The 144,179-nt window shown below is 45.7% G+C and overlaps 3 protein-coding genes across 4 annotated transcripts; 1 reads left to right on the forward strand and 2 right to left on the reverse strand.

Moving 5' to 3' along the window:
• Positions 1 to 37,053: 37,053 nt before the first annotated feature.
• Positions 37,054 to 66,282, reverse strand: neil1 (nei-like DNA glycosylase 1). Of its 2 annotated transcripts, none has more exons than XM_052042626.1 (10): positions 66,242 to 66,282; positions 64,159 to 64,644; positions 59,475 to 59,594; positions 58,002 to 58,065; positions 50,224 to 50,323; positions 47,595 to 47,719; positions 42,162 to 42,189; positions 41,884 to 41,960; positions 39,041 to 39,254; positions 37,054 to 37,432 (listed from the first exon to the last, which is right to left on the reverse strand). In XM_052042626.1, the coding sequence occupies exons 2-10, from the start codon at positions 64,629 to 64,631 to the stop codon at positions 37,386 to 37,388; spliced, it is 1,248 nt and encodes a 415-aa protein (XP_051898586.1). In that variant the 5' UTR covers positions 64,632 to 64,644; positions 66,242 to 66,282; the 3' UTR covers positions 37,054 to 37,385. The 2 variants fall into 2 exon arrangements, with proteins under 2 accessions (XP_051898586.1, XP_051898587.1); XM_052042627.1 differs by having other exon boundaries at positions 37,069 to 37,432; positions 64,597 to 64,644; positions 66,242 to 66,257.
• Positions 66,283 to 74,418: 8,136 nt separating this feature from the next.
• commd4 (COMM domain containing 4) lies at positions 74,419 to 96,004 on the reverse strand. Its single transcript, XM_052042510.1, is given in 9 exon segments — positions 74,419 to 76,821; positions 78,240 to 78,416; positions 78,573 to 78,653; positions 80,323 to 80,406; positions 80,409 to 80,441; positions 81,305 to 81,344; positions 83,869 to 83,934; positions 86,823 to 86,894; positions 95,592 to 96,004. Coding segments are annotated over 9 exon segments (597 nt in total). The 5' UTR covers positions 95,595 to 96,004; the 3' UTR covers positions 74,419 to 76,780.
• Positions 95,593 to 102,604, forward strand: LOC127585163 (uncharacterized). The gene is given in 5 exon segments (XM_052042378.1): positions 95,593 to 95,879; positions 98,509 to 98,801; positions 101,016 to 101,737; positions 101,739 to 101,823; positions 101,826 to 102,604. Coding segments are annotated over 5 exon segments (1,503 nt in total). The 3' UTR covers positions 101,942 to 102,604.
• Positions 102,605 to 144,179: the final 41,575 nt, after the last annotated feature.

Here is a 144,179-nt window from a genome sequence, read left to right on the forward strand (position 1 = left end):
CCTATAAGATACATTGGTACTGGTTTATTATTGTCACTTGTACTGAGGTACAGTGAAAAACTTGTCTTGCATACCATTCATATGGATTAATTCATTACACAGTGCATTGAGGTAGTACAGAGTGCATTGAGGTAGTACAGGGTACAAACAATAACAGAATACAGAGTAAAGTGTCATAGCTACAGAGGAAGTGCATTTCAGGTGGACAATGAGCAAGGTCATAACCAGGTAGATTGTGAGGTCAAGAATCCATCTCATTGTATAAGAGAACCGTTCAATAGTCTTATCACAGCGGGGTAGAATCTGTCCTTGAGCCTGGTGGTACGTGCCCTCAGGCTCCTGTATCTTCTGCCTGATGGGAGAGGAGAGAAGAGAGAATGACCCGGGTGGGTGGGGTCTTTGGTTATGCCGGCTGCTTCACCAAGGCAGCAAGACCATGGAGGGGAGGCTGGTTTCCGTGACGTGCTGGGCTGTGTCCACAACTCTCTGCAGTTTCTTGCGGTCCCAGGCAGAGCAGTTGCCGTACCAAGCCGTGATGCATCCACATAGGATGCTTTCTATGTGCATCAATAAAAGTTGGTGAGTGTCAAAGGGGACATGCCAAATTTCTTTAGCCTCCTGAAGAAGTAGAGGCGTTGGTGAGCTTTCTTGTCTGTGGCGTCTACGTGGTTGAGCTTACTGACATGCTGACATGACTATGAGACATTTTTGTACGCATTGACCAAACATACCAACAACAGGGCTATGTGGGACCATGCATCCAACATCTTGATCTAAGATGCTTTGCACCATTATCACAGAGATCGAGGACGTTTCCAGACTGATGGTTTTGCAACTTGGCACCTTAAACATGGTTGCGGACATATTTGTTCTGTCAATCAATACCTGGGGGGGGGGGGGGGGGGGGGGGGGGGGGGGGGTGCCGGAGGGGGAGTTTGCATATCCAGAGCGTCAGCCTCACAATACTGTGTTCAAAGAAGGATGCTTCCGGTATCTGGATTCCCAACAATGGAGCGTCAGCCTCACAATACTGTGTTCAAAGAAGGATGCTTCCGGTGTCTGGATTCCCAACAACGGTGTTTGAATATTCGGAGCTGGGCTTGTCAGTTTATGTGCTCCCATTGTAAATATGTAATTCTATAGAACTATTTGTCTAAACCCAAAGTATTGAAGTAAACTATGTAATTGTAGCTATAGAAATTGTATCCAATCACCTGCTGTTATCTTTGTTCTTAAAGAGTATAAAAACTCAACGTACTCTCAGTTCAGAGAGATTCTACCAAGAGATTCTCCCACCAGATCTCCCCTGTGTGTCTGCTTGTGTTGAATAAAGATCTGCCACATCTACAACGCTGGTCTCTGTGTGGCTTGTTCAAAGTCACAACAAAAGAAAACTCAATGTATCACTCAGCCAGGCAGGGAGCTTGAAGTCTCAGCACCTTGTGAACCTACAGATCTGAAGTCTGGTTAACCAGTAATACTCCGGAAAACAAGAACAATGTAACACCATTGTTACATTGTGCTTGTTTTCCGGGAAGAAATGGCCCTGGTTCTCAGTCTTCAACAGTTTAAGCTTTCAACACTTGCTTCCTTGCATTGGGAATGATTTCTTGGCATTCAGCCCATCAAGTCTCTTTAAAGACTTTAGATGGATCACTCTCAATTTGACTTTTTTCTGCAAATTGATGTCATCATTTGCCCCTTTTACCCCTGGTTCACTTGGCTGAATCTGTGGCGTGCATTGTAAAAAGGTCTGTACTCTGAAACTCCGACGGAGACTTTGGTGGCGTCGGTCAGGCAGATTTTCCAAAGGGATGTTACGGCGGGATTTTCCAGAGGGATGACCTTTTTAGATCATACACAGTGGTGTTTTCCAGTGAACTGGGTGAGTTTAAATGGAGCATGGGAACGGGGCCTCAAGAGAGTTTAAAGGGTTAGTGGGGCCTATTCTAGGAATGAACCAGAGAGGCCTGTCATCAGAGAACAGAGTGGGAGGAAATTATTTTCCTGAATTAATCCTGATTCAATTTTATTTAAATATAATCCAGTCCAATCAGGAGTACTATTATGCGACTCCCCATAAGGATTTGCATTTATACAACTCTTTCAGGACCTCAATTCCTTCCAAAGTGCTTGGCACGGTAGTGTGGCGGTTAGCGTAACGCTATTACAGCCCCAGCAACCCGGGTTCATTTCCTGCCACTGTCTGTAAGGAGTTTGTGCGTTCTCCCCGTGTCTGAGTGGGTTTCTTCCGGGTGCTCCAGTTTCCTCCCACATTACAAAGATGTACAGGTTAGGAAGTTGTGGGCATGCTATGTTGGCGCCGGAAGCGTGGCGACACTTGTGAGCTACCCCCAGAACACTCTACGCAAAAGGTGCATTTCACTGTGTGTTTTGATGTACCTGTGACTAATAAAGATATCTTATCTTATCAAAGTCAACAAAACATTTATGAAATAAAAGCAGAAAATGCTCCGGACAGATACTCAGTTGGTGTGGCAGCACCTGTGGAGAGAGAAACAGAGTTAACACTTCAGGGTGAAGACTCTTCATCAGAACTGGGAAAGAGAGAACACGTTTGTTCTAAGTCAGAGAGAAGGTGGCGGAGGGATGGATCGGACAAAGGGAATATCTCTGAAAGGGTTACCATGGTGAGAAAGATTCCATGATCCATCTCTCCCCCATTCTCTCTGCAACTTTAAACTAACAAACTTTAAACTAACAAGCTCTGACAAAGGGTCTTTGATCTGAAACAATAACCCTGTTTCTTTCTCCACAGATGCTGCCTGACCTGCTGAGTTTTTCCAGCATTTTCAGTTCTTCACCCTCTGTGCACTTTTCCAACAAAGCTCAATGTAAACTTGAAGAACAGCACCTCATCTTCTGTCTGGACATATTGCAGCCTTCCAGACTCAATATCAAATTCAACAATATCAGATAACTTGCTTTCCCTATTCACACAAGATTATTTTGTACAAACTGCATTTCACAGATTTACATAACCTGTTGTTTGTTTTATCTCTCTCTAACAGTCCTCATTAACCTGTCAACAAAGTCAAAGTCGAGTTTACTGTCATCTGCACAAGTACGTGTGTACACAGGTGCAATAAAAAACTTACTTGCAGCAGCATCACAGGCACATAGCATCATAGAAACAGCATCCACAAGAAAAACATAAATTAAACATAAATTATACACATTTTTTATAAGAAAGAATACAATTAGAACAAAAAACAATGAAGTCTATTTCAGTGCAAAGTGATCAAAGTGGTCATACTGTTGCTAAACTGCAGTGATTAGTGTTGTGCAGGTTGGTTCAAGAACCGAATGGTTGAAGGGAAGTAACTGTTCTTGAACCTGGTGGTGAGGGACTTCAGGCTTCTGTACCTCCTGCCCGATGGTAGCTGTGAGAAGATAGCATGGCCTGGATGGTGGGGATCTTTGATGATGGATGTTGCTTTACTAACAACGTATCCTTACAGAATCCTGGCACCACCATTTCCAAAAGATTCTCTTTCTCCTATACACCCCTCTCCACCCTCTCTGCAACTTAGAACTAACTAGTTATCTTGCTGTCACAGCTCTAGTGAAGGGTTATTGATCTGAAATGTTAACTTTGTTTCTTCCTCCACAGATGCTGCCTGACCTGCTGAGTGTTTCCAGCATCTTTGATTTTTAAATGCTTCTGGTCACCGTTGAAAAGGAGGACACATGTGACCCAATTTGCACACAGCACACTCCCACAATCATCATCATCATCAACCAGTAGTCTGTTTTCTGGCAATGGGTATTGGACTTATGTCCAGAGCAGAACTTGAACCCATAACCTCCATCTTGGAGCAAGTCTGCTGGTACTGAGCTGTGACTAACACCAGAGACAAGCAGGCTCTTGGAATGTTTTCTGTAACCTCAGAAGACATTCCAGTGTGAGATCACAATCAGAGATTTTATAAACAGGGGAATAACTGCAATGTGATACATGAGACTAAACAGACACCAGGCTGGAATGAGGGGGAAGAAGGAAAGGCACAGCACAGTCTGAGTCCCTCTCACCGGAGGTTTGAGCTGTCGATCAAGTATGTTTGCCGCTCTGCAGATCTCCCAAGAAGGGACGGGGACAGTGAATGCACCTTTCATGTTACTCATCTGTCACCTGCTTGTTTACAGACCATCTCTCAACAACCCCAGAGTCAGGCTAAGGTACACAAGTGGTGGAGCACACATGTTTAGCTTCTGCAGGCATGGTGCCAACCTTCGGAAACCGGAACCGTCTTACACACATTGGATTGTGTTTCAGCCTGTGTTTGCTTTCAGTTCGTTCCTTCCTGTGGTTCCACCAAGGGGGGAGAAAGTTACGGAACCCTAAAGGTCCACTTAATCCCAAATTTAATCCTAACATGCAACTCGCTAACTTCATAACCAGAGAGTATAATGCTTCTCATTCTGAATTTCAGCTTCAGCGCACCCATGTGATCTAAAAGTGATCTAGAAGACCATTTGCGCCTATTAAATTGTTCCACATTAATCACTCCAGTAACAAACTTCAATCGCATGACGATGGTCTCAAACTGCTCTGGGAACCAATTCTCTAAAAGCCCCGTGCACCTGATTAACTCATCAGTTAAGTTCGGCTTTTAATGTTCAACTAGTAAGTACAAACTGCCGTATTTTAGAGGTTACTTGAAAGGAAAATTGGAAGAGTTACTGAAGGAAACCAATTTCCTTTAGTCAAGGGAGAAGGCCTGATTAAAACAAAATTGCGTAAATGTGCTTTATGCCCAAATATTCTGGGTTCTTCAAGAGATGTGTTATAACTGAATGGAAGAATGTGCTGACATCAGTTTCTGCCTCTCTGTCAAAGTTGAGTTTATTGTTATATGCACAAGTACATGTGTGCACAGGTGCAATGAAAAACTTACTTGCAACAGCCTCACAGGCACAAAGCATCATATAAGCAGCATTCACAAGAAGAACATAAACTAAACATAAATTATACCCAATTTTTACAAGAAAGAATACAATTAGAACAAAAAAAAACACCAAGTCCATTTTAGTGCAAAGTGGTCATAGTGTTGCAGTGATTAGGGTGTGCTGGTTGGTTCAAGAACCAAATGGTTGAAGGGAAGTAGCTGTTCTTGAACCTGGTGGTGTGGGACTTCAGGCTTCTGTAACCCCTGCCTGATGGTAGCTACGAGAAGATGGCATGGCCTGGATGGTGGGGATCTTTGATGATAGATGTTGCCTTCTTGAGGCAATGCTTCCTGTAGATACTACTGATGGTGGGGAGGGATGTGCCCATGATGTATTGGGCAGGGTCCACTACTCTCTGCAGCTTCTTATGTTCCTGCACATTTGAATTGCCATACCAGACCATGACACAACCAGTCAGGATACTTTCAACAGTATACTGTAGAAGTTTGGAGACTTTAAACAAAAGATAAGGAATTCTTACAAAATAACAGAAGAAATGTCAAATGCAGTAAGCTGTCAATCTGAGTTACTTGGCCTTTAAATCCCGGACTATGTTATGTTTGTTCGGCCAACCCCTTGGGTAGGAAACATTGCAAACAAGCTTTGAAGCTTTTCCAGCAATATCTGGCTTTGGTGATCTTTAATAAATAAATAAGAGTTGCTTGCTCATACACAACAGCTGGCTTACAATCTCTCTAGTGGTGCCTCTGATCGTTGTAGACTCATCAAGGTTTCAGTGTGCATGGGATAAACAAAGGGTTAGGACGCATCATTCAGGATGGTAGCTGAGGAAGCGGATTTTCGGCAGGGACTTCCAACAGTTGCTAGACTCTCCACCTGTACATCCAGAGGATGATACTTGCTGCAGGTGCAAGAGAAGGTGCATCTCCTTCTCCTGTCTTTTCCAAAATGGCAGCTGTAGCACAAGAGGAACAACACCTCATGTTTCGCCTGGGTAGTCTCCAACCTAGTGGCATGAACATCAAATTCTCCAACTTCTGGTAACCACTCCTCCTCCGTCCCTTTCCCCTTTTTGTCTCTCTCTCTCCTCTTGATCCAACTGGCCCCCATCACCCTATCTCTTTCTCCACCGTCACTCTCTCCACCTGCCCGTCACCCACACACTCCTCCCACCGGTTCCCCTCCCCACCTCCCTCCCTTTATTCCACGCTCCGCCGTCCTCTCCTATCAGATTCCATCATCTTCAGCCCCTTCCACCTATCACCTCCCAGCTTCTGACATCGTCCCCACTCTCGCCCCTCCCCCATCTGCCTACCACCCCCCTCACCCGGACCCACTTATCACCCACCAGCTCCTGCTCCACCCCTTTTTATGCTGGTTATCTCCCCTCTTTCTTTCAGTCCTGATAAAGGGTCTCGACCTGAAACGGTGACTGTCCATTTCCCTCCATAGATGCTGCCTGACCCGATGAAGCTCCTCCAAGCTCTTCATGTGTTGCTCCAGAGGCCTTATCTTCTCTGTCTGGAGTCATAGCGAGCTATGGCACATTCTCACTTAGTTTTGTGTCATCAGTAAACTATGGTAGTTAATCCTCTCAGATATAGGTTGTGAATAGAGTCATAGAGACATACAGCACAGAAACAGACCCTTCGGCCCACCTAGTCTGTACCGATCATCAAAAACCCATTTATAATAATCTTACATTAATTTTACTAGTATGTATGACTATGATAACTTAATATGCTGCAATCAGGCCTCCTCCGATAAGGTACACATGATCACAACTATAAAATACCATGGTGAGGCAATATTACTGAAGTCAAGGCCAACATGGTGAGGCAGCAGTTAATTCTGCTGCTTTATAGCTCCAGGTTCGATCCTGACCTCCAGTGCTATCTGCGTGGAGCTTACCGGTTTGCCCTGTGAGCACATGTATTTCCCCCAGGTGGTCTTGTTTCCTCCCACATCCCACAAAGGTACTGAATAAGAATAAAAAATAAGATTTCTTTATTAGTCACATGTACATTGAAACACACAGTGAAATGCATCTTTTGCGTAGAGTGTTCTGGGGGCAGCTCACAAGTGTCGCCACGCTTCCAGCGCCAACATAGCATGCCCACAACTTCCTAACTCGTACTTCTTTGGAATGTGGAAGGAAACCGGGGCACCCGGAGGAAACCCACACAGTCACAGGGAGAACGTACAAACTCCTTACAGACAGCGGCTGGAATTGAACCCGGGTCATTGCCGCTCTAATAACGTTACGCTAACCACTACACTACCATGCCTGCCGCTGTAAATTGCCCTCAATGTATGTGGGTGATAGGAGAATCAGGAATAGAAGGGAATATGAGATGGAATAGGTTACAGGGAAATAAATGGGGGAATGGGACAGATGGGATTGTTCTGAGAACTGGCATTAGACTTGGTAGAATTCAACGTTATTTTTCAAATCTCTACTCATTGTATTTTATGTATGTTCATATTTTATTGAACGCTACTTGTACTGGTGACCGCCTTCATCAGGAAATATGAAAATGAATGCTGTATTATCTCAGCTTTTGTCCTGTTAATGTTGATACTTCACTCCACAAAGCTCTGGCAACTGTCTGGGAACAGCGTGCATTTATATGGAGTCATAGAGAGGTACAGCATGGAAACAGGTCCTTAGGCCCACTGGATCTGTGCCGACCATCAACCAGCCATTTACACTAACCCTACTTGAAATATACCAGTATGTATGCCTATGATGACAATGAACTTGAACTTGAATTATTCTCCCCACATTGCCATTAACATCCCCCAGCTTCTACCACTCACACACACACCAGGAGCAATTGCACGTCTGTGGGACCTGGGAAGAAACTGGAACTCCACACAGACAGCACCGGAGGTCGGGATTGAACCCTGGTGTCTGGCACTGGGAGGAAATGGCTCTACTACCTGCACCACTGTACTGCCCTATATGAGGTTTTCATAACCCATATATTGGCTGGAAAAAAAAGTACCAGATCGTCCAATGCCCAGGCCAAATTCTGCTGGAAGTTTATGTTGCTGGTCTATTTCTCATGTCATCATACAAAGTGAGTCAAAATTTAATATAATCATCAGACAATAAGGGGTAGAGAAACAAAGGACTGCAGATGCCGGAATCTAGATGAAAAACACAATGATGCTGGATGTACTTGGAGATAATAAGGGGTTTTAACCAAGTGCCACAGATGAAATTTAATTAATGTTGTAAAGTCACGAATCCTGTCCTTTTTTTTGTGCAATCGCAAGGAAGGTGTGCCAGCGTCTGTACTTTGTAAGAAGGTTAGGGAGGTTTAGCTTGTCACCGAACTTCTAAAGATGTACTGTTGAAAGTATCCTGTCTGGTTGCATCGTGGTCTGGTACGGCAATTCAAATGCACAGGAACGTAAGAAGCTGCAGAGAGTAGTGGACTCTGCCCAATACATCACTGCACATCCCTTCCCACCATTGAAAGTATCTACATGAGGCGCTGCCTCAAGAAGATAACATCCATCATCAAAGATCCCCACCATCCAGGCCATGCCATCTTCTCGCAGCTACCATCAGGCAGGAGGCACAGAAGCCTGAAGTCCCACACCACCAGGTTCAAGAACAGCTACTTCCCTTCAACCATTTGGTTCTTGAACCAACCGGCACAACCCTAATCGCTACAACACTATGACCACTTTGCACTAAAATGGACTTTATGTTTTCTTTTGTTCTAATTGTATTCTTTCTTGTAAAAAATGGGTGTAATTTATGTTTAGTTTATGTTCTTCTTGTGAATGCTGCTTATCTGATGCTATGTGCCTGTGATGCTGCTGCAAGTAAGATTTTCATTGCACTTGTGCACACATGTACTTGTGTATCTGACAATCAACTCGAGTTTGACTTTGACTTTGATGTTGCTGTTGTAATGAGAAACTGCCTGTGTAAACTACACTTCCTCCATTAGGGGAAACGATGCTATTACAGCACAAGAAGTTTACATAAGTAGCTTCCACTACAAACACAGCTTTAAGTACAGGGGCTCCCAGAATAATGGAAGACCTGACTTAGGGAAATCCACCACAAATTCTCCCATATGTTTTTAATGCCTTTTTCAAGATAGTAATAATAATAATAAAATTTGTCATGGTATTCATTAAAGACTGGATACAGTATATATTCCATTTGTTTAATTATGGGTAGTGTTAGGGTCAATGTTTGATGAAGTAAAGTAATTATGTGGAGCGATACGATATAGGCTACTATTTGAAAATGGGTGTTTCTGACTTACGGAGAAATCAACGTATGGGAAGTTCTCAGGAACAGAAACTTAAGTAACCCGAGAGCTGGCTGTATTTATAATGGTAAAAACTGCACAGTTAATGTTATAAATCACACATTGTAGTGAATACAGGTGACCCCCACATCACTGAGAGGTCTACATACCTGCACTGCTCTTTGTAACTGTAACATTTTATTCAGCATTCTGTTATTGTTTTCCCTTGTACTACCTCAAAGCACTGTAGTAACGAAACGATCTGTATTGACAACAGGCAAAACAAAGTTTTTCACTGTACCTCCGTACATGTGAGAATAATACACCAATTTACCAATATTGCGACTTTCCATAACGCAAAAACACATCATCTGCGCGTGCATCAAGAAACGCAAGCAGAAAATAAAATAAAAATTGACACATAAATTCTGTGACAGAGAATTTTTATTCAGAATCTCAGATGTTTTAGTAGTGAATTGTGAACTCTATACGGGCAGATTTCTTTTACCTGAGCCGCTGTAACATAAGGGTGACCTGTGATGGTGTTGAATGGTGGAGCAGACAAGAAGCTGTGGCCCACACCTGCCCCTAATTCATGTGATTATATGAATAATTTCAACAGTTAGACTGTCAACTAGATTTTCCTCTTCCAAGACCTAACCTTGAAATTACACCCCAGCAGTTTACACAAACCCTTCAGCCATTTCAACAGAGAGTACCCATTGAGGAGTCATGAGTTTAAAACAAAATCTTTCCAAACCCCAACTTGCAAAAGGAGCTGATTTTAATCCATATTGGCTACCTACGCAAAACCACTGGGGAAATAGCTTGCAACGCACACAAGATGCACTTTAAGCAAAAATTAATCATTAAGTGATTTTGGGGTTGATTATTATTTAAACATTCCGATAATTATTGCTTGATCGCCCAGCTTTAATGGAGATCTGACTGGTATGAATTGCCCTTTGCAACTCAAAAACATTCTTGCTCACTGGAGCTGAAACTCTGCTCGCTGACTCCTAGCCTCCCTCTAGAATAAGGCTGCCTAATTAAGGTGCCTGATGAAACATGTGCGGTTACTTTGCACACACTGTCAGGTTCCATCACAGTCAAGAGGTGCAAGTAAGAGCCAGCTGTCTCCTGGAATTAGGAACGTATCTAAATTTGTTACTATCATTTATGCATGTGTTTTACTCTGCATCCCACGTGTGTATTAAGTGCATTGTGCACTATTGTGCACAAAGCAATCCCATGTCCATGAAGTGCTGATGCATGGGAGGAGAAGGGCTTGTTTCATCAGCCTGGGGGAGTGGAGCCACCTTCAGGTGGAAGCTGTCAAGCTCAAGCCTGCAGAAGATGCACAAATGGGCTGTGGAGCTGATAGTAACTGAGGGAGCTGTTGACAGCAGGAAGGTGTAATCTGAGCGGAAAAATGGCAAATGGAATTTAATCTGGAGAAGTTAATCTTGCACTATAGAAAGATCTTGACTGGTTGCATCTCAGCCTGGTATGGCAACTGCTCTGCTCTGGACTGTCAGAACCTGCAGAGAGTCGTAAACACAGCCCAGTCTGTCTCCGGTTTGTCACTCCCTTCCAGTCCATCTTCACAGTAGGCTAACAGTATCTTCAAGGATGCCTGACACCATGGCCTGACACCCTGACCCTGGCTACCCTGGCGGGCATGGTAGCGTAGTGGTTAACGTAACTCCATTACAGCGCCAGCGACCGGGGTTCAATTCTGGCTGCTGTCTGTAAGGAGTTTGTACATTCTCCTCGCGTGTCTGCGTGGGCTTCCTCCGGGTGCTCCGGTTTCCCCTCACACTCCAAAGACATATGGGTTAGGAAGTTGTGGGCGTGCTATGTTGGCGCCGGAAACATGGTGACACTTGCGGGCTGCCCCCAGAACACTCTACGCAAAGGATGCATTTCACTGTGTGTTTCAATGTACATGTGACTAATAAAGATATCTATCTATCTGTCTATTCCCTTTTCTCCCTTCTACCTTCAGGGAGAAGATACAGGAGCTTGAAAGCCCGGACGACCAGACTCAAGAACAGCTTCTTCCCCACTCCTGAACCAAACACCTTTCACAACCCCTTCCCAGTGGCGCTGCCACGTTCTCAGACCCTTAAGCCTACTTCTTCCATTATTATCACTTTAGTATTTCTCTTTGCACTACCTTAGATCGCCCTGCTACACTTTGCACCATTCTGCTGTTTTGCACTCATTGTTGTATTTATTGTTGTATATACCATTACCATGTACACTGTTTACTCTGTGAGCTTCACGTGAGCAAGGAATTTCATAACACCCTGGTGTATATGACAATAAACTAATCAGAATCTGTGAGGTAATGCATTCGCGATGAACAAATAAGGCAAGGTGATAAATGGCAAGGAGAAACAGAGGGATCTTGGAGTGCAAATCCACAGATCCCTGCAGGGAATTGGACAGGTGGCCAGGATGGTTAAGAAGATAAAATGAATACTTGCTTTTTCTGGGTAAGCCATAAAGTCATAGAGTCATACAGCACAAAAATGTATGGCCCTTTGGCCCGCCATGTCCATACCAACAATCGTAATTATCTATGGTATTGGTATAGGAACTGGTTTATTATTGTCACTTGTACTGAGGTACAGTGAAAAACTTGTCTTGCATACCGATTGTACAGATCAATTCATTACACAGTGCATTGAGGTAGTACAAGGTAAAAACAATATGCTCATCCCATTTACCCTTATCTGTAGCCTTCTTTGCCTTGGCAATTCAAATGTGAGTCCAGATGTTCATGACAGTATCTGCCTCCGTCAGATTCTGAGTATTTCCAGCACTTTCAGCCCAGCTAGAGGAAGGATGTGATTAAGCTAGAAAGGGAGCAAAAGAGATTCACGAATATATTACCAAGAGCCATAAGAAGAGCTGGATAGGCTGAGACTTTATTCCTTGGAGTATATTAGGCTGAGGGATGACAATATAGAGGTTTATAAAATCACGAGGGGCACAGCTAAGGTGTTTCCTACCCCAGGGTAGGGGAGTCGAAAACTAGAGGGCATAGGTTGAAGGTGAGAGGGGAAATATTTAAAGGGTATCTGAGGGATAACTTTTTCACACAGAGGGTGATGGGTATATGGAACAAGCTGCCAAAGGAACTGAGGTTGTTTAGAAGTTGTCTCAGCAGGTACATGGATAGGAAAGGTTTCAAGGGATATGGGCCAAACACAGACAGATGGGACTAACCCAGGTAGGCACCTTGGACGAGTTGTGGTGAAGGGCGTGTTTCCACGCTGTATAACTGTACTTCGGGTTTTCAACATCTGCAGTTTTTGATTTTGAAATGCTTTTGAATTTGGTCACTGCTGAAATGGAGGAAACATGAGAGGCAATCTGTATGCAGCACACTCCCACAATCAGCGGCATCATTGTAAACCAGTAGTCTGGTTTTTGTTTTGGCATTGGGTATCAGACGTTTGTCTAGAGCGGAACTTGAACCCATAACTTCCATCTCAGAGCAAGTGTGCTGGTACTGAGCTGTGACTAACACCAGAGATAAGCGGGCCCTCGGAGACACAAGGGACTGCAGATGCTGGAATCTGGAGCAACACACTAGATGCTGGAAGAACTCAGTGGGTCAGGCAATATCTGTGGATGGAAATGGACAGTCAACATTTTGGGTCAAGAGCCTTCATCTGAACTGAAAGATAGAGGGGAGATGGCCACTTAAAAGGATGTGGGGGGATGGGATGGAGCAAGTGGTGGCAGGGGATAGGTGGATCCAGGGATCCAGGAATCAGAATTACAATCAGATTTTTTCTCACTGACATAGGACGTGAAATTTGTTGTTTTGCGGCAGCAGTACAGTGCAATGACATAAAATCTATAAATTACAAAAATAAATAAATAGTGCAAAAAAAAAGGAATAACGAGGTTCATGGGTTCATGGACCATTCAGGAATCTGATGGTGGAGGGGAAGAAGCTGTTCCTGAATCGTTGAGTTTGGGTCTTCAGGCTCCTGTACCTCTTCCCCAATGGTAGTAACGGGAAGAAGGAGTGTCCTGGAAGGTGGAGCCTTCTTGAGGCACTGTCTCTTTAAGATGTCCTCGATGGTGGGAAGGGGTTTTGGCCGTGATGGAGCTGGCTGAGACTACAACCCTCTGCAGCTTCTTGCAATCCTATGCATTGGAGGCTGCATACCAGGCTGTGATGCAACCAATCAGGATGCTCTCCACCGAATAACTATAGAAATTTGTAAGAGCCTTTGGTGACATATCGAATCTCCTCAGATTCCTAACAAAGTAGAACCACTGGCGTGCCTTCTTCATGATTGCAGCAATGTGTTGGGCCCAGGATAGATCCTCCGAGATGTTGACGCCCAGGAACTTGAAGCTGCTCACCCTTTCCACTGCTGACCCCTCATTGAGGACTGGTGTGTGTTCTCCCGACTTCCCCTTCCTGAAGTCCACAGTCAGTTCCTTGGTCTTACAGGCGTTGAATGCGAGGTTGTTGTTGCGACACCACTCAACCAGCCGATCTCTCGCACTCCTGTACGCTTCCTCATCGCCATCTGAGATTCTACCAACAACAGTGGTGTCATCGGCGAATTTATTGCTGGTGTTTAAGCTGTGCTTAGCCACACAGTCATGAGTGTAGAGAGAATAGAGCAGTGGGCTAAGCACGTATCCTTTGAGGTGAGATGGTGGCGGGGTGGTGTGGGGGTTGATAGGTAGAAAAGGGAGGGGAGAGTGGGAATGGCGCCAGAAGCTGGGAGGTGATAGGTGGAAGTGACAAAGGGCTGAAGATGATAGAATCTGATTGGTGGAGCCTGGAATAAATGGAGGGACGTGGGGAGGGCCGTGGGGAGGGCAGAGGGGAGTAATGGGGGGAGGGGAACCAGTGGGAGGTGTGTGTGGGTGATGGGGATATGGAAAGAGGGGTGGAGGGACTTGGATCTTGTCCTCAACACCTCTGTGAGGAAGCTGGAACTCTCTTCCCAAAGGGCAATTGATGGTGGGTCAACGGCTGAATCTAAATTTGAGATGGATGGTATGTTGATTACCCAAATTATTCAGGAATCCGCGAAAAGTAGGAACAAGGCCACAGATTAGCTGTGATCCCATTGATTGGTCGGACAGCCTCGGGGATTGGAGTAGTCCCCTCCTGCTCCGATGCCTCTCCAGATTGGGAAGGGGGCATCAGCTATTCACACTGAGCGTCGTCAACACAGGGAGGTGAACTGGGGTAAATCGCAGAGATGGGAAAAGGAATTTGCAAAACCAGGCACACTTGGTGAGGGAGCAAATCTCCAGCAGAGAGCATACAGTTTGAGAAAGTGTGAGGTCATTCCCTAATGGAGGCGACACTCAAAACGATGGAGGAGCACAGGGATTTAGGTGTTTGTGTACAGAAAGCAGTTAATGGAACATTGGCCATTGTCTCAAGAGGCTCGGAATGCAGAGAGATAAGGTGAAGCTTCAGTCATGCAGACTACAATACCAGTGCTGTGCACAGCAAAGGCATTTTGACCTTCAAGTGGGTATAGCTCACTTCCTCTGAATTAACAGGGTTGGCCTAATTTCCGCAGCTTCTAAACCTGAGGACTCTCTGATCTACGGGCTGTTCCCAGGGACACACGCAGAGACGGACATCAAGTACTACTAGTGAATGACCAACTCGGTGAAAAGATGCACCTTATGGTCTGCCTGAAACTTGTCGGTCTTCCAGCACAGCGAGATGTCCGTAAGGGAAAGCTGCCGACTGGCACCTTCCAGGCTGCAGGAGTCCGCGCTGAGGGACGCACTGAAGCTCGGTGCAGCCAACGCAAAAGTTCTATGGGGAAGGATCACAGTCTAGGGTCCTTCTGCTATTGGACAAAGAGGGGCTGAGTCCGGTGGGGATTTGCCTCAAACAATGTAAGGGTGTATCACCCAAGGGGGCCACAAGTGAGTGGCAATGGTGCTGAGTAAAAAATATGTTAACACCACTGTATATATTGACCAAATAACATTAAGGATGTGAAGAGTTTCTCATTGTTTATTCCTTTTGTATACATATTTTATTCATAACTTTATTCATTTTTGAAATAAAAGAAGCCTAATCCCTCTGGGGGAATGGACTAGCAGGGAGCAGAAGTCAGCAAACTCAAGAAGCCAGTCCATGTTTTTAAGGGCAGGCACGGTAGTGTGGTGGTTAGCATAACGCTATTACAGCACCAGCGACACAGGTTCAATTCCGGCCGCTGTCTGTAAGGAGTTTGTACGTTCTCCCTGTGTCTGCGTGGGTTTCCTCTGGGTGCTCCGGTTTCCTCCCACATTCCAAAGACGTACGGGTTAGGAAGTTGTGGGCACGCTATGCTGGTGCCGGAAGTGTGGCGACACTTGTGGGCTGCCCTCAGAACAGTCTATGCAAAAAGATGCACTTCATTGTGTGTTTCGATGTACATGTGACTAATAAAGATACCTTATCTTATGTTCCAACCCTCTCGACCTTGGAGTGTAACTTTGCAAGAGGTGTGCCAGATTTATCTGACCCAAACGTGCCAGAATTGTGCTATTTTTAATCAAAAGGTCTCTAGAAAGGAGTAGCACTCTCTCCTCTCATCAGACACACTCCACATGCATTAGTGAAGCATATATTTTATGTCTAGTCCAGTCAGCTGTCGATGAATGTCTAAAACCAAGTAGAAGTTTCTGGGGAAGGTCACTATTGATTAATTTATTTATAGACACCAGAACCCTGTCCAAGTGGTTAAGCTAAAATGTTTGCTTCTGGTTTAAAGGCATGTCAAGGATAAAGCTAAACCAACATTGTTACCACTAAGTCGACTATCTGTAAATGTAAGAACATGTTTATTGGAATTAGAAGCAAGAGTTGGCCATTTTACCATGCATGCCTTGCCTACCATTGTATAAGATCATGGCCGATCTGTTACCTCAGCACTAGCCCAATATCCATTGATTCTATTAATATAAAATTCTGTCGGTCTCTGTCTCTCTCACTTCCAGTGTCCCTGTCGAACACGTATCCAGCTGCAGCTCCTGACTGACGGTATTGCACAGCTGGAGATGTGGATGGACTCACCATGGAGCATCCGTGATGCTGAGGACTTTGTGGACAGAGCGTTCCGTGAGCTGGTCACCCCACATTTATTGGCTAGACATAGGCAGAAGATCATTGGGTGACCATCAAACAGAGCTGTGGGTGCAGGAGTCCCCTATGGCCATCCCCCACAGATATCCCATGTCAGCAGTATCAACCAAGTTTGTGGCACTACCACTGGCTCTGTTACAATAGGAGCATGGGGTAAAGGCTTGGACAGCCATTGAGGTTCAATTGTAAGGCCAGCAGATGGATATTTCTATGAACTCAAATAAGATTCTTAAGTAGTGTGTTGCCTCCCTGGTGCCAGGGTCAGGGATATCACAGGACATTCTAAAAAGGGGTGTAAGAAGCCAGAGGTCCTGGTCCACAATGGTAATAACGACATGGGTAAAAGAGGTTTGAGGTCCTACAACACGTATGTAGAGAACTAGGTCCTAGATTAAGGAGCAGGATCTCTCAGGTTGTAATCTCTGGATTACTTTCAGTCCATGTGCTGGTGAGTATAGGAACTGAAGACAAAAGTCAGATGAATTTGTAGCTGAAGGGATCGTGTAGGAGGGAGTGTTTTAAACTTCTTGATCAATGGGACCATTTCTGGGGAAGGTGGGACTTGTGCAGGCAGGGTAGGATTCACCTGAACCACAACAGGCCCGACATCCTTGCAGGGAGATTTGATCATGCTGTTGGCGAGGGCATAAATTAATTTAGTCAGGGAATGGGACAAAGAGTGGATGTAGAGTTGTGGGAGAGGCCTCCTCTACTGCCACGTTGAGGCCAGACGCAGGTTGGAGGAACAACACCTCATATTCCGCCTTGGGAGTCTCCAACCTGACGGCCTCAACATCGATTTCTCTAACTTCCCCCCCACCACCCCTTTGTCTTCCCTTATTCTTGTGGCTCCCTTCCCCCGATTTGATGACCTGCCCATCTCCTCTCCTCCCTTCCCCCATCCTTTATTCCATGGTCCACTGCCCTCTCCTACCGGATTCCTCCTTCTTCAACCCTTGGCCTCTTCTACCCAGCACCTCTCAGCTTATTGCATGTTCCCCCCTTCCCCCACACACCTACCTTCCCCCCTCACCTGGACTTGCCTATCACCTGAACTCACCTCTCCCCTGCCTGCGTGTGCTCCTCCCCCTCCCCCCACCTTCTTATTCTGGCTTCTGCCCTCTTCCTTTCCAGTCCCGATAAAGGGTCTCGGCCCGAAACGTCAACTGTTTATTTCCCTCCATGGATGCTGCCTGACCTGCTGAGTCCCTCCAGCACTTTTTGTGTATTACTCCAGATTCCAACATCTGCAGAATTTCTTGTGTCACCTCTATGAAACATTGTTTAAGATTTAGACGCAGTATGGTGTTCAATTCTCGGCACCAGGGAAGAGATCTCTTAACTTGAGCAAAGGCTGAGAGGTTGATTAGAATGGTTCCGGTGTTGAATGTGGGTCAGAGCTTCAACAACACTCAAGAAGCTCGACACCATACAGGACATAGCAGCCCGCTTGATAGGCACACCATCCACACTCCACCTCCGACGCACAGAAGCAGCAAGTTGTACCATCTACAGGATGCACTGTAGCAACTCACCAAGACTCCTTAGGCACCTTCCAAACCCAGCTCAAAGGACAAGGGCAGCAAAAGCATGGGTACATCACCATAGTTGCCCCTCCAAGCCACGCACCATCCTGACTTGGAAATATATCGCCGTTCCTTCACCGTCACTCAGTCAAAATCCTGGAACTCCCTTGCTGTTGTGGGTACACCCACACCTCAACCACTGCAGCGGTTCAAGAAGGCAGCTCACCACCACCTTCTCAAGGGCAATGAGAGATGAGTAATTAAATGTTGGCTCAGCCTGCGAAGCCCACGTCCCTTGAATGGATAAAAAAAAAGGGAAGGAAAACTAAGTCAGTCCAGTAGGCATCTGCACGTAACCTTCCCCAGGAACTTTCCGCTAAGTTTGAGACATTCATCAGAAGCTGCCTAGGCCAGAGGTAAAATACAATAGCGTGTGTGCATTTTAATCTACTTCTGACCTTCAGTTCCACAACGTGAATGGAGATGAATTTGAGAATCATTGTTCAATGCATCAAAGCTGCATTTGGAGTGCATCTGACAAGAAGATACATTGCCAGTCCTTGTTGGTATATAAGGAATACAATTTGGTGTATAATAAAGTGTATAATTATGCGTCCTGGTGTCAAATTATTCTAACTATTCTTTAAAAACAGTTGGAATAATTTGACACCAGAGTTAACTCCATTGGTCCTTTATCTCTCCATGTAATCTGCAGCAATGAAGTATATTTTTCTTTTAAAAGGTAAACGCACTGATTTGAAAGAGCACAGATTCTCACCTTCTGCAGTTCCTTTCACCTGCCACTTTTAAAGTTGCAGTGGGACTGCCTGTGAACTTTGACGTTGTCCTTCAAACATCCTGATTATTATTCTGGCTTCTGCCCTCTTCCTTTCCAGTCCTGATGAAGGGTCTCGGCCCGAAATGTCGACTGTTCATTTCCCTCCATGGATGCTGCCTGACCTGCTGAGTTCCTCCAGCACTTTTTGTGTATTGCTCCTGATTATGAGTGACAGCTTTCACTTTGAAGGTGACTGAACCGGCCAAAGCCTAAATGCCACAAGAAGCAAAATGTGGCTTCATCTGACCAGCAAATACCGTCTCCATTAAGGAGACAGCTTAGTTTGGGATCAGCTTATCTGAGTTGTAATTTAAATCATTTGAGTAATGCATCTGCATAACACTGTCATTTTTATTGCATCTTTACTGGCCTTAAATTTCACAGAATCTGTAGAATTGCAGCAGCATAGAATGAAACCATTCGGACCATTTAATCCATGCTAGCTCCTAATAGATCTAGCCTGTCAATTCTATTCCCCAGCTACTTTGCCACATCCTGCAATCTATTCTCTGTAGATTTATAGCATTCTTGGAAAAGTTAACGTTCAGCACCATCTGTTAATGTTTTGCTTTGGAAAGAGTATTTAAAGTTTATGTGAAGAGAAACTTTGCTGCCAGCAAGCCGTCGCTTACCAGATCCTGAATTAAATCATCTATTTACCCAAGCCATTAAAGAGGGAGTTGCCTTCAATAAACCTTCTGCAATCTCAGGATGCTTGAATGTCCTTTACTGCCAAAGAGGTACTTTGGAAATGAAGTCACTGTTGCAATGTGGAAAATGCAGCTGCCAAAGTGTGCACTGTAAGATCCCAGACACAGTAATGCGATGATGCCAGGTAATTTGTTTTGTGGTGGATGCTAGATATATATTGCACAGGTTACCCGGGAAAAAATAATCTTCCTCCACCGGAAGGGGAAAAATGCATTTGATTCCTTGAGAGAATAACTCTGCCACACCTGCTTTGTTGGTGTAGAAGTTGGCTCAGGAGCCTTCAGCCGGACTAGAACTCAGATCTTGAGGCAAAAGTGAAGGACCACTGCCAATAGAGGGATGGGAGTTGGCCAATCAGTGCAGCCTGGGGCAGATCAGCCAGGATCCTATTGAGTGGTGGGGCAGGCTTGAGGGTACGAGTGGCCCACTCCTGTTCCTACATTCTTGAGTTCTTGTGTACCTCACACTGCCTATGTCCTGAGAGGAAACAAACATACTTCAGAGAATTTGCCATCACCTGGCGACGAGCACTCCGGTGACACTGGGTGACAGAGTGGCATGGCTGGTAGAGTCGCTGCCTCACGGCGCAGAGACCCGGGTTCAATCCCAGCCTCTGGTGTTGTCTGTGTGGAGTTTGCATGTGATGTGACTGAGTTGGTTTCTTCGGGTGCTCCAGTTTCTTCCCACAAACCAAAGATGTGCAGATTGGTGGATTAATTGGCTGTAAATTGCCCCTAGTGTGTGTAGGTGAGTGGTAGAATCTGGAGGGAGTTGATGAGAAGGTTGGGAGAATATAAAATGGAATGAATGTAGGATTGATGTAAAATGGGCGGCTGCCCAGATGGCAACGAGGAGGCGTACCGGAGTGAGATAGATCGGCCGGTTCAATGGTGTCACAACAACAACCTCGCACTCAGCGTCAGCAAGACCAAGGAATTGACTGTGGACTTCAGGAAGGGGAAGTCGGGAGTCTCATTGAGGGGTCAGCGGTGGAAAGGGTGAGCAGCTTCAAGTTCCTGAACGTCAACATCTCAGAGGATCTATCCTGGGCCCAACACTGATGCAATCACAAAGAAGGCACGCCACCAGTTCTACCTCGTTAGGAGTTTGAGGAGATTTGGTCTGTCACCAAAGACTCTTTCAAGTTTCTACAAATGTACGGTGGAGAGCATTCTGACTGGTTGCATCACCACCTGGTATGGAGGATGGAAAGAGGCTGCAAAGGGTTATAGACTCGGCCAGCTTTATCACCAGCACAACTCTTCCCACCGTCGAGGATATCTTCAAGAGGCGGTGTCTCAAGAAGGCGGCATCCATCACTGAGGACCCTCACCGTCCGGGACATGCCCTCTTCTCATTACTACCATCAGGGAGGAGGTACAGGAGCCTGAAGACCCACACTCAATGATTTAAGAACAGCTTCTTCCCCTCCGCCATCAGATTTCTGAACGGTCCATGAACCCATGAACACTACCTCATTATTCCATTTATTTTGCACTATTTATTTACTTTGTAGTTTATAGTAATTTTATGCCTTTGCACTGTACTGCTGCCACAAAACAACAAATTCCACATCATATAAGACAATGATAATAAACCTGATTCTGTTCCTAGTCAGTGTGGACTTGATGGGCCGAAGGGCCTGTTTCTGTGTTGTATCCCTCCATGACTATTATCTAGTTATAGAGTCATAGACTTATACAACACGGAAACAGGCCCTTCAGCCCAACTCACCCATGCCAACTAAGACGACTATCTAAGTTAGCTCCATTTTTCTTTCTCTTTGGGCCCTGTTCAATAGGCTTCATCTTCTCTACCTTTTAATGGCACACTGTCCAAACCCATTGACTACCTAAGTCCTGTAAAGTGGCTTAGCGTGTCACCGAGTTATCCAGGCGTTTACAGTTCAGCACCGCCTCCAATTTGAGATTGACAACCATTTGAACTTCAAGGGAGTCGGAGGTAAGGAGGGAGCAGAAAGTTGGTGGTGAGGCCAATATTGGATCAGTCATGACGTTGCAGAATGGCAGAGCAGGTCTGAGGGGCCAGCTGGCCAACTGCATCTCCCATTTCTTCTGATCTTCTGTTTTTATGAAGATCTGTCCCAGCTTTAAGAGGCACCATGAGGTTGATGATATTTATGCTTTGCCACCTTTATTGACATCCTTACTGGTGGGGCAGCACACAAAAAGGAACTCAGCGGGTCAGGCAGCATCTATGGAGGGAAATGGACAGTCAATGTTTTGGGTTGAGACCCTTCATCTGGACTGCAAGAGACTACAGTGTGGATGGTCTCGACCTGAAACGTCGGCTGTCCATTTCCCTCCATAGATGCTGCCTGACCCGCTGAGTTCCTCCAGCTTTTTGTGTGTTGCTCCAGATTTCAGCACCTGCAGTCTCTTGTGTCTCCTTATTAGTGGGATTGCTCCTGGGGTGAGGGACTTCCCCAGTGAGGAGAGTTTGAATAAGATTGAACTATATTTCTGGTGGTTGGATGGATGAGGGGTGATCTCATTGAGATACATGATCCTAAGGGGCATTCACAGGGCAGACATTCCTCAGGCTGAAGAAAACAATCTCTGTGTAATGGATTGGCCAATAAGAACTCCAATCTGGAAAATCTCCTTACCTAAAGGGTCATCTACAGAATTACCTACAAAGAGCTGAGGACATTCATAGAATTTCATACGGCAGCATTCAGTTGCATGTGCGTGTGTGTGTGTGTGAATCTCTGTAGCATGTGTGTGTACTATCCATGTGCAGTGTGTATATGTGTATTTGTGTGTGTTTATCAGTGTGTGTGTGAGTGTGTATGTGTGTGTGGGTGTGTATCGCTGTGTGGGTATGCATTGTTGTGTGTGTGAATGTGTGTGGGTGTGTATTGGTGTGTGTGTGTGAATGTGTATCAGTGTGTGGGGTGTGTATCGTGTGTGGGTGCGTATCAGTGTGTATTGGTGTGTGTGGGTGTGTATCGGTGTGTGTGGGTGTGTGTGAGTATGTGTGTGGGTGTGTATAGGTGTGTGTGGGTGTGTGTGGGGGTGTGTATCGGTGTGTGTTGGTGTGTGTGGGTGTGTGTGGGGGTGTGTATCGGTGTGTGTTGGTGTGTATCAGTGTGTGTGGGTGTTTGTGGGGGTGTGTATCGGTGTGTGTTGGTGTGTATCGGTGTGTGTGGGGGTGTGTATTGGTGTGTGTTGGTGTGTATCGGTGTGTACTGGTGTGTATCGGTGTGTGTGTGGGTGTGTATTGGTGTGTGTGGGTGTGTATGGGGGTGTGTATCGGTGTGTGTGTGGGTGTGTATTGGTGTGTGTGGGTGTGTATGGGGGTGTGTATCGGTGTGTGGGGGGGTGTGTATTGGTGTGTGTGGGTGTGCATCGGTGTGTGTGGGGTTGTGTATCGGTGTGTGTGGGTGTGTATTGTTGTGTGTGGGGTTGTGTATCGGTGTGTGTGGGTGTGTATTGGTGTGTGTGGGTGTGCATCGGTGTGTGTGGGGTTGTGTATCGGTGTGTATTGGTGTGTGTGGGTGTGTATCGGTGTGTGTGGGTGTGTATTGGTGTGTGTGGGTGTGTATCGGTGTGTGTGGGTGTGTATTGGTGTGTGTGGGTGTGTATCGGTGTGTGGGTACACTTGTGAAGCCTTTTTATTTCTGTTTTGCCATGTGACCAGTAGAGGGAGCTGAACATCAGAATCACGAAATCTCTTCAAGTCACTTTCAGGATATTAAATGGTGTGTAATGTCACAAAACTAACTCTTATTTTGTCAAAAAGATGAGAACGCATTGCCCTCCCCATTAAAATACAATGAGTTGGTTTGCTGAACCTTTTTATTCCACAAATGTTATGGACCATATACCTACAGAGGGATAGATCTTACATTTGCACTCCTGGCTACCACAGCCTTATGCACTGGGAATTCAAACAGGATTTTCCATTGTAAGTGGAATGAGGGATTTTCAGTAATTTTACTCACAGTGACACGAAAGTGACGTTGGTTTTCAGAGCGGAGTCATTGTATATATTATGGGAGTCAGAGGGCCATGGAAACAGGTTCTTTGGCCCAGCAAGTCCACACTGACCATCAAGCACCCATTGACTCTAGGTCCTGCTGCTACTCGACACAGAGGGGCTGGGTCTTGTGTAACAGCCCCACAAACACTTGAAGGGAGTGTCGTTCAAACAGACCACATGAATGGCATAGTTGCTTTACATATAGAATGTACTGACTTGATTACAGCAAATCTCCCGGTGACCAGCCATTTTAATTCCACTTCCCATTCCCACACTGACGTGTCTGCCCACGGCCTCTTCTACTGCCACGTCGAGGCCAGACGCATGTTGGAGGAGCAACACCTCATATTCCCTCTTGGTAGTCTCCAACCTGATGGCATCAACGTCGATTTCTTTAACTTCCGGTAACCACTCTCACTGTTTATCCCCCCCCCCACCCCAATCTTTTGTTTATCCTTTACCCCTCTGGCCCCTTTACCCCTTCTCTTTCCCCACCCCTCCCCCCTCACAACCTGCCCCTCACCCACACCTTCCTCCCTCTGGTTCCCTACCTCCTTCCCTATATTCCATGGTCCACTGTCCTCTCCTGTCAGATTCCATCCTCTTCAGCCCTTTTGCCTCTTCCACCCATCACCTCCCGGCTTCTCACATCATTCCCACCCCTCCTCCCCCACCCACCTACCCCTCCCCCCCTCACCTGGACTCCCCTATCACCCGCCAGCCCATGCTCCTCCCACACCCCCACCCCTTTATTCTGGCTACTCCCCTCTTTCTTTCCAGTCCTCGTGAAGGGTCTCGACCCGAAACGTCAACTGTCCACTTCCCTCCATAGATGCTGCCTGACCCGCTGAGTTCCTCCAGCATTTTGTGTGTGTTGCTACAGCATGTATATAGGACTGCCAACAGTATGAATGTATAGCCTCAGAAAAACTACCAATATTAAAAAAGCCTTGCACTCTGTTTGTATTCTTTGTAGATATTTTTAATGAATAAAGTTTATTTTTCAAATAAAAATAATTCCAACTGAATTATTGGAACTGGTTAGACCACACTTGGAGTATTGTGTTCAGTTCTGGTCGCCTCATTATAGGAAGGATGTAAAAGCTTTAGAGAGGGTGCAGAGGAGATTTACCAAGATGCTGCCTGGATTGGAGAGCATGTCTTATGAGGATAGGTTGAGTGAGCTAGGGCTTTTCTCTTTGGAGAGAAGGAGGATGAGAGGAGACTTGATAGAGGTGTACAAGATGATAAGAGGCAAAGATCGAGTAGACAGTCAGAGACCTTTTCCCAGGGCGACAATGGCTCACATGAGGAGGCATAATTTTAAGGTGATTGGAGGAAGGTATAAGGGGGATGTCAGAGGTAAGTTTTTTTTACATAGAGTGGTGGGTGTGTGGAACACACTGCCAGCAGGGGTGGTGGAGGCAGATACATTAGGGACATTTAAGAGACTCTTAGATAGACACATGAATGATAGAAAAATGAAGGGCTACGTGGGAGGGAAGGGTTAGATAGATCTTAGAGCAGGATAAAATGTCGGCAAAACATTGTGGGCCAAAGGGCCTGTACTGTGCTGTAATGTTCTAATTTTTTGAGGAGGTAACAAAGTTTATTGATGAGGGCAGTGCCGTAGATAAGGTTTACCTGGACTTCAGTAAGACCTTTGACAAGGTCCTGCGGGGAGACTGGTCTAGAAGGTTAGGACGGGGCGAGAGACTTCGAGGGGATCTGAAGGGGACTGTTATCACCCAGAGAGTGGTGAGTACCTGGAATGCACTACCAGAGAGAGTGGTGGGGCCAGAGATGTTAACAGCTGTTGTGACTGACTAAACTGAGCCACACAGAAGCTGTAACTGGGAGATATAGATGTCTTTATTCACAAAACACATCTTCTGGAGAGAGAATCAAAGAACTGGAAGAAAACTTCTTCAAAGTGGGCATCCTTGAACTTCCCTTTCCGAGCCTCTCTCTCTTTTTCTACCCTTTTTTTCCTCCTTACCTTTGACCCATCCCCCGGGGGATCTGCTCTCCCCTCCTCCCCCGCACCTGCCTATCACTATCTCTTACCTGCATCTACCTATCGCCACCCTGTGCCCACCCCGCCTCCCCTCTTTTGTCCATCTCTCACTGCTCTGCTTTTCCCTCCTATATATTGGGCTTCCCCTTTTCCTATCTTCAGTCCTGAAGAAGGGTCCTGACCCAAAACATTGACCGCCTGCTTTTCCCCACCGATGCTGCCTGGCCTGCTGAGTTCTTCCAGCATCATTGTGTTTTTCTTCTGGAGAGAGTCTAAGAGAATCTCACTCTCCTGACACAATATTTTATACTGTTTAAACACAAAGTTAACAATAAATGATTAACTACAGTTTCATTGGCTATAATCACCTACTTAACTTTAACATTTTGAATGTCAGGTACATTTGAAGAATTACATAGTTACAATGGGAGCACATCCCAACTAGCAGAGCGTCTTTGAATATTCCGTCCTGGTGTCTGTTCTGAAAGCTTCTGAGCACACACTCCAGACACACAACATATACCCCTTTTGTCACAGTGTTGAGGGAGGGCTCCATGTATATACAACTAGCCAGAATATTAAGTGACAAAACAGACCTGTCCTGAACTGTGCATTAAGTAGCAGGGATATGCCTTTAACAATGTGCGAATACAGGAGATGGCCACTTAATATCTTCCCTGATCTCACCCTGAAGTTTACAATGAGCACCAATTAACACTAACATTCACCTATTGTCTTCCCCTGTGTAGTTTCAATGGGACAGAATCAAAATGTCCCACACCCACTGGTTAGTTTCAATGGCATTAAATTATCAGTTGAAGTTAAATTGTGAACAGTTTTTATTTCCTGAAGACTGGCTCTCACTTTAATTAATCCATAATTATGCTATCCATGATTTCATAACTCCAGAATAATCCCCAACAACAGCATTTAGAGGAGAACTTGAATTGATAAGATAAAATAAGATATCTTTATTAGTCACATATACATCGAAACACACAGTGAAATGCATCTTTTGCGTAGAGTGCTCTGGGGGCAGCCCACAAGTGTCGCCACGCTTCCGGCACCAACGTAGCATGACAACAACTTCCTAACCCGTACGTCTTTGGAATGTGGGAGGAAACTGGAGCACCCGGAGGAAACCCACACAGACACGGGGAGAATGTACAAACTCCTTACAGACAGCGGCTGGAATTGAACCTGGGTCACTGGCGCTGTAACAGCGTTACGCTAACCGCTACTCTACCGTGCAGAATTGCCGAGGTTACAGGGCAAGTGCCGGAAGATGGAAATACAAATGGGTGCCCACTGGTTGACGTGAATGTGGTAGGCCAAAGGGCCTGTTTCTGTGTGGTGTGACTCTACTTCTCTAATCCCAGGGAGATGGTTGGAAGAGCACAGAATAGAGTAACATGGACACATGCAAGGCTTGTACAACATGGTCACAGCTTTCTAAGTGCTAGGCTTCCCAGTCTCACAGAATGGGATGGTCCTTGCATCTTCTCAAGGAGCATCACAAGCACTGACATTGTTCCACATCCTGAATCTATGTTGCCAAGTTAGAATTGGTGGCCATTGTGCTCCTATAACAGCCACACCTCCTCCAGGCAAACTCCTGAATAACCTGGTGCTGGTTCTTGAACCGACCTGCACAACCCTAACCCTACGTCAGCAACGGAACACTACGGACCACCTCTTGCACTGCCATGGACTTGTCTCTGATGGTGCCTTTGTTTTTTTGCACTAAGACCCTGCTTCTACACAGTCTTCTTTTCTCTTTCTCTTCACTCTTGTATAATTTATACTCTGTGTGCTGTCTGTACTTACCTGCCTGTGACGCTGCTGCAAGCAAGCCTTTCATTGTACCTCACTGTACTTACGCACATGACGGTAAACTCAACGATGACTTGACTTGCTGTGAGATGGGAGCCTTTACAGGTTAGCTTCAGAGCAGGAACCTTGGCAAGTTGGGAATCTTTTGGACAGGGACAGTTCACTCACTTAAGATGAGGGACCAGCAGGTAGATAGATAAAATGCATGACATGTCAGCAAAGGATCATTTGTGCAGTTCACACCCATTCATTAGGAAGGCCAAGTTCACCCGCAAAATACTGATCCATGCAGATTCCTATCAGGGCAATGTTCAGCTGCAGCATTCCCTGGTTGAGACAATGTCCAGTAACCACTTAACCATTGATTAGACATTAAGAGAGGTTAGTATTCACTAAAGAAAATGTTGCTAAATATATATTCCAATTTGTATGATGACATAAATTGGAACGTATATTTTAATTTGTATTATGTGTCTTATAATGCGTCCTAGTCTGTCTCACCACCGTGAGCACTGTGAGTTTTCAAGCACTCACTGTTAATTATTCTCTGTTTCTGAAATTCCAATGCAAGGCAATGCAACTAGATTTCCACAGCAGAGCACGTGTTTAGCGTTTATGAAGCAGATAAATTGCATGAAATGGAGTTTTCTTCATTGAAAAGACTGGGTGAAATGTATCACGGGTACCTTGGTACAGTGTGTGCCTACACGTGGAGAGTGAAGTGTTATTCATTACAGCAAAAAAATAGCTTTGTTAATCCAAGAGTCAATGGTGTTACAGTGCAAATCTGTAGATTGTGCATTCATAAACTAAGGGATAACTGTGTCTGGCATTCAGAATACTCCACTGCATTACAAGTTTCTTCACTATAGAGAGATACAGCATCGAAGCAGGCCCCTTGGTCACTGAGTCCACTCCAAGCTTCAACCCACATAGTAAAGAGGATGGACAGAGCCTTTGCAGTGGCTACACTGCTCGTAGATAAGGGTGATAATGCCCATCCTTATGGACTCTCAGTGGAGACTGTTGTCTCAGGGTCAGTTCATTGCTACGGTTCCCAGAAACCAATTAGCAACAATATTATCATTCCAACTTCTACCTTTGACTTATGACAGGTATCAATTTTAAGGGCATGGGGAACTGTCATAGAGTCACAGAGAGATACAGCATCAAACAGGCCCTTCTGCCCACTGAGTCCACACTGACTATCAACTATTCATATACATTAATTCTACACTAATCCCATTTTTTAAATTTTTCCCCACATTCCAATCAACTCCTGCCAAAATTCTACCACTGGGGGGCATTTACAGTTACGCACCAATCTACACATTTTTGGGATGTGGGAGGAAATAGGAACACCCAGAGGAAACCCACACAGTAACAGGAAGAACGTGCAAACTCCCCACAGACAGCGCCGGAGGTCAGGATTGAACCCACGTCTCTAGCGCTATGAGGCAGCGGCCCTACTTGCTGCATCTCTGTGCCACCAGTGGCAGGCAAAATGAACAGACCATCTCTGATTGGAGACATTTATCCTTAGCCTTCAAATGACGAACGCACTAACTACTCTAATTTGTAAGTTTGCTTAGCAATTAGGAGTGTTTAAAACCAGATCCAACATCTGCAATTTTCAGCACTTGGAAGCTATATCCCACCGGTAAAGAAATGCAGTCACCTTTCCTAATTACTTCCTGTGAACATGTGCCCCTTTGTCTCCATTTCACAACCTGCCAGAGACTCGAACACCCCAACACCCATTCCTGATTGAGACCAGCTTGAGTACACCCTTACCATTTTACAAATGAAGACCAGCTCACCTGAAGATGGCTTCTCATGTCTGCGAAGCTGCCTGTGGTCCTGCTGAAGAACAGTTGCGGGAAATATTTGGAATGACCTGTACCTGATAAGGCAGGAACGGGTAAAACTAACATCATCCACAGTAGATTGTCTGTGATCTGCTGACAATCGGAGAAGAAGCGCGCTCCAAGGAATAACCTGGAGGCCAGACCCTGGGAAATCTTGACAAAGAAATTGAGAGCAGATGATGTTGGTAGAAATTGCATCTAAGAATTAAAATAGACAGCAATAACCTGAGTCTCATCCACCAGGTTATTAATAGTGTATACTTGTGCGCACATTCCTTCACATTTTTGCTGTGTGTTGCTATGGAAATATTGAACTTGGCCGTTCAGCCCCTTGATCCTATTCACTTAGATCAGAAGTGATTTAAAACATAGAACTTCACAGCACAGGAACGGGCTGTTGTCCCACAATGTTGTGCTGAACTAATTCAGTTTATCATGCCTAATTATACTAATCCCTTCTGCCTGCACGTAGTCCATACCCTTCTCTGCGCATTCATATGCCTATCTAAGAGCCTCTTAAACGCCTCACCAACTTTTATCGATGCACCATAGAAAGCATCCTACCTGGATGCATCACAGCTTGGTATGGCAACTGCTCTGCCCAGGATCGCAAGAAACTGCAGAGGGTCGTGGACACAAACCAGCGCATCACGGAAACCAGCCTCCCGTCCATGGACTCTGTCTATACCTCTCGCTGCCTTGGTGAAGCAGCCAGCATAATCAAAGACCCCACCCACTCAGGTCATTCTCTCTTCTCTCCTCTTCCATCAGGTAGAAGATACAGGTGCCTGAGGGCACGTACCACCAGGCTCAAGGTCAGCTCCTATCCCATTGTGATAAGACTATTGAACGGTTCCCTTATACAATGAGATGGACTCTTGACCTCACAATCTACCTTGTTATGATCTTGCACCTTATTGTCTGCCTGCAGTGCACTTCTCTGTAGCTGTGACACTTTATTCTGTATTCTGTTATTGTTTTTAACCTGTACTACCTCAATGCACTCTGTACCTCAATGTACCGTGTAATGAACAGTATGCAAGACAAGTTTTTCACTGTACCTCAGTACAAGTGACAATAATAAACCAATACCAATACCAATAACAATTCTATCATACCTTCTTCCGCTAACACCCCTGGCAGCACATTCCAGGCACCCACCACTCTCTGCATAAAAACAACGGCCCCGCACATCTCCTTTGAACTTCCCCCCTCTCACCTTAAATGCATGCCCTCTAGTATTAGCTATTTTGACCCTGGGAAAAAGATACCGGCTGTCTACCCTATCTATGCCTCTCATAATTTTATAAACTTCTATCAAGTCTCCCCTCAGCCTCCTCTGCTCCAATGAAAACAACCCTAGTTTGTCCAACCTCTTCTTAAAGCATATTGCCTTCGAATCCAGGTAGCATCTCCGTAAACCCCTTCTGTGTCATCTCCAAAGTCATAGAGAGATACAACAGGCCCTTCAGCCCACCAAGTCCATGCCGACCATCAACCACCCATTTACACCAATCCCATTTTTTATTCTTCCAAAATTTTCATCAACTCCCCCTAGATTCTACCCCTCACCTACACACTCGGGACATTTTACAGCAGGCAATTAGCCTACCAATCCACACATCTTTGGGATGTGGGAGGAAACCAGAGCATCCAGAGGAAACCCGCGCGGTCAAAGGGAGAACGTGCAAACTCCACACAGACAACACCCAAGGTCAGGATTGAACCCAGGTCTCTGGTGCTGTGAGGAGGTGACTACTAGCTGTGCCACACTGCCACCCAGTGCAGACTGAGGTGCAGACCCTCAAAATGAATGCAGTCTCGTGACTGGGATCTGAGTAAAGGTCTACTCAATAAAAACTTCCTCCGTTTAGGATCCCAACCCCTTCCCACAAAAAACTGTCTGTGTAAAAAAAACTTGCCCCGCACATCCCCCTTGAGCTTACCCCCCTCCCATTAAATGCATGCCCTCTAGTATTAGACATCTTGACCCTGGGAAAGAGATACTGGCTGTCTATCTATGCCTCTTACAATCTTATAAACATAAGAACATTGAGGTAATACAAAAGGAAAACCAAAACACAATGCAGAATATTTTCCCACAACTTATTCTGATAGCATCTCTATCTGTGCACTCTCATCCATATATTGCATTATGCACCGAGGCAGAACATACGGATTAAAGTCATGCTTTTTTCCACAGTGTCCATCAGAATCAATTTGTTTCACAGATCATTTCATCTGACAGTGGTGGATGGGAGCCTTGTTATTTGTCTTTTTTAGCTAAAGTTGATTTATTTCCATGGTTATCACTTAATCGTAAACAGATATGAAGCTGAAACAAATGCAGTTCACAAGTTATCCGATCTGACAAGTGTGGAGCAGTTCGAAATGCCCTACACTTCTTGTTCTGCCAAATTGGCACAGAAAACAAATACCACAGATGTTGAAAATCTGAAATAAAAACAGGCCAGTAATGGGTATACTCAGTGGGTCAGGCAGCATCTGTGGGAAGAGAAAGGGAATTAACTGTTCAGGACCATGGCCTTTCATCCGAACTGGGAAAGGTTAGAAATATACTGGTTATAAGATGCAGAGAAAGGAGGGGAAGGGATAAGTGAAGAAGCCAAACCAAGCAACACCTTCACCAACGCTATTGATGTTTAATCCTGAATTTCTGGATACATTAGAATATCTGGCCTCATTTCTTCAGAAGTACCTCCCAAACACAAGGGCAGCGAGAATATGGGAACACCAACAACTCTAAGTGTCTGCCCATGTCACACCAACCCACCTTGGTGGTCCATTATCGCCACTGAGTCAAAATCCCAATGGGAACATCCTCTACAGCAATCCATAAAGGTGGTTCACCAAAGTCGCGTCAAGGGCAGTGGTGATGTGCAATAAATGCTGGCATTACCTGATGCCCACATCCTACAAGTACATTAAAATTTAGACGGAAACATAGATAACATCAGATATCTTTATTAGTCACATGTACATTGAAACGCACAGTGAAATGCATCTTTTGCGTGGAGTGTTCTGGGGGCAGCCCGCAAGTGTCGCCATACTTCCGGTGCCAACATAGCACGTCTTTGGAATGTGGAAGGAAACCGGAGCACCTGGAGGAAACCCACACAGACACGGGGAGAACGTACAAACTCCTTACAGACAGCGGCGGGAATTGAACCTGGGTCACTGGCGCTATATTAGCATTACGCTAACCGCTACACTACTGTGCCTGCCCCGACAATGTTATGGGCCAAGGCCCAAAGGGAGTCTTGCTAGATTAGTCAACCACTCCTTGCCAATCTTTCTTATATTTTCAATGGCTGCGGGAAGTGAAAATCAAAAACCTGCAGATGCTGGAAATCTGAAGTAAAAACAAAGGTGCTGAAAGCTCTCAGCAGGTCAGGCAGTATCTGTGGAAAGCGAACCCCCAGAATTAATTTTACAATTTGAAGATCCTACGTCAGAACTGCTACAGGCATTGCTTTTTTTACTAGTTGGAGCCAAGTTGTGAGAAATTTATTTTTTTTGTATGTAGAATTTTGGGGATTAGATCTAAACTCGCCAAATTTACTTCATTTAAAATGTACAGCTGGTTAGCAAAATTGAATGCAACCAACCTTGTTGGGTTCACATCCAGTTTACAGATGGTACGTTACCCAATATTTTATCCTGCTCCTAGTCCCTTCCACAAGTTAGGCCCTGCAGAGGAGCTAAACTTTGACATCAAGGTATCTATAAAGCTTGATTTCCAAATCCAGAATTTGCCTTTCCAAGTTTGTTCAACCACTGAACTCGTCAGAGAGAAAATTCAGTGGTAAGAGATTCCTTTCCTCATAACTTAGGTCACGTTGAGCTTCTCTTTGATGGGAAGTAGCAATAGGGGATGTGAAGCTTTCTATAAATACACCTATGGAATCTAGATTATTTTCGCAAAGCTTTGTAAGTCACTGGTTAGGCCTCAGGAGGAACATTGTTCCAATTGAGGGCATGTACACTTTGGAAAGGAAGTCAAAAGCCTTGGCAATTCACCAGCATTATACCAGGGACATGTTGCCAAAGTCATGCAGAGAGAGTAGAGGAGTTTGGACTGCAACGTGCCACAGCTAGTAGAATTGCTGCCTCACAGCTCCGCGATGGGGGTTCAATCCTGACCTCCGGTTCTGCCTGTGTGGAGTTCTCCCTGTGAATGTGTGGGTTTCCTCCGGGTGCTCCAGTTTCTTCCCACATCCCAAAAATGCACAGGTCGGTAGATTAATTAGCTGCTGTAAATTGGCCTCTAGTGTACAGGTGAGTGGAGGAATCTGAGTGGTGTTGATGGGAACGTGGGGAGAATAAAATGGGATTAGTGTAGGATTAGTGTGAATGAGCACTTGATGGTCAGTACAGACTTGGTGGGCCAAAAGGCCTGTTTCCGTGCTGTATGACTCTATGACATTTGTCTCTGGGAAAATTTGATCACCAGCTCCTACAAGGCCAAAGAGTTGGCCGGGACATTGGAAGATTAACACCATCTGAACTCTCAGACTTCAGCCTGATGTGTGGTACCTCAGGTAATGTAACACTCTTTCAATGCAGTGCAGACCTATATCAAGTCCAAGTACAAGGCTTGAGCTATCATAAGAGCAGCACTAGGTCTTCACCTCGTGTATCTCATGCTTTGGCTGAGATGGAACAAGCCCCTCTTGAAGGCATGAGACAGTCTACATTTCACAGAACGTGGAACATAGAATCGTACATCACAGGAACAGGCCCTTCAGCACACAGTGTTTGTGCCAACCATGATGCCAATCGAAACTAATCCCACCTGCCTGCACATAGTTTATATCCCTCAATTCCCTGCCTGTTCATCTGCCTGTCTAAATGCCTCTTAAAAATTGCTATTGTATCTGCTTCCACCACTTCCCCTGGCAGCGCATTCCAGGACCCACCACTTTCTGTGTAAAGTGACTTGCCTCATGAATCTCCTTTAAACTTTCCACCTCTCACAATAAACCTATACCCTCCAGCATTTGACATTTCTACCCTGGGGTAAAGGACAGTCTGCCCCATCTATCCCTCTCATCATTTTATATATGACCATCAGGTGTCCCTTCAGTGTCTGACACTCCAGAGGAAACAATCCAAATTTGTCCAACCTCTCCTTACAGCTAATACTCTCTAATCCAGGCAACATCCTGGTGAACCTCTTCTGCACCGTCTCCAAACCCTCAACATCCTTCCTGTAATGGGGTAACCAGAACTGTACACAAATGAGTTCCGACAGAAGTTTCCTACAGCTGCAACATGATTACCCGACCTTTATAGTTAACATCCCAATCGATGAAGGCAAGTATTCCGTACGCCTTCTTTACCACTTTATCCATTTGTGTTGGCACATTGAGGGAGCTATGGACTTGTACCCCATTTCAAAAGACGAAGAGCTTAATTGTCTCCACTGTCAATTGCTAGACCTTATTTTTTCCTGCATTTCCCTGTAAAGTGAATCCATTTCAAAATCTAACTGTTGGCTATAAAGCCCTTAGGGATGCCTGGAGAAAATGGAGAACTTCTCCATTCTAAGATAATAATTGCCAGGTGTTTTGGCCCAAGTTATGGAAGAAGTTTTCAATGGAAAAGCCTTGCACTTTTACAGCCTCAGGATGTGTCCAAAGTATTTCAAAGCTGATAAATTGCTTCAACATTGAAATGAGGCAACCAAATTGCACACAGCAAGCTCCCACAAACAGCATTCTTTTATATTTCAAAAATAAACTTTATTCATAAGAAAAAATATATACAAAAGAATAAACAGTGCAAAATTTTTACATTCATGGTCATTACCTTCAGTAGTGTAAATATTTTTTAAAACCATTGTCACCCATGTGTCCCCCTGGAGTGATACACCTTTCAATGTTTGAGGGGCTTCCCCATCTAACTCAGCCCCTCCGTGTGCGGTGGTGGAGAGACCCTAGACTGTGGTCCTTCCCCACAGAGCCTTTGCATTGGCTGCACCGAGCTTCAGTGCGTCCCTCAGCGCGGACTCCTGCAGCCTGGAATGTGCCAGTCAGCAGCTTTCCCTTACGGACATCTCACTGTGCTGGAAGATCAACAAATTTCGGGCAAACCGAAGGGCGTCTTTCACCGAGTCGATGACTTTCCAGCAGCACTTGGTGTCTGTCTCGGTGTGTGTCCCCGGGAACAGCCCATAGATCAGAGAGTCCTCTGTTACGCAGCTGCTGGGGATGAACCAGGACATGGACCCTTGCATCTGTCTCCACGCCTTCTTTGCAAATCCAGTCTGCAAAGAGGTGGATGACTGTCTCTTCCGTCCCAAGGGCAGCGTGCGTTGTGGGTGATATGTTGTCTGTACAAGAGGGATACACACACACAGCAATGAAACATGGCAAGATAATCTGCTCCTTGTCTGAGGGGTTGGGATTCATTGGTTAGGACACTGGCATCAAATTCCCTACTCCTCTTTGTAAGAGTAGTCAAGGGATCTTTAACACCCACTGATGAGGAACTACAGTGCCTTAACACAATGGCCCCTCCAATAGAGTGTGAAGCACCTCCCTCAGTTCCATGCTGAAGTGTCAGCCAATATTCCACTGTTCACTTTGTTTGACATAACCAGATGTCCATTATCTTTAACCTATCATAGTATGATTTCCTGTCTTCAACATAGGGATATTATTCACACATAAAGTTTGCTTATTTCAAGTCATACAGCTGTGCTACAAGGCCCAATTGACTGCATATCCTACTGCTTCAAGAAACATCCCCTGCCTGGTTATGTTTAAGTATCTGCTCTGCATTGAACTGCTGTCCAACAGAAGAGAACGTGGTCCCCAACCCACATCTGCTTATCAGACATTAAACAGGGCCAAATGAACATAATTTTCCACATGTTCTCTGCCCATTCGTAAACCATGCTGCCATTTTGGTAAAGGTAACCTTTCATACATCCCTGAAACGGAAAGTCCCTTCGCACACGTTCATAGGGTTGTAAAGAAAGCGTATGGCATGCTTGACTTTATTAGTCAAGGCACTGAGTTCAAGAGTCAGGAAATTACATTGCAGCTTTATAAAACTCATCTGAAGTAATGCATTCAATTCTGGTTGTCCCATTACAGGAAGGATGTGGAGGCTTTGAAGAGGGTGCAGAAGAGGTTTACCGGGATACTACCTGGATTAGAGGGCGTGTGCTATGAGAAGAGGTTGGACAAACTTAGGTTGTTTTCTCTGGAGCAGTGGAGGCTGAGAGAAGACCTGATAGAAGTTTATAAGATTATAAGAAGTGTAGATAGAGTAAGACAGCCAGAATCTTTTTCCCTGCGTAGAAATGTCCAATACCAGAGGACATGCATTAGGTGAGAGGGGTAAGTTCAAAGGAGATGTGTGGGGCAAGTTCTTTACAGGTGTATAGCACGCTTGCCTTCATCCTTCAGGGCATTGAGTACAAGAGTTGGGATGTCATGAATTAGCTCTACAAGATATTGATGGACATGGAATATTGGGTGAAGTTCTGGCTGCTGTACTATAGGAAGGATGTGAGTAAGCTTTTTTGGAAGGGGGAAGAAGATGGAATGACCGGGGTGTGAGGGGTCCTCGATTACGTTGGCTGCTTTCCCGAGGCAGTGGGAAGTGTAGACGGAGTCCATGAAGGGGAGGCTGGTTTTCGTGATGGCTGTGTCCACAACTCTCTGCAACTTCTTGCGGTCTTGGGCAGAGCAGTTGCCCTACCATGCTGAGATGCATCCAGATAAGATGCTTTCTATGATGCATCTGTAAAAATTGGTGAAGTTTATCGGTGACATGCTGAATTTCCTCAGCCAGCTGAGGAACTGGAGGCGCTAGTGTGCTTCCTTGGTGGTATTTGACCATTCATATCAAACACAGAACAAATTCCTTCATTAAAATGTCAGATTTTATTTCAATGGTAAAAACGTTAGACTACAGTTAAAAAGTAGAAAGCACCTAAAAATAATAATTTTGGATTTTTTTCTTATTCGATACATTTCAAATGATCATTTAAAAGGTGCAAGGGAGATGAAGTTTCAGGACAGGTGGGGATTTAATCCAGTAGACACGATAAACCACAGAGCTCCTTAACTGCTTGATGCCACCCTCCTACCACACTACCTGTCCAGAATCCACCTCTTCCTTGCCCGCAGCTTAATAAAGCTGCTTTAATCCAAAGATCCTCTTGGGCTTGTTTCCCAACATTAAAATGGCCCACTTCACTACTTCTTCCTGGATTTCTTGGATTGAGTCTTTGGTGCTTCAGATTCTGTGGATTGAGAGAGAAAGAGAGGAGTAACATCCGAAGCCATACATCATCAGTATAGTACTCCAAGCTTCCCCCCTCCCCAAGAGAGGTGGGGGATATTCCAGAGCAGTGGAGGCAGTGGACTGAAGGGCAGTCTGTCTAACATCCTTCTATAAGGTGGGTAAAGAAGCTGTGGTTCTGAAATAGGCAACAATGTGGACATCAAACTGATTTCATTCTTCCCATTTAATCAATTGTCCACCATCTTGGCTCTGTTGCCCTCTTGCTTGTTTGAGTAGGGTCCGCTCCGAGGATTTGACAGATCAGAGGCAATTTTAAATAGAGGCAGCACATGGATATTGGACCATTGCTTGCTATACATCTTCTATGATTTTCCTTTCTTTAACGGAGCAACAGATGACCAACCAGTTACTGAACAGATCTTCTTGACGCCAATGAAACAAAAGCAGGGATGGATAAATTTATGTAATCTGGTGATCGATAAACGATCCACAATTCCACCCAAAGAGCAGGAATGCTCCCAGTGTCCAACACGGCATGGAATTACATTGGATATCAAGTAATTGAATCGCCAAGGCATAGAAAGCTGATGTAAGTAAATGGGATTAGGATAGATGGGTACAATGGGGGTGATGGGCTGAAGGGCCTGTTTCTGTGCTGTACGAGTCTATGACCCTGAGAAATGGGGCATTCCGTCTTGGCTTAGTGGGAGGTGAAAACACAGGAACATGCAACGGAGGTCACCCTATCCTAGAGATAGACGAGGCCATGGAGTGATCTGGAACCAAGGCTAAGAGTTTTAAAACCGAAGGTCAGTGTTGTTTAGCAACTCCATGAGGCTCGAGCCACCTTGGGAATTTTTAAAGATGATTGTCCACTTTAGGCAAATTTGACCTTTAAGCAAGGGTTAAGATTTAGCGTTCTGGTGTTGACTTGCTGAAATTTTCAATGACAACACAGTCACCTGTCAAAGTACCTGCTGTCTCTGGCTAGGGTTCTGACACAGAATGAGTTACCTGCTGTAGATGGAATGAGTTATAGAGTCATACAGCATGGAGACAGGCCCTTCGGCCCAACTCATCCATGCCAACTGTGTTGCCCAGCAAGCTAGACCCATCTGCCCACGTTTGGCCCATAGCCCTCTAAACCTCTCCCATCCATGTACTTATCTAGATGGCTTTTATATGTTGCTAACGTGCCTGCCTCAACCACTATTTCTGGCAGCTCATTCCAAATACGCACCACCCTTTACGTGAGGAAGCTGCCCTGATGTCCCTTTTAAATCTCTCGCCTCTGATCTTAAACCTACGCCCTCTTGTTTTAGCACTCTCTCCCTGGGAAAAAGACTATGTGCTTTCACCCTGTCTATGCCCCTCATGATCTTCTATCCCTCTATCCAGTCACCCCTCAATCTCCTACATTCCAGGGAATAGAGTCATAGTCTATGCAACCTCTCCTTGTAACTCAGGCCCCCAAGTCCAGGCAACATCCTGGTAAATCTTTTCTGTACTCTTTCTAGTTTAATAACATCTTTCCTATAACCTATGGAGTTAGTTAACTGCGGGATATGTAATGAGATACCTGCTGGACGCAGAATGAACTAGTTACCTGCTGGAGCCTCTGGAAGAGATGAAGATATTCCTACTGACTTCCTCTTGCTGCGCTTGGATCTCCTCTTGGTTTTCTCACCCACCTCCGACATCTCCTCCGCCTGCTTCCCGGCTGCCCTGGTTCCCCGTGGGATCTTCCGGGGAAGATCCTTTGAGACCTCTGGGGATGTCTGCAGCTCTGATTTCCCCTTCCTCTTTCTGGCTGGGTGACCCTATCAACAAATGAAAACCGTATGATGAACAGCTGAGGGCATTGAAGGTTTAGTTCACTGGTGAAAGTATTTTCGAATACTCCAAGGCATTCGTACCCAGGACATCTTGAAGTGCTCTTGGGGAGAATGAATTACACCGCTGCTGTTTATAACAGCGGAAGCACACTAGCCAAACTGCACACAGTGATCTCACAATGTATGTCCTCATTTCCTTCCTTGGCCATGGGTCAAAACTCTACATCGGCCTGAGTACTGGCACTGTGGAAGCACCTTCAACACCTACATGTTCACTTATGTTACCGTGGAGACTGTAAGATATTTATTAGTCACATGTACATCGAAACACACAGTGAAATGCATTGTTTTGCATTACTGAGAGTGTTCTGTGGGCAGCCCGCAAGTGTCGCCACGCTTCCGGCACCAACGTAGCATGCCCTCAACTTCCTAACCCGTACGTCTTTGGAATGTGGGAGGAAACCGGAGCACCCGGAGGAAACCCACGCAGACACGGGGAGAACGTACAAACTCCTTACAGACAGCAGTGGGAATTGAACCCAGGTCGCTGGCGCTGTAAAGCATTATGCTAACGGCTATACTACCGTGCCTACTACCTCAAAGTTCTGTAATTTTTTTCTCCTTTCAATATCTTTTTCAAAATCACAATTGAATTTGCTTCTACCAGGCACTGCATTCCACATTGCACGGTAAGAAAATGTTCCCTCCTGTGGCCTCACTTGCCAATCATCTTAAATCTGCATCCTCTGGTTACTGATCCTTCTGGCGATGGAATTACTTTCTCCCGTACGATCTACACCTCCAGTAAATCTCCTCTTAACTGTCTGTGCTCTTTTATTATTATTCAAGGGATGTGGGTTTCGCGGGCTGAGACAACATTTAATTGCCCATCCCTAGTAAAGTGGGAAGGGGGAGTGGTGTGATAGGGGCCAGTGGGTGATTGGTGGACCCCGGACAGGTGAAGGATGGGCAGATCGAGCCAGGCTGGGGAGGGGGAGGGGTGGAGTTGGGAGACAGAGGCAGGTGGATGTTAGATGGAGGCAAACATGGAACCAGGTAGGGGTGAGGGGAGGGTGAAGGTAGGAGACAGCGAGGTGGGTGATAAGCAAGAACACAAAAGCTACCAGTGTCACAAGAGCTTCTGCAGATGCTGGAATCTGGAGCAACACACACAGTGCTGGAGGAACTCGGCAGGTCAGGCAGCATCCATGGAGGGAAATAAACAGTCAACGTTTCGGGTCAAGACCCTTCATCAGGATTGGGGTGACCACACAAAAGCTACCAACGTGTTGCTCCAGATTCCAGCATTTGCAGTCTCTTGTGTCTCCAACCTGAAACATTCACTCTGTTTCTCTCCCCACAGATGCTGCCTGGTCTGCTGAGATTTTCTACCACTTTCTGCTTTTATTCAGGGTATATGTACTGGAGACCGTGCAGCACAAGTTCACTGGGTTATTCCTGGGAAGTAGGGATTGTACTGTCGAAGGGTTTAGCAGGTTAGGCACCTTATTTGTCTCCCTGCACTTTCTCTGTAAAAGCAACACTATATTCTGCATTTTGTTTTCTTTTTAACTACCTCAATGTACATATGTACGGCATGATCTGTCTGGATGGTATGCAAGCAAAAGCTTTTCACTGTCTCTTGGTACTTGTGACAATAATAAACCAATTACCAATAAGATATCTTATTGAAATGTATAATATTCTAAAGGGCTTTGATAACAGGGGCACTAAGAGGATGATTCCTCTTAGAACAGTCATACAGCATGGATTCAGGCTCTTCAACTCACCCCCACCCATTTACACCAATCCTACACTCGTTCCACTTTATTCTCCCCACTTTCTCAACAACTCGCACCCCCCCCAAGATTCTACAACTCACCGACACACCAGGGGCCAATTAACCTACCAAACCACACGCCTTTGGACGTGGGATGAAACCGGAGCATCCTGTTCGCAACGCGTAACTCCCATCTGAAGCAGTCCTCACGAAAGCAGTGGTGAATTTCCATAGTTCAACACAGGGAGAAGCCATTCAACCTATCGAGTCCATGATGGCATGCAGAGCAATGCCATTCCCCACTAATTTTCCCTGTAACCTCTTCTTCCCATATTCCCAGCTCCACCACCCACTGTTGCCAGGAGCAATTTACAGCGGCCTATTAACCCAGCAATCCACACGTCTTGGGGACATGGGAAGAAACTGGAGCACCTGAGGGAAACCCACCCAGTCACAGAGAGGATATACAAACTCCACGCAGACAGCACCGGAGGTCAGGAACGAACTTGTCCCACTTGAGCAGTGAGGCAGTGGCTCTACTAGCTGCACCACTGTCCCACCAACTCTGGGGGAATCCAGAACTGGGGAGGGCATAGTTTCAGAGTAAGGGACAGATTTTTGGTCCATAGGGGAGTCGTGGACAATGGGGAACTGGAAAGAAATAGAGCTGCCACCAATCAGAGCAACCATGGAAAGTAAAAGACTGCAGATGCTGGAAATCTGATATAAAAACATGCTGGAAACACTCAGCAGGTCAGGCAGCATCTGTGGAGAGAGAAACAGAGTTCACATTACAGGCTGATGACAGCTTCCAGCATCTGATTTTTCACTCACCTCGGGTGTTCCTGTTTGGTTGTCATCCTTATCTGTTGTCTTTTTCCTCCGAGACTTGGCTTTGGGAGTTTTGGAACCTTTCAGGGGGAGAAAAAATGAGTTTGTAGAATACAGATGTAATACTACAGAGGCCAAAATACCTCCAGATCTGCAGGGGATCGTTTATAGTCTCACCAGTCGGTTTAGAACAGCTGAAGTGTGAACTTTTTATTTTAAATAATAATGGTGTAAAACACAAGGGAAACCAAAATCAAACATTAAACTAAAATCATACTTACCTTTCGGAGCCATTGGTCCTGGGTTACCCTGGAATAAAACCAAATACACAACTATGAAATGCAAGGATGAAGAGTATATTCACCTTGAGGGATTTGTAGCTGAGGTTTAAACAATGATGACTGACTCCAAGGATTTAATTATAAAGAGTCATAGAGAGATATAGAACATTACAGCACAGTACAGGCCCTTCAGCCCACGATGTTGTGCCGACATTTTATCCTGCTCTAAGATCTATCTAACCCTTTCCTCCCACATAGCCCTCTATTTCTCTATCATTAATGTGGCTATCTAAGGGTCTCTTAAATGTCCCTAATGTTCCTGCCCCCACAACCTCTGCCAGCAGTGCGTTCCACACACCCACCACTCTCTGTGTGAAAAACTTACCCCTGACATCCCCCTTATACCTTCCTCCAATCACCTTAAAATTATGTCCCTTCGTGTTAGCCATTGTTGCCCTGGGAAAAAGTCTCTGACTGTCCACTCAATCTATGCCCCTTATCACCTTGTGCACCTCTATCAAGTCTCCTCTCATCCTCCTTCTCTCCAAAGAGAAAAGCCCTAACTCGCTCAGCCTATCCTCATAAGACATGCTTTCCGATCCAGGCAGCATCCTGGTAAATCTCTGCACCGATATAGCAAAGAAAAAAGGTCTGCACTGACATCAACCATCCATTTACACTAATGCTAATATTGTGAAAATGGCTATATTTCCTTACAACATTGAAGATGGCCATTCGGCCCACTGAGACACTGCAGGCTCCCTGAGCAATCCCACTCGCCCATTAATTTTTCTCACAATCCTCATCAACTCCCCCACCTAAACACGAAAGCAATTTATGTGGCTAACTAACCTACCGAACCACATGTCTTTGGGATGTGGGAGTAAACTAGAGCACTTGGAGGACACCACAGGGAGAACGTGCAAACTCCACACAGACAGCACCAGAGGTCGGGATTGAACTTAGGTCTGTGGCACTATGAGGCAGCAGCTCTACTCACTGTGCCACTGTTATATTAATGCAATGCCTTTTATAAAAGCTGCCTACCGCTCAGGAGTGGCCCGTCACAAGTGGTTGTACCTCTTATTGCTATGGTAACAGGGTTCTAAAATCCCGACCTGACTGAACCCCTTCTGCAAGGTCTCACTGTGATGGACCACAGAGCAAAGCCCAGACAGCAGCTCAGTGTCCCTGCAGACCTCCCTGAAACAGTGACAGCTCTGAGCAGCCATTTGATAGAACCCAGCCTTAGGAAGGACTCAATCTGAAACTTAGGCTGTCTGATCAGAGGCGTAACGAGGCCATCGAGTTACTGTGAAGATGCTGTAACGGGGGATAAAGAAATGGTTGCGACATTATGCAAATATTTTGCATTCGTGTTCAAAGAAGACAAAATACAAAGCAGAATGAAGGAGAACCAAGAGTCCGATGACGGTGAAGGACCAGAGAAACCATAAGAGAGAAAATGATGACAATGAAGGATAAATTTCCATGACCAGCTGGCTTTCATAGTAGATGGCTTCACCAGAAGTGGTTGGATTGGTTGTAATATTCCAGAAATCTCTGGATTGTGGTGTGGTCCCTGTGGATTTGAAAGTAGAAGATAGGAAATGTTTAGAAGGATATGGGCTAAACACATGCAACTGGGACTAGCTTAGATGGGCACCTTGGTCGGCGTGGACCAGTTGGATCAGAGGGCCTGTTTCCATGCTGCAGGACTCTATATAACACCACAGGCAAGGCAAGACGGAAATGAGCCACCATACATCCTCATCACCATAGGAGTCTGCCTCTAATTAGACCCTGGACTTCCGTTGAGCTTTGTTAGATCAGCGTGGAAGGTCAAGAACAAACACAGTGAGACAGGAATGCTGAGGGGCTTCCTTGTAGACTGAACGGAAAGACTCCATAAAGTGATCCAATATTGTCTCAATAAGACAGCCAGTGCATTTTGCATAAGTACTTCAGATGCACACGTTTTATCATTCACTCTCCAACCCAAAGAAAGTCACTTTCGGCTGTGGTTCGGAGGGTATCACTCTTGCCTCTGAGTCAGAAGGTCATGTCCCACTCCAGAGAAAGAAGCACAAACTCCAGGGTGACTGAGTGGTGCTAGATCAGCCGTCTCCTTGAGTGAAGAGAAACACTCCAGCACTGTGTGCTGTAGAGCAGCAGAGGTTGGATTCTTCCCAGAATCCTGACCAATACTAATCCCAGAACATCAATAGCAAAAATGTTTCAGAAAAATTATATGACTATTCTTTGGAACTTGCTGCTGAAATTTGCATTTCCTACCTGACGAGACTGCAGAGACGAGACTGCAGATGCTGGAATCTGGAGCAAAAAGCAAACTGCTGGAGGAAGTCAGTGGGTTAAACAGCATCTGCAGAGGCAAAGGGATGGTCGACGTTTCGGGTCTTGACCCTGCCTCAGGACTGAGGGTGTGGAGGGAAGGTCACCAGTATAAAGAGGTGAGGAGGAGGGGTGCAACAGGGACTGGTAGGTGAAAAAAAGCACTTCACTGTTTGCAAAGTGTTTTGGGACGTGCTGAGATGGCGTAACGACGAGATAAAATGCAAGCTTTATCCATCGGATGTGACAAAAGTTTAACTAGGATGATAAAAAAAAACAGATAATGCTGGGTATACTCAGCAGGCCAGGCAGCATCTGTGAAGAAAGAAATAGAACTAACGTTTCAGGTCAATGAACTCCTATCCAAGTTCTCTCTCTGAAGGAGGGTTATTCGCCTGAAACATTATCTCTGTTTCTTTCACCACAGATGCTGCTTGATCTGCTGAGTGTTTCCAGCATTTTGTTTTATTGCGGATTTTTGCTTTTCTGTGGCTTGGCAGAGCTGCCATCTCACTTTGTGAATGTGCACAGGGAGCCACACATCAACAGTTCCAACAAGATACAGATATATGGCTTCACCCTTAGGGGGAGAGGATGGTTGGTTGGGTATATCAGCCGTTTTCTCCCAATTTTTATGCTGTTTAAAATACTTGTCCAGTCAAGCAACCAGGATTTGATCCACAGAGGCATTCTATCAACTCACACCACTGACTGAAGCAGGACTTGCATACGTAGCAATATTAGGCTATTTAATCCATCGTGCCTGTTTCACCAGTCACTGATATTGTGGCCGACTGCTGAGGTAAAAGGACCACCCATGATGTCAGTGGATAGAACAGGCACGAGAGCTGAATGAGCTGCTTCTGCTTCTCATCCAGCTCTGTGCATCGGTCAGTGACTAAACAGTGACTACAGCTCCAGTCAATGATTAACCAGCTCGGTGCAGAAACTGCTCACAGTAATTGGGCAGCGCAGTGGTGCAGCTGGTAGGGCTACTGCCTCACAGCTCCAGAGACCCAGGTTCAGTCCTGACCTCCAGTCAGTACAGCAACACTCTTTGCACTACAAAGGATTTTTTTTTGTTCTAATTGTGTTCTTTCTTGTATAATTTATGTTTTTTCTTGTGAATGTTGTGTCTTCAACGCTATGTACCTGTGATGCTGCTGCAAGTAAGTTTTTCCATTGCACCTGTGCGCACATGGACTTGCGCATATAACGGTAAACTCAACTTTGACTTCAACCTTGACTTCTTTTTGGAGCTGCACATTCTCCGTGACTGCGTGGCTTTCCTACGGGGGCTCCGATTTCCTCCCGCATCCCAGATATGTGGGTCGGTAGGTTGACTGGCCCACTGTAAATTGTCGCCAGTGTGTAGGTGATGGGTAGAGTCTGGTTAAGCTGATGAAAATGAGGGGAGAATAAAAGAAATAGAATTAATGTAGGATTAGTGTGAATGGGTGGCTGATGGTTGGCACGGACTTGGTGGGCCGAATGGCCTGCTTCCCTGCTGTATCTCACTATGACTCCAACTATAAGCAGTTTATTTTCAAGTGATATCTATTTAGGAATATATTGAGGAAGGGAGGTCCGTTGCTTCTTCTCGAAATAGTACCGGGGGGGGGGAGCGGAGGGGGGGGGCGTCATGACATAGGTCAGAGATAATAAACCTCATTCTGAAACTGATTCTTTGGTTTAATATTTCATCTGAAACACATCTCCACTGATGAGAATGTGTGGAGGATTAATGCAGATCAGTGTAAATGTGGGGTTGACAGTCAGCCCGGGATGAAGGGCGCAAGGGGCTGTTTCAATGCTTTGGGTCTCCATGCCAATGCAACAAAGTCGGTATTCATGAACAAAGACAGGAATTGCTGGAAATACTCAGCAGGTCAAGCAGCATCTGTGGGGATGCTTTCAGGAGCTTGAAAGCCTGTACGACCAGATGGCAAGAACAGCTTCTCCCCCACTGCTGTCAGACTCCTGAACCAATCACCTTTCACATCTCCATCCCGGTGGTGCTGCCACGTTCTCGGACTCTTAGGTCTACCTCTTCCATTACTGTCACTTTAGCATTTCTTTTTGCACTGCAATCTTTGCATCATTCCATTGTCGCTGTATTTATTGTGTTTATTCTTACCATGTACACTGTTTACTCTGTGAGCTTCATGCGAGCAAGGAATTTCATTGCACCCTGGTGTATATGACAACTAACCTGATCCGAGATGCATAGAATCAATGTCTCAGGTTAATAACCTTTCAGTAATTAGAAAGAAAAGGACAAAAAATAAACAGATATACACGAACAAGAGAAATCCGCAGGGCTCTTTGGGAAAGGGGTGGAGTGGGATTATTTGGAAAGCATATTCAAATAGTTGGTTCTGTGTAATTGGCTATTGGTCACCTCCCTGTGAGTCAAAGTTCATTTTAAACTATATCATGTCTAAACTTGGAAAAAATTAGGAGTGGTACTGTTGATCCTTCACTTAAATTTGAAGATATTTGGAGTCCATTTATTCAATATTTTCACATGATGTAGATCCCCTTTCAATAACTTTCCAACTTGGAGGAACGGACTTGACGACATAATATTGCTCTGTTTCTACTGAGAAATTTTAGCCCTGATTTTTTTTTTCTTTTTTTTTTGTTGTTTGTTTTTTTTTATAGTTTTTTATAGTTTATATTGTTTATAATTTTTTTTATTGATTTGGGTTTTTTTAAAATTTATGTAATAAATCTTTTTCTTTCTTTTATATTATATTCATTTACTAAGAGATCGTTGGATCTACAGTTTTTTTATATTTTATTGTTCTTTATGATTATATATGCTATGATTGTTATCCTGATCTCTCTGTATTACATGTATAAATATTGATGCCATATATCAATCTGTATTAATTTGAAAACTAATAAAAAGATTGAAAAAGAAAGACAAAGTTCATTTTAAATTGTCTTCCTAATTCCACACAGAAAGACACAACCATTAAACATCTGACCTTGTGTTCCTCCCGTAAGATAACGCAAACTACTTGCTCGGACATTCAGGGGACGATGGAAACACAGAGTAAAAGCTGCTCCGATTACCTGGAACCAAATGGTTCTCCCGTTGCTATCCCGTAGTATCTGCATTCCTGCCACATCATAGCAGCGGAGCCACGCTGTGAAAGCAGAGGATTCGTCCGACCGGTCGGAGTTGTAGCCCTCGCCGCCTGTGGTTGGGTAAGATGGATTAGACTGATCCATGAGCACTGATGGAGCGCCATTCCATCGCTCTTCTTCCTCACACAACGGATGCTGGGAATATTCAGCCCTGGGACGCCGGTGAAAGGTCACCATCAGGAAACGTCAACTGTTTCTCTCTCTACAGATGCCGAGTCTTTCGGGATCTCCAGATTTGGTTTCGGGGTTTCTAGCATCCTTAGTACTTGTCCCTCCTTCCACAAGGCTGACGGGATGTGTTGACCCAGAATGCAGATAGAGTCACAGAGTTGTACAATGCGGAAACTGGCCCTTTGGCCCACTGTGTCTATACCGACCATGACTATCCATACTAATCCCACTTGCCTGCATTAATTCCATGTCCCTGCTCATTCAAGTACCTGTGACTGAGAGCGTGAACTGTCCACTGGAGCCCACACCTTGCCAAGACCAATTTTAAATGGTGCAATGCCAAAGGAAAGATTCCAGCTAATCAACAGATACACCCACACTTGCCCTCCACAGACACAGTAAAGTGTTCTGGTGCTCTCACAGTGACCCAGAGGTCAAGAGCTCAAATCTCTTGACTGAAGTACAGCACAAGCACGTGAAATAGATCATGCAATCCCCTGAGCCTTATCTGCCATTCAACAATGGCCAATCTGATCTCTGGCCTCAATTCCATTTCATACCCAACCTGTATAACCCAGAAATCTCTGTGACTTGGCGTCTGAACGTGCTGGGACAGAGAATTCCAAAGCTTCATCACAAGACGAAATCGGATTCCACTGAGGCCGCATTTGGAATACTGTGTTCAGTTTTGGTCACCTTGCTGTAGGAAAGATGGCATGAAACTGGAAAGAGCGCAGAGGAGATTTACAAGGATGTTGCCGGGACCCGAGGGACGGAGTTATGGAGAGAGGTTGAGTGGGTTGGGGCTTTTCTCATTGGTGTGTAGGAGAATGAGGGGTGATCTGATAGAGGTGTATAAAATTATGAGGGGTGTAGATAGGGTGAATGCACTCAGTCTCTTTCCAAGGTTGTGGAATGAAGAACTCGAGGGCATAGGTTTAAGGTGAGAGGGGAGAGATTTAATAGGAACCCAAGGGGCAACTTTTTCACTCAGAGGGTGGTCAGTTATTGAAATGAGCTTCCAGAGGAAGTAGTTGAGGCAGGTCCATTAACAACATTTAAAAGGTACTTGGACAGGTACAGGGATAGGAAAGGTGTAGGGGGATACGGGCCAAATGCCAACAAATGGGACTAGCTTAGATGAGAACCTTGGTCGGGGTGGACCAGATGGGCCGAAGGGCCTGTTTCCGTGCTGTATGACTCTAAAGTGCAGCAAGTTGTGAGTTGATCCCCAATAAGATAGAACTGGACTTAAAACCCTAACTGGTCCCCCTATGCTCCACATCAAAGTTAAACTGCAACATCTAGAAGGCATGACAGGACAACCAAATGGAGTCGAAACCCGATCCGGACCGAGAATTGGTTATCACACCGAAAGACTGGGCATAGATGGAGCCTTCTCATTCAGTATTCACACAGCACTGGAGATGGAGAACAGTAAAACTCTAATAATTGGCACGCTCAGCACTTAGGTGGTGCCAGACCAGCAGATTTTACCGAGTACTGGATCTTAACCCTATTAATACCCCAACATTTTTTTAATTCACACTTTTCTAAGAGGTTACACAGTATTATAATAAATTAGCCAGTGGACATCATGGGACAGTGAACAGTGTAAAAGGAGCACGGGGAACTGCTTAACCCTAATCCTGGTCATTGTAAAGAGAGTGTGGGGAACAGGGGCCCTGCCGAGTTTAAAGGGAGCACAGCAAACATCACCAGAATCTGGAGCAACACACAAAGCGCTTGGAGGAACTCAGTGGGTCAGGCAGCATCCATGGAGGGGAATGGACCGTCAACGTTTCAGGTCGAGACCCTTCATCTGGACTGAAGAAAGAGTGGAGACAGCTGGTATAAAATGGTGGGGGGGAAGGGGTGGAGAAAGAACTGGCCGGCAACAGGTGGATCCAGGTGAGGAGGGGTGATAGGCAGATGGGGAAGGAGGGTGGGAACGATGTTAGAAGCTGGGAGGTGATAGGTGGAAGTGACAAAGGGCTGAAGATGATGGAATCTGATAGGAGAGGGCGGTGGAGCGTGGAATAAATGGAGGGAGGTGGGGAGGGGAACCAGTGAGAGGAGTGTGTGGGTGACGGGCAGACGGAGAGTGAGGGAGGGGCAAGAGATAGGGTGATGGGGGCCAGGTGGATCAGGAGGAGAGAGAAACGAAAAACAAAAGGGAAAAGGGACAGAGGGGGGAGCGGTCACCAGAAGTTTGAGAGTCCCGAGGTTGATGCTACCAGGTTGGAGACTGTCCAGGAGGAATATGAGGTGTTGTTCCTCTAACTTGCACTTAACCTCACCAGAAGCTGGAACATCAGGACTTCCGAATGGATGACTAATGGATTATCGGAATTTTACTGTATAAAGGACAGAAATAACTTACCCAAATTAATGACCTCCATAGGGAGCAAGTGACACAGCTCAAGAATATCAGGATTCTCCAACTTCATCTTTATTTTCTTACTCAGAGTCAACTCAGCTGTCTTGAGAATAAAGAGACGGACAGTCAGTGCTATAGGTCCATATCCACGCATTGGAAGAAAGCTACTGACCTTTAACAACCCTTAGACCCATTTCCTATTTGAGCTCTGCTCCCATCCAACCGTTTGCTCTGTCCCAATCTCACCTCATCTTGCCCCTGGCCCTTCACACAGAGGACTGGCTGACTCTTCCTCTTCCATCATTGCTCTTCCACAGAGCTTCATCCAAGAAACACTGGAAGGGTTCGGCCTTCCTGGACATTGTGCCAGTTTAGTTCAGGAGGCATCACCCAGGAGGTGTTGAGTTCAAGCCCCTCCCCCTCCTGGCTCTGGAGCACATGGTCAAACTCAACTGGCAATTCCCCATTCCAGATTATTTAGCAAATTTAGATTCACCAGCTGCCAAGGTAGAAGCTGAGGTGACCTTGGTTCTCCTGACCAGGACTCTAGGTTCCTAGTCATGTCCCATAACCTGAATACACGATCAGGAAAGTTATTTCAAAGAGAAAAACCCATTGGAGATATCATTCAGCATTCCATACAGGGAAGAATTTAACACCACAGTATCCCTTGCAATGGACTGCACAAAAAACTGGGGATTAAATTCCTCAGAACATGAACACGAGTGATTAAACCATGCAAAGTTCAATGCTGCTGAGGTAATAGAAAGTGTTTTGTCTTTATTTGCTCGTGGGATGTGGTTATAGCTGGCATTTATTGTCCGTCCCTCCATACCACTGGACTGAGGAGTCAATCAAGTTGGTGGGTCCGGAGTCACATGTAACCCAGACTGGGTAAGGACAGTAGATTTCTTTCCTGAAGGATGCCAGTGAACCAGATGAGTATTTACAACAAGCCAGTGGTTTCATGGTTACTGTTACTGAAATTATATTTTTCTTAAAATCCAGATTTATTTAATTATTGTGTTTAACTTACTTCAGCTGTCATGATGGGATTCCAATTCTTGAAGCTGGATCAACAGTTCCAAAACTCTGCCCATTGGTTTAGTAATTTAACCAGTACACTCCCAAACCCCTACTTCACAACATCATAACAAAATATTACATAGAGCCAGCACTGCTACAGAGTTCAATATACCAAAAAAAACCAGCAGCGGCAACTGGCATTGCCCTATCAAAGGCCCTCTTGATTTGCATTGCTGTGGAATATGAGTTATTTCTACAGAGGTGATATACTGTACATAGACCATTACAGAGACCAAACACCAGAGTCCAATCACACAACAACTCGGTACCTCACTTCAAAGTGGCTGATTCTTAAACGCTTTCTGAAACGGACTAGCAAACCACTCGCTTGTATTGTAACTGTTACTTTGAAACAGAGAAAGGAAAGAAGTGGATCTTGTCATTGACTCTGGCCAAGTAAAGGCAATCCCATCTGAACCAACCTTGCAAAATCCTTCCTACAAACATCTAGGGGAATAGTATCCAGATTGGGAGAACTGTCCCATAGACCAGCAGCCCGACAGAGTGCCACTCACAGAATTAAACCTTGTCATGCCAGACTCCTCCATCACAGCTCCTGTGTACATCTTGTCTCTCTGGCGGGACAAGTCTACCAGAGGGGGAGCAGTCCTGGGAGTCCACTGACCCCATCATGTCAAATACTGGCAAGGAATCCTGCTGTTGATTACCACCCATCGACCTCCCTCAGCTGATGACGCGTTCCTTCGAGTACGAAGAGCACAAAACCTAATCTGAATGGAGGGGACCAATGCCCATCACCAAAGGTGACTCGGTAACATGACCATTAGCTGAGTCCTAAAGGACATAGCAGCCAGATTGAGCCTAGGGCAGGTAGCGAGTGAACCAACACAAGGGGTAAACCGAGTGTACCTTGTCTCTAACTGTAGTAGAAGCACTGGGAGAAGTGATGGAGTCAAAGACCTGTTTTAACATCACAGACACACTCCATCATGCTAAATGGGATGGATTCAGAAAATCTGGCAGCTCAAAACTAGGCATCCATGAGACGCAGCATCAGAAATGTCCACCATCGCAATCAGTGACCTCGTGGCCCAACATATCCCCCACCCTACCATTACTATAGGACCAATCTTGGTTCACGATGAGGAGTGCAGGAGGGCTTGCTGGGAGCGGAACCAGGCAGCGTCCGACAACAAGAGCCAGCCTGCTAAGTGCATGTGCTAAACAGCAAGCAATAGATACAGTGACTTCACAACCCAGAGATCTGCTGTCCTACCACATCTGGTCGTGAATGGTGATGGAAAATTTAACAGAAGGCAGCTGATCCAAGAGCATCCCCATCAGCAAGGCCCAGGATGTTAGTGGTAAATACAACGCCGTGGCAATTCGAGGCGATATTCAGACACAGAGGCCAACTGGAGGATCCATCTCGGCTTCCTCCCGAGATCCCCACTGCCACACAAGCCTGAGTCCAGCCAATTCGATTCACTCCACAAGATATCAAGAAACAGCCAAGGCACTGGATACAGCAAAAGCTATGGGGCCCTGTAACAGCCTGGCTGCAGTACTGTAGACTCGCACTCTGGATCTGTCCACACCTCTTGCAAAGCTACTCCAGTACGGTTACAATGGCATCTACCCAAAAGTTTGGAGAATTATCCAGTTACGTCCTGTTGACAAAAAAAAGCAGGACAAATCCAATTCAACTATTAATCGCCCAATCGTCTACTTTCAATTATCAGCTAAGTGAGAGAAGGTGCTGTCAGCAGTGCCAACATAAATAATCTGCTCACTGATGTCCTGCTTGGGTTTCACCAGAACACTTGGCTCCACAACCCATCACAGCCTTGGTCTAAACACGGACCAAAGAGCTGAATTCCAGAGGTGAGGAGAGAGCAACTGCTCTTCACAACCAACATAGAACAGGACAGCACAGGAACAGGCCCTTCGGCCCACAATGTTGTGCCAAACTAATTAAACGCCAAACTAAGCTAATCCCTTCTGTCTACACAATGTCCATATCCCTCCATTCTCTGCAAAATTCATGTGCCTAAGAATTAAAATTGACAACATTAACTTGTTAGATTGTGACCTGCCTCTCATTCACCAGGTTATTAACAGTACATACTGGTGCACATATTTCTTCACATTTATGCTATGTGTTGCTATGGAAAACATTGAACTTGACCATTCAGTCCCTTGATCCTATTCAATTAGATCGGAAGTGATATAAGATATCTTTATTAGTCACATGTACATCAAAACACAGAGTGAAATATATCTTTTTTGCATAGTGTTCTGGGGGACAGCCTACAAGTGTCGCCATGCTTCTGGCGCCAACACAGCATGCCCCACAACTTCCTAACCTGTACGTCTTTGGAATGTGGGAGGAAACCGGAGCACCCGGAGGAACCCACGCAGACACTGGGAAGATGTACAAACTCCTTACAGACAGTGGCCGGATTTGAACCCTGGTCACTGGCGCTGTAAAGCGTTACGCTAACCGCTACACTACCGTGCCTGCCCTTAGAACATAGAACAGTACAGCACAGAACAGGCCCTTGTCCCATGATGTTATGCCAAACTAATTAAGCTAATGATGCCTAATTACACAAATTTCCTTCTGCCTGCACATGGTCCATATTCCTCCATTCTCTGCATATTCATGAGCCTATCTAAGAGCCTCTTAAACACCTCTATTATATCTGCCTCCACCGCCACCCCTGGCAGCGCATTCCAGGCACCCACCATGCTCTGTGTAAAAAAACTTACCCCACACATCCCCTTTGAACTTTTCCCCCCTCACCTTAAATGCATGGCCTCTTATATTAGACATTTCGACCCTAGAAACAAGATACCGGCTGTCTACTCTATGCCTCTCATAATCTTAAAAACATCTATCAGTTCTTGCCTCAGCCACTCCAGATGAAGTTTGTCCAACATTTCTTTATCGTATCCAGGCAGCATTTGACTGTGTGGCATCAAGGAGCCCTGGTCAAACTGAAATCAATGGGAATCAAAGGGAAGACTAGTAGTATCATCCAGTTGTGAACAGTGGTAGACAATTAAACAACTCACTGGAGTCAGTGGCTCCACAAATATCCCCATTCTTAACAATGGGGAACCCAGCACATAAGATTTCTTTATTAGTCACATGTACATCGAAACACACAGTGAAATGCATCTTTTGCGTAGAGTGTTCTGGGGGCAGCCCGCAAATGTCGCCATGCTTCCGGTGCCAATATAGCATGCCCACAACTTCCTAACATGCACGTCTTTGGAATGTGGGAAGAAACTGGAGCACCCGGAGGAAACCCACGAAGACACTGGGAGAACGTACAAACTCCTTACAGACAGTGGCCGGAATTGAACCGGGGTCGCTGGCGCTGTAATAGCGTTACACTAACCGCTACACTACTGTACCTGCCCCTACACTACTGTGCAAAGGGGAAGCTAAAGCATATGCAAGGATCTGAGGTGCCAAGCGAATTATACATCTCAGCCTCCTCCTGCGTCTGCAAATCTGATTCTATGCCATGAATGCAAATCAGAGCAATTAAATACTTCATATTTTGTTCTCTGCACAGCTTCAACCAACACCTTATAACTTCTCTTCATTATGTTTGTCCCCCAGGGAAGGCAAAGTTTTAACATTTAGGGTTGCCCACAAGATGGAAATGAGGAGAAAGTTCTCCTCTCCAGAGGGAGGTGAATCCTTGAATTCTCTTGGCCAGAGAGCTGTGGAACTGGAGTCACTGAATAGATTCAAGCCCAAGATAAGATTGCTGGTCTACGGTGGAATCAAAAGTTATGGGGAACAGGCAGGAAGTTAGCCGATCCGATCAGCCAAGTTCAAGTTTGTTGTTGTTATAGGCATATATACCCAGGGTATAAATGCCATGAAAATTAGCTTTTTGCAGCAGCAGCACAGTACAGTACAAGGCGAGGACAAACATGAGTTAAATTATGTATAATTTAAGTTTATGTTAACTCACGGTAGCGTAGCGGTTAGTGTGACGCTATTACAATGCCAGCAACCCGGGGTTCAATTCCCACTGCTGTCTGTTAAGGAGTTTGTACGTTTTCCCCATGTGTCTGCGTGGGTTTCCTCTGGGTGCCCCGGCTTCCCCCCACGTTCCAAAGACGTAAGGGTTAGGAGCTGTGGGCATGCTATGCTGGCGCCCGAAGTGTGGCGACACTTGCGGGCTGCCCCCAGCCACATTCTCAGTAACGCAAAAAGACGTATTTCACTGTGTGTTTCGATGTACCTGTGACTAATAAATAAATATCTTATATCTTACTTAAATGTGTACAAAGTAAACATAATGACACTAATGAAAGATTGAGAGAGGAGAGGAAAACAATTATTGCGAGATAATAGGGTTTTTTAAGTCGGTTCAAGAACCTGATGGCAGTGGGGAAGAAGCTGTTGTTGAACCCTGAGGTGTGGGTCTTCAGGCTCCTGTACCTCCTGCCTGATGGCAGCATTGTAAAGACGGCAATGGCTCGGATGATGGGTGCTGCCTTCCTGAGACATCGCCTCTTGTAGATGTCCTTGATAGTGGGGAGAGCTGTATCTGTGGTGGAACTGGCTGAGTCTCCTGAATGGTGCTCTTGAATGGCAGAGCAGGCTCAAAGAACCCGCTTGATGTTCTGTCATGATAGGAACTCCTCAATACTTTATTACAATGTTTTTTACACTAATTTTTTCCAATTTATGATACTTCTTCTCCTTCTCAATTCTGCTTTATATTGGAAATAGTTAAAAAATAAATTGCTTGTAAACAGTTTTGCCACATGAAAGCAGCGCCACATGACACTCCACATTCTTTGTCTCTGGAGTTTTGCCTGAGGCTACAAATCTTCAAGAAGTTTTATGGCTGTCGGACAGAGCTGTGCATGCCCACTGCTTGCAGAGAGCGAACAGGCATCGGGGCATTCCATGCAAGCAGGAATGTCACGGAAACATCATCACCTAGTCCCTCACAATCGCTGAAACACTGTCGTGGGAATGCTGTTAGTGCAAGGACTTCCACAGCTCAGGAAGTCAAGAAGAAGAAATGGCAAAGGCAATCACGTTGCCAATAAATAATTAACAAAGGATACAAATCCAGCTCTCCCAAAATTCCACACCCTCTTTATCAACTCTGCCTCACTGTCTACTTAGATGTTTTAAATTTGCTTGAGGCATTGAATATCATAGAACCACCACATCACAGACAAAGGTCATTTGACCCATTGAGTCTAGGCCAATTCCTAAAAGAGCAGTCTCGTCAGCCCAAATCCGGCCTTTCCCCCCGCCCCCCCGAGTGCTATAAATTATTCCAGATGAAGGGTCTCGACCTGAAACGTTGACTCACCATTTCCCTCCACGGATGCTGCCTGACCCGCTGAGTTCCTCCACATCTTGTTTATTGCTGCAAATTATTCCTTCTTGGGTGCCTATACAATTCATTTTAATGTGATTCAATCCAATCCAGTCCTTTTGAAAGCACTGATTGATTCTGTTTCCAGAATCAGATTTATTATCACTAACTTATATGAGATGAAATTTGTTGTTTTGCAGCAGCAGTACAGTGCAAAGACACAAATTACTATAAAATTACAAAAAATAAATAAATAGAGCAGAGAAAGGAATAACAAGGTTTTGTTCATGGGTTCATTTGTCCAATCAGAAATCTGATGGTGGAGGGAAGAAGCTGTTCCTGAATCGTTGAGTGTGGCTCTTCAGGCTCCTGTACCTCCTCTCCTGATGGTAGTAATGAGAAGAGGGCATGTCCCGGGTGGTGAGGGTCCTTGGTGATGGATGCCGCCTTCTTGAGGCACTGCTTCTTGAAGATGTCCTCGATGGTGGGGGAGGGTTGTGCCCATGATGGAGTTGACTCCGTCTACAACCCTCTGCAACCTCTTGCGATCCTGTGCATTGGAACCTCCATATCAGGCTGTGATGCAACCAGTCAGAATGCTCTGCACCACCCATCTATAGAAATTTGCAAGAGTCTTCGGTGACATACCGAATCTCCTCAAACTCCTAATGAAGTAGAGCCACTGGCGTGCCTTATTCGTGATTGCATCCATGTGTTGGGCCCAGGATAGATCCTCTATGTTGACGCCCAGGAACTTGAAGCTGCTCACACCTTTCCACTGCTGACCCCTCAATGAGGGACTGGTGTGTGTTCTCCCGACTTCCCCTTCCTGAAGTCCACAATCAATCCTTGGTCTTGCTGACATTGAGTGCAATGTTGCTGTTGTGACACCACTCCATCCAGCCGATCTATCTCACTCCTGTACGCCTCCTCATCGCCGTCTGAGATTCTAGCAGCAACAGTATCAGCGGCGAATTTATAGATGGCATTTGAGCTGTGCTTAACCACACAGTCATGAGAATGTCCAATGGAACACAGATCATAAAGAAAAACTTTAGGAGAGTGTAGGTATTTAAATAGACTGAGCTTAGCTGCTAAGATGTGGATATTTATTGTATGTGACAAAGAAACTGTTTATCTGCATAGGAGGGGATGGTCATAGAAACAAAAATCTATGGAATGCAAGTGGTCCAACAACACAATGCTTCTGGGCAAAGGACACTTTACAATATTCCATAGATTCCCGGAGTTGTACATCACAACATTCTGTCTTCATGTTCCGCTGTGCTTCCCTGTATAGTGAAAATGTTCAGACAATGCAAATCCTTTCCTACCTTGTCCCTGTAAATCCCTGAGGGTTAATCTTACCGTCTCCTTAAGAAGTAAAGCTTCCAACACTGTCCTTGCCTTCTCAAATGGAGGAACTTTCAACCTAAAGATAAAGGGAGATTCATTTATGTTTAATTATTCGTTCATGAGATATGGACATTTGGAATATTTTGAGTAATTTTGGGCCTGTATCTAAAGAAAGATGTGTTGGTCCTGGAGAGGCTCCAGAGGAGGTTCACAAGAATGGTCCTAAGAATGAAATGCTTAACGCATGAGGAGCGTTTGATGGCTCTGGGCCTGTACTCGATGGGGTTTAGAAGGAGAAAGGGGATCTCATTAAAAACTATGGAATACTGAAAGACCTGGATAGAGTGGACATGGAGAGGATGTTGCTATTAGTAGGGGAGTCTGGGGTTGAAAAAAAAATCAGCCACGATTGAATGGCTGAGCAGACTCAATGGACCGAATGGTCCTCTAATGAACATCACTGGCAAAGGAAAACGTAAAACAATTGCTTTAAATCTAATGAAATTGTGAGGGTAGTCAGTTACTGAAATGAGCTGCCAGAGGAAGTGGCTGGGGCAGATACATTAACAACATTTAAAAGATACTCAGACAAGTACATGGATAGGAAAGGTTTAGAGAGATAAGGGCCAAACACGGGCAAAAGGGACTGGTTTAGATGGGAATCTTGGTCAGCTTGGACCAGTTGGGCTGAAGGGCCTGTTTCCATGCTCTAGGACTCTATGACACACGTCTGTAGATAATGGAAAGACTCTGGAGTTGCAGGATACCCAGCCTCTGACCTGCCTCTGTAGCCATGTTATGGTCGTCAAAGAGCAGGGACACAGGCCCTACAACGCATCATGTCTGTACTAGTTATCCACAAGCAACGTGGCTGGTCTAGTTGAGTTTCTAGTCAATGGCGACTTGAGGATATTGATGGCAGGGGACTCGATAACGTTAATGCCACCGAATGCCAGGAGTAGGTGATTAGGCTCTCGTCTTCATTTGCTGAAGAGTTACAAATGGAATTCAACATTTTGGCTTTGGCCTTGTAACGGAAGGAAGATCATTGATGAAGCAGCTGAAGAGGGTTGGACCTAGGACACTGCCCTGAGGAATCCCCACAATGATGTCCTGGGACCTGGTGATTGACCTCCAACAAGCACAACCATCCTCTGTGTGAGGCAAGGTTCCAACCACTGGTGTATTTTCCCCTTGATGCCCATTAACTTCAGTTCTACAATAGCTCCTTGATGCCAACCCAGTCAAAAGCTGCCTTGAAGGTACTCCTAACCTCAACTCTGGAAATCAACTTGTTGTACCTGAGCTGTGATGAGGTTTAGAGCATAATGGTGTGCCCCCATCCTGCAACGATGGAACATCAATGGTGTTTCCGCAGTGGTTGTGGGGAGGTATACAAGGCTGGATTCTCTCGTCTACTTAACCCCAGCAGCGGGGCAGTGAAATAGGGGGAAGAATTGGAACAAAATGGGAAGCCTCGCTCACCTGAAGAGAATCTCCGCCCGAAGATAATTCCCAATTCCATTGAAGTATTTTTGATTTAATAGCGCCTCACAGATCGGCTTGTCAAAGGCTGTGTTGGACAGATTCGACAACACATTCTGCCTGTGTAGGTTAGCAAGAGAGGCACAGTTAAAAATTAAGCAGTCGGTTCGATCACAGGCAAAACCACTCCCACCTCTCGAGTCAGAAGGTTCGGGGTTCAATTCCCACTCTGGTGACCCGAACACAAAAATCTAGGCTGACACCCCAGGAGCGTAGAGCAGGTCCTTTCAAGGAAGGCCAAAAAGAGCTTGTAGCAAAACTTTGAACATTTTCAATAAAACTCTGATAATCTGCTATCTGATTTTTTGTAAGTCCCCATGGTTCACTGTCTGGTTCCAGTGAAAGAAAGGAAAGAATCAAATGAACAGGTGCAGCTGCCTAAACTAATGCATCTTAAAAGGCCCCATTGATTGATCACCTATCATTCCCCAGGTGATGTCTGCAGCAGTCCCTTCCAGTCACCGGAGCCAGGGTTCCTACACTCCCCAACCAGTCACCAGGGGCCCCAATTCCTGTGCTCTCTTTAAACACATCTGGTCCTGCTGGCTTTGCTCCTTTGAAACTCACTGGTTACAGGCACAGTAGTGTGGCAGTTAGCGTAATGCTATTACAGCGCCGGTGACCCGGGTTCAATTCCGACCGCTGTCTGTAAGGGGTTTGAACGTTCTCCCCATGTTTGCGTGGGGTTTCCTCCGGGTGCTCCGGTTTCCTCCCACATTCCAAAGACGTACTGGTTAGGAAGTTGTTCAAAAATTTAATTTTAGCCCTAAATTTATATCTGCTATTAAAATGATTTATTATGCACCTATGGCTTCAATACTTACTAATAATCAAAGATCTCCTTTGTTTAGGCTTTTTCGAGGTACTAGACAAGGCTGCCCGTTAAGCCCTTTATTATTTGATATTGCTTTAGAACCTTTGGCTATTGCACTTCGGGATTCTTCAAATATATGTGGCATTACTCGTGGACAGAAGATTCATAAGATATCTCTTTACGCAGATGACCTGTTACTTTATATTTCTAATCCGGAGGAATCTATCCCCGCAGTACTATCACTATTAGATCAGTTTAGTGTTTTTTCTGGCTATAGATTAAATCTTAATAAGAGCGAACTTTTTCCATTAAATATGCAAATCCCAATTTATAGCCAATTACCTTTTAGATTGGTAACTATTTTATGTATTTAGGTGTTAAAATTACCAAGAGACATAAGGACTTATTTAAAGCTAATCTACTACCTTTAATTGACCATGTTAAACAATTATTTACTAAATAGTCCCCACTGTCTCTATCATCGGTAGGCCGAATTAATGCGGTTAAGATGAATATTTTACCAAAATTTTTATATTTATTTCAAGCGATTCCAACTTTTGTCCCGAAATCTTTTTTGACACTATTGATTCTAAAATTCTTTCATATATTTGGCATAATAAAAACCCAAGGTTAAGTAAGAAATATTTACAAAAACTAAAAAAGGATGGTGGTATGGCCTTGCCTAACTTTAGATTATGTTATTGGGCAATCAATATTAGATATTTAATTTTTTGGATACAAGATTCAGATATAATTCAATGCTCCAAATGGGTACACTTTGAGTCCCAATCAGTACTTGAATTTTCATTAGTTTCTATTTTAGGAGCTCCACTCCCTTTTGCACTTACCAAATTAGATAAACATATGATTACCCAATTGTTAAACATACAATAACGAACATGGTTTCAATTTCGTAAATTTTTTGGATTGAATAAATTTAATCTATCAAGTCCCATTCAATGTAATTTTTTCTTTCATCCATCCAGAGTTGACTCAGCTTTTTCCATATGGAAAACGAAGGGAATAGTATGTTTTCGTGATTTATTCATTGATAACTGTTTTTCAACTGTTTTTAATTGTCTAACAAATACAATTTGCCTAGATCACACATTTTTCGATATTTGCAGATTAGGAATTTTTTAAAAGCTACTATACCCTCTTTTCCGACACCTTACAAAACTGAAATTACGGAAAAAAATTTCAGTTTTAATCCTTGTCAGAAGGGCTTGATAGCAATAATCTATGATCTAATTATGAAAATTCATTCTGAACCACTGGACAAAATTAAGAATGAATAGGAAAGTGAACTCCAGACATCTATACCTACAGAGACTTGGAAGAAAATTCTTCATTTAGTTAATACATCTTCAATGTGTGCCAGACATTCTTTAATACAGTTTAAGGTAGTTCACAGGACCCATATGTCAAAAGATAAGTTGGCTCGTTTTTATCAACATATAAATCCTATATGTGACAGATGTAATTGAATGTGGCTTCTTTGACACATACGTTTTGGTCCTGTCCTCTTTTGGAAAAATATTGGAAAGATATTTTTAACATTATTTCAAATGTATTGAAGATTGATTTACAACCTCATCCTATCACTGCCATTTTTGGATTACCAAGGATAGAGTCTGGCCATCTATCTGCCTCCACTAACCGTATGATTGCCTTTGTTACATTAATGGCCAAATGATCCATTTTGCTTAAATGGAAGGACCCTATACCCCCTACTACTTTTCAATGGTTCTCTCAAACTGTATCATGTTTAAACTTGGAAAAAATTAGGAGTGGTACTGTTGATCCTTTGCTTAAATTTGAGGAAATTTGGAGTCCATTTATTCAATATTTTCACATGATATAGATCCCCTTGTAATAACCTTTCAACTTAGAGGAGTGGAGTTGACGACATAATATTGCTCTGTTTCTACTGAGAAATTTTAGTCCAGTTTTTTTTTCTGTTTGTTTTTTTTGGAAATTTTTTTTTCTTTAGCTTAGTTTGGTTTGATATATTGTTTATAATTTTTCTTATTGTTTTGGGGATTTTTTTTCTTTCTTTTATATTTTATAATAAATCTTTTTCTTTCCTTTCTTTTATATTATATTCATTCACTAAGAGGTCATTGGATCTACAGATTTTTTTATATTTTATTGTCTTTTATGATTATCCATGCCATGATTGTTCTCCTGATCTCTTTGTGTTATATGTACAAACACTGATGTTATATATTAATCTGTATTAATTTGAAAACTAATAAAAAGATTGAAAAAAAAGGATCGTGGGCATGCTATGTTGGCGCCGGAAGCGTGGCAACACTTGCGGGCTGCCCCCAGAGCACTCCATGCAAAAGATGCATTTCACTGTGGGTTCCAATGTACATGTGACTAATAAAGATATTAATATTTCACATTTTTAAGTTACAAAGATGCTCCCTTTAAACTTACTGGGGCCTTGTTACTTTAACATTAGGGTTCACTGGAAAATACCTACTGTGTAACATTAAGAGAAAAAGTGAATTCAATAGGTGACGAAAGATTAATAGAATAACATCCGATAGTCCGGAAAATTGACCTGTGCAGCACTGCCAAATTCCCAAGCCTGCCGGATTAAAGGAGTTTTGCTGTACCCCTGATATCCTGGACGATCAGGCAGGAGGACAAAACCCATCTTCCCGCAGAGTCCTGGCACAGAAGCTCCAATGTATGGGAGGTAGGAGGAAGCACAGTTCTTCCCAGGGCAGAGGAGTCCAGAACGAGAGGGGACAGGTTTAAGGTGGGGGGGGGGGGGGGGGGGGGGGGGGGGGGGGGGGGGGGGGGGGGAGGGGGAGAGGTGTGTGGAATTTAAAGGAGATCCTGGGGGTATGTTTCTCACACAGAGGGTGCTGAGTATCTGGAACAAGCTGCCAGAGGAGGTGGTCGTGGCAGATACAGCCACAACTTCTATGCTGCTGAGGTGAAGATGGTTGAGAGTTTCAAGTTCCTAGGTGTAAACATCACCAATAGCTTGTCCTGGTCCAACCACGTAGACGCCACAGCCAAGTAATTGCACCTGCACCTCTACTTCCTCAGAAGGCTAAGAAAATTCGGCATGTCCCCGTTGACCCTCATCAATTTTTATAGATGCACCACAGAAAGCATCCTATCTGGATGCATCACAGCTTGGTATGGCAACTGCTCTGCCCAAGACTGCAAGAAATTGAAGAGAGTTGTGGATGTAGCCCAATCCATCACCAGAACCAGCCTCCCCTCCATGGACTCTGTCTACACTTCTCGCTGCCTCGGGAAAGCAGCCAACATAATCAAAGACCCCTCCCACCCAGATATTCTCCCCCCTTCCATCAGGCAGAAGATACAAAAGTCTGAAAGCACACACCACCAGGCTCAAGGACAGCTTCCATCCCACTGTTATAAGACTACTGAATGGACCTCTTGTAGGATAAGATGGACTCCTGACTTCACAATCTACCTCGTCATTACCTTGCACCTTATTATCTGCCTGCACTGCACTTTCTCTGTAACTGTAACACTGTATTCTGCGTTCTGTTATTGCTTTTCCCTTGTACTACCTCAATGTACTTATGCTGTTAAAAGATTTGTATGGATGGCTTGCAAAAGGTTTTCACTGTATCTCAGTACATGTGACAACAATAAACCAATTACCATTTGGACAGGTACTAGTATAGGAAAGGAGTGGAGCGATATGGGCCGAACAAAGGCCAATGGGATTAGGACAGATAGCCATCACGGTCAGCGTGACAAAGTTGGCCAAAAGGTCCCATTTTTGTGCTCTATGATTCTACGATGATATACCTGAACTTTTCATATTCAAGCATCACACAGGGCCCTCTATCCGGTTGCCATGTCCCGTTGACTTCCCAGCTCCCAAACCTTCTCGGGTCCACAAAACACAACACCCTCCTGGGCTCATCTCTGGTGAAGAACCTGAGGTGGGCGTGTTTAGGGACCTCTTCCTCTGCAGTCATTTGAAACGAGCCAGACATCCCAAAGCGGAAGACGATGTCCATTGGGCCAGGGGACTCTCTCCCAGGCTCTGTTGCCAGGGGCTTTACGTCCTCCTTCCTGTCCTCCTCTTTGATCGGCGTCAGGGTCAGCTTGACCTCCTTCCCCCGCGACACCGCCGAGATGATGTAAGCATCGCACTGGAACGGCACCTCAGAGTTTTTGCTCACGGCAGATTTTTCCACACTCCCTGAGAACACGAGGCCACTGCAGACCTTGTTAACAAACCTGCTCGCCAAGTGAAGCTCAGGTCCTTCAGGCATCTTAGTGGACAGCCTAGATTAGGAATAAAACAAAATGGATACTGAGAGGGATCCACAGAGTTGATGCTAGAAAGAGGGTCTAAAATCAAGAGATAAAGTCTCAGGATAAGGGGTCGGTCATCTAGGACTGAGAAATTTCTTTGATCAGACGTTTGTAAATCTTTTGATTTGTCAGTCAGCTGAAACAAGGACCATGTCAGTCATAAAAAGACAGGGTGAATGTGGAGCTGATGTTTCCTCTGGCATAAGAGTCATGGAAAGGTACAGCACGGAAACAGGCCCTTCAGTCCACCAAGTCTGTGCTGGCCACCAACCACTCATTTACACTAATCCTACACTAACCCCATTTTTTATTCTTCTCACATTCTCTACAACTCCCCCCAGATTCTACCACTCACACTGGGGACAATTTAAAGTGGCCGGTTAATCTACCAACCCGTTAACTGTTTCTGTCTTCACAGAGGCTGTCTGGCCTGCTGAGTAATTCCATCATTTTCTGGATTCAAATGTTTACAAATGTGAGTTGAGGTCACAAGAAGAACATAAGAAAGTAGGGGCAGGAATTAACCACCAGCTCCTCAAGTCTACTCCGCCATTCAATAGCATCATAGTTGATCTACCCCAGGCCCCAACTCCTTCCCTGTGCCAGATCCCCACAGCCCTCAATCCCCCTAAGGGTCAAATATTGGTCAGGACACTGAGAAGAAGCCCCCCCTCCATTCTTCTTCAAATGTTATGGGATAGTTAACACCCACCCAAGAGGCCTTAGATTATTTATCTCTGGACCAAAGGATGGCACTTCCAACAGTGCCACACACCACCACATTCAGGAACAACCATCAGGTTCTTGAACCGGCCTGCACAACCCTAACCCTACCTCAGCAACGGAACATTGCAGACCACCTCTTCCACAACCATATACCTGCCTTCACTTTTTTTTATTGCAGTCGTTTTTTTCACTGTATGGTACAATTTTATGTATAATTTATATTCTGTGTGTTGTCTGTACCAACGTGCCTGTGATGCTGCTGCAAACAAGTTTTTCATTGTACCTGTACCTCACCATACTTGTGCACATGACGATGAACTGGGTAAGACTTCAACAATCCTGCATTGGAGTGTCATTATGTACACAGTGAGGGATCGCGCCCATAATCTCCTGACCAGATGCGAGAGCCTTTCCCCATTTAGCCTCAGCTGATACCTAAAATCAAAGCCAACCCCTACTAAACATTATGCAAACATACCACCATTTCCTGTGCATTATCTGCCCGGATTCCAGGCACCAAGCGCCTGAACACACACGGGACCAGCAACACACATGCAACAATGTCGGTAGAAATTGGTTGAATTATGCAAGTTGTAAATCTCAATAGACTGCCTGTCTAAAGTGAATCTGCAAAGTGCACTCTTAATGCATTGAATGAAACGGTCGGCATTTGTTGCCGACATGTGCAATTGATCACAAAACAGCTCGGAACGCGCAAAGAAATGTGTAAAGTTTGCAATTTTAGATCTGACTGACAGCCACCAACACACATGCAAGGAAATTCCCGGTGCAATCAAGACAAAGTTTGCAAAATTGCAATGCAATGTTAGTTTGAACGAACCCTTGCTAAGCCCGGCGTCTCTTCCTCCCTCTGCAAAGTGGGTCTGACTTCCTCGCTAGATGCAGTCTGGGACCTGTAGTCTTTCACCACACTAACGTAGGTCTTAAAGCAAATCACTCCTGGTGCATTTGAGAGCCAGGCAAGTCCCTTTGAAACTCTTGCAAGGCAGGAGGTGTTGCAGTCCATTTGCACACAGCAAGATCCCAAAGGGAATGACAGTCATCTGTTCAGAAATGTTGCCGGAGGAATAAAAACTGTTCTGACCGCTGGCAGTGATTACCTCCCTGGGCTTTGCATGACATAGCTCCATCAGGTCTACCTGAGAAAGCGGGAAAGGTATGAAAGATAGTAAATCGGACACCCCAGCACCCCAGAAGGGTTGCTGCAGAACAGCAGCCTGGATTTATGTGCTGCATTTCTAGATGGCATGAACATTGAATTCTCAAATTTCAGGTAACCTGCTCCCACTCTGTCCCCTTTCTCTCTTCCCCCCCCCCCCCCCATCTACCCAGTTCTTCCTACACCCACCCCAGCCCCATCACCGTTTATTTGCCCTCCTCCGCCCACCCCATCTGCCCATCACCCACACACCCCTCCACTGGGTCCCCTCCCCCTTTCCCATCTGCCGTCCCCACCTCCCCTATTTAGTGCCAGGCTCCACCTTCCTCTCCTATCAGATCCCACCATCTGCAGCCCTCTGTCGCCTCCACCTCTCACCTCCCACCTCCCAGCCTCTGTCGCTGTGTCCACCCTCCCCTCCTCCATCTGCCTCTCACCCCTTCTTGGATCCACCTATGGCCTGCCACCTCTTGCCCTTCCCCTCACCTCTTTACACCGGCTCTCTCCCCTCTATCTTTCAGTCCAGATGAAGGGTCTCGACCCGAAACGTCGACTGTCCATTTCCCTCCGCAGATGCTGCCTGATCTGCTGAGTTCCTCCAGCACTTTTTGTGTTGCTCCAGATTCCAGCATCTATAGTCTCTTGTGTCTCCACAATGGTCTAACACGGACAACAGCGCCAGTCATTGCAACACAGCTGACTTCCTCTTGTACTGACATTAAATAACTGTATCCAATACCAAAGGAAGATTGTACTTAAAGGACTGTGACCTCTTCCCCTCTGCCCCTGTGTGAAGCACCTTTCTCACCAAATAAACTCCTGGAAAACTTGATAACTGTTGACGTTTTCAAGGTTGATGCGTATATTTGTTGTGCTGGGGTTTCAAGAGAGATGAAAATGGGGAATATTGGAAATATTCAGCTGATCAGACAGCACAGAATTAACAATTTTAGCTCAATGGCTCTTTATGCAAACAGTTCCGATGAAAAGTCATCCACCTGAAATGACAACTGTTTCGGTCTCCACAGATGCTGCCTGACCTGTAGGGTGTTTTGGAATTTTACGTTTTTACTTCAGATTTCTGGCCTCTGCAGTGTTTTACTTTTGGGAGTTAGGGACTGAAGTAAAATGGGATTGAAGTACAGATCGTCAGGATTGCAGACCTCCAGCAGAAAAAAGAACTGCTGGAGGAACTGAGCGGGTCAGGCAGCATCTGTGGAGGGAAATGGACAGTCGACGTTTCGGGTCGAGACCCTTCATCTTGTCTGAAAGATAGAGGGAGAGAGCCGGTGTAAAGAGGTGAGGGGAAGGCGTGGAGCAAAAGCTGGCAGGTGATAGGTACATCCAGATGGAGGAGGGGACAGAGGCTGGGAGCTGATAGGTGGAGGCAACAAAGGGCTGCAGAGGGTGGGATTTGATAGGAGAGGAAAGTGGAGCATGGAACCAAATAAAGGGAGGTGGGGTGGGCAGAGGGGAAAGTAGGGGTGGATCCGGTGCGGGGAGTGTGTGCGTGATGGGCAGGTGGATGGAGGAGGTGTTCAGGGTGAAGGGTGGTGATGAACTTTCATGTAGGAGGAACTGGATAGATCAGGAGGAGAGAGAAAAGGACCCCTCCAGGACTGAAGACTAATCTGCAAGCCACTGCTCTGACCAGCACAGGAGAGAGAAAAAAATCACACAAGGGCACGAAACAAAATATTGCTTCTTATAAAATGTTTTATAAACGTTACTGACACCAAGCGTAAGACATGGAAGGAAAAAGGTGGTTTCACCGATAACATCCACTTTGGGAGAAGGTTGCCCCTCAAGTTCCTATTAAATCTCTCCCCCTCTCATACTAAACCTATGCCCTCTAGTTCTTGATTCGCCAACCCTGGGAAACAGACCGTGCTCATTCACCCTATCTATGCCCCTTGATCTTATGCACCTCTATAAGATTTCCCCTCAGTGTCGTACCACCAATTAGTGTGGTGATTGGGCCGGGTGCCAACAGTGTAGGGGTGGGGTCTTTCAGGCCAGTGCTTGAGTGATTAAACTTCCTGAAATACGGGCAAATCTGGCAACTCAAAACTACAATTTGATTCAAGGAAGGAGGGGGCAGAGCTAAGGATGAGAACAAGGCCTTCCTTTGTTCCTCTTTATGAGTCATAGAGCATGGGAACAGGCCCTTCAGCCCAACTGGTCCATGCCGACCATCTCAGCTAGTCCCATTTGGCTGCATTTAACCCATATCCCTCTAACCTTTCTCATCCATGTATCTGTCCAAGTGCCTTTTAAATGTTATTGTACCTGTCTCAACCACTTCCTTTGGCAGCTCATTCCACATACTGGGTGAATAGGTTGCCCCTCAGCTTCCTATTAAATCTTCCCCTTCTCACACTAAACCTATGCCCTCTAGTTCTTGATTCGCCAACCCTGGGAAAAAGACTGTGCGCATTCACCCTATCTATGCCCCTCTTGATTTTATGCACCTCTATAAGATTTCCCTCAGTCTTGTACGCTGCAACATTTGAAACTTTTGGTTAACCCAGGCCAACAGTTTAGTGTGGTTCTGAGGAAGGGCTGGATTTGTCACAGGACTGATGCGGTGCTGAGGCACGGGTCTCCTTCCTTGCGGTGCCCAGCTGTGTGGATAGTGGTTTATGTAGCTTTGAGGGAAGCTACATAAACCACTATCCACACAGCTAGGCACCGCAAGGAAGAAGACCCGTGAGAGAATCCAAGAGAAGCTTGCTGGTAAAAGATGACAGTTATATTAGGTCCCGCCATTCAAGACAGAGATCTATTCAATATTAAAGAAATCAAGGGATGTGGGGTTGGTGCACTTTGAGTTCAAGTTTATTGCCATAGGCACATATACACGGTATAAACGCCATGAAAATTAGCTTTATGCAGCAGCAGCACAGTACAATACAAACATAAGTTAATATAAACTTAACATAAATTATGCATAACTTTCACATGCGTGGAAATAAGCAACAAATAAAAAAGCAGGAAAGTGCTGCTGAGATAAAATCTCCATGATCTTATTGAATGTCAGTGCAGTCACAATGGGCCGAATGGCCAACTCCTTGTAGGCTATGGACCAAGTGCTGGTAACTGGGTTTGGTAGAGATGGTTACTCAATGGTCAGCATGGACATCTTGGGCTGAAGGGCCTATTTCTGTGCTGTGTGGCTCTATGACCCCTGTATCATGTTCTTTTGACAAGAGTAATTCCATGAGGATAGGGTAAGGGTGTGAGTAAAAGGGGAAGGGATGCAGGCAGATACACAAGAGGGGCACTTACACCAATCCACAAGCAAGCAGCTTCAGTCAGCTACTTCAAACTGCCACATGTGAGAAGATTCACATTCAGAGAAGATTCACTAGAATGATTCCAGGAATGAGAGGGTTAACATATGAGGAACGTTTAACGGCTCTTGGGCTGTACTCCTTGGAGTTCAGAAGAACGAGGGGGGGACCTCATAGAAACATTTTGGATGTTAAAAGGCCTGGACAGAGTAGATGTGGCAAAGTTGTTTCCCATGGTAGGGGAGTCTAGTACAAGTGGGCACGACTTCAGGATTGAAAGGCACCCACTCAGAACAGAGACGCAGAAAAATTTCTTTAGCCAGAGAGTGGTGAATCTGAGGAACTTGTTGCGATGGGCGGCTGTGGAGGCAAAGTCATTGGGTGCATTTAAGGCAGAGATTGATAGGTATCTGAGTAACCAGGGCATCAAAGGTTATGGTGAGAAGGCAGGGGAGTGGGGCTAAATGGGACAATGGATCAGCTCATGATAGAAAGGTGGAGCAGATTAGATGGGCTGAATGGCCAACTTCTGCTCCTTTGTCTTATGTGGCTGGGTCAGGGTGGTAGGGGTTGAGAGCTCGGCCAGTGGAACGAATGCCAACAATAGTTCAATGTTTGGGAATCTTGTGGCATAGATCCTCCCTACTGGGACCCTACCACTGATTTAGTAGTAATCAATGCAGAAATCAGGAAATGCCCCTGCAAGTACTAATGGGCCAATGGCTCCTTTCGGGCTGGACCATTCAATGATTCCTTCGCCAACTGGACTAGAGGAGCACTGTCAGGGATCCAGTAGAACCTCAATGGAAAGGAGGCAGCAGATTGTTGTTTATATTTAAACAACAGATAAAAAGGTTGTTTACCTGGGAACTTCATCTGTAATCCCCGGAGACCCCAGGACACTCCAAGAGCACAGCAATTCCCAATGACGAATCCCGCGGCACTATTCGTCAATGAGCGATGGAGTTCTTCTGCATTCTGAGCCAATATTTTACACGCAGCTACAACAGCTGATGCACATCAACTGGCGATTCATCTCATTGGTGTTTGTGGGGTCTTTCTATGCACAGAAGGCTTCCGAAGACCACTGGCCACTACAAACCATAAGACCCACGGCTGAGCAATGCATGCATGCCAGACTGCATAGGGATTTTTTTTAAATAGTTTTCTCTCAACCAGGCACCTTCTAAATACACTGAAAGGAATGCTGATAGTGACTACAAATCCCAAGTAACTTTGTGCATACAGGATGTCCTGTTATCAGCATAGTGGGAGGGGGAGGTAATCAAGTGTTAGAGGAGGATAATTGTTAAGAATAGCTGCCGCTTTAAAGGATAGAAGGTAGTTAATGTGCATAATAGCCTGGGCTTACTTGAAAAGGAATCCTACTCATAGTATTTGAAAATAATCCAGGCAGTATACCCCATTGAGAGAAACAAAGGACTGCAGACGCTGGAATCTAGATGAAAAACACGATGATGCTGGAGGAACTCAGCAGGCCAGGCAGCATCCGTGGAGAAAAGCAGGTGGTCAACGTTTCGGGTCAGGACCCTTCTTCAGGACTAATGATAGGAAAAGGGGAAGCCCAATATATAGGAGGGAAAAGCAGAGCAGTGATAGGTGGGCAGAAGAGGGGAGGTGGGGTGGGGACAAGGTGGTGATAGGTAGATGCAGGTAAGAGATAGTGATAGGCAGGTGTGGGGGAGGAGGGGAGAGCAGATCCACTGGGGGACGGGTCAAAGGTAAGGAGGAAAAATGGGAGAGGGTGGGGGTGGTACAAAAAGAGAGGTAGCTAGGAAAAGGAAGAAAAGAAGAGGCATGGTGGGGGGGGGCAGGGGTTTGGGGAAGGGGGCTGGGAATTACTTAAGGTAGGAGAATTCGATGTTCATGCCATTAGGCTGCACGGGTTCCAAGATGGAAAATGAGGTGCTGTTCCTCCAGTTTGCGCTTGGAATTCTCCTGGCAGTGGAGGAGGCCGAGGACTGACATATCAGTGATAGTGTGGGAGGGGGAGTTGAAGTGACTGGCAATGGGGAGATGCAGATTGCTGTTACGGACGGAGAGCAGGTGTTCTGCGAAACGGTCACCTAGTCTGCGTTTGGTTATTGCTTATCCAAACATCTTCTACAAACTCACTGATGCCCACAGCTACCTCGATTACAGCTCATCCCACCCTATCTCTTGCAAGGATGCTATACCGTTTTCTCATTTCTCCGACTCCACTGTATCTGCTCCCATGATGAGGCTTTCCACTCTAGGTCTATCCGAGACGTCCAACTTCTCTTCTGATTGTGGCTTCCCCCCGACTGTGGACGAGAGAGCTCGCACCCATGACTCCGCCATTTCCCACGCCTCCGCTCTCACCCCCAACCCCTCCCAGACCTGACAGGGATAGGGTCCCCCTTGTCCTCACAGTTCATCCCACCAGCCTACCTATCCAACACATCATCCTCCACCACTTCCGCCATCTCCAACGGGACCCCACCACCAAGCATATCCTCCCTTCCCCACCCCTTTCTGCCTTTCGCAGGGACCGCTCTCTCCTTGACTCCCTAGTTCATTCCTCCACCCCTCCCCCCCCCCAAACATCCTGCTCCCACCCTGGGAACTTTCCACTGCCCCCTGCCATAGGTACAACACCTGCCCCTACACCACCTCCATCCAGGGACCCAAACAGTCCTTTCAGGTGAGACAGAGATTCACCTGCACCTCCCTTAATATTATCTAGAGCATTCGGTGCTCCAAGTGTGGCCTCCTCTACATTGGTGAGACCAAACACAGACTAGGTGACCGTTTCAGAGAACACCTGCGCTCCGTCCATAACCGCGATCTGCATCTCCCTGTTGTCAGTCACTTCAACTCCCCCTCCCACACTATCACTGATGAATCACATTATCCTAATAATGAAGCAACCAGAACTGAACACAATACTATAAGTGTGGTCTAACCAGAGTTCTATAGAGCTGCAACATTATCTCGCGGCTCTTGATTGCAATACCCCGACTAATGAAGGCCAACACACCATACGCCTTCTTAACAACCCTATCGACCTGCGCAGCAACCGTGAAGGATCTATGGACATGGACCCCAAGATCCCTCTGTTGCTCCAATATTGGCCTTTATTGCAAGTTTAGAAATAGGAAAGTATCATTACAATTGTGTAGGGTGTTGGTGAGCCTACCTCTGAAGTACTCTGCACAGTTTTGGCCCCCTTACTTAAGGGATATACCAGCATTGGAAGCAGTCCAGAAGAGCTAATTCACAGGATGAGAATGTTATCTTATCACAAGCAGTTAAATAAGTTGTGCTTTTTGTTCCCCACTCACTTACATACCAGGGGAAATTGGCCAATTAATCTACCAAACTGCAGAGCAACCAGGACTCCCGGTCAGAGATAGGGAGAATGTGCAAACTCCACACAGACAGTACCGGGGGCCAGGACTGAAGCAGTGTCACTAGAGCTGTGAGGAAGCAACAAACCAGCAGTGCCAAATTCTTTGGCACTCAGAAGAATGAGAGGTGATCTTATTGAAACAGAAGATCCCAAGGGGGCATAACAAGGTGGATATTGAGAGGCCTCCGCTAGTGGGTGAGTCTCGACAAGGGACATACTTAAAAGATAAGGGATGGTGATTTAAAATTGAGATGCACATGAAATTTTTGAGGATAGTGAATCTTTGCAATTCTCAACCCCAGTGGGGTAGAGGCTAGATCATTGGAGGTACTTAAAGGAGATGGATGTTCAGGAAATGAACACAGAAGAGGAGTTGAAGCCTTAGATCAGACATGATCATTTTGAATGGTGGGTCAGGCTTGAGCAAGTGAGTGGCCTACTCCTATTTTCTTGTGGTGTTGTGTCTTCAATAGGCTAAGAGGATAATTTGTTTAACATTTATTGCACATAAACAGTGGGAATTGTACTTTAAACGTGCAGTTACTTATAATTTACAGGCAAATCCACAGCCAATTTGCACACAAGAGTCTCATAATTACCAGTTAAATGTTAGGGCACACGGGGGGTAAAAGCTCTTACGTCATGGCACTAACCTATAGATTAGATCCAAGTGCTGGTTTCCACTGAATTAGTTGACTTCAGCTGGATTTGGAACTCAAGGGACCCAACTGTGTTACCGAGCCTGGGAGGAATAAAAGAATCCAGCACAAACTGGAAGCTGGTCAAAGCCAGTGATGCGGAGACACGAGAGACTGCAGATGCAGGAATCTGGAGCAAAAAGAACCGTTGGACGAACTTAGCGGGTCAGATAGCTTCCGTGGTGGAAAATGGACAGTCGACGTTCTGGGTCGAGACCCTTCATCTGGACTGTGTTAAAGCCAGTGTCGTAACTAGCTGGCTTTAGACCATTGTGAGGCAGGTTATATTTTACCCTACTGATGTGTTGTTGCAGTAGTAATCCTGCTCAGTACGAGAGGGACTGCAGGTTCGGACATTCGGTGTATGTCCTCGGCTGAGGAGTCAATGGTGCAAAGCTTCCATCCGCGGGGTTATGACTGAAGAACAAAATAAAGCAATTTAATAAAATGAACTTCAGTTCTGACAAACTTAAAACTTTATTTTCACAATTTATGTTTACATGTTGCCATTAATGAGCTGGACGGTCCTCAACCTGAATCCCAGTTTGGCCGCAAAAAACAGCTTCTCGGCATAGATGCTGAAAACCAAAAGACAAATCTGTACATAGCATAAACGTACTGGTAAATTGCAGTACTCAAAGATCTTCAACTGTGCCCAAACATACGATTACGCTACTTGGAGCAACTGGGTAAAAATGCTACCAATTACAATACTGCACGTTACAAGTCCCTGATTAAGAAAAAGGTACAATATCACTCAAACTGTCACACGAGTTTCTGCAGAATACATTGATAAATATTACAAAGTAAATGACATAGTCAAATTTAAATTTCTTCTGAGTTTTCTTTTGCAACTTTATTTAACATATGTAAACAATTCCCCACAACGTGCATCTTGATTTGGAACGGACATTCTCTTTTGTTTTAAACTTTGAAGGCAAAGTTCAGGTTGCTTGTCATCCCACAGATAGAGAACTCAATGCACCACTGTTGCCATGTTCCTGAAATTTGTAGACTAGGCTCCTGCCTGCCTCAGACCAGCACAAGTATTTTAGATGCTGCTAACCCAATGGATTTCAAATTAAACTCAAAGACAGGGCTGAACTATCAATTCTTGTGCTCCATTTACAATGCAGCCCACAATCTAGAATCAAGTGTTGGACATGATTGGGAAATCAGCAAATAAATGCTTTTACACTAATGGAAAACTTACAAATCTGGGAAAACCTCAAGGCTATTTTTAGGGATCGTAATGAGGCTAGTGGGACATTGCTTCATTTTGGAGAGTGTAACCTCAAGAATTACGGTGACTATTTGTACTCAGGTGAAGGACTCAGTGGGCAATCATTCTGAGCAGTCGTTGTCCAACTCAAACCTTCACCCAGCAGCCACAGTGCAAGCTGTTGAAGAGCAAAGCTTGCTGTAGTTGGCCCGGATACTCAAGCCCACAAGATGCCAAACCACAAGACAGAGTAAGTTGCCCATTTCCACACAAGTGGTTCTGCAATCTACATAAACTAGATATTGACCTAGCCAAACATCACCATTTTATCTGTTTGAATCCTTCCATGAGAGTTCAAAAGCCATAATAGTAACACTGCACCAAAGCATAGCTTTCTGAAAAACGATGGGAAAAATCGTAATTATTGCATCACTTTCTCTCGTGCACTGGTTTCCCACAAGTTATTTAAGTGATTAGGCCCAATTTGGTGATCGTTTCTCAAGCTTGATCATGTAGGTTCATTTCAAAGTTCCTTTACTCCCAGGTAACTTAAACACCAGGGTAGCAATGTGACAAAGCTAGGACGAACCACACTGGCTCCCTGACAATACCCTGACTCTTGAGGTTACCATTTTATGAAGTTGCCATCAATTCTTTGGCAGCTTCCCTGTCAAACAAACAACACATTTGGAGACGAGCTGATGTCCTCCTCATTTGTCTAAGTAAACACACACTGGGAGATTAGTGGCTAAAGGAACAGGTTCAAAGGCTTTATCATCCAATTGGCGTCAGATTCTTGTAGAAAAAGAAATCTGATCATAGGTACTTGGTTGAATCTCAAAAATTTGTTAATTAGTGAAGTGTGTGTTGACATTACTGGGAACCCAAAAGTGGTGGTTTAATATGCAGCACAGGCATTGAACAAGGAGCCCATTCACACTGTCCCAATTCCTTAGACACAATTATTGACATGGAATGATTTTTCCAATTTCTAACTGCTTCATTTTTATAGATACAGACCTTGTGCTGAGGAATCCCACAATGAAGATGCTTAATATGGTGCCCTAAAGAGCTACTGCAAAGGTGACTATCCACATCATGTCACTGGGATTAAAGCAAAGCCTAAGGGAACAGTCAATGTTTTAATCTGCAGTTGCACTTAAAGAATCCTGTACAGTGCTGGGTTCAGAGATCAGAGGGCTTAGCCATTGAAAAGGACCTAATCAGCCTTCAAGAGACGTGAAGCAGGCTGTAATATCAGCCTAGGGTAGTTCAGTTATATTCCCACAGCAAGGCTAAAGACTAATATATCAGACAAAAACAAATCTCTAGAAAGTGCTTTGTTAAGATTTAGAGTCACATTCTAATTCTCTGAACTTGCAAACATATTTCTGCATTGTTTGTGTAAGTGCTTAAATGGAATGCTCAAGTCTCCTGGGATTCACAACCCAAGCAACCTTTTCTACAGGGAGCAATAAGTCATTGTTTTCTTTTAATAAATGCATCAGGACATTCACTCTTTCCTTCCAGTCGCCCGTCAATCCAGCAAGATCACAGCTTCTGGAAAAGCTGAACGTAGTTGCACCACGTTATTTAGTTCAAGGCATTCATCAGTGCTTGCGCTTGCTTGAGTTCTGAGGAGAGAAATAAGAGCAGCCATCAGCCATTATCAGGGTGCGATCTATTCAAACAACAACTTACCCAAAAGGTGCGTGGGTTAATGTGGAGTATAGCATTAAACAAGGATTCCATTCCCACTGTCCCAATTCCTCAGACATCAATTATTGACATGGAATGATTTTTCCAATTTCCAGCTGCTTCATTCTTATAGATACAGACCTTGTGCTGAGGAATCCCACAATGAAGACTGGTATTGGGTTATTATTGTGACTTATACAGAGGTAGAGTGAAAAACTTGTCTTGCATACCGATTGTACAGGTCAATTCATTACGCAGTGCAGTTACATTGATGTAGTACAAGTAAAAGCAATAACAGTACAGAGTAAAGTGTCACAGCTACAGAGAAAGTGCAGTGCAGGTAGACAATAAGGTGCAAGGTCAGATGCCCTGAACAGCTGCTGTAAAGATAATCACCCACATCATGTCAACTGGGTTTAAAGCAAAGCCTCGGGGAACTGATCAAGGATCTTTGACCTGAATCATTAACTGGTTTCTTTTTCCACAGATGCTGCCTGACTGGCCCAGTTCTTCCAGCATTTGTTTTTGTTTCGGGTTCCAACATCCGCAGTTTTATTCATTACCCATTTCTGTTTCTATTGCAACTATTTGGGGTCTTTAACATAGTAAGATTTTTCCAGGTCATCAGACAAAGTTGTCATTAGGGCAGGTTAACTAAAGGTTTGTCCAGGAGTTAGGTTTCAAGGAGTGCCATAGAGGGAGCTAACAGAGGGGGGAGGCAAAGAGATCTAGGGAGGAAATTCCAAAGAATTGGAATTGGTGTATTATTGTCACATGTACTGAGGTACAGTGAAAAACTTTGTTTTGCATGCCATCCTTACAGATCATTTCATCACATCAGTACATTGAGGTAGTACAAGGGAAAAGCAATAGAGTGTTACAGTTACAGAGAAAGTGCAGTGCAGGCAGACAATAACGTGCAAGGGCCACGACAAGGTAGATTGTGGGGTCAAGAGTTCATCTTTAACGAACAAAAGGTCTGTTCAAGAGTCTTACAACAGCAGGATAGAAGCTGTCTTAGAAGCATAGGCCTCAGATGACCAAAGACATAGTTGCTAATGGCATTATGAAGAAATGGAGTATATACAAGAGTCGAAGTTGGAGGAGTGTAGCTTTCAACTGGTTGTAGGAATTTGGAGAGCAAGGCCATGAAGGGATTTGAACTTAAGGATAAGAATTTAAAAAATTAACTTTAAACAACTTGAGAGAACCAATCTTAGAACTGAAGCAGAAGTTGCAAGGTAGGTTCAATTGTTAGGAATGCTGGTTTAATCAGTCACAAGTTTTTACACAAGCCAAAAATGTGCGCAGTCAAGTTACTGATATCCCTCCCTCAGTTTCCAGCTTAACTTACCTGTGAGTAAGACTCTGAACTTATCAGCCGACACCGAAACCACAGTCGGTTCCACAGCACCCGTGTCTACGTTCTGGACGTTAATCTTCAGGTGGACAATTGGTTCATTTACCTCCTTCAGCTCACTGGAACTTAGAGTGTAATCCACTCTCCATGACACGGAGTCTAGTTTGTTTACTGTACAGAAAGACATGGCCTTAGGGTTTCAATAGGTTTTTAAAAACAAAGAAATGTCTTCAACTGCCTCCTCCTGTTTTTGACAACAATCACAAAGCATAAATTCCAAATAACCAACTTTATCGTAAAACCTTAGGAGAGGGTAATGCCACTTACGGCGCAGGCTGCTCTCCTTTAGTTTGTCCTGAAGGGCAGTCTGTTTGTCTTCATAAGATTTACAAAGTGCAGCAGCATGTTCTGAAATGTTAAATGGGAAATGTAGTCAAGGAGATTTTTGATTCAGTTTTGAGGATATTATCATAAGACTACAGCAAATTCTGCAACACATTCAGAGCAAAGCATTAACCCTATTAACCTAAAACATTCCCAATAAATGTTTACTTTTAATCTGGTCATACTGACACAAAGTTGAAAATTACACTCAAATTGTAGCTGAATAGGTCTGTGGGACAGCTGGAAATCAGTAATGGGTCTGCTAGAAATCCGTAACAAAAGGACAAATTACATATTACAGTTCTGATAGAAGATCTAAGCAGAGCTGCTGCCTCACAGCATCAGAGATCTCAAGTGCTGCCTGTGTGGAGTCTGCAACTTCTCCTCTTGACCATGGGAGTTTCCTCCGTGTGCTCTGGTTTCCTCCAATGTCCCAAAGACGTGTTGATTGGTAGGTTAAATCGGCCCTAGTGTGTAAGTGAGAGCTAGTATCTGGGGAGAGTTGATGAGAACGTGGAGAGAATAAAAGATGGGATTGATGTAGGACTGGTGCAAATGGGTGAACAGTGGTTGGCATTTACTCGGTGGGCTCCTGTGACTCTGTGTCTTTGAATTGAAACACTATCTGGTTCTCTTTCCCCAGATGCTGCCTGATTGGCTGACTACGTCCAGCACTGAACTAACAGAATTTACATTCTAAGTATCAGAAAGTTCAGGACTCTCACAAGAACACAGTAGGCTGTTCTGCTCTGGATGCTGGACTCCACAAGCAGCACAGCACGAACTCACTCCAGTTCCTTAGCAGCTACAATAGGTTAGACCTCACATGAAAGGAAATTTCAATGGAGAGGACCAGCTTTGATGGAGGAGGGTACTTAATTTTTTTCTTTAAATCGTTGTCTTAGTTGTCATTTTTTGTTAAAGTACAATTTTGCCATTAATTTTTTAATAATCTGAATATTTGCGAATATAGTTTGTGAATATAATTTGTGAGAGGGCATGGCTTTAAAGTAATGGGTGGGAAGTTCAAGGGAGATATCAGAGGAAGGTTTTTTTACTCAGAGTGGTTGGTGCATGGAATGCGCTGCCTGGGGTGGTGGTGGAGGCAGGTACATTGGGTCAAATTCAAGAGATTGCTAGATAAGCATATGGAAGAATTTAAAATAGAGGGATACGTGGGAGGAAGGGGTTAGATAGTCTTAGGTGAGGTTTAAAGGTCAGCACAGCATTGTGGGACAAAGGGCCTGTATTGTGCTGTACTGTTCTATGTTCTATCGTTCAGGTGGGTTTAAAGCACGAGGGCAGGGAGGACATGACTTAGCTGTCGAGGTTTCCCCAGCTGTTTATGGGTAGGGGCACGTTGGGAAAATTGGCACCTTTCACGTACTGTATTAGTGCAGTTCCTTGTCGATACATGCACATAACTCACCTCAGCTACTCCATAGATCCACTAGCTTCAGGTGTATTACAGATTCCAGGTCCTCCCTAGGTTATGACAGGGCTCTGTTCCTGTAAACTGTTTGTGTTTATAGGAACAGAGCCTGCACCCCCGGCAAATCCACCCCACCAGTCTCCCAAACGCTCATTCCTATGTATGGGCTGTACATAAGTCAGACATTTGAAAGCTGGGGAGGACCTGCACAAAAAAGTTTCTGAAACATCTGTCAGTGCCACAAGTGGGAGAAAACCATACCTTTTGGCAGACCAAGTTGTTGTAATTCGCTTGACAACGACTCTCCGTTGACTCCATATTTGGCAGCACTTGATAAAACAAAGTTAGCACTGCAATTGTGGCTTTAATGTCACTCGAGTCTGGAATTCAAAAATGAAGTAGCATTAAGTTTTTGGGAGACAGATACCAAATGACCTTTGCAAAGATTTATTTTGCTACAAAAACATATGCAAAACAAAGTAACTGGAAATTCAAAAAAGTTATGAAATTAGTGTTTTAAATGCTACAGCAAGTACGAAACATGCTGTAAAAATTCAGTGGGTCAGAAAGCATCTGTGGCAAGTGATCTTAGGTCAATAACCTTTCAGTGATGTGACACTGACTGTACCTCTCACCGCAGGTTCTGCCTGACCCAAGTATCTCCAGCATTTTCTGCTCTCAGTTCGGATCCCCAGCACCTGCAGCATTTGCGCTTTTGTATACAGTTTACACCATCCCGCTTTGGCGACTCCTTCCTGGCTGCAGGAAGCCCCACCATTTAACTCACTGCAGGTTGGGAATCACACTGGGGATCTAGTTAATACCAGGCAGTGCATTTTCCCACTGGTGAGTATTATTCAGATTTGATTTCCATCCTATCAGATCTTGCAGCTGCAATTGGAGATGGAAAAATTTACTAGCTTTTCCCAAACTAGATTGGCAGATTAGTTGATTAATAATTGGATCAATGGTGCCCTTGGGTTCAATAACGTCTGAATGCTGGATCTTATGCTCTTTATTCACCATTCTTTTCAATATTCATATCACACTGAGCTTATTCTGAATCCCAGATTTTTGGCAACATTAATCTTCTTGCGAATAAGAGCATTTAATATGAAATATTATTCATTTTGCTACAAAAAAAATATGCAAAACAAAGTAAGAAAAGTTACACATGAACCACATTTTAGAATGCTTATAAGCATTGTAAAGCTGATCAATATATTTGAAGAGATGGGCTTACCAAACTTGGCGTCTGCAGTTAGTTTTGTAATCTTCTCATACTGAAATGGAAGAGGTAACAGCAATAAATTATTGTGGTGGCGCAATTCCAAGTTTAATACGTGGTCAATGCAAAGCCTTCCAAAAACCCCAGTCTGTTTACTGAAAATAAACTTGATCTCATGCTCATTGTATTTACCCACCCATCACCCTCCACCACTGCCACGTAAACATCATCCAAACTTACTGCAGGCGGGAAAGTGAATGAAACACAAGGTGATGTTATTTAACAGAATTCTATTGGATTCATTTTCCTTTTGATGCTGTAATATTCCAACCAGACTGCAACAGTGCCTCTGCAACTTTACACCTGCCACTCTAAGAACACTTGCAAGTGACCTACTCTCCAGAACGTTCATAGAAGGCGACCTACACTGTCCGCTCTAGAATGTTCACAGAAGGCGACCTACACTGTCCACTCTAGAACATTCACAGAAGGCAGCCTCCACTGTAGGCTCTAGAACATTCACAGAAGGTAGCCTACATGGCACGCTCTAGAACATTTACAGGTGACATGCTACGTAGGCTCTAGAACGTTCACAGAAGATGGTCTACACTATTCACTCTAGAACATTCACAGAAGGCGACCTCCACGGTAGGCTCTAGAACATTCACTGAAGGCAGCCCACACTGCATGCTCTAGAACATTTACAGGTGACACGCACCGTAGGCTCTAGAATGTTTACAGAAGGCGGCCTATACTGTATGCTCCAGAACATTTACAGGTGACATGCACTGTGGGCTCTAGAACGCTCAAAGAAGGCAGCCTACACTGTACACTCTTGAACGTTCACAGGCGACCTACATTGCACGCTCCAGAACATTTACAGGTGACATACACTGTGGGCTCTAGAACATTTACAGAAGGTGACCAAGACAGAAACTGTCTGGCAGGGGGTCAACAAACACCTTATCAAATTGCCAAAGATAAAAAAAAAATTGCTTTTGCTCAAAATCCAAAATAAAAACAAAATGTTGGAAAGGCTCAACAGGTCAGACAGCATCTGTGAAGACAGAAGCCAAGTTAACATTTCACGTCACTGACCCTTCATCAGAACTTGGGAAATGAGCAAACAAGTTCAAGTTTCAGACCGATGATCTTTCATCCAACGAAGATTCATTGACCTGAAACATTCACTCTTGTTTCTCTCTCCACAGGTGCCGTCTGGCCCACATTTTCTGTTTTTACGTCTATGTTTGGGAATAATTAGTTGAATACAAGCTATGCAAAACCAGTTATTATTTTACAGACACTCACGTAGGGCACACCTGAACCTTTTAATATGATGACTTTGAAACCCATTTAAAAAACATTCTTGGTTATTGACCCTTTATAGATTCCCCAAACTATGTACCCATGGATTATACCACAGATTATTTTATACATGGGCATTATTAAGAACATTAAATACCAATCTGAAGTCCTCAAAGTAGTGGTGGGCTTTCCATATTTCCTCATGACATAAGAGGCAACCATTCAGTGCACTGAACCTATGATAGCTCACAGTGCAATCCCATTCTCCCAATTTTCCCTATAACCTGTTCTCCCCAAACCCCCTACAATTCTACCACCCATCCACACTAGGGGGCAATTTACAGTAACTAACTAACCCACATGGGAGAAAAACAGAGCGTCCGGAGGAAATCCAGACAGTCACAGAGTGAACATGTAAACTCCACACAGACAGCACCCGAGGTCAGGATTGAACCCAGGTCTCTGGAGCTGGGAGGCAGCGGCTCTACTTGCTGCACCACTGAGACACCCACTTTGAACTTCTGCAGTCCTTCTGGTGACAGAACTTCCACCAAATGATTGTGTTGGAGTGGCAGGATTTGAATTCAATAAATGGCTAAATGTGTCTAATCAGGGCATCATAGAGCATGGAAGCAGGCCCTTCAGCCCAACTGGTCCATGCTAACCAAGGTTTCCATCTAAGTTAGTCCCATTTGCCCACATTTGGCCTATTTCCCTCTAAACCTTTCCTATCCATGTACCTGTCCAAATGCCTTTTAAATGTTGTTAATGTACCTGCTTCATCCACTTTGTCTGGCAGCCTATTCCATATACTGACCACACTCTGGGTGAAAAAGTTTCCCCTCGGGTTCCTATTAAATCTCTCCCACCCCAGTCCTATAGTTCTTGATTCCCCAACCCTTGGGAGAAAGACCAAGTGCATTCACCCTATCTATCCCCTTCATGATTTTATACACCTCTACAAGATCATCCCTCATTCTCCTACGCTGCAGTGAATGAATTCCCAACCTCTCTCTATAACTCAGTCAATCGAGTTCCAGCCACATCCTCGTAATATTGGCTTTGGAAGTTAAGGAGTATTATGGATTCTAGGTGCGGGGCAAGCATGATACAATGCAACTACTTCATTAAAATGAAAGCCAGAAAATCATCACAAATGGAAAGGAGACCTTCCTCAGGATGCAGCCGATTGTTGAAGCGCCCTCCCCACCCTACCCTTTAAATCCTGCGTCACACAGGTCATTCAGTAATACTTTCATAAAGCTCCTTACATCAATTCCTTCTCCCAGGAGATCTCTCAGTACCTGGACACAGAGCAACTTTATCTTCACGGATGACTGCAAGTATAAAAGCAATGACATTAAAACTTGGAGAGCACAACCGTGAATTCATTATTATTTTCACCTCAAGCACGGATTGCCCATTCCACCTTGAATGTGAAAACCTCTGGAACAAAACAAATTGGAGCATTAAATACCAGCAAAACAAAATTGTCAGTACTACTACTGGCCAAATTGTGAACCACATTGTCAAGACTTGAACTAGTTTCGTCTGTGCGTTATGTTAAGCTTGAATGAATGGTGCTGTATCTGACAAAGATTTTTATACACCTGGTTTATATAGGGTCAGAGAGATACAGTATGGAAACAGGACCTTCAGCTCACCAAGTTCATACCAACCATCGATAACCCATTTCCACAAATCCTACATTAATTGTCCTCACATTCTCATCAACCTCCCCTCCCCTCCCCCCCCCCCCCCCCCCCCCCCCCCCCCAATTCTACCACTCACCAACACTCTGGGGTAATTTACAGTGGCCTACTAACCTACCTGTCCGTGAGAAATGGGAGGAAAATGAAGCACCCGGAGGCTAGAGGGAGAACATGCAAAAACTCCACAGACACGTCTGGGGATCAGGACTGAACTTGGGTCTCTACCATTAAGAGACATCGGTTATGGCTGTGTCACAGTGTCAACCCAAGATGGTGACAACCTATAGGGCTTTAAGATGCTATGGACACACCAAAACTTGACAAAGAAGGAAGTTTAATTTAAAAGGAGAGGCATAGCAAAACCAAAGGTTTTAATGCCCACTTTCTAAACCTTGACCTATGTTATAAGAGAAAAAAAAGTAATCCAGCAACATTTTGATGAGAGTGTTATCGCAGTCAATGACAAGGAGATAATTCTGACCTCCAGGACACTTCCAATAAGATTTAAGTACTATCTGGTGTTGAGTTCCTCTTTCCTGACATTAGATATTGTCAGGGATGAACTTCAAGGGATGTTTTGTGCCCAGAACAGAAAGATCAGAAAGCAGGCAGTCACACACAATAATCCCCATCAGCAGCAACGCAGACAATAAAAAGTACAACTTTAAAACTAACTCTTTAAACGTTCCATAGAATGCAACTGAAGTCTGGAAGGTGCACACAAAATTCAAACTGATATATTCCAAGCTTTGAAAAATTTTAAACATGTGACATTTTGAATATTTCTCTGAAGGAATGATAATCACATGAGCAATCAGATCCTTTAGGCTGGGGAAGGCTCTTTTAAAAAGTAGTTAATGCACCACAAAAAACTCACATACAACAGTTTCAGGATTTTCTTTGGAAAGGGTGAATTGTTTGAAATGTGGTCAATTTACTGGTTCCTGTGGGTAATGCCAGAGAAAACTGGAAAAGCCAGAAGCCCTGTGGAGGAGAGGGGATATTACCTCTACAACTAACATCTAGATTTCCTGCTTTAACTGCGGCGCACTTCCAGACCCCAGATATTGCTGTTGAACTTGCTTCGTTATAACAGTGAGCATGAATACCTCACTGTGACCCCCACCGCAAATTCTAACCATTGCTTCTCAAGTCTTGAGAGTGTTGTTAATGTCTATATTATACGACTGTGTCACCTAACTGTGAGAACAGGTGACAGTGTGCACCAGGGATGAACGTGTAGTATGTCAGACAGCATCTGTAAAGGAACACAAAGATAAATGAATGTTTTCAGGTGTAGTGTTTGAAATGTCAACCATACTTACAGATGCAGACTGACATGCTGTACGTTTCCAGCACAGCCTGCTCAGTTTTTCATTACACTCACACCAGTTTGGGTTAAAAGGCCACACATTACCTGCTGTGCACACCACAGACCTCTGTTCTGTCCCCAATTTCAGGAGAATCCACTTTGCTACAGTTCATTAATGTTAATAAGGGATAAAACTAGAAGAATGCCTATCATTTGAAAGAACAATCTACACCTCCATCTGTTCCCCAAAATGAATAATTTCACGTTTGCCACAAATATTTCACATCTTTCTTTAGCTGCTAATATAAACCAGAGTTTCTTGGTCGCCAGATGCAGATATCCAATTCTGTCACAGTGTTAGGAAGTGGCGTGGTAATTAATTATGCAGTGAAACTGACAAAAAGAAAATTAACAATATCAGGCAGTTCAATTAAACATCACAAGACTGGAACAATTAACTTTTGCATTAAGCAGATAGCAATTCATTCAACACCAGTTTTTGCAGGAGGTTTTGGTGAATAACTGTGACTGCTGGATAAAAATGTGGAAAATTATTCCCCTTTTATTTAAAGGTTTTATGACACAAACAAAAACCTTGCTCCCTGACTTAAGCAGGTGTACAGAGTATAGGGACGGAGCAGCGAGCAGAGATCCACAGCTCCAACCTGGGTTCAATCCTCGTCAGAACATCCAAAAAACAATTTGCAAAAACGGTACTTCTGAAGGATAGTCACTGCTACAGAGTAGGACATACAGCATCCAATCCGTGCACAGGATCCCACAATCAGGAACATGCACGGCACGTAGTGCAGGCACGGTGGTGTAGCAGTTAGCGTAACGCTTTACAGCGCAAGTGACCTGGGTTCAAATCCGGCCACTGTCTGTAAGGAGTTTGTACGTTCTCCCCATGTCTGCGTGGGTTTCCTCCTGGTGCTCCGGTTTCCTCCCACATTCCAAAAAGACGTACGGGTTAGGAAGTTGTGGGCATGCTATGTTGGCGCCGGAAACGTGGCGACACTTGCGGGCTGCCCAAAGAACACTACGCAAAAACATTTATTTCACTATGTGTTTCGATGTACATGACTAATAAAGATATCTTATCTTAATGCAAAGACCACTTCCCGGGCACAATTGCTTGGTGAGAAGGCACAGCGCCACGAACACCGCCACACTCAGATATCCAGAGGGTTAGATACTCAACTACTTTTGCCAAGGTGCTGATCTCTGCCAGAACCCAGTCAGGACAGTCCAGGTCGCCACAGAAACGAAACCTCTGTAGAGTAGAACAAAAGCCACAGTAAATGCCTCTTCCTGCAGATTACGTAGCCGTTATAACTACAGGGGTTAATTTGAAATAGAGTCACAGAGAGATACAACATGGAAACAGACCCTTTGGCCCACTGACCATCAACTACGCAGTTACACCAACCCTGTTGTGTCATCCACTCACTCAGGTTGTCCCTATCCCCTTGAAGGCTTTTTGCATCCTCATCACTATGCACATTCTCACTTAGTTTCACATCATGAGCAAACTGGAACTATGGTATTAAATCCCCCCAGAAAGAGAATGTCAACAGAGTCATAAAGAGTCACAGCACAGAAACGGGCCCTTCAGCCCACCGGGTCTGTGCCAACCATCAACCATCCCATTGTATTGTCCCCACTTTCCCATCAGTTCCTAGATTCTACCACTTACCTACACACCAGGGGCAATTTACTGTGGTAAGTTAACCTACCAACTTCTACATCTTTGGGATGAGGGAGGAAACCAGAGCACCTGGAGAAAAACCAGGGGAGAATGAGCAGACTCCACACAGACAGCGCCCGGGTTTCTGGCACTGTGAGGTAGCAGTTCTATCAGTTGCACCACTGTGCTCACTCTTCAGCCTTTCTGGATGGGGTACAACATTATGTTCATCTTTTTGTTTTTTTTCCTATTTCCAGTCCTTTTGAAACACAAGAGACTGCAAATGCTGGAAATCTGGAGCAACCCGCAAAGGAGCTGGAGGAACTCAGCAGGTTGAGAACCTTCAGCAGGCCAGACGAACCTGCAAACGTCGACTGTCCATTTCCCTCCACAGATACTGCCTGACCCACTGAGTTCCTCCCGCTTCTCTGTGTTGCTCCTGTCCTTTTGAGATACTTTTGCAGACTTTATAATGTAGATGTTGACACAGGCAGCACAGTGACGCAGCTAGTGGAGCTGCTGCCCGTGATCTGGGTTCAACCCTGACCTCCGGTGCTGTCTGTGTGGAGTTTGCCCATTCTCCCTGTGACCGCATGGGTTTCCTCCAGGTGCTCTAGTTTCCTTCCACATAGAAAGTATCCTATACCACGGAAAGCATTCTATCCGAATACATCACGGCTTGGTACGGCAACTGCTCTGCCCATAACCGCAAGAAACTGCAGAGAGTTGTGGACACAGCCCAGCACATCACAGAAACCAGCCTCCCCTCCATGAACTGTCTACACTTCTTGCTGCCTCGGTAAAGCAGCCAACATAATCAAAGACCCCACCCACCCCGGACACTCTTCTCCCCTCTCCCATGGGGCAGAAGATACCAAAGACTGAAAACACATATGACCAGGCTCAAGGGCAGCTTCTACCCCACTGTTATAAGGTTGAATGGTTCCCTAGTACGATAAGATGGACTCTTAACCTCACAATCTACCTCATTATGACCTTGCACCTCATTGTCTGCCTGCACTGCCTCTGTAACTGTGACACTTTATTCTGTATTCTGTTGTTTTACCTTGTACTACCTCAATTCACTGTTGTAATGAAATGATCTGTATGAATGGTGCGCAGAACAAGTTTTTTCCACAGTACCTCAGTACCTGTGACAATAATAAACCAATTTACATCCCCCTCCAAAAAAAAATGTGGCCATTGGTAGGTGCTGTAAAATTGACCCCAGTGTGCAAGAACCTGGGAGGAGCTGATGAAAATAAAAAATAAGATTAATGTAGTATTAGTTGATGGCCGACACAGACTCGACTGGCTGAAGGGCCCATTTCTGTGCTGTACGATTCCACAATTCTATTTTTTCTGCAAAAGAGAACAGTGGAAGATGACCAGACAGATGTCCTTACGTGCAAGGCTTTATGATGTAATTTAATATTCCATCTCCAGGGCCACATCCATAGCAAAGCGAGACTTAATCCCAACAGAATTAAGGATGGACAGTCCAATGCCCTTGACGCTGTGACCCACAACCCACACATGAACAAAAAGCAACAGTGACAACATTTTATCTGCAAAACAATGATAGAAAAAAATCAAGCAGATTAAGCAACTGGAACAAGGCAAGATAAGGGACCTCAACCATTGAGAAGGCCTTTCGCAAATCATCCCTGACTAATCTCATTTGATATTAAAATACCAGGTTGCCATGACAGCAGTGTACTTATCCAATGACTGGTTGGGCCATAAGAGTTCAGAGAGGCACCAAGTTGGCTGAAAATCAGGGTGCCCAAGTTAGCTAAAAGAACTCGTTTACTTTCCCCTCTTTAAAACAACACCACTTGCTACATCCTCAGAAAATCCTGAAATTATTCATGGTTACTTGCTTGTGAAGAACGATCACAACTTAATTTGACCACAGGACCCCACAAAGGATAAGTGGCTCGTTAGCTTGTCTGAGGGTTGCACAGAAGTGTCAGCCTAGGTCGTGCTCTCGTGATTAAATTAGGGAGTCAGGCTCAACCTCCCATCCAGTGAGCCAGAGCGAAGGAGGCTGAGGAGGTGACCTGATAAAGGTATAAGGGGAAAGGTTTAGGGGGAACATTAGGGGGACCTTCTTCACTCAGAGAGTGGTGGGAGTGTGGAACAAGATGCCATCTGACGTGGTAAATGCCGGCTCACTCTTAAGTTAAGAATAAATTGGATAGATACATGGATGGGAGAGGTCTGGAGGGTTATGGACTGGGTGCAGGTCAATGGGACTAGCGGAATAATGTTTTGGCACAGATTAGAACGGCTGAATGGCTTGTTTTCTGTGCTGTAGTGTTCTATGGTTCTAGGAGGAGGCATAGATAGGGTATTTAGAATCATACAGGCTCTTTTGGCTCAGCTCGTCCATGTCAACCACGATGCCAACCTACACTAATCCCTGCAATAAGCCCATATCTCTCTACTCCTTGCTTATCGAAGTACAGGTCGTCCCCAAGTTACAAACGGGTTCAGTTTTTCTTTACAGATGGCCAGTCATAAATCAATTTAGTCCTTAGGTTGGAAAATATACAAAAATCACTTGATAAGGTAACCATAACCCCACAGTATTGTAATGAATGGTGTTGATGAGGGCCAGTTAACATGAACATTTATTTATTGTCTTCTCTTGCCCAGTTAAAGGGTACAGAATTAGGATGTCCCACGCTCAGTGGCTGGTTTCGATGTGCTTGAAATATCAGTGGATGTCATATTGTTTAATAAAATAACACAGCACAAGTCTCAATAGTAGTGATTGTCAATATCTGAAGCAACTCTTTAAAGCGGTCTCCCTCGGTGAAACTGGCAGCCTGTGCTCTGCAGAGACAATGGTGTCTGATTACTGCAGGGAGATTACATGTAAACATGTTTTGGTTCAGGACTGATCCTCGTTTGAACTTAATAAATATTAAGCTCGTTCATATATATGGGTGTCCACGAATCCGACATTCGTAACCCAGGGAGGGCCTGTATCTGTCTAAATGCCTTTTAAACATTATGATTGTATCTACCTTCCCAGCCAGATAACCATCACCCTGTGAAAAACTTAACCCTCAGCTCTCCTTTAAACTTTTCCCCTCTCACCTTAAACCTGTGTGTTTAGTTCCAGACTCTCCCACCCTGGGAAAAAAGATTCTATCTTATCTCTGCCCCTCATAATTTTATAAACCTCTACAAGGTCACCTCCCAGTCTCCTCCATTCCAGTGAGAATAAACCCAGCCTAACAATCTCTCCTGATAATGACAGCCCTCCATTCCAGGCAACATCCCAGTGAACCTTTTCTGCATCCTCTGTACTGCTACCACTGTGGCATGCCAACCAGCACTGTACTCAATACTCCAAGCGCAGCCTAACCAATGTTTTGTCCAGTGGCAACATGATATCACCTTTTTCCTGTGGCAGGGGCATCGAAAACAGGAAGGCAAAGCGAGAGGAAGGAGTTTTAAAGGGGATTTAAGGGAGGTGTTTCTCCTTCACCGCCCGCCCCCCCCCCCCCAAGAAAGTGGCTGAAATCTGGAACGCACTGCTGTAGGTGGTGCAATCAGATACAATCACTACATCTAAGAAGCATTGACACAGGCGCTGAAATGGGCAAGGCAGAGAAGGATACAGACCTAATGCAGGCAAAAAGGTCAGCACAGACACAGTGGACCGAAGGGCCTGTTTCTGAGCTGTATAACAATGCTACAACCATTCACCGATGCCACTACAGGTCAGCTGCTCGGTCTCACACTTTTCTGAAGCTTGCTCCACCCAAATTGGTTAGCAAATTTTCTCTGACAGTTACTGCATTCTTGACTTATGTCATTCGCTGTGGGCACTTTGAGGTATCCAGTGGTCTTGTAAGGCGCTATGCAAACACAAGGTCTCACTTTTATGAATGAGCAGAAACATTATCCTAAAGGGTGCAGAGGAAAGGTGTGAAGAATGATCTCCAGTCAGTTAAATATTCCTTTCTCAGATACATAATGGATATAGAGGTTTATAAAATCATGAGGGGCATAGATAAGGTGGATAATCACAGAGTTTTTCCCAGGGTAGGAGAATGTACAACTAGAACGCATAGTTCTAAGGTGAGAGGGGAAAGATTTAAAAAGGACCTGAAGGGCAGCCATTTCAAGATGGGCACACGCTAGACTGCAGATGCTGGAATCTGGAGCAACAAGCAAAACGCTGGAGGAACTCAGCGGGTCAGGCAGCATCCATGGAGGGAAATGGAGAGTCGACATTTCGGGTCGAGACCCTTCATCCGGGCAACATTTTTCACATTGAGGGTAGTGCGTATATGGAATGAGAGAAAGCTGTAGAGGCTGGTACAACTACAATGTTTAAAAGATGTTTGGACAGGTACCTGGATAGGAAAGGTTTAGAGGGATATGGGCCAAATGCAGGCAAATGGGACGAACTCAGACATCCTGGTCATCACGGACGAGTTAAGCCAAAGGGCCAGTTTTTGTGTTGTACGATTCATTAATTATTTTAGAAACTTTTATCCCAAGCCAACAGTCAATCCTGTAAAGTCACCAACAAGGGGACATAGTTACGAGATAAGGGGCCGGTCATTTAAAACTGAGGTGTGTAGAAACTTCTCTCAGAGGGTAACGAACCTCTGGAATTCTCTCCCTCAGAGCATGCTGCAAGCTAGATTTTTTAAGAAGTATTTAAGGTGGATTAATATATGAAAGATCGAAGAATTGAGAGTCATGGGGATCTGGCACAGAGGAGAAGTTGGGGTTGGGGTAAGTCACCCATGATCAAACTGAATGGTAGAGCAGGCTTGAAGGGCCAAGTGGCCTCCTCCTGCTTCTATTTTCTTGTGTTAAACAAATTAAGTAATTCCAGTAACTACAAAATAGCTCTTTAAAAATAGACTCAGAAATAGCACAGAAACAGGCCCTTTGGCCCAACTCGTCCATGCTGAGGCCTATCTAAGCTATTAGCATTTGCCTCGTATCCTTCTAAACCTTTCCTATCCATGTACCAATACAAATGCTTTTCAAATGTCGTAATTGTACTGGCCTCTATCACCTCCTCAGGCAGATCACTCCAAACCTGCTAACATACATACATTTATAAGAAAATAATGATTGGAGTATTTCTACAATTATTGAGAAGCAAATTCAGCTGATCTCCTTTCCCCAAGTTCATATTTTTCAACCGTTCTCCGTGGATTGTCACCATGTCGTGGTGGTCCTGAGATCCCGAGAGCGATGCTGTCTGGAGCTATGCTCCTGGTAGGATCACCCATGGCGGTAAGGCCGATGGTGAGGTCCCTGACAAAGAACAATCCAACCAAGACCTCAACGGTGGAACAGGCGGACGAAGTTACTTCGAACTCAACAGCTGTGAAGGCGGGTGAAGGCTGCAACAAATCCATCAGCTCCAATCGTCGTGGTTTCCATGCCATTGGAATCAGTTGGTTGATTTGTGAAGTATCGTGTGGTTTTTGTAGTGCAACATCGAGTACACGTTAAACAAATACACGCACAGGCGTCTTCCCTCTGTGATCAATGGAACGAAGACCATTATCCTCGACTTCAAGGGATAGCCACGACGATTCTTCAACCACAAGATTATTGGAGACATTAAAGATAGAGTGTGGGACTGAGGCAGTGTCACCCTCTTGACAATGTCTTTCAGATGAGGCATTACAAGTGCTTTCTCAGGTGGCACTTTTTCCAAAGTGACATGCGGTTTCTCCAGTGTTGGTGGTAATGCATTGCTGCTCAGGTGATCTTGCTGTGCACGATTCCATAGTGCATTTCTCTGCAAATCACTAGACTTCAAGGTCCAAGTCGAGCTTATTGTCATATGCACAACTACATGTACGCACGGATGCTAAGAAAAACTTACTTCATCAGAGGCACATAACATCAGAGAAGCAATATTCAGAATAAAAACAAATTAAACTTTATGTTTAATAAAGTAGATGGGGTGGGGGTGGGGGAGGGAAAAAACTTATGAAGCCCCTTGGGGCATCCAGCTGTTGTGAAAGGCACTAGATAAATGTAAATGTTGATTTTTCTCCCCCCGATCAGCTAATATGGAGTAATGGGAGAGAAGGTGATTGTTATTCTTGTGACTTGTTCATGAGGTAGTGACTAACTCCAACATTGGCCACAGAGTCAAACAACAAAATCCAGCCCAGTGTGTCTGTGCTGACTCTTTGATAGTCTCTGGTTAGTCACAGAACATAGTTCTTTGCTTGCTACATTGCAAAACTTTCTATATCAGAAATATAAAACATGTCACTGCAGCAGATACAACACTCAAATTCATGTGAGCTTCCCTGGAATCTTATCAGAGTTTTTTTGTGACAATCCCTTATAAGAAGAAATGGAGCAACACCTTAAAGACTGGCAATTTAACCAGCAAGTCACTTCGCTTCTTTATCCAAAACTGCATGAAGTAAGAGTGGTTAATATTCGACAAAACTTTAAAACGGCAAAGTCAGCTGGAATTGCAACATTTATTTAAGCAACATAGTGCACAGTGTGGCTTCAAACCATGACTGAAATAGTCACATGGGGGTGGGGGGGAAGAGGAGGGGGGAGGGGGGGGAAGAGGAGGGGGGAGGGGGGGGAAGAGGAGGGGGGGAGGGGGGGGGAAGAGGAGGGGGGGGAAGAGGAGGGGGGGGGGAAGAGGAGGGGGGGGGGGGAAGAGGAGGGGGGGGGGGAAGAGGAGGGGGGGGGGAAGAGGAGGGGGGGGAAGAGGAGGGGGGGAGAGGGGGGGAAGAGGAGGGGGGAGGGGGGGAAGAGGAGGGGGGAGGGGGGGGAAGAGGAGGGGGGAGGGGGGAAGAGGAGGGGGAGGGGGGGGGAAGAGGAGGGGGGAGGGAAGGGGGGAAGAGGAGGGGGGAGGGAAGGGGGGGGGGGGAAGAGGAGGGGGGGAGGGAAGGGGGGGGAAGAGGAGGGGGGGAGGGAAGGGGGGGAAGAGGAGGGGGGAGGGAAGGGGGGAAGAGGAGGGGGGAGGGAAGGGGGGAAGAGGGGGGGAAGAGGAGGGGGGGAGGGGAAGGGGGGGAAGAGAGGGGGGAGGGAAGGGGGGGGAGGGAGGGGGGAGGGAAGGGGGGGAAGAGGAGGGGGGAGGGGAGGAGGGGAGGGAGGGGAGAGGGAGGGAGAGGGGAGGGGAGGGGAGAGGGGAGGGGAGAGGGGAGGGCGGAGGAGGGGAGGGAGAGGGGAGGGAGGGGAGGAGCTGGGAGGGGAGGGGAGGGGAGGGGACGAGGGGAGGGGAGATGGGAGGGGAGGGGGGAGGGGAGGGGAGAGGGAGGGGAGAGGGGGGAGGGGAGGGGGAGGGAGGGGGGAGGGAGGGGGAGGGGGAGGGAGGAGGAGGGAGGGGGAGGGGGAGGGGAGGGGGAGGGGGGAGGGGAGGGGGGGAGGGGGGGGGGGAGGGGGGAGGGGAGGGGGGAGGGGGGAGGGGAGGGGGGAGGGGGGGGGAAGAGGGGGAGGGGGGAGGGGAAGAGGGGAAGAGGGGAAGAGGGGGAGGGGGGGAGGGGGGAGGGGGGGAGGGGGAGGGGGGGAGGGGGGGAGGGGGGGGGGGGAGGGAGGGGGGGAGGGAGGGGGAGGGAGGGGGGAGGGAGGGGGAGGGAGGGGGGAGGGGAGGGGGAGGGAGGGGGAGGGGGAGGGGGGAGGGGAAGAGGGGGAGGGGGGGAGGGGAAGAGGGGGAGGGGAAGAGGGGAGGGGGGAGGGGGGGGGGGAGGGGGAGGGAGGGAGGGGGAGGGGGAGGGAGGGAGGGGGAGGGAGGGAGGGGGGGGAGGGAGGGGGAGGGGGGGGGGGAGGGGGGGGAGGGAGGGGGAGGGGGGGGGAGGGAGGGGAGGGGGGAGGGGGGGGAGGAGGGGGGAGGAGGGGAGGAGAGGGGGGAGGGAGAGGGGAGGAGGGAGGGGGAGGGGAGAGAGGGGGAGGGAGGGGGAGGAGAGGGGAGGGAGGGGGAGGGGGAGGGGGAGGGAGGGGGAGGGAGGGAGGGAGGAGGGGAGGGAGGGGGGAGGGGAGGGAGGGGGAGGTGGGGGGGAGGGGGAGGAGGGGGGGGGGGAGGGAGGGGGGGAGGGGGAGGAGGGGAGGGAGGGGGGAGGGGGAGGGAGGGGGGAGGGGGAGGGGGGGGAGGGGGAGGGGGGGAGGAGAGGGGAGGAGGGGAGGGAGGGGGGAGGGGGAGGAGAAGAACCACCAGTCCCCCCGTCTCTCCCTCCTCCCCCCCCCAGTGCCGGTACGGGACCCACTCCCCACAGTGACCCCCCCCCCAGTCCAGTCCCGTCCCCCGGACCCACTCACCATGGTGACGGTGACGGTGACCCCGGGCCGCGCCCGGCAGCTGACAGACGGCCGGAGACTGACTGACGGACTGGCCGACCGTTCGCCCTCCCGGAGTGACGGCGGGTCCGCTGGCCGAGCGCCACCGCTCCCGGAGTTTATCAGCGAGCCCGGCAGCAGAAGCCCGCATCAGCCGGGCGAGGTCCCTGAGCAGCGGTGGGCTGCAGGTTGTGGATCAGTGCAGAGCCTGCAGCCGGGGGGAGAATTAAGGAAGATTCATCAACTCACTCAGGATGTCCTGGACCACGAGTAACTTCAACACAAACAAAACGCTGGAAAAAGTCAAAGTCGAGTTTACATCTGCACAAGTCCATGTGTGTGCACAGGTGCAGTGAAAACCTTACCTGCAGCAGCATCACAGGCACAGAGCATCAGATAAGTAGCATTCACAAGAAAAACATAAACACAATTTTTACAAGGAAGAACACAATTAGAACAAAAAGAACAAAGTCCATCTAACTGCAAAGTAATCAAAGTGGTCATAATATTGCTCAATTGTTGTGATTTGGGTTGTGCTGGTTGGTTCGAGAACTGAATGGTTGAAGGGAAGTAGCTGTTCCTGACCTGGTGGTGTGGCACTTCAGGCTTCTGTACCCCCTGCCCGATAGTGGCTGCGAGAAGATGGCATGGCCTGGATGGTGGGATCTTTGATGATGGATGTTGCCTTCTTGAGGCAGCGCCTCATGTAGATACTCCCGATGGTGGGGAGGGATGTGCCCGTGATGTATTGGGCTGAGCCGATTACTGTCTGCAGCTTCTTATGTTCCTGCACATTTGATGTCTCAATCTGAAATGTCAATTTATACCTTCGGCCTCCACACATGCTGCTGACCCATTATTACCATATATACTTTTTCCTCTATGAGCTTTACACGAGCAAGTAATTTCATTGTACCCTGGGTGTATGACAAAAACTAATCTGAATGTGACCCTCTGAGTTCTTCACAGAACATTACAGCACAGATATCTTTATTAGTCACATGTACATTGTGTGTTGCTTCAGATTCCAGCACCTGTCAGCTCTGGATTAAATTCTGGAAATCTAAAATAAAAACAGAAAATGTCAGAAACACTCAGCAGTTCGGGCAGCATCTGTGGAAAGAGAAACAGAGTTAATGCTTTAAGGTCCAAGGCCCTTCATCAAAGGGTGGTTACCTCTGATTCCACAGATGCTGTCTGATCCGCTGAGTATTTCCAACATTTTCGGTTTTAATTGAGATTTCCAGCACCTGCAGTTTTTTTTTAAATTTTTCACTTCCTGAACGTATTTTCTGATTTCGGGTAGTCTTTCACGTCTGGAGACAAAAGAGACTACAGATATTGGAATCTGGAGCAAAAAGACAGCCCTCTCTACTCTCACGATGCAGCGTTCGACCGAAACGTTGCAATCTTTCTCCCCCCATAGATGCTGTTCAACCCGCTGAGTTCCTCCAGCAGATTGTTTTTGCTTAGCCTTTCATATCTGTGTTTAGTTATAGAGTCTTAGAGTCATACAGCATGGAAACAGGGCCTTCGGCCCAACTCATCCGTGGCAACCTTTACCTACCTGAGCAAGTTCCATTTGCTGCGTTTGGCCCATATCCCTCTAAACCTAGCCTAGAAAGGGGGCAGTGTACATGCACCTGTCTACATCAACGGCACCGAGGTCGAGAGGGTTGAGGGCTTCAAGTTCCTGGGAGTGAACATCACCAACAGCCTGTCCTGGTCAAATCACATAGATGCCACGGCCAGAAAGTCATCAGCGCCTCTGCTTCCTCACGAGGCTAAGAAATTTGGTTTGTCCCCTATGACTCTCACCAATTTTTATCGATGCACCATAGAAAGCATCCTATCTGGATGCATCACAGCTTGGTACAGCAATGCTCTGCCCAGGACCGTAAGAAACTGCAGAGAGTTCTGGACACAGCCCAGCGCATCACGGACACCAGCCTCCCTCCTTGGACTCTGTCTTTACCTCTCGCTGTTGGTGAAGCAGCCAGCATAATCAAAGACCCCACCCACCCGGGACATTTTCTCTTCTCTTCCATCGGGTAGAAGATACAGGAGCCTGAGGGCACGTGCCACCAGGCTTTAGGACAGCTTCTACCCCACTGTGATAAGACTATTGAACCGTTCCCTTATACGATGAGCTTACAATCTACCTTGTTGGACCTTGCACCTTATTGCACTGCACTTTCTCTGTAGCTGTGACACTTTACTCTGTACTGTTATTGTTTTTACCTTACTACATCAATGCACTCTGTACTAACCCAATGTAACTGCACTGTGTAATGAATTGACCTGTACGATCGGTATGTAAGACAAGTTTTTCACTGTACCTCGGTACAAGTGACAATAATAAACCAATGCCAATAGCATCCTTTAAATTGTACCCACCTCTACACTTCCTCTGGCAACTTATCCCATATATGCACCACTGCCTGCATGAAGAATGCCCCTCAGGTCCCTTTTAAATCTTTCCCCTCTCACCTGAAACCCATGCCCTCTACCTTTTGATTCTCTTTCCCTGGGAAAAAGACTTGAGTGCATTCACCCTGTCTCTGCCCCTCATGATTCTACACACCTCCATAAAGTCAACCTCAGTCAGTTGGTTTGGGAATATAAAGATCCTGTTTTAACACCACATGACATTAGAGACTTCAACGAAACTGAACCTTGCCCGGAAAATGCTCAAATCAAGCAGATTACTGAACTGTTGATAATACAGGAAAGTTCATAAAAGGATATTGCTAATGATATGCAATTGATTCCAACTCCTGCTTGCTCCCAATGTCTTTATGAACTATTTATTTGGATCTCCCTGCTGTTGAACCTGTTCCCAGCTGCTCCAGGCTCAGACTCTGCTCCACTCTGATGTTTTGATACAATTTCCTCTCAGGCTCTCGGTTCAGCTTGGCTGGGAGGACCACGTGAACGCTCCTTGGCATCGAGCCCTGCGCGGCTCGCTCTTGGCTCGGAGGACCATCGTCGGCTCCTTGTCGCTGGAGGACCCGGGTCGCCAGGTCGGCGCGGCCGGTGGTCGGGGCGCCGGGAGGGACCGGGAGCGGCGGCGGTGCCGCCAACACCCACACCGAGGCCCCGGGAAACCCGTCAGCGGCAGAGCCGAGGGCTCACTGCCGGGAAAGCCCCGGGACTGGCGGCGGTTGGAGGCCGGCAGGTGTGGTGGCAGCGGTAGGGGAGGGAGGGGGAGAGGGAGGGAGGTAGGGGAGGGAGGGAGGGGAGGGAGGGGGAGAGGGAGGGAGGGAGGGAGGGAGGGGAGGGGAGAGGAGGAGGAGGAGGGGGGAGGGAGGGAGAGAGAGAGGGGGGAGGGGGAGGAGGGAGGGAGAGGGGGAGGGAGGGAGGGGGAGAGGGAGAGGAGGGAGGGAGGGGGAGAGGGAGAGGAGGGAGGGAGGGGGAGAGGGAGAGGAGGGAGGGAGGGGGAGAGGGAGAGGAGGGAGGGAGGGGAGAGGAGGAGGAGGGAGGGAGAAGGGGAGAGGAGGAGGAGGGAGAGGGGGAGGGAGAGGAGGGGGGAGGGAGGGGGAGGAGGAGGGAGGGGGGGAGGAGGGGGGGGAGGAGGGAGGGGGGAGGAGGAGGGAGGGAGGGAGAGAGGGGGAGGTGAGGAGGGAGAGGGGGGGAGGAGGGAGGGAGAGAGGGGGAGGAGGAGGAGGGAGGGAGAGGGGGAGGGAGGGAGAGAGGGGGGGAGGGGAGGAGGAGGGGGGGAGGGGGAGGAGGGGGAGGGGGAGGAGGAGGGAGGGAGAGGGGGAGGAGGGAGGAGGGAGGAGGAGGGAGGGAGAGGGGGAGGAGGAGGGAAGGGGGAGGAGGAGGGAGGGGGAGGGGAGGGAGGGGGAGGGAGGAGAGGAGGAGGGGGGGAGGGGGAGGAGGAGGGAGGGAGAGGGGGAGGAGGAGGAGGAGGGAGGGGGGGAGGGGAGGAGGGAGGGAGGGGGGGAGGAGGAGGAGGGAGGGAGGGGGGAGGGGGAGGAGGAGGGAGGGAGAGGGGGGAGGAGGAGGAGGGAGGGAGAGGGGGGGGAGAGGAGGAGGAGAGAGGGAGGGGAGAGGGAGGGAGGGAAGAGGGGAGGGGGAAAGAGGGGGAAGGGGAGAGAGAGGGAAGAGAGGTAGTGGGGGAAGGGGTTGAAGGGGGAGAGGGAGAGGAGGAGGGGGAGAGAGGAGGGGAGGAGGAGAGGAAGAGGGGAAGAGAGTGGTCGGGGAGGAGGTAGGGGAGGGGGAGAGGAAGGGGGAGGGAAGAGAGTGGTCGGGGAAGAGGGGAGGAGGTAGGGAGGGGGTAGGGGAGCGAGGAAGGGGGTAGTGGGGGGAAGAAGGGCAGGGGTTGGAGAGCGGAGTGGAGAGTGGGGTGGGAAGAGGGAGGGGAGAAGGGGAAGAGGGGAGTAGGATGGGGAAGGAGGCTTAAAGGGTTGGGTAGGCACGGAGGGGTGGGGGAGGAGGTGGGAGGCTGCAGAGAGCACGAGGGGGTGGGGAAGAACGGGGATGAGGACAGACGGACGAGAGTGCGATCGGGAGGGAAGGGCGGGGGGGTTGGGGAGGGAAGGGAGGGGATTGGGGAGGCAAGGGAGGGGGTTGGGGAGGGAAAGGAGGAGGGGGTTGGGGAGGGAAGGGAGGGGGTTGGGAGGGAAGGGCGGAGGGGGTTGGGGAGGGAAGGGCGGAGGGGGTTGAGGAGCACACACATGGAGGTGAGAAGGGGCGGCTGGAGGTGACGATCTGGGGGTGGTGCAGAGATGTCTTGGGCTCGGAGTTGTAGGGGGATGGCGGGGGAGAGGGTTTAGGAGGTGGGAGCTGTGGAGCTCTCCCTCCACCACTGTATAATTAGTCCTTCGACTGCAACCTGAGAACAGCGAAGGTTGGATGTGAATCGGGATTGAGTGTAGCCCAGGAAACGTGACAGTTACCTTGTGCCCTCTGTGTGGACACAAGGCAGGTGAGGGGCAGCAGACTGTCTCCATTCCCCACTGTGTACTCACAGGGCCCTCAGTAACACAATGTTGATTGCAGAGAGGGCAAAGTAAATATCATTAAAAAACTGCAAATAAAAACAGAAAATTTAGCATCTGTGGAAGGAGAATTGACCAACGTTCTGCTTCTGCGACGTTTCGTCAGAAAACAGTAGCGTTAGCATGATGCTATTACAGCACCAGTGATCAGGTTTCAATCCCCGCTGCTGTCTGTATGGAGTTTGTACCTTCTCCCTGTGTGTCTGCATGGGTTTCCTCCCACATTGCAAAGATGTATGGGTTAGCTTAACATGGGTGTAATTGGGCAGCGCAGACTCGTTGGGCTGGAAGGGCAGTTACCGTGCTGTGTAAATAAACTTTAGTTTTAAAACTCTTCTCTTTTCAGTGTGAGCTGTCCGCGGAGACCAGCGGTAATATACCGGTCACGATGCCGGAGAAGGATAACGTCTCCGGCGGCGACAAGGGTGGGAGCGGCTCGGCCGACATCTGCCGGGACTTCCTGCGCAACGTCTGCAAGCGGGGCAAGCGCTGCAAGTTCCACCACCCGGAGGCCGCCGGGGCTCCCGAGCCAGGCGCCTCTGCGGACGAGCTGCCCCTGGGCAAGGGCGAAGTGCCCGTCTGCCGCGACCACCTGAATGGCGACTGCCAGAGGGGCGCCAAGTGCAAGTTCCGGCACGTGGAGCCAGAGTCCGGCGGTGGCAGCGCGGCAACCCTGGAGCCGGCGCGCTCGCCCGCAGCCCACCGTTTCGACCGTGCGCTGACCTCCAGGACGAGTACGGCAGCCACGGGCTGAAGAGGCAGCGGCTGGAGAGCCTGCGCTTCGACCTGTACGACCACGGCGTGCCGCGCCCGTTCCCGGTGGACTACCGCTACCTGGAGGAGGAGAACCTGATGCTGCGCAAGAGGGTGGAGGAGCTGAAGAGGCAGGCGTCCAACCTGATGGCCACCAACGAGATCCTGCTGGAGCAGAACGCACTCTACCGCAACCAACCCAAGGTGGTGGCGCTCGCTGACAAGCGGCCACCGGCCTCGCCCACCGTGGCCGCCGTCACTGCCTACAACCACACCGTCGTCCAGGCCCACAACTCACTGAGCAGCCAGGCGCTGCCGTCCCGGCAGGAGCTGGTGGCCTCCGCCAACGCCGTGCCCCAGCCAGCGCCGCCCCGCCCCCCCTGGTCCGCACTTGGCTCCCGAGCTGGCCCTGGCTCAGACCATCGCCCAGAGCATGGCCACACCTGTCTCCATGGCTCCGTCACCGTCTCCATCTCGCCAGCCATCCCGGGCATCACCATGAGCCACGCCACCACCCCGATGGTCAGTTACGCTATCGCCTCGCAGAGCATGAGGATCACGCCAATACCCCACTGAGGACAGCTATCCCCTCACCTCCTTTTCACCACTTGGCTTAATTGCACCTCTCTGACGTGCTCTTTCTTTCAGTCTTGCGTCCCTGTCGATGCCGGACAGTTTTGCATTTATTGCTCTAACTCCTGATCCCTGTAATGCAACTCCAACCCAATTCCCCGGTTTTGTGTGGGGAAGGGAGATGTTTATCTGTTAAATCAGGAGGACCGACCAAGGAGACCGACAACAATTTCTGGGAGAATAGAAACAGCGACACTTCTGCTTTGTTTTACGATATTCGGAGTCTCTGCCTCAGCGCTGCTGGTTGTCGATATCTGCAGTCTCGCTGGAGGTGAGGAACTCTCAAGATTCCTTTGGAAGAGACTGTGTATACAGCAGCATTGCATACCTTAGAAGACTTCAGATCAAATGTAATCTATGGCACAAAGGACGTTTGTCACCCGGTTACATTGAAAATGTTTCGGTACATTTTAAGATGCAAATTGTTTATTCAGCAGTTATGAAAAGTTGGGAGTATGATTTCTATTTAAAGTTTCATCTTTTTTCTGGGTACAGATGGATTCTTGTGTTTTTTCTCCCCTCACTCTGCATGTCCCATTTTTTTATAAACCTGCACACATTCCATCATTTCTAAGGGCCCCAATCCTGAGCTGAATCCTAAATTTCAGGATTATGAGACTCGTAGCTTCCCACCAGCAGGTATCTGGAGACTTTGTGCCTTTTCGTCATATGGTTTACACTTTACAGTGAAGAAAATTGCTAGGGTTAACTTTGGACAGTAATGCTGTTTTTCTAATTCTGTTGGACTGCCGTGGAGATTTTACATCTGCAAAATTACCGGTTGAGCATTTTATCTGTTTTGCGTGTGTGGACTGGAAATTAATGCAATCGAAAGAGATTCCAGTAAGGGGCCAACCCTGTTGCTAGCACTTAATGTGACACACTTTACACTATTTTGGCTGAAATGTGTATATCTTAGCCAGTGCAAAAACTTGTATGTTAGCAGTAAGCTAGGAAAGCTTCTCTATTAGCACAGTAACTTTGCTAACTGGATCGTAATGATGAATTCATCTGTCGTGGTGATGATGGCATCAAGCTCTGCATTTGGTTACAGCACTTTGGATTGAGTGAATCACAAGGGTTCCTTGTGGTCCATGAATCTGCAGTTGCCTTTTTTTATAATGAGATAATGAGGTCTTTATAGTCACATGTACATCGAAACACACAGTGAAATGCATCTTTTGCGTAGAGTGTTCTGGGAGCAGCCCGCAAGTGTTGCCACGCTTCCGGTGCAGAAGTGGTATACTTCCTCCGCTTTTGATTGCGATATTCCATAGGAATCATGCAGTGACGCAGCCAGATTTAAAGGCTTTTTTGGAGTGTTAGACACTGATAGCAGAAACTAAATTATAGAGGCTGCACTTGTACACTAAGTGATTGGTATCAGCTGCAAGCTTACAAGAATAAATGAAAATAATTGCAGATGCTGGAAATCTGAAATAAAAGTAGAAAATGCTCTAAAAACTCTCCAGGTCAGGTAGTGTGTGGAAAGAGAAACAGTTAGCAGCAGAACAGTGGTGTGGCTGGTAGAGCCGCTGCCTCACGGCGCCAGAGACCTGGGTTCAATCCTGACCTCTGGTTCTGTCTGTGTGGTGGTTGCATGTTCTCTCTGAGCCTGCATGGGCTTCCTTCAAGTGCTGCGCTTTCCTCCCACACCCCAAAGATGTGTGGATTGGTAGGTTAATGGTCATTGCAAATTGCCCCAAGTGTGCCGGTGAGTGGTAGAATCTGGAGAAAGTTGATGAAAACGTGGGGAGAATAAAAATGGGGATAATGTCGGATTAGTCTAAATGGCAGCTAGAAGTTCAGTGCAGACTTAGTGGGCCGAGGGGTCTGTTTCCACACTGTTTCTATGACTTTCAGGTTGGGAACCCTTTATCAGAATTTTCCCAGTTCTAATGAAGGGGGTAAGACCTGAAACATTTCTCCTTCCACAGATGTTACCTGACCCGTTGAGGTTTACAACCCTCCTTTGTTTTATTACAAGTTGGCAAGAACTGTATGGAGAGTCTGCAATGGTACAAGAATTGATCCCCACTGTTGAACTGTTGCTAATTCCAATCAGTGGGCAATTGATTTCCAGGCCTACGGCTCCAATTGTACTACGACTGTTCCGTGTTTCAGCCAATTATTGGGGGGGGGGGGGAGGGAGGTGGTGGAACTGCAGGCATTCTGTGCAGGTATCACTGAAATGTCAGGACCCAATTAACCTTGTCCTCCAGAATAGTTCTTAAATGGTATTTTTTTAAAATCTCATATTTGCTGCAACCTTGTAAAGTGATACAAATAAACTTGAATATATAGTCATATGAATGGCTATCAACACTGACTCTTCTTGAAGTTGACTGTATTTCCTCAACAGAAGTTTGCTTCAACTGCACCTTAATTTGAAAGTCTAATTGTAATTTAGAACATAGAACAGTACAGCACAGGCCACGATGTTGTGCCAACCTATATAAACCTACTCTATGATCAATCTGACCCTTCCCTCCCACAAAGCCCATAACCCTACATTTTTCTTACATCCATGTGCCTGTCTAAGAGTCCTTTAAATGTCCCTAGTGTATCAGCTTTTACCACACCCCTGGCAGTGTGTTCCAGGTACTCACCACTCTCTGCGTAAAAGAAAAAAATCCTACCTCTGACATCTCCCCTAAACTTTCCTCCTCTGACCTTAAACTCATGTCCTCTGGTATTGGCCATTGCCGCCCTGGGGAAAAGGTGCTGACTGTCCACTCATAATCTGATACACCTCTATCAAGTCGCCTCTCATCCTGCATCGCTCCAAAGAGGAAAAATCTAGCGCTCTCAAATTACATCAAAGATTCTGTCTTTTGACATTACTGAGAGTAACTATGCAAAGTTAAAGTCGTTTGCGATGGCTATTGGTGTACAAAGTTGTTTGAATAGCTTTCTCAGTCAGTTGATGGTTTAATGTGCTTGGAGCTGAGTGGGTAAAACTGATCATTGTCTTGCTCCTAAGCATGTTTGCTGAGCAGATTAGTTGCTTGCCTGCAGAGAGATTCAAATGTTGATGTACTTAACCAAAGAGGTTGATCAATGTGTCAGCTTTGGCTGCCCTCCTATAACTGCCAAGGCCCTCACCTCATGGATTCTCCCTAAACCAAGGATCTGCCCTAACCTCTCTGATGAAAGGTGTCTGATCACTTATACTAATCCCAACATCAACCCATCCCACCCCCAAACTTGCCCACTCATCCACACACTAGGGGCAATTTAGAGTGACTAGTTAACCCACCAACCTGTACGTCTTTGGAATGTGGGTGAAACAGGAGCACCCAGAGGAAGCCCATGCAGTCACAGGAAAAACATGCAAACTCCACAGACAGAACCAGAGGTTGGGACTAAACCCAGGTCACTGGCGCTGTGAGACAGCAGCTCTACCAGCTCACCATTGTGTTATCCTCCTTCAACTCGTTTCCCTTTCCACAGATACTGCCCGACCTGCTAAGTACTTCCAGCATTTGATATTTTTCAGATTTCCAGAACCTGCAGTTTTTCTCTGGATGTTCGTGCCCTAACCTCTTGTCAATAGCCCTGCAAAGTGGCTTGGGAAGCGTTTTTACCTTCTAAAGATGTGTAAATGAGTTTTCTGAAAAAACAAGCCCTAATTTTAGATACCAACATACTTACGCAATCTGATCATAGCTGGAATTTCTGTGATATAGGTTCTCCTCAGGGTTTCGCTCCTGTGAACACTTTACAAGTCGGAAATGTGGCTGTGAATAGAGTTCCCACATAGCAGAAAGTGCCTGTGGCCACTGGCAAATCTATCCCACTGGTTTCCTAATTGTTCATCCATATGTATTTGCTGTACATAAGTCAGGTGTTCATGATCTGGGCAGACCTGTGTAGGCATACATGCAGTGGCTGAGGTGTAACCATGCTCAAGTTAACCAAGTTGTATTATGTCATTTAATCTGAGTGGGTTATCCCTTGTGTTTGTAAATTCCAAGATATGATGATCAGGTTTGTTTTAAGAAGTTGTCCCCTACCCCATTTAAAGTCATTTATCCGTAACTCTCAAATCAGGCCTTCTGCACTTTGCTGCTTCCATGAGATGTATCAGAGCAGCAGGTCAATGTCGAAAATTCCACCCTTCCGGCTATTCACCCCAACGTCTTTTGGGGTGATTTCTAGTCAACCGTAAGGCCTGATTTGAGGCCAGGATCTTCTGTTGTGCTCCGTCTGTGGGACTACATTGGAAGGGGTGCTGATGTGTGGCACCTGCCTGTTTGAAAATCTAACCTCTTCCAATAAGCAGTGCTCTTTGATCCAGTACTTAATCTTTGGAAAAGGGGTGAAGTAGTTCACACATGTAAGCACAGTAAAAAAAAAATTGCTGCCTAAACATATAACCTCTAGTTCTCGTTTCACCCAACCTGAGGGAATAAAGCCTGCATCATTGCTCAGCTGGTATTTCCTTTGCCGTAATCCAAACAGCTTTCATAACCTTTTCTCAACTCTTCAATATCTAATTTAAGGAACTGAATTCTTTAAATTGGTATGTTGCCAGCACAGAGATAATTGATGTCCTTGATGTCAATAAAATGTTCACTGAGTTGATCAGAAGCCTACTGCAAATGGCAAATATGGACATGCAAATCAATCAAACATCTGGTAGTTTTACTTTCATTAATGAAAGATGATTGTTAAGGAATGGAATGGAGGAATAATATCCCCAGTCAGTGTTTTTATTCTCTGTGTGTTCTTTTTCCAATAGGTAGTTCTATAACATGGAATTTGGAAATTAAATAGAGGGAATACAAGAAGGAAATTTTCTCTTCACAGCAGTCTCCAACATTCAAAAGGGTTGACAGGGTAGATGCAGGGGGATGTTTCCTCTGACTGAGGGGTCCAGGACCAGGGGCCACAGTTTGAGAATAAGAGGTAGGCAGTTTTGGACTGAGATGAGAAGAAACTCCCTCACTCAGAGGATAGTGAACCTTTGGAATTATCTACCCTGGATGGTTGTGGAGACCTGGTCATTATGTTCATGCATAACAGCTTGATAGATTTCTAGGCATTAGGGGAATCGAGAAATGAGAACAGGGCAGAATAATTGTGCTACGATCTTGAATGGTGGGGCAGATGTACCTATTTCTTGGGTTCTTATGACCATGAGGCTGCCTAAAATGGAGACTTGGGCAGGCACCATCAATTTTAAAAGGCACACATCTGTACTGGAAGTGCTGTAATTTACTAAACCATGGACCAAGAGCTGGAAGGTGGGAATAAATTGGAGAGCTACAGTAGATAGTTAGCGCAAACACTGGCATGTGAACTCCTGGAGTGCTGTAAATATTTATCATTCTATAATTGTGAAGTTTTCAATGTGGATGTTAACTTTTGATAGAACTCCCTCAAATTCTTGTGCCAGTTGCATCATTCATTGACATTGGTCTTTAAGGGAAATTGTTCCTTATCTCCTCTCTGCTCCTCAGAATTTTACATATAATTGGATAGAGCCAGCACTCCTACTTAGAAGAATGAGGCATTTTAATTGAAATATACGGCTCCGTACAAGGTAGATGTGGAGATGACGTTCCTCTCAGCGAGTGACGGTGGGGGAGGGAGGGTTGTGTAGCACATAGGGTCACAACCCCAATATAACAAGATAAACGTTCAAGAGTTTATTCCTAATTTCTATTTTCTATCTGTTAACCAGCCCCCTAATCCACACCAACATATTACGTCAAAATCATCTGCTCCAACATTATTTAATAACCTTCCTTCTGAAAATGCAAATACATTAATTCTTTTGCCCTTACCTGTGCTGCTAGTTACAATCTCAAACTAAACTTGACAGATCTATCAAACACAATTGCCCATTCACAAATCCATGTTGACTCTGCCCAGTCTTGTAAATCAAGGTATGAGACTACTAATAAAGCAAATCCAAACCCACCTTTTATACTTCCTTCATAGATAGATGATTATGGTTCCTCTGTTTCCAGTATCCTATCGATTATTAAGCGTTTTCTCACCTTGGTTGGCCTCCCAAGTGCATTTCCTCACTCTACCCCGGACTTGTGGCAACTGACAACTTTTTCACTGTGGAGATATACCAATCTTTCAATATCTGCAAAGCTTCTTAATCTTAACCCTTGCATTTAAGTCCAAATCTCTTGCTTCCACACAACACACATTTTAAGAGATTAAGTACTGATCCGTAGGAGTAAATTGCTTTCTAATTGTTGAAACACTTGTTGACCATAATGTTTTGTGCCTTTTTCCCATTTTCCCTTGCATCACATTGGATCTCACTGCACTGTCTGCCGTGTGGAACCCTGTCCAAAGCCTGAGTACAAGCTAAAAGTGGGGGTGTTAATGTTGAACACATTTTGTGCAATAAATAAATGCAAACCTGCTCTCTGCTTCAAGTTGTCCAAGCCCTACATTTTGGGAGACCCTCTACAAGATACTTCTTAGAGGCTACCCTATCTCTTTACTCAGCCTTCAGTCACTTGTCTGCCTTGATATCACTGTTTATTTGACACTAAATTGACACAGGAGCACAATATTCTAACCACCAGTGAATGCAAGTCTCAGCTACCAACTGTGCAAACTGCCAATTTTGCCATTGCACACCTGATGCTATTTATTTAGTTAATCAATACAGCATTTGTATCGACTTCTACCCGTTCAGTTTGTCAAATTCGTCTCCTCAAAGTGTCAAAGATAAATTAAAAGTTTAGGTGGAAGTTTATAATGAGGCATCGTGCTGATTGCACACACAATGTAACTGTACTAAATATTGCAAGCACCGAAACAGTTCATTTGTTCAAGCCATGCTCTGTGTAAGTTATTCGGCACGTAACACACCACATAAGTCTTTCACCTCTCTATCTCTAATAAATTTTTCCATTCCTTTGTCCCTTGTACCTTTGTATTGTGTTCTACATTAAGCTGAAAAGCTTTTCTCTGATTCTAGTTTTGTTAGAATATATTGATGTTTTAAAGCAGAGAACATCTGGAATTGGTCCTTAAGAAGAAGAATGCAAGCATTCTGCAGTTTTCCAGGTAAGCTTAATATCCACACTCACCTGGCCTTCCCCCAGGAGGTAGTGGCCTGGCTGTGGGTATACTCTGCAATAATGTAGATTCTCTTATGTTTTATAGATCTCCCACATCTAAAACAGGACAGTGGCACAACCTTGAAAGACTATCCTCTGTGAATGTGATACCTTCTCTGCTGAATTCCAGGGTGCAATTAACTTATCTCCTCTCCAATGAATGTGCATTCTACAAATGCTTGCCCACACCAATAACAATGCTTTTACCAAAAAAAAAACTCACCAATACTTCTCACCACCTGATGACATCCTGTGATTTTTATATCCTATGAAGTGCAGTCACTGTTGTAAGGTAGAAATATAGCAACTTATTATGCACCATTTACAGCACCTACAGGAGACACTGACTCAAGTAGACAGCATCTATCAACAAGGATCCCCATCATTCAGGTCTTGCCCTCTTCTCGCTGCTGCCATCGGGCAGGACGCATGGAAGCCTGAACCACACCACCAAGTTCAGGAATGGTTACTTTCCTACAACCATCAGGTCTTAAACAACACTAATCCTACCTCAACAACTGAACACTACGGACCACCTCTTGCACTAACATGGACTTGTCTCTGTGGATTTTTGTGCACTAATATCTTGCTTTGCACAATCTTTCACGGTCTTGTATAACTTATGTTCTGTGTGTGCTGAATCTACATGCCTGGGATGCGGCTGCAAGGAAATTTTTCATTGTACTTGTACCTCATCGTACTTGTGCACATGACAATAAACTTAACTTCAGAGCAAGATCCTATAATCATTAAATAGTTTGTGGATAACCCCTTTCCACCAACCTCTCTGCCCGCCACCTCCCTCCCACCTGAAATTCAATATAGTGTCATGGATATTTTGATGTTCTTAGAGAGCAGACTTTAAGGTCTCATCTAAAGAAAACTGCTCTGCAGCATTCCCTCAGTTCATGCTCCACTAGGAAATCACTGTCACTTTGCAAGATGTTTTAATAGCTTGCAAACTGAACTGGTGAGTTTCTTCAAAAGAGTGGGCAGGCACAGTGGTGTAGTGGTTAGCGTAACGCTATTACAGCACCAGAGACCCGGGTTCGATTCCGGCCACTGTCTGTAAGGAGTTTGTATGTTCTCCTCGTGTCTGCGGGGGTCTCCTCCGGGTGCTCTGGTTTCCTCCCACATTCCAAAGACGTGCGGGTTAGGAAATTGTGGGCATGCTATATTGGCGCTGGAAGTGTGGCGACACTTGCAGGCTGCCCCCAGAACATTATACGCAAAAAGATGTATTTCACTGTGCTTTTCGATGTACATGTGACTAATAAAGATATCTTACCAGTAGAGTTCCTTATTGAACAGATTTACTTTCAGTTCTTGCAATACACAGGAAACCCACTATGGAAAAAGAACAGACCTTGCACAGGATCAGAGCTATTGGAGTTAGGTTTAAGTGCAAATGTGCTCACCAGGTGGCAATGCACAACAAGTTTTCATTTGTTGAGCCCGGAAAGATAGTTTATTACATGTTCCTGATCCTTTTCTCTCCCATGAGAGCTCCAGGACACTTTTGCATTGCCATTTCCAGAGTAGACCTGTTGAACTTAAATGTCTGGTTCCAATTTTAAGTATATCTGAAATGTATTTTATTTTTAAGTGCTTCCCAAAAACTAAACAGGTGACTACCAAATGGATGTGATGTAACTTCTATATACGAAAACTGAATAATGTAAACTGATCTAGCTCACTTGGAGAAAAAATAGTGAACAAAAAGTATGAGTTTTGCAATAAACAAGGTATGGCGACATTATTTACAGGTTTCAACAGGTTTGTTTGAATTACTCAGTTGCCGTGAATGTAATGAGGTATAAAGGAAATTAAGATTTTTGTTTTATTTCAAAGAACTTCTGTTACTGAAATGCTCTGCACAGTAAGAAAATTGGCAATCAAATCGTGTACTGTGACATTGAAAGGGAATGACCACTTAAAGTTTGTTGAGTTTTAAATGTTGGTCAGAATACCAGGAAGAACTCAGAATGATTACAGCTGTAAAGGGAGTAATTTGGACCATTGAGTCTTCATAGATAGTCCTGTCAATCCCATTCCCTGCCTTTTCCCCACAGCCCTGTAAATAAACATCCATCCAATTTCCCTTTTGAATATAGAACAGTACAGCACAGGAACAGGCCCTTCAGTCCACGATATCAGTGCGGAACAGGATGCCAAATTAAATCTCTTCTGCCTGCACACGATCCATGTCCCTCCATTTTTTGCATATTCAGGCCTGAGGTCTGATTGACTGATTCCACCAACCTTACAGGTGGCAGGAATGAAATCAAGCTGCCTTGTTTTCTTTGAAACAGTGCCAGCAGATCATCTGCATCTACCCAAGATGTTTATCTGAATTGTAGAACTTCCAGCGTGTAACATACCCTCAATATTGCCGTGGGAGTATGAGCCTAGATTCTGCAATTACCTGGAGAATATAAGATATTCCTAACATACAGACTTCTGAAGGAATTCACAATTTGTTTCACTGCCAAAGTCACGTTTATTGTCACATGCACAAGTATATGTATGCATAGGTGCAATGAAAAACTTACTTGCAGCAGCATCGCAGGCACATAGCAGATAAGCAGCTTATTGCAAGAAAAGCATAAATTAAACAAATTATACACAATTTTTACAATAAAGAGCTCAATTAGAACAAAATACTGTCCTTCTTAGTGCAAAGTGATCAAAGTAGTCATAGTGTTGCGATACTGAGGTAGTGATTAGGGTTGTGCTGGTTGGTTCAAGAACTGAATGATTGAAGGGAAGTAGCTGTTCTTGAACCTGGTGGTGTGGGACTTCAGGCTTCGGTACCTCCTGCTCGATGGTAGCTGTGAGAAGATGGCATGGCCCAGATGGTGGGGATCTTTGATGATGCTACCTTCTTGAGGCAGGGTCTGTGATAGGGTGAAGGCCAGGAGAAAATGAATGGTGCAAACTGGAGGTAACTGAGGGAGAGAGAGCTAGTCTGTCTGGAGGAGGTGTAGAAGGAAAACAGAGAAGGGAGAAAATAAACCAGATGATCTTCTCCTTTTGCTGGAAGAGGTTGTGGGTTTGGGAGGTGCTGTCAGGGTAGTCCATGGTGAGTAACTGCAGCAACAAAGAATCTGCTGGAATTAAAGTAAAACAAAGTACAAATTGACAAATTTTACAACCTGTACCTCCCAGTTCCGGGCTGCCCAGCCTGAGGAAACAATATCAGCTTCTGTCTCCCTCTCAGAATCAATGGGATCATCTCTCACTCCACTGACTGTAGGTAAATCTTACTCAGTGGACTATCGCTTCATACCAAGTATCAATCTAGAATACTACCCCGCACCAACATTGAGACAAGTACATTCTTAACTGGGTACGAAGAGCAAACATGCATACTTTACTCCAAGTGTGACAAACAATCTGCTGGAAGAACTCTTGGTTCTTCCTAGTATTCTGGCCAACATTTAAATCTCAACAAACATCACTACATTTAGTAGTCATTCGCTTTGAATGTTACAGTACACTATTTGATTGCCAAGTTTCTTACTGTACAAAGTATTTCAGTAACAGAAGTTCTTTGGAATATCCTGAAACAGCATCAGTGGGAGGAAAGGAATTGTCTATGTTTCGGGTCGAAACCCTGCATCAGTAACTGCACTGTGTTCTGTACATAGCACACACTGTAGCCACTGTGGAAGAGGGAATGAAAGTTGAGGGCAAATCCTGTGCTTGCAATAGAGACAGATTCATAGAGACCTAGATGAAAAACACCATGATGCTGGAGGAACTCAGCAGGCCAGGCAGCATCCGTGGAGAAAAGCAGGCGGTCAACGTTTGGGGTCAGGACCCTCTTCAGGACTGAAGATAGGAAAAGGGGAAGCCCAATATATAGGAGGGAAAAGCAGAGCAGTGATAGGTGGAGAAAAGAGGGGAGGTGAGGTGTGGTGGGCACAAGGTGGTGATAGGTAGATGCAGGCAAGAGATAGTGATGGGCAGGTGCGAAGGAGGAGGGGAGAGCAGATCCACCGGGGGATGGGTCAAAGGAAAGGAGGAAAAAGAGGGTAGAAAAAAAGAGATAGACTAGGAAAGTGAAGAAAAGAAGAGGCATGGTTGGGGGGGGGGGGGGGGGGTTGTTGAGGGGATTACCTAAAGTGGGAGAATTCAATATTCATGCCGTTAGGCTGCAAGGTTCCAAGACGGAAAATGAGGTGCTGTTCCTCCAGTTTGTGCTTGGAATTCTCTTGGTAGTGCAGGAGGCCGGGGACTGACATATCAGTGATGGAGTGGGAGGGGGAGTTGAAGTGACTGGCAACAGGGAGATGCAGATCGCGGTTATGGATGGAGCACAAGTGTTCTGCAAAATGGTCACCTAGTCCGTGTTTGGTCTCGCCAATGTAGAGGAGATCTACATTGGGGAGTAGAGCTTAATAATCTTCACAGTGCCCAAAGTCAGGAGCGGGAAGTTTGAATATTTTGGAAAAAGAGTATTTTTAGAGATAAATGAGGGACGAGCAAGAGTCAGCGGATGAGCAGTGAGCTTTGAACTTGCAGCTTAAATTCATAGTTTAATCTAACGCGCAGCCAACTTTGGAGCAAGGTAGTTCAGAGCAGAGGAAGGAAAGAGATTAGGAAAATAGGTGGTCTGGGACATATTGCAGAAGGGGAGCTCTGGAGGAAGCTCTTGATCCCATTTGGAGCCAACATGAGATCAAGAAATCTGCTTCCACCATCAGTGAAATCATAACCTTCAAAAAATCATTTGATCTATTTTCCAAAAAAAAGCTATGCAGGAAATAGATAGGAGACTGGATCTAATTGCATAACACAGAGTCCGTGCAGGCATAATAGGGTGAATGACCTTTTTCTGAACTGAGTGATTATATGCTATGAAAATTTCATGCATTGGGTGTATAGAGAGCCCATTGTAATTGAAAGGGGATCCACGTTGGGGGTGAAAGAGGAAAATGTGTTTAAAAAGAGCAGCTCCAGCAATGAACCAAAAACACTAACTGCTGGAGAAACTCAGCGGGTCGAGTAGCATCCGTGGAGGGAGGGGAATTGTCAATGTTGCGGGTCGAGATCCTGCTTCAGGATTGTCCTCTCCTTGCTGCTCGACCCACTGAGTTCCTCCAGCAGTTTGTTTGTTGCTCCAGATTCCACCATCTTGTGTCTCCAGCTGCAGCAATGGAGGTGGATTACACTCTCTGAGGCAAAGAACTGTAGCATTTTAAGTTGGAGTGTAAGGTAATGGATTGCATCCAGAGGCATGAGCCAGGATTGTCTCTGAAGAAAGGGAGGGGACTAGACTGTCAGTGTCCCATTAAGATGAGGAGAAAAGTCTAGACGTGAAGTAAAAATAAAAAATATTGGGGATACTCAACAGGTTATAGCATGTGTGGAGTGAGAAACAGAGCTAACAATGACCAGAAGTGTGAAGAATTATTTGTGATCTGGTTAATTAATGTGGAGCAGAGTTAAATGTTAAAAGAGGAAGTGTTGAAGACCCTTGGTACAGGACAGGTTATCTTTTATTCGATTACAGGATGAGAGCATTGCTATCAAGGCCAACATGTATTGACCATTCTTAGCTGCCCTTGAGAAGTGAGCCACTTTCTTGAATCATTGGTCCATTAGGTGAAAGTTCTCCAACAGTATTGTTGAGAAGGAGTACCAAGATTTACACTGAGCAATGATGAGAAAATGATGATTTATTTAGATCAGGATGGTGTCAAGCTTGAAAGGGAATCTGCAGGTTGTGGGGTTTCATAGTGCTCTTGTCCTTGTTTATGGTAGAGGTTGAGGATTTGGGAGATGCTGTTGGAGTAGCTTGGGCAAGTAACTACAACATATTTTGCAGATGATACACACCACAGCCGTCATGAACTGGTGCTGGAGGGAATTATTGTTGAAGGTGGTATCAAGGTAGTAGGTTACTTTATTCTGGATGATGCTGATCTTCTTGAAAGTGATGAAAGGAATAAATGTTCAGGGTGTTTGATGGATTACCAATCAAGTGGAGTGCTTTGTCCTGGATGGCGTCAAGCTTCTTGAGAGTTGTTGGACCAGCGACATATTTCCAGTTCAGTATAGTACCCAGTTTGGAGAGGAGTATGCAGGTGGTGGTGTCTGCTGCCCTTGTAGGAGTCACAGGCTTTGGAGGTACTGTTGGAGTAGCCTGCAGGAGTAATATAGTGCATGATGGTACACTCTGCAGCCACTGTACACTGGTGGTGGAGGGAATGAATGGTTAGGACAGTTGATGGGGTGACAATCAGATGGCCTGCATTGTCCTGGATGGCATCTAGCTTCTTGAGAGTTGCTGGAACTGCCTCTGTCCAGGAAACTGGAGAGTATTTCATCACACCCCTGACTTGTACCTTGTAGATGGCAGAAAGGCCTTTACGGTTCTGGAGGAACATTCCCCATGTCCAGAACTGTTTGTCTTCCAGAAACCAAAATCTACTCTGCAGTCACCTCAACCTACTTCATGGATGTATAATTTATATCCCATTCATACTGTTATTTAAGCCTAACAATACTTTATCTATATATCATCGAATTCCAACTTTTCTGTATTGTGGATTTGGCTCAACTTATTTGAATATTTCAAGTTTGTTAGCATTAATCTGGATTCTTTTGCAGATGGAATCTGTGCTATTCTGAATTAGCATGGGAGGGGTGAGGCTTCTCGTAAGTTTATTTTAATCAGAAAAATTAAAGCACTTCCAGGAATGTCTTTAGGTAAAGTGGTGTTGCCAGATCGGTGGCAGTGGATTTCCGGGGCAAAGGTTGGGTCAATCTTGGTTAAAGGTCAGACAGCAATTTGGGATGCGTTGAGACACTTCCTACACAATGTACTGAAAATAGAATACAAGCAGTGACGGTGCACTCTATTGATCTGGATTTCATGGGTTTAATCAATGCCATGCCCTAGTTAGTATATTATGTAACTTGGACTTGGTGGAAGAATCATATAAAAAGCAAATATGTGCCAGGAAATGATGCACAATTAACCGTGGATGACTATGTTTCTGAACTTGCTTGGGCCTCAGTTATTACTTCATCCTTTCGGTTGGAGCAATTCCAATCACAAGAACCTAAAACAGGAGTAGGAGTACGCCACTTGGTCCACGAAGGTCCATGGTCCCCACCATTCAATATGATCATGGCTGAGAAGACCTCCACTCTTCTTCTGTGCCGGTTCCCTCTAGCCCTCAGTTCCCTGATCATTCACAGATTTATCTGCTTCCTCTTGAACTGTCTCCAATGATCTTGCCTCCACTACTGTCTGGGTTAGAGATTGCAGGCAGGTTCTGAAATGACCAAGTTGCGAGCAGGGAGATTTGATGAGTTGTGTGGAATTATGAGAGCCCTGGATAGAGTGATTGTAAGAAAAATCAGAATCCGGTTTATTATCAGACATATGTTGTGAAATTTGTTGTTTTGTGGCAGCACTTCAGTGCAAGACATAAAAATTACTATAAGTTACAAAAATAAATAAATAGTGCAAAAGGGGAATAATGAGGTAGTGTTCAAGGGTACATGGACCGTTCAGATATCTGATGGCGGAGGGAAAGAAGCTGTTCCTGAATCGTTGAGTGTGGGTCTTCAGGCTCCTGTACCTCCTCTCCTGATGGTAGTAATGGGAAGAGGGCATGTCCCGGGTGGTGAGGGTCCTTGGTGATGGATGCCGCCTTCTTGAGGCACTGCTTCTTGAAGATGTCCTCGATGGTGGGGAGGGTTGTGCCCGTGATGGAGTTGACTCCGTCTACAACCCTCTGCAACCTCTTGCGATCCTGTGCATCGGAACCTCCATACCAGGCTGTGATGCAACCAGTCAGAATGCTCTGCACCACCCATCTATAGAAATTTGCAAGAGTCTTCGGTGACATACCGAATCTCCTCAAACTCCTAATGAAGTAGAACTCTGGCATGATTGCATCCCTCTGGACAATAATCAGGAGATAAAGATTTATATAATTGGTTGTGGGATTAGTGTCAATTGCAAAGCAAAAGATTGCAGATACCTTCACAACATTTTAGAAGCATCTGAACAAATACTTGAATCAGCAAGGCATAGTAGGCTATGGTCTAAGTACTGGTTAATGTAGGAAGGTACTTGATGGTCAGCATTGACAAGGTGGGCTGAAGGGCCTGCTTACGTGCTGTATGACTCAATATGAAATAAAACCAGAAAGTGCTGGAAACGAACACTCAGCAAGCCTAGCAGCATCTGTGGAGAAAGAAACAGACATAATGTTTCCGGTTGATAACCTTTTGTCAAACCTGGGAAAATTTAATTTAAAAAAGGGCATAGAGTTATACAGCATGCAAACAGGCCCTTTGGCCCAGCTCATTCACGCCGACCAAGTCGTCTACCTGAGCTAGTGAAATTTGCCTGCGTTTGACCCATATCCCTCTAAACCTTTCCTATCCATGTACCTGCCCAAGTGTCTTTTAAACGTTGTAACTGTACCCATCTCTACCACCTCCTCTGGCAGCTCATTCCATATACCCACCACCCTCTGTGTGAAAAAGTTGCCCCTCAGGTCCCTTTTAAATCTTTCCCCTCTCATCTTAAAACCTATGCCCTCTCGACTCCCCTTCCCTGGGAAAAAGACTGACCATCCACCTTATCTATGCCCCTCATGATTTTATATAGCTCTGTAAGGTCACTCCTCAGCCTTATATGCTCCAGGGGAAAAAGTCCCAGTCTATCCAGCCTCTCCTTATAACTCAAACCCTCCAGTCCTGGTAACATCCTTATGAATCTTTTCTGCACCCTTTCCAGATTAGTGACACCCTTCCTACAGCTAGGTGACCAGAACTGCCACAATACTCCAAGTGTGGTCTCACCAATGACTTGTACAATTGTAACATGATGTCCCAGCTCCTGTACTCAGTGCCCTGACCAATGAAGGCAAGCGTGCCAATTGCCTTGTTCACCACCCTGTCCACCTGTGTACACTTTGTTTTAAGTTGTGGAGAAGAGAAAGGGGTGGGCAGAACAAAAGGAATATCTGAAATCTCCTAGTCTCCCTCCACCACCCTTCACCTGGTGAAGCTCGTTCTTGCATTGAACAACTTCTCATTAAGCTCCATTCTCTCTCTCCAAACTGAAGATGCATCTATGGGAACCCTCAGAGGTCCAAGCTACACCTGACACTTTGTGAGATAACAATCCGTGCTTCAGTCCTCTTTTACCAACATATTGATAACTACATTTGGTGTCTGAGTCTATATATTTAAGATCTTCCCCACCTGCTCTCTCAGTCACACAGAAAGCAGAACAAAGATTTGAAAATGACACTCATGTTTTGAGAGTCTTTCTTTCCGGTACAGGTTTAAGGAAGAAAAAAATTCTATTTACCAAAAGATGTAGGAAATAGTTGGGCAGTCCCAACAGAGAGAGTTAAATAGGTAATGATTCATGTCAAATACCCTTCACTGCAACTCATACAAACTAAACACAAAATCCAGTTTTGTTTCTTGTTGACAAATGTATCGTGCTTCTGGCAAAGAAATATTTCCAGTTAGAATAATGACCTCAGGGTCGATCAGACTCTTTCCAAACAAAGCTGCGCCTTTCTTGTTCACTCAGTAAATGTTAGTTGAGTACAGCAGGATTCCACATCAGCAACAATAAGACAAATAGCAACATAATCCTGCTGCATCATAAGTCAAATGTCATCAACATTCAGAGAAATGTCACGGCATATTTGATTGGTTTCCGATCACTAAATGAGAAAAGAATTTTACTCGCTTGTTTGCAACGCAAGAGACCGCAGCTGCTGGAGTCTGGAGCAACCTTGGTTTGTTTCCTTGTTCTTCCACTCGCTGCCTGCATGGGTTTGTTCATGACATCACGGTGCGCCTATCTACCTCAATGCCCATAACGGTTCTACAATGAGTGATATTCCACCAGTACTGTACCCCAGTGTTATACAGTGACAGACCCGTCCCCACCAGTACTCCACCCCAGTGTTATACGGTGACAGACCCGTCCCCACCAGTACTCCGCCCCAGTGTTATACGGTGACAGACCCGTCCCCACCAGTACTGTACCCCGGTGTTATACGGTGACAGACCCGTCCCCACCAGTACTGTACCCCGGTGTTATACGGTGACAGACCCGTCCCCACCAGTACTGTACCCCGGTCTTATACGGTGACAGACCCGTCCCCACCAGTACTGTACCCCGGTGTTATACGGTGACAGACCCGTCCCCACCAGTACTGTACCCCGGTCTTATACGGTGACAGACCCGTCCCCACCAGTACTGTACCCCGGTGTTATACGGTGACAGACCCGTCCCCACCAGTACTGTACCCCGGTGTTATACGGTGACAGACCCGTCCCCACCAGTACTGTACCCCGGTGTTATACGGTGACAGACCCGTCCCCACCAGTACTGTACCCCGGTGTTATACGGTGACAGACCCGTCCCCACCAGTACTGTACCCCGGTGTTATACGGTGACAGACCCGTCCCCACCAGTACTGTACCCCGGTGTTATACGGTGACAGACCCGTCCCCACCAGTACTGTACCCCGGTGTTATACGGTGACAGACCCGTCCCCACCAGTACTGTACCCCGGTGTTATACGGTGACAGACCCGTCCCCACCAGTACTGTACCCCGGTGTTATACGGTGACAGACCCGTCCCCACCAGTACTGTACCCCGGTGTTATACGGTGACAGACCCGTCCCCACCAGTACTGTACCCCGGTGTTATACGGTGACAGACCTGCCCCACCAGTACTGTACCCCGGTGTTATACGGTGACAGACCCGTCCCCACCAGTACTGTACCCCAGTGTTATACGGTGACAGACCCGTCCCCACCAGTACTGTACCCCGGTGTTATACAGTGACAGACCCGTCCCCACCAGTACTGTACCCCATTGTTATACAGTGACAGACCCGTCCCCACCAGTACTGTACCCCAGTGTTATACAGTGACAGACCTGCCCCACCAGTACTGTACCCCAGTGTTATACAGTGACAGACCAGTCCCCACCAGTACTGTACCCCAGTGTTATACAGTGACAGACCCGTCCCCACCAGTACTGTACCCCGGTGTTATACAGTGACAGACCTGTCCCCACCAGTACTGTACCCCAGTGTTATACAGTGACAGACCCATCCCCACCAGTACTGTACCCCGGTGTTATACAGTGACAGACCCATTCCCACCAGTTCTGTACCCCAGTGTTATACAGTGACAGACCTATCCCCACAGGTACTGTATCCCACTGTTATACAGTGACAGACCCACCCCCACCAGTACTGTATCCCAGTGTTGTACACTGATATACTTGTCCCCACCCATATTCTACCCAGTGATTTACCATGACAGATATCCCTGCCAACATTACACACCATCCCACCCCTTGTGCCAATCATGTCTTTAGGATGTGCTTTACCTGCCTAATGAATGTTTAAGAGTTACCCTCTTTAATCTCTGCCTTCTCTCTCCAATCAGCCAAGTCTTACTTCCTTTCCACTTTACTGTCCCTTAGTCATTTGCATGAAACTTTACAAATACTTCCTGGAGCAGGCTAATAAAGAATATCCTCAGAGATACTTTGAAACACCTCTTCAGACCTTTTCAGCTGGGGGAACAGGACATGTCCTTCCCTTTACTTTCCTTCCTGATTCTTTTTCAACAGGTCAACTTGCTGAAACTGCCTAATCACCCTGATGATTGTGATCAGGAACTTTCCAGATTTGACATCAAATTAAGAGGTCTATAACGTCCCAAAGTCTGTCTGCCCCAGCTTAGAAGAATAGAGTGGCAATTAGTTTGTTCCAATCAATGATGCATATATAAAACACCAATTATGACTTGCCTTCACTTTCAGATTCTCTCCCTGTGTACAGTGGTGGTGCCATGATTAAAATAGACTAGAAACCCAGAGGCATGGACTAACAATCACAGTGGCACAGCAGGTGGCTGCCTCACAACTCCAGGGACCTGGCTTTGATCCTGACCTCCAGCGCTGTCTGTGTGGAGTTTGCACGTTCTCCCTGTGACTGCGTGGGTTTCCCCCTAGGTGCTCCGGTTTCCTCCCAAATCCCAAAGATGAGCCAGTTGCTGGGTTAATTGGCTGCTGTTAATTGCCCCTAGCGGGTTGGTCAGTGCTAGAATCTGGGGGAGTTGACGGGAATGTGGAGAGAACAAAATGGGATTAGTGTTGATGGGTGTTTGATGGTTGGTACAGACTCAATGGGCCGAAGGGCCTGTTTCTATGCTAATGACTATAGCTAAGACATGAGCTCAGATCTCACCATTAGCAGCTGAGGAATTCAACTAATAATCTAGAATTACAACTAAAATAACTAGTCTTAGTAATGATGACCACAAAATTATAGAACTGTGATTAAAAACCTGTATCAATATATACAGTACAGAAACAGGCCCTTCAGCCCACTGAATCTGTTCTGACTACGTGCACCCATTTAAACTAATCTCATTCACTCACCTTGCGTTTCATCAACAGGCCCCAGGTTCTCCCACAGACCCACACACGAGGGGCAATTCTCAGCCGACAATTAACCAAAAACCTCAGGTTTTTGGGATGTGGGAGGAAACCAGAGCATCCGGAGGAAACCGATGCAGTCTCAGGGAGGATGTGCACACTCCACACAGACAGCACTGCAGGTAAGGATTGAAGCAGTGGAGCAGTGAGGTAGCAGCACTTCCTGCTGCACCACCACGTCGCCCCAGTCTGGTTCTCTCATCCCCTACAGAGAAGGGATTTAACTATTTGTAGCTGGACTGGTCTACATGTGACTCTATACTCACAGCAATGAGCTTCACTCTAAATGTCCTCCCTAATGGTCAGTGTTATACAGTGACAGACCCGTCCCCAGCGGTACTATACCCTAGTGTTATACAGTGACAGACCCGTCCCCACCAGTACTGTACCCCAGTGTTATACAGTGACAGACCTGTCCCCACCAGAATTGTACCCCGGTGTTATACAGTGACAGACCCAACCCCATCAGTACTGTGCCCAGGTGTCAGACAGAGTCAGACCTGTCCCCAGCAGTGTTGTACCCTAGTGTTATACAGTGACAGACCTGTCTCCATCAGTAGTGTACCCCAGTGTTATACAGTAATAGACCTGTCCCCACCAGTACTGTACCCCAGTGTTATACAGTGACAGACCTGTCCCCACCAGAATTGTACCCCAGTGTTATACAGTGACAGACCCGTCCCCAGCAGTGTTGTACCCTAGTGTTATACAGTGACAGACCTGTCCCCACCAGTACTGTACCCCAGTGTTATACAGTAACAGACCCATCCCCACCAGTACTGTACCCCACTGTTATACAGCGACAGACCTGTCCCCAACAGAACTGTACCCCGGTGTTATACAGTAACAGACCTGTCCCCACCAGTACTGTACCCCAGTGTTATACAGTGACAGACCCACCCCACCAGTACTATACCTGTGTTATACAGCGATAGACCCGTCCCCACCAGTACTGTATCCCAGTGTTATACAGTGACAGACCCGTCCCCACCAGTACTGTACCCCAGTGTTATAGTAATAGACCCGTCCCCAGCAGTGTTGTACCCTAGTGTTATACAGTGACAGACCTGTCCCCATCAGTACTGTACCTCAGTGTTATACAGTAAACAGACCCATCCCCACCAGTACTGTACCCCAGTGTTATACAGTGACAGACCCGTCCTCACCAGTACTGTACCCCAGTGTTATACAGTGACAGACCCACTCCCACCCGTACTGTACCCCAGTGTTATACAGTGTCAGATCTGCCCCCAGCAGTAGAGTACTTGTGTTATACAGTGAATAGTGCACTTCAGGAGAGGGTGGTGGGGGCAGTTAGGGATGTGCAATAAATGCTGGCATTGCTAGTGATTCTCACATTCTGAAAATCAGTATTTAAAAAAATTCCCAACGCATGGTGCATGCAAGAAATGACAGCCACAACCCTTTTCTTAGCCCTGGAACAAATGAATACTTTGTTTACTGAGCTGGCATTTCCTGGTCAATGTGACAAGGCTTGTTTGGAATCCCGCCCTGGTTAGTGACTTAAACCCTGTTGACACGAATAACAACAAAGTGCATTGGACAACAGGACTTTCACACAGCGAAATATCCACTAGCTTCAGCATAGACACACATAGAATATTGATGTCAAGCAAGATCTGTTAACAAACAAACAATTGGGCCACAAAACAATCAGAGGACCAGAAACTCAGGACGTCAGGGATGGTCTGTCCTTCTGGGCTCAGTATTGAGCTCCAGGTGTCCACTTTATAATATATAGGTAGAGTACTGATGGGGATTCGGTGTCTGTGTATAACACCGGGGTACAGTTACTGGTGGGGACAGGTCTGTCACTATATAAACACCGGGGTACGGTACCGGTGGGGAGGGGTCTGTCACTATATAATACCGGGGTACGGTACCGGTGGGGAGGGTCTGTCACTGCATAACACTGGGGTACAGTACTGGTGGGGGTGGGTCTGTCACTGTATAACACTGGGGTACAGTACTGGTGGGGACAGGTCTGTCACTATATAACCACCGGGGTATCGTACTGGTGGGGGTGGGTCTGTCACTGCATAACACTGGGGTACAGAACTGGTGAGGAAGGGTCTGTCACTGCATAACACTGAGTACAGAACTGGTGGGTATGGGTATGTCACTGTATAACTTTGGGATGCTGCATTGCTGCAAGGCCTCTCTCCCCTCCAAATCTGGCTGTGTATAATCCATTGTGCAGAGGCCCCCAAGGCGGTGCGGGGTGCCACTGCACAAAGCACACTATCTTGTCCACACCCTTTCCCTCGTGCCCTGCCCTTCCTCTATCCTGATCTGAAGAGGGTTATGAGATGGGACATGCATGGACTAAAGGATGCAAAAATATTTTTGCAGTCTCCAATGTACAGCTCTATATTCCATTTTATATAATCAATTCTAGACTGTTAAGTTATGAATAAAATACATAAAATTGGAAATAAGTAGAGTAATTTGAAGCAAGATTCAGTGCTGGCGTGCTGTATCTGGCAAGTGGGTACAATATGATATGTTTGTACATAGTCTCCACTGTGAAAGTGATCTTTGAAATTTATAATGGGTGTATGTCACTGCACGATCTTTGATGTTAATATAATTCCCAAATTATTCTCGGATTGAAACACTATTGTCAGCAACACAAAGCTTAAACATTAATTACAACAGTGCGTACATGTTGCAATGATAATTCTCCCCCTTTAGATAAGGAGAAACATGCACAGGCAGGACTGGAACAAGAAGGGGTGAGAAGTAAAGGAGCAGGTTGATGGGTTAATTTATAAACTCTCACTGTCACAAAGAAAGCAAAGTTTACCTCTGGTTCATTTTCTTCAGGGCCATTCATAATTTCCACTGCATTGAAATAGTAACCATCTGGTTTTTCATATCTGAAGACCAACAAATAATTAACAATACACTATTTGAGTAATGACACCACCAATTACACTAGCTGTTATGTTCCAGTCATAATGCAGAAATCGAGACACGGTGGGTAATTTAAAACTTGGCAGAGCTGAGTACTTGAAGTACACTGCCTGGCAAAATGGTTGGAGGCAGAGTCACTGACAGCATTTCAGAGGTGACTGGATGTGCACTTGAATCACCGAGGCATAGAATGGACCAAGTGCTGGAAATTGGATTAATTATGGATGGGCAACCCACTGGTCAGTGCGGACGTGATGGGCTGAATGGCCTGTCTCCCTGCTGTATGACTCTTGATGCCAGCACTTGTTATTTACACAATAAGTTTACACTAGAACTCTATTCCTTGGAGCATGGGAGACTGAGGTGGCGACCTTATAGAGGTGCACAAAATCATGAGAGGTACAAATAAGATGAATGCACACAGTTTTTTTTTAGGAAAAGGGAATCAAAAACTAAGAGGGCATAGGTTTAAGGGTTGAGGGGAAAGATTTTAAAAAGTACCTGGAGCGGCAGGGGCTGAGGGGTGATCTGTTGGAAGTGTATAAAATTATGAGGGGCACTAGAATAGGGTGGACAAGCAATAACTTTTTGCCATTATTGAGCGATCCAATACCAGGAGGGCATTGCATTTAAGGTGAGAGGGGGTAGGTTCAGAACAGACGTGAGGGCTACGGTTTTTTACTCAGAGAGTGGTGGATGCTTGGAATGCGTTGCCTGATAGGCAGTGGAGGCAAAATTCATTGGGGGCTTTTAAGAGGGGCTTGGATGGGCACATGAATGAGAGGAAAATGGAAGGATTGGGCATTCTGTAGGTAGGAGGGATTAGCTATGTCAGCACAAAATTGTGGGCTAAAGGGCCTGTTCTGTGTCTATGTTCTATGTATCTAAGGGGCAACTTCTTCACCCAGAGGGTAGTGAGTATATGGAACGAGGCTGCCAGAGGAAGTGGCTGAGGCAGGCACAATAACAACATATAAAAGACACTATGGACAGGTACATGGATGGGAGAAGTTTAGAGGGATATGGGCCAAACATGGGCAAATAGGACTAGCTTAGATGGGCACCTTGGTCGGCGTTGGACCAGCCTGTTTCTATGCTGCATTACTCTATGACTCTATGACAAACGTCTATTCCTTCTGTCATGAGTTGGAAAACGTCTGGGGAAGACCTCACTAGTTTGGTGTTTATTTAGTTTTCTTCCCTATAGCCAACATCCAGCCTCACACTCCCCTGCTGGAGTCACCATTGAACCTAGTGACAGTCACTGAAGGAAGGGTCTGATGCCAAGGGGAAGTGCAGTATGGACAGTGACCTCCTCTATTTGAATGAAGATTCTAGTACTGTAAAAAATATTTTCTTTTAATTATTTATCATACAAACATTGGAACTAGGAGCAGGAAGAGGTCACTGAACCAGTCAAGACTCCTCCGGTCTCAATAAGATCATGGCTGATCTGATTTGCAACTTCCCATATTCCTGCCTTTCTTGGTGGCTTCCATTCCCTTGCTAATCGAGAAGCTATCTGGCTCTGCCTTAACGAATATTTAAAGACTCTTTTCCACCACCCTTTGAGGAAGTGAGTTCCAAAGGCTAACCACAATAGATAATGCTTCATCTTTGTCTTAAATATCAGCCCCTTATTTTTTAAACAGTGACCCCTAGTTCTAGGTTCTCCCCAAGACTAAACATTCTCTCCACATCCACTCCATCAAGACACCTCAAGATTTTAGAGCCACACACAAGACGCTGGAGGAACTCAACCGGTCAGGCAGAACCTATGGAGGGAGAAGGATAGTCAACATTTCAAGTCGAGACCCTTCATCTCGACCTGAAACATCGACTGTCCATTTCCCTCCATAGATGCTGCCTGACCCGCTGAGTTCCTCCTGCGTTTTATGTCCCCACCTGAAGATTTTATATCTTTTCCCTTTCAATCTATTAAACTCAAGCAGATACAAGCATTACCTGACCAAACCTTCTTCATAAAACAACCTGCCTACTCCAGGTATTAGTCTCATGAACCTTCTCTGAACTGCTTCCAACGTATTTACATCCTTCCTTAAATAAAGAGACCAACACAATACACTGTACTTTAGATGTGCTCTTACAAAAGATCAATACACTGAAACATAACCTTCCTACTTTACATTCAATTCCTCTAGCAATAAATAAACATTCTGTTAGCTTTCCTAATTAGATGTTATACATTCGTACTAATCTGTTGAGAAGCATGTTCTAGGACACCCAATCCGTCTGCTTCTCAGAGCTCTGCACTCTCTCCGTTTAGATAATATGCTTTCTTTTTATTTACCCTAACCAAATGGACAATTTCACATTTTCCCCATCGTACTGCATTTGCTAGATCTCTGCGTACTTACATAACCTACCTCTCTCCTTTGTAGCCTCTTTATATCCTTTTAATAACTTACTTTCCTATCTATCTTTGTGTTATCAGAAAATTTAGCAACAATACCTCTTGAACCCCCATCCAAGTCATTTAGATAAATTGTAAACATTTGAGGCCCCGGCATCAATTCATGTGTCACCCCACTTGTTTCAGCTTGCCAACCAGAAACAGACCCATTTGTGCTGATTCCCCATTTCCTATTAGCCAGCCAATCTTCTATCTGCCCTCAACCCCTCCCCGCCCCCCACAGAACAGGGACAGGGTTCCCCTTGTCCTCACCTCCCACCCCACGAGCCTCTGTATCCAACACATCGTTTTCCACAACTTCCACCACCTCCAACAGGATCCTACCACCGGGCTTATCTTCCCCTCACCCCCTCTCTCTGCTTTCTGCAGGGACCACTCTCTCCACAACTCCCTTGTCCACTCGTCTCTCCCCACTGATAATCCCCTGGCACTTATGCCTACAACTGCACCACTTGCTACACCTGTCCCTACACCTCCTCCCTCACCACCATTCAGGGTCCCTGACAACCCTTCCAGGTAAGTCCGAGGGTGTAATTTATTACATCCGGTGCACCCAGTGCAGCCTCCTGTACATCGGTGAGACTCGACACAGATTGAGTACCTTTGCTCTGTCCGCTGCAACAGCCAGGACCTCCCGGTGACCACCCACTTCAATTCCACATCCCACTCCCATATGGACATGTCTATCCACTGCCTCCTCTACTGCCACGTTGAGGCCAGGCACAGGTTGGAGGAACAACACCTCATATTCCGCCTTGGGTGTCTCCAACCTGATGGCCTCAACATCGATTTCTCTAATTTTTGGTAACCCCCCCTCCCCCCGCCTTCTTTTTCTTCCTCCCCCACTTATTCCTGTGGCTCCCTTCCCCCACCTTGATGACCTGCCCATCTCCTCTCCTCCCCTCCCCCATCCTTTATTCCATGGTCCACTGCCCTCTCCTACCAGATTCCTCCTTCTTCAACCCTTAGCCTCTTCTACCTATCACCTCCCAGCTTATTAAATCTTCCACCCGCTCTCCCACCCACCTACCTCCCCCCCTCAGCTGAACTGACCCATACCCTGCCTGTGTGTGCTCCTCCCCCCCCCCCCCCCCACCTTCTTATTCTGGCTTCTGCCCTCTTCCTTTCTAGTCCTAATGAAGGGTCTCAGCCCAAAACGTTGACTGTTTATTTCTCTCCATGGATGTTGCCTGACCTGCTGAGTTCCTGCAGCACTTTTTGTGTGTTGGTCCACATTCCAGAATCTGCAGAATATCCTGTCTTCTATCCACACCAATATGTTAGTTCCTGCAGCCTTAGTCTGTATATCAATAACCTTTGATGTAGCACCTTATCAAATGCCTTCCGGAAATCTAAGTTCAGTACATTGACCGGTTCACCTTTATCCACAGCACATGTTACTTCATAGAACTCCCATAAGTTAGTCAAACATAATTTCCCTTTCACAAATTCTGTAGGCAGAATACAAGGTTAATGGCAGGACTCTTAGCAGTGCGGAGGAACAGAGGGATCTTGGGGTCTACGTCCATAGATCCCACAAGGTTGCCACACAGGTCGATAGGGTTGTTAAGAAGGCGTATGGAGTGTTGGCCATTAGTCAGGGTATTCAGTTCAAGAGCCGTGAGGTGATGTTGCAGCTCTGTAGAACTCTGGTCAGACCACACTTGGAGTATTGAGTTCAGTTCTGGTCGCCTCATTATAGAAAGGATGTGGAAGCTTTAGAGAGGGTGCAGAGGAGATTTACCAGGATGTTGCCTGGATTGGAGAGCATGTCTTATGAGGATAGGTTGAGCGAGCTAGGGCTTTTCTCTTTGGAGAGAAGGAGGATGAGAGGTGACTTGATAGAGGTGAACAAGATGATAAGAGGCATAGATCGAGTGGACAGTCAGAGACTTTTTCCCAGGGCGACAATGGCTAACACGAGGGGACATAATTTTAAGGTGATTGGAGGAAGGTCTAAGTGGCATGTCAGGGGAAAGTTTTTTTACACAGAGAGTGGTGGGTGCATGGAATGCACTGTCAGCAGTGGTTGTGGGGGTAGATACATTAGGGACATTTAAGAGACTCTTAGACACATGAATGATAGAAAAATAGGGGGCTATGTGGGAGGGAAGGGATAGATAGATCTTAGAGCAGGATAAAATGTCAGCACAACATTGTGGGCCAAAGGGCCTGCACTGTGCTGTAGTGTTTTGTGTTCAATGTTCTAAAACCATGAATGCCTTGAATTATTCTAAGTGCCTCCTCTTGGAAGTTTGCTTCTGCATTGGAATGTACCTATTCTGCATATTTTGAAAGACCCCATTAATGTCAACCACTGCATTTGATTGGCTAGATCCTCAACTTAATTTCCCAATTTACTTCAGCCATCCCTACCTTTATGACCTCATAGCTTTTCTCTCCTCCAAACTGAATGTAAAATTTAATCATATTATGATCGCTATCAGCTCGGAATGCCTTCACTATGAGTTATTCTATCTCATTGCATAATAGCAGGTCTAGCATAACCTGCTCTTTGTTTGACTCCAGAACATATTAATTTAACATGCTCAAAACCACTCCTTGGACCCCTAACCTCAGCTATCTCTGCCATTCTACATGTAGATTAAAATCACCTATGATTATTGCTAGATATTCCTGACATGCTCCCATTATTTCTTTCTTTGTAACCCATCCAGTGTATGATTACTGTTAGGGGCCCTGTTCACCATCTCCACTGGTGAATTCCTGCCTTTATTATTTCTTATCTCTACCCAAACCCACTGTATATCCTGGTTTCCTGAACTTAGGCCACCTTTCTCCTTCACATCATTATAAGATATCTTTATTAGTCACATGTACATCGAAACACACAGTGAAATGCATCTTTGAGCAGAGTGTTCTGGGGGCAGCCCACAAGTGTCACCACGCTTCCGGCGCCAACATAGCACGCCCACAACTTCCTAACCCGTATGTCTTTGGAATGTGGGAGGAAACCGGAGCACCTGGAGGAAACCCACACAGACACAGGGAGAACGCACAAACTCCTTACAGACAGCAGCCGGAATTGAACCTGGGTCACTGGCGCTGTAATAGCGTTACGCTAACTGCTACACTATGAACAGAGCCACAGCATCACCTTCCCTGAGCTTCCTGGTCTTTCCAGTTGTCAGGCACCCTTCAGTATTCGGGTCAGGCTTATTGCTTTTTGGACTCTGTGTTTTTTCAAATGAGCTCACATTCAGATACAAAGCCTTTAGTTTTTGCCTCTTGTTATGTTTGTAACCTCTAGCCTTATCTGCAGATTTGCTGTCTGGTTTGTCGTCATATTTAGACTTCCTGATCAACAGACCAGAATCAGTAAGGATAGGCAACAACGCTTCCTCCACGATCCTCCTCAGCACCAATGCCCTGCAAGGCTGCATCCTCAGCCCCCTACTATACTCCCTATGCACTCACGGCTGTGTGGCCAAATTCTGCTCTAACTCCATTTACAAGTCTGCAGATGGCACTATTGTCATGGGCTGGATCTCAAACAATAACGAAATGGAGAATAGGGAGGGGATGGAGAGTCTAGTGACATAGTGTCAAGACAACAACCTCACTCTCAATGTCAGCAAAACAAAAGAACTGGTCACCAACTTCAGGAAGCAGGGTGGAGTACAGACCCCTGTCTGCATCCGTGGTACTGAGGTAGAAGTGTTTGTGAGCTTCAAGTTCCTAGGTGTCAATATCACCAACAATTCGTCCTGGTCCAGTCACGTGGACACTATGGCCAAGAAAGCAAACCAGCGCCTCTACTTCCTCAGAAGGCTAAGGATATTTGGTATGTCCCCAATGACTCTCACTAGTTTTTACAGATACACCATGGAAAGCACCCTATCGGGATGCATCACAGCTTGGTATGGCAACTGCTTTGCCCATGACCACAAGAAATTGCAAACAGTTGTGAACACAGACCAGTCCATCACAAAAACCAACCTCCCCTCTATTGACTACACTTCCCACTGCCTCAGGAAAGCAGCCCACATAATCAAAGACCCCTCCCACCCTGGTCATTCTCTCTTCTCCCCCCTCCCATTGGGCAGAAGATACAAAAGCTCAAGAACACGTACCACCAGACTAAAGGACAGCTTCTACCCCACTGTTGAATGGATCTTTTATATGCTAAAGATAAACTCTTGATCTCCTAGCCTACCTCGTCATGACCTACAGACCTTATTTGTTTACCTGCACTGTACCTTCTCTAAGTGTGACACTATATTCTGCATTCTGCTTTTTTCTTCCTTTTGGACTACCTCGATGTACTTATGACCTGTCTAGATGGCACGCAAACAAAAGCTCCTCACTGTACCTCGGTACATGTGACAATAATAAACCAATTCCCAATGGTCATACAACAGCAGGCATGGTAGTGTAGCGGTTAGCACAATGCTTTACAGCGCCAGCGACCCAGGTTCAATTCCGGCCACTGTCTGTAAGGAGTTTGTATGTTCTCCCTGTGTCTGTGTGGGTTTCCTCCGAGTGCTCCGGTTTCCTCACACATTCCAAAGGCGTACGGGTTAGGAAGTTGTGGGCGTGCTATGTTGGGCGCTGGAAGCGTGGCGACACTTGCGGGCTGCCCCCAGAACACTCTATGCAAAAGATGCATTTCACTGTGTGTTTTGATGTACATGTGACTAATAAAGAAATCTGATCTTATCCTAACATGGAAGCAGGCCCTTTGGCCCAGACAGTCTGTGCTGACGTCTACATTAATTCTACACTAATTGCACTTTATTCTCAGATTCTACCACTCAGCTACACACCAGGGGCAATTTACAGCGGCCAATTAACCTACCAACCTGCGCGTCTTTGGGATGTGGGGGGAATCCGGAACACCCGGAGGAAACCCACATAGTCACAGGGAGAACGTGCAAACTAAACACAGCACCAGAGGTCACGAATGGATGGGTTGCTGGACTGTGGGCAGTGCCTTTACCAGCCACACAAGTTTGCCGCTCAGTTATTATAGAATAAACCTCATACAAGTAAAACAAATCTAAACTGCTCTGAGCCATTAAAATGTAAAATTGTGAATCTTCATCATGCAAATTGCTCCATCAATTTTTAGACATTAAGGGACTAGAGGGATATGGGGTTAGTGCAGAAAAATAGCAGTGAGGTAAAAGATCAGCCATGATCCTGTTGAATAACAGAAGTCACAAGTAGCTGAACAAACTATTCCTTCTTCTATTTCGTATGTTTTAAATTAGACATTTAGATTGGAAAATGAGTACAACTAACATCAAATTGAGTTTATTGTCATGTGCACAAGTACGGTGAGGTACAGGTACAATGTAAAACTTGCAGCAGTAACACAGGCAGGTGGTTTCAGACAACACACAGAATATAAACTATACATAAATTCTACAATACAATGAAGGGAGAGAGAAAAAAAGACGCAAGACATTAGTGCAAAAAGAGACACAATCAGAGACAAGTCCATGGCAGTGCAAGAGGTCGTCCGTAGTGTTGCATTGCTGAGGTATGGTTAGGCTTGTGCAGGTCAGTTCAAGAACCTGATGGTTGTAGAAAAGTAGCTGTTCCTGAACCTGGTGGTGTGGGACTTCAGGCTTCTGTACCTCCTGCCTGATGGTAGCAGCAAGAAGAGGGTTTGACCTGAATGGTGGGGATCCTTGATGATAGATGCCGCCTTCTTAAGGCAGCACCTCCTGTCGATGCTGCCAATGGTGGGGAGGGCTGTGCCCCTGATGAACTGGGCTGTGTCCATTATTCTCTGCAGCTTCCTTGCACATTTGAATTGCCATACCAGGCCATGATGCAACCAGTCAGGATATTTTCAACAGTGCATCTGTAGAAGTTTTTTGTTATAGATGTATCTGGTGACATGCCAAATCTCCTTAAGCTTTTAAGAAACTCAACGTATTGACATGCTTTTCTTGTGATTGCATGTACCTGCTTGGGCTCAGGACAGGTCATCCGTGATGTTAACGCCCAGCAAGTATTCATCAGCAATCTTTCACGACTATTGGACAAACCTCGTTTCAACTGCTCTTCACGTAGACCATTCATGTCTGATTTGAATATATTCTGAAATGGAAGCGGTGCCTAAATGTGTGAACTAGACAAGCAGTATTCAAAGGTAGCATTTAAAGGCTGGCAGTTACTTGGCTGGGTGACAACTGTCCCTCTCTACTCTAGAGATTACACTTACAAATCTATACATAAAGTGACCATTGTTCCTGCAAGAATTGGAAACACTAATCATCACCCAGAGCTTCAATCACTGACCCAGGGGCGCAGACAACTTGTGGACTGTGCAGGGCAAGTCACCTGGCTGTCTGCCCAAAGCAATGATAAAGAACTCCTTTGACAGATGCACGTAATGGGTTGAGTTTTGAAACGGCATTGATCGCATTCGTGGGAAAGCAAAACCAGAAGTTACTGTTTCAAGTGAGAGGGAATTTCCACAGCTTCAGTGTGATCCACAACCAATGGCGTACTTTTTGAAGTTAACCCTCATTTTATAGGCAACCTGTGCACAGAAAGCTCCCACTATTAACAATGAGACAAATCACAGAGTTGTTATGGTATAGGAGGCCATACAGCCCATCAACTCAATGTTAGCTCCTACAACAGCAATCTCATTAGTCCCATTCTGTAGCAGTTAGCATAACACTACTACAGCGCCAGCGACCCTGGTTCGATTCCGACCACTGTCTGTAAGGAGTTTGTACGTTCTCCCCGTGACTGCGTGGGTTTCCTCCGGGTGCTCCGGTTTCCTCCCACATTCCAAAGATGTATGGGTTAGGAAGTTGTGGGCATGCTATGTTGGCACCGGAAGCGTGGCGACACTTGCGGGCTGCCCCTAGAACACTCCATGCAAAAGATGCATTTCACTGTGTGTTTCTATGTACATGTCACTAATAAAGAAATCTTATCTTCATTCCTCAAGGCCCTGTCAATTATTCTCCATCTATTGATTGGCTATTTCCACCACGCCTACAAGAATTCCCAACCAGAACAATCTCGGAGTGAACGGCTTTTGCCATGTTGCCTCTACCCTAAACTTTTAATCTATAACCCCTGGTGTCTGGACTACCCAATAGATACAGCAATGGAGATTTTGACTGCCCAGTGTAATTGTTAAATGATATTTGTATGTAGCAGTGCGCTTAATTTAATAAAATATAAAACATTAAAAAACACTTATTTGCCACATGTATTCCAGATATGAGATGGCGTATGGAAACTCTCACCCAGAAACTTATGATCCATTTCATCAGGGATCCTTTTTTTGGACTTCCGTATGTTGGAAACGTTTCCATAAATTGTCAAAAGACAATCAAAAGACAGTAATACCCACAGATGCATATGGGTGATGTACATGAGATGGATTTGTAGATCAGTATGTTAAAGAACCCACAAGTATTTAATACTCGCTCTTAAATAGCCAAATTTAGTAATGCTAAATTAGGCTATTTAAGACCTAGTCCTGTGCAATGAGCAAGCATTAATTAATAACCTTATTGTAAACCTGCACTTAGGAAAGAGTGACTAGCATTTAAAGAAATAATATTTTACTTTCACAAATAAATGTTCTTTTAAGGCACAAACATAAGGAAAGTGGCTCAACCTACTCACCATCGAGGATGGATACCTCAAGAAGGCAGCTTCCATCATTAAGGACCCTCTTCACGTTACTACCATCCACTATCAGGGAAGAGATACAGGAGCCTGAAGACCCAAACTCAGCGGTTCAGGAACAGCTTCTTCCCCTCCGCCATCAGGTTTCTGGACGGTCCGTGAACCCATGAACACTACCTCGTTATTCCTCTTTTGCACTATTTATTTAATTTTGTAACTTATACTAATTTTTATGTCTTGCACTGTACTGCTGCTGGATAAACCCGATTCTGATTCTGATTCAACCACAGATTACAGGAGAAATTTAAGTAGTAATCTAAGGGGGTTATAAATTTACAAGAAAAATAGTAAGCCCGTGACTGGGAGTGTTTCAGAATTCAGCAAAGGATGACCAAAAGATTGATAAAGACAGTGAAGTTAAAATATGAGAGTAAACGAGAAAGAAACATTACAGCATTGGAGGCGAGGATCTTCTCCAGTTATGTAAAAAGGAAAGGACTAGCCAGAACAAATGTGGGTCTCTTGCAGGTGGTGACAGGAGGAATTATAATGGGGAGAATTAAGCAAGTACTTTGTGTCCGCCTTCATAGAAAAAACTTTGCAGGCAATGGAGAAATAGAGTCCACTGCAAGAAAGAAAAGGAATAGTTATCAGGAAAAAAATACTACTCGAAGAGTGAGCCTAGTAATTGATAAATTGGAATTGGTTTATTATTGTTGGATGTACTGAGAAACAGTGGAAAGCTTTTGTTTGCGTGCCATCCAGACAGATCATTCCATACATAAGTACATTGAGGGAGTACAAAAGGGGGGAAATAACAGAATGCGCCATTACGGTCACAGAGAAGGTGCAGTGCAGGCAGACAATAAGGTGCAAGGGCCACGACGAGATAGATTGGGAGATCAACTCATCTTTTAGCATATGGGAGGTCTGTTCAAGAGTAGGATAACAGTGGGATAGAAGCTGCCCTTGGGTATGTGCTCTCAAGTTTTTGTATCTTCTGCCTGACAGGAGAGGGGAGGACAGAAAATGGTGGGAAGGGTCCGTGTTTACGTCGGCTGCTTTCCCGAGGCAGTGGGAAGTGTTGACGGAGTCAATGGAAGGGAGGCTGGTTTGTGTGCTGGACTGGGCTGTGTTCACAACTCTCTCCAATTTCTTGTGGTCTTGGGCAGTGCTGTTGATGTACGTGGGCCCAAAACAACAAACTATGTCAGTGATAATAAACCTGATTCTGATTCTTGTAATGTACTGTGCTGCAAAAAGTTAAATTTATGGCATTTATACCCGGGGTATGTATGCCCATGACAATAAACTTGAACATGAACTTGATTGTAAAAAAAATGCAACGTTCCCACCAGCTCTTTTATGTTGCACCTATGCATACATGTGCATATGACAATAAACTCAACCTTGACTTTGACTTTGAGCTCTTTGGAATCACTAGGCCATCACCACTTACAGTGGAGGAGTGTTTGGGGTGGTATTGACAACCTTGAGTCCCTGCATTGGGAGCACACAGAAACCCTGTATCAATGGCACACAGAACGCATCACCTTACAAACTATACATCAACTATACATCGGTCTCCTCCTGCCCCATGTGTAGAAAGCTCTGCGGTTCCCATATCTTCCTCATCGGCTGTCTCAGAACCCTCAAAACTGGAGTGGAAGCTCGATCCTGTGCAAATGCCTTAGGTGAGGGACAGTCAATGAAGCAGATTTTACTGAATGAACTACCAACGGCCACACACTGGCAAACACACGCAAACAGCAATGTAATAATTAATGACTGGATAGTCCTTTCGTTTGGGTTATTGATTGAGAGATAAGTATAGTCAGGGATGCCAGACAATCCGGCAACTCCCCTTTGCTGTGCAATAATGTCATGGGATTATTTAATCCACTCGAGGTACAGACAGAGCCTTAGTTTATTTGAAACATGGAACCTACAACAGTCCTCAATACTCCATGGGAGTGTCAACCTAAATTTCTATAATTAAGTCTCTTAAAGTTGGACATGAACCAACAGCTGCTGACTCAGTGGTGAAGTACGGAGTGACAATTGACAATTTTGGTCTAATTAAAATTGCAATTGTTAATTGCACAGACGAAAGCTATTTTAACTATGATGGTGGTGTTGTGAAAACAGAAAATGCTGGAGATACTCAGGTGGTCAGTAAGTGTTTGTGGAGAGAGAAACAGATGACCTTTCATTATGGTGGTGTAGTGACTGAGTTACTGGATTAGTATCCTGAGGTCAGAGAGTCACAGAGTCACACAGTGCAGAACCAGGTCCTTTGGCCAAGCATAACCACCCAATCACACTAATCCCGCACTAATCCCATTTCAATCAGAATCAGAATTAGATTTATTATCACTGTTTTATATGACGAGAAATTTGTTGTTTTGCAGCAGCAGTACAGTGAAAAGGCATAAAATTACTGTAAATTACAAAATAAATAAATAGTGCAAAACAAAAGGAATAATGAGGTAGCGTTCACGGTTCATGAACTGTTCAGAAATCCGATGGTGGAGGGGAAGAAGCTGTTCCTGAATCATTGAGTGTGGGTCTTCAGGCTCCTGTACCTCCTCCTCGATGGTAGTAACGAGAAGAGGGAACGTCCCAGATGGTGAGGGTCCTTAGCGATGATTGCCGCCTTCTTGAGGCACCGCCTCTTGAAGATGTCCTCGATGGTGGGGAGGGTTGTGCCCGTGATGGAGTTGGCTGAGTCTACAACCCCCTGCAGCCTCTTGCGATCGTGTGCATTGGAGCCTCCATACCAGGCGGTGATGCAACCAGTCAGAATGCTCTCCACCGTACATCTGTAGAAATTTGCAAGAGTCTTTGGTGACATACTAAATCTCCTCAAACTCCTGACGAGGTAGAGTCGCTGGCGTGCCTTCCTTGTGATTCTCCCCATATCTTAGGTCTGGACTGTGATCTTGGAATGACAGTCTGAATCCTATCATGGACCTCAGGAAATGTTCGATTCATGCAAATAACTAAACCCCTGGAACAAAAGGCTTGTAACGACTGGACAATCCTTTAATGATAAAATTACAGAATTGTTGTAAATACCCATCTAATTCAGTCATATCCTTCAGGGCAGAAAACCTGCCATGCTCACCTATATGTGACTCCTGGCCGACAAATATACTTGGCTCTTAACTACCTCCTCAGTTCAAGGGCAGTCAATCATTTGTCAGTGGTGTTCACATCCCGTAAACAAAATTAACAAAAGACAACTGTAGGTGTGAGTTCAAAACATCTGGCCATCCCACCAGCTACAAATACCATTTGCATCTGTGTCTGCAGGAGTGAGGTTTTGCTCTAAGATGGATTCTTTCACCGTCTCTGGATGGCCCAGGGCTCTTGGCAACCAAGGGATTACTTTAAGGCTGCAGTTGCTGCTAAGACACCAGTTGAAACATAGCAAAGACGAGCAGCAGGAAACTAACAATGGGTTGTTTTAGTAACGAGGATAGTGCACGGTGCGGAGACTGAACTGACGTACTGGCCTGCATCTTTTCTTTTAAATTACACTAATTTACACTTATGCTGTGGTTGTACAAGACGCCAGTGAGGTCGCACTTTGAGTATTTTGTTCAGTTTTGGTTACCCTTCTGCAGAAAAGATGTGATTAAACTGGAAAGAGTACCGAAAAGATTTACAAGGATGTTACCAGGACTTGAGGGACTGAGTTATAGGGAGAGGTTAGACAGGCTAGGACTTTTTTCCCTGAAAAGTAGGAGACTGATAGGTGATCTTGTAGAGGTGTTTAAAACCATGAGGGGCATAGATATGGTGAATGCGCTCAGTTTCCCAGGGTTGGGGGTTCAGGAACTAGAGGGCATAGGTTTAAGGTGAGAGGGGAGAGATTTAAAAGGAACTTGAGGGCCAACTTTTTTACACAGAGGGTGGTCAGTATATGGAATGAGCTGCCAGAGGAAGCGGCTGGGGCAGGTATAATAACGACTTTTGAAAGACAGTTGGACAGGTACATGGATTGGAAAGGTTTAGAAGGTTTTAGCCAAACACTGGCAGATGGGACTAGCTTGGATGGGGCATCTTGGTCGGCATGGACCAGTTGGGCCGAAGGACCTGTTTCTGTGCTGTACAGCTCTATGATTCTATGACTAAGTCCTAATTATTCAGGAGAGTTAGGGGCATGGACTTCTGGATAACAACATGACGTGGATACCACTAAGGCCATTGGTAATAATAAGGCTCCATTGAAGTACCAGCAGCCAACTCTCCACAGATAGAACAACTTCTGTTCAGGCTTCTGCCTGCATGTTTTGGATTGTCAAAACAAGTTGAAACTTGCTGTGAATGCAGGAGATATGATCAGTAAGTTTACAGAAGGCATGAACATTGGTGGTGGTGTTGACAGAGGGATAGCCTAAGGCTGCAGAACGATATTGGTCTTCAATTAAGTTGGGCAGGGCAAATAGCAGATGTAATTTATTCCTGGTAAAGGCACTTTAACAAGATTAATGAAGGTGGAGAATGGGTGGATCCATATGAACATAGAACATCGAACACTACAGCACAGTGCAGGCCCTTCGGCCCACAATGTTGTGCCGACATTTTATCCTGCTCTAAGATCTATCTAACCCTTCCCTCCCACATAGCCCTCCATTTCTCTATCACTTATGTGTCTATCTAAGAGTCTCTTAAATGTCCCCAATGTATCTGCCCCCACAACCTCTGCCGGCAGTGCGTTCCACGCACCCACCACTCTCTCTGTAAAAAACTTGACTCTGACATCTCCCTCATACCTTCCTCCAATCACCTTAAAAGTATGCCCCTTCGTGTTAGCCATTGTTGCCCTGGGAAAAAGTCCTGACTGTCCACTTGATCTATGCCTCTTATGATCGTGTACACCTCTATCGTCACCTCTCATCCTCCTTCTCTCCACAGAGAAAAGCCCGAGCTCACTCAACCTATCCTCATAAGACATACTCTCCAATCCAGGCAGCATCCTGGTAAATCTCCTCTGTACCCTCTCTAAAGCTTCCACATCCTTCTTATAATGAGGCGACCAGAACTGAACACAATACTCCAAGTGTAACTAAGTATTGAGGAACAACGGAACCTTAGTGTAGAAGTCCAAAGATCCCTGAAGGCAGTAGCACTGGTAGATACGGAAAATTCACCATTGTATTTTGTAACATCTATTATGTACATTTATTATTCTCTTGCATAACATCAGCAAGAGGTGGGAGATTTCAAGAGGTGAGTCTCGGGGCTTTGTGTTCAGTTTTCAACTAGCAGAAGCCTTAAAGAGGCACACTTGCAGATTGTTGGTAATAGTTGATTGGCTAAGTAGCTAATTGACACAGCTAATGAAAAGAAGTTAGGGTCAAGTGGAGAGAGAGAGCGAGAGAGAGAGAGAAGATATACTGTATATATATTGGCTCTTGCAGCTTCGTCATGAAGAGGCAGAGTAAGTGGCCCAAGTTTGGAGAGTGGGAAGGTTTGCTGGTACTGCTCAGGAGGGCTTTAAACTAGAGTTGGGGAAGGGGGTGGGGACTAGAGCGGCAGGGCAGAAAGTGGAGAGGCTGTGGGGAAAGTAGATGTTAAGCCTACAAGCAGAGACAGGAATCAACAGGTTGATGAGCATGGTGGGACTAATGTTCTGAGATACATACTGGAGGGCTCGTCTACTGAGGCAATATGGGTGGAACTGAGGAATAAAAAGAGGATGACCACGTTAATGGGACTATATTATAGACCTCCCAATGGTCAGCGGGATTTAAAGGAACAAATTTGTAGAGAGATAGCAGACGGTTGCAAGAAATATAAGGTAATGGTAGGTGATTTTATCTTTCCACATTGACTGGGACTCCCATACAGTAAAGGGATTCGATGGGATAGAGTTTGTCAAATATGTCCAGGAAAGTTTCCTTAATCAATATGTAGAGGTCCCAACTAGAGAGCTCGATACTCATTCTTGGGGAATGAGAGAGAGCAGGTGACAGAAATGTGTGTAGGGGAACACTTTGGATCTGGTGATCATAATTCCATTAGTTTCAAGATAATTATGGAGAAGGATAGGACTGGTCCGCGGGTTGAGATTCTGAATTGGAGTAAGGCCAATTTTGATGGCATCAGAAGGGATGTGGCATGCATGGATTGGGACAGGCTGTTTTCCGGCAAAGATATGCTTGGGAAGTGGGAGGCTTTCAAAAGTGAATTATTGAGAGTACAGAAACTGTATGTATCTGTTAGAATAAAAGGCAGGGCTAACAGGTTTAGGGAACCTTGGTTATCGTGGGATATTGAGGCCCTGATAATGAAAAAGGAGGAGGCGCATATCAGGTATAGGCAGTTAGGATCAAATGAGGCGCTTGAGGAGTATAAGAGAGAAATCACTTGAGAGAAAGCAGGAGAGCAAAAAGGGGACATGAGGTTGCTCTGGCAATCAGGGTGAAAGAGAATCCCAAGGGTTTCTATAGCTTTATTAAGAGAAAAAGGTTAGCAAGGGACAAAACTGGTCCTCTTGAAGATCAGTGTGGTCATCTATGTGTGGAGCCGAAAGAGATGGGGGTGATCTTAAATAAATCTTTTGCATCCATATTTACTCTGGAGACAGACACAAAGACTAAAGAACTGAGGCAAAAGAGTAGTGAGGTCATGGACCGTATCCGGATTATGGAAGAGGAGGTGCTGGGTGTCTTGAGGTGACCTAAGATGAATAAATCCCCAGGGACTGACAAGGTGCCCCCTCAGACCTTGTGGGAGCCTAGTGCAGAAATTGCAGGGGCTCTGGAAGAGATATTTAAACGTCCTTAGCCACGGGTGAGGTGCCGGAGAACTGCAGGATAGCTAATGTTGTTCCACTGTTCAAGAAAGGCTCTAAGAATAAGCCAGGAAAATACAGGCCAGTGAGCCTGATGTCATTTGTGGGTAAATTATTGGAAGGTATTCTGAGGGACAGGATATATCAGTATTTAGATAGACAGGGTCTGATTAGGAATAGTCAACATGACTTTGTGCGTGGCAGGTCATGTCTAACCAGAAGAGTTTTTTGAGGAGGTTACCAAGAAGGTCGATGAGGAAAAGGCAGTGAATGTTGTCTACATGGACCTTAGTAAGGCCTTTGACAAAGTCCCACGTGGGAGGCTGGTCCAGGTTAAGTCACTTGGCATTCAGGATGAAGGAGCCAACTGGATTCAACATTGGCTGAGCAGGAGAAGCCAGAAAGTGGTAGTAGATGGTTGTCTGTCTGACTGGAGGCCAGTGTCTAGTGGTGTGCCGCAGGGATCGGTGATGGGTCTGTTATTGCTTATCATCTAATAATCACTTAGATGATAATGTAGCGAACTGGATCAACAAATTTGCAGATGACAGCAAGAATGGGGACGTAGTGGACAACAAGGAAGCCTATCAAAGCTTGCAGCGTGATCTTGACCAGCTAAGTAAATGGGAGATGGAATTTAATGCAGACAAGTGCGTTGCACTTTGGGAGAACCAACCAGGGTAAGACTTACACAGTGAACGGTAGGGCACTGAGGTGTGCGGTAGAACAAAGGGACCTGGGAATACAGATCCATAATTCCTTGAAAGTGGTGTCACAGGTTGACAGGGTCAAAAAGAGAGCTTTTGGCACTTTGGCCTTCATAAATCAGGGCATTGAGTACAGGAGTTGGGATGTTATGTTGAAGTTGTATAAGACATTGGTGAGGCCGAATTTAGAGTATTGTGTGCAGTTCTGGTCACCTACCTACAGGAAAGGTATCAATAAGCTTGAAAGAGTGCAGAGAAAATTTACAAGGATATTGCTGGGATTTGAGGACCTGAGTTATAGGGAAAGGGTGAATAAGTTAGGACTTCATTCCCCAGAGCGCAGGAGAATGAGGGGAGATCTTACAGAGGTATTCAAAATTATGAGGGGTATAGATAGGGTGAATTCATACAGGCTTTTTCCCCTCAGGTTGGGTGAGACTAGAGCTAGAGGTCATAGATTTAGGGTGAAAAGGAAATATTTAAGGGGAATCTGAGGGGAAACTTCTTCATTCAGAGGGTGGTGCGAGTGTGGAACGAGCTGCCAGCGGAAGTGGTGGATGTGGGTTCAATTGTAACACTTAAGAGGGGTTCGGATAGGTACATGGATGGGAGGGGTTTGGAGGGCTATGGCCCAGGTGCAGGTAGGTGGGACTAGGCAGAAAACCAGGCTGGCATGGACTAGATAGGCTGAAGGGCCTGTTTGTGCTTAGTACTCTGACTCTATCTGGGCAGGCACGGTAGCATAGCGGTTAGCGTAACACTTTACAGCGCCAGCGACCTGGGTTCAATTCCGGCCGCTGTCTGTAAGGAGTTTGTACGTTCTCCCCGTGTCTGTGTGGGTTTCCTCTGAGTGCTCTGGTTTCCTCCCACATTCCAAAGATGTATGGGTTAGGAAGTTGTGGGCATGCTATGTTGGCGCCGGAAGTGTGGCGACATTTGCGGGCTGCCCCCAGAACAGATGTATTTCACTGTGTGTTTCAATGTACATGTGACTAATAAAGATATCTTATCTTTAAAAAATAACTAAAATACTAGTTATTATTCCATTAATACTCCAACATAATCAGGAAAACCTGCAGTCTGGCATTATCAGAGTGTGCTGGATTAATGGAGTTTTATTGTATTTGAAAACACATTTAACATGTAAAGGAATTAAAAATATTAATTCTACATTCTTAAAGAAAAGAATGGGTTCTGGATGGTCAACACAGACTTGGTGGACCCAAAGATCTGTTTCTGTGCTGTGTGGGTCTGTGACTCTGGGTACTTTTGAAGTGTAGTTAATGTTATCATTGTAGGTTATTTCTTAGATTAATAAGGGCCATGGCATCAGGATGGATAATTGGAAGATATGAGCTAAATGACTGGCAGAACAGATTTAAGGGATTGACTGACTCCTCCTGATCCTACCTTCTGAATGAACGTTGGCACTTGTCCTTGTATTTATATTGCAATTCTCCTGACATCAGACCATTTCACGATGACTCAGATTCAGGTTCTTTGTTGCAGCCTTATTGCCACTAGAACAAACACAACAGGAATCAGTTTTAACATATCATCCAAAATCCATGACTTCCTCAGCTATGCGTGGATGTGCCTTAAGAATGTAGGAACTACTGAGGAGCAAAAGCCCAAAACCCATCCCGTTGACCACTTATCATTCTGGTGGTTACATGTTGCAGTGATATTGGAGCTGATGGCTTTACATAGCAATAGAGTCATACAGCACGGAAACAGGCCCTTCAGCCCGTCAAGTCAGTGCTGACCATTAACCACCCATTTATACTATCGCTGCAGTTATCCCAGTTTGTTCTCTCCATATCCCCACCAACAACCCCCAGATTCTCCCACTCACTCATATCCTTGGGGCAATTTACAACAGCCAATTAACCTACCAGCTGACATGTCTTTGGGATGTGGGAAGAAACTAGAGCACCAGGAGGACACCAAAGTGTTCATAGGGAGAACGTGCAAACTCCACGCAGGCAGCACCCGATGTCAGGATTGAACCCAGGTCTCTGGTGCCGCGAGGCAGCAGCTCTGCCCACTGCGCC

The sequence above is a fragment of the Pristis pectinata genome, chromosome 32 (genome assembly GCF_009764475.1).
Source record: "Pristis pectinata isolate sPriPec2 chromosome 32, sPriPec2.1.pri, whole genome shotgun sequence".
Taxonomy (NCBI): domain Eukaryota; kingdom Metazoa; phylum Chordata; class Chondrichthyes; order Rhinopristiformes; family Pristidae; genus Pristis; species Pristis pectinata.

Coding starts and splice junctions, on each gene's coding strand:
- neil1 (XM_052042626.1), bottom strand. CDS start 64,631: ATGCCTGAAGGACCTGAGCTTCACTTGGCGAGCAGGTTTGTTAACAAG. Junction 50,324..58,001: donor CTTTACTTCTTAAGGAGACG/GTAAGATTAACC, acceptor TTTATTCTCAAG/ACAGCTGAGTTGACTCTGAG. Junction 47,720..50,223: donor TATGGAGGTCATTAATTTGG/GTAAGTTATTTC, acceptor ACCCAACCACAG/GCGGCGAGGGCTACAACTCC.